Source organism: Vitis vinifera, chromosome 1 (genome assembly GCF_030704535.1).
Source record: "Vitis vinifera cultivar Pinot Noir 40024 chromosome 1, ASM3070453v1".
Classification (NCBI taxonomy): domain Eukaryota; kingdom Viridiplantae; phylum Streptophyta; class Magnoliopsida; order Vitales; family Vitaceae; genus Vitis; species Vitis vinifera.
The window spans coordinates 5,934,233-6,073,330 of record NC_081805.1 but is presented as its reverse complement, the minus strand read 5'-3'; the positions used below and the strand labels follow the sequence as shown (position 1 = coordinate 6,073,330).

The window sequence follows — 139,098 nt, the reverse complement described above, 5'->3', positions numbered from 1 at the left end:
ATTAAAATATAAATAAAAAAAATAAAAAATAAAAACTGGTATTTTAATCTAATTATTTCATCAATTATATTTTTAAATGGTTCTAAAAAACGTACAATCAAAGTCAATATGACGTAGGTATATGATTAGAATGGTACGCTATAAATCCAAAACATTTTGACTTTGATGTGGTGAAATTTGACAAACTTGAATTGGACCAACTAGGTTTGGATTTTTCTTTTCTAAATATTTATTTTTTAAGAAATTTATTAAAATATAGTTATTTAAAAAATAAATAAAAAATACGCTACTTTTTATCATTTTTTCTTTTATTTTTATATTAAACTTATTTTTAAAAAAGATGAATTCATTTTTTATATTATACGCGTTTTTTTAAATTTGAGTGTTACTGAAAATTCAAATATATCATGATTTTAAAACTAATTTTTTATTCATGATTTTAAAATTAATTTTTTATGTTTTAATTTTTTTTAAATTATATACTACTCCATTAGAAAACCCCACTAGGTTAACCAACACAAATTTAAATCATGATTCTTTTTGTTCCTGTTTTTCCGATTATAACTTTTTTTAATACTTAAGTTTAGAAACTATTTAAAAAAAATTATTATCTTAAAATTTGAAAGTAATCGTTAAAAAAATACAAAGAGTTTGTATTTGTTATATAAAAGTTTATTATATTTTTTTTATATAACTTATTATTATTCAAAATTTATAAAAACAAAACATTATCTTAACTAGCATTAGTCAAGAGTCCATTTGATAGTGTTTTTAAAAAATAATTTTAACTAAAAAATGTTTTTGAAGAAAAATTAGGACCCTATTTAGTAAGTATTTTTGAAAACGGTTTTCAAAAATTGTTCTTTTATATTTTGTAAAACAAATGTCTATTTAAAAACTAAAGTATTTTTAAGATGTTTTCTTTGTTTTTAAATATATTTTAAAAATAACTTTTATATATAATCCTTTATTTTTAATTATTATCTATATTTGTGTAACTATTTTTTAAAACAATCATCAGAAAATAAGCAAAAACATAAAATAAAAAAAAAGTTATAAGATGTTTTGTGAAAACACCTTATTTTATATTTTTATCAATAGAAAATTGTTTTTTTTATTTTTTTTCTTGTCAGGTATGTTTTCCTGTTTTTTTAGAACAAAAAATTGTTTTTGAAAATAGTTACAAAATAAGTTTTAATTATTTTGTAAAATTTAAAAATACTTTTAAAATTTTGAAAAACTATTTATAACATTGAAAAATCACTTATAATATATTCTGAAGAAACTTATGATAAACGATTCTCTTAAAAACATTTTCACTAAAAGCACTTTAAATAAAAATACTGTTAAACACACCCCAAATGTTTTTTAGTTTTCATATTAAAATATATTTGTTAGCAAACTTAAAAAATTGAACTTGTATCATGCTAAACTAAAATCATGTTGAAGGTGTATTTAGTTTGAATTATATTGACTCATTTGAGAATAATGGAAGATGCACAACCACTAATAACTTATAAACTGCTTCTTCTACATGGAACTCCAAAAGAAAAAAGTAATAACCTAATATTTATTTAAACTTGTAGACTACAAGCTGCTTTTTGGCATGCCTCATAGTAAAATGAAAAATAAAACCAGAAAATATTTTCAAAAACAGTTTTAGAAAACTGTTTTTAAGAACTGTTTTTAAAAACCTTTACCCAATATTTTGTATAATGAAAGTCTGTTTTTTAAAATGTTTTTAGAAACTATTTTTCAATACTTTATACAATAAACGTTTGTTTTAAAATTTGAAACGTTTTTAACCTATTTTGTATGTTTTAAATTTGTTTTTAAAAAATAATTTTTATCTATCAAATGTTATTTTTAATCATTTTTATATTTGCATACTTATTTTTTAAAATAGAAAAAATAAATGAAAAAAATAAAATAACAAAAAACAATGTTATGAGTAGATATTATGTTTTTATTTTCTAATTATAAAGCTTGTTTTTTTTCTAGAAATAAAAATTTGTTTTTAAGAACATTCAACAAACATATTAGAGAATTCATTACAATACATTTTCTTTCTATTTTTAAATTCTTCTAATTAGTTGTAATTTCCTATTTTTGTATTTTGGGTAGATTGTTTCTTATTTTTGTGTTTTAGATTTGTGTATATATATTCATTCGTAATCAATGAAAAAGTCAAGTCATTGTTTCTCAATAATCCCCTCTCTACTTCAACATGATATCAGAGCCTAATCTTCTTGAATGTATTTTTTTTTTCCCCGAAAAACCAGAAGAACTCTACAACCACTCTCCTCAATGACTTTACTCTCAAGATCCTCACCATCCCCTCCTTACAATCAATCTCTCTGATATCACCAAATTGTCATCCATCAATTATCTCACATGGAGTCTTTAAATCCAATCTCTTCTTGAAGGCTATGATCTTCATCACCTTATTGATGACACTCATACTCCACCACCACCCACCGCTACTATCACCGGTGTTGCATCCCCAAATCCGACATATACAACCTGGAAGCATAAGGATTGTCCCATCTTTAGCGCTCTCCTTGGTGCTATCTCCGTTTCACTACAATCGCTTATTGCCCGCACCACTACTTCCCTTGATGCATGATAAACCTTAGCTAATATCTATGTCAAACCATCTCGTGGTCATATTAGACAATTGAAGGAACAATTATAGCGGTGTACCAAGGGCTCTCAAACTTATTAGACTTACACCTTTGCCACTACTGTATATCTCATGAATCGTATGCCCGTACCCACACTACATCTCTCATATCCTTTTGACAAACTCTTTGAGTCTCCACCCAACTACACTAAACTTTGGGTGTTCGATTGCTTATGTTATCCGTGGTTTTGTCCTTATTCTCAACATAAACTTGACTCTTGTTCCACTTTTTGTATTTTTCTTGGTTACTCTTCAACACAAAGTATCTATATTGTCTATCTTGGTTGTCATCCAATTTTCTCAACAGATCAACTCGTCGACTCTCTTACTAAACTGCTTCCACAAAGCCACTTCCAAGAATTACAGGTCAAGATTGGCTTCATCTCGATGGGGCATATTAGAGAATTTTTTACAATAGATTTTCGTTCTATTTTTAAATTCTTCTAATTAGTTGTAATTTCCTATTTTTATGTTTTGGGCTAATTATAGAATCGTTTCCTATTTTTGTGTTTTGAGTAGATTGTTTCCTATTTTTGTGTTTTGGGTAGATTATTTCATATTTTTGTATTTTAGGTTTATGTATATACATTCATTCTTAATCAATAAAAAAGTCAAAGTTATTGTTTCTCAATAATTCTCGCTCTACTTCAACAAAACAAACCCTAAACATGTATGCATAGTCTTCTGAAAGTTTGTCCCGAGGGGATGATGATAGGATGGTGCTAAATCATTAACTGTAATTAACTCAAAGGTTTTTTCATTTTGTAAACGCCATATGGAGATCATCATAACACATACCTACCATATGGTCACCATTCACCAACCCCACAATTAGAGAATTGGTCCCGGCCAAAACATGCCCATAATTTCTTCAAACCACTTCTCCTTATTAAATCATATCTGGATTGCATGCATTACACTAAATTACTCTACGGACGGGGAGATGATCCCTCCGCTTAAAAAGCACTGAACTCTGAGATGGCAATATGGCATAACACTTTTATTTATTCCAAAAATACCCCATTTCAGTCATTGACCTTTGTCCATGGATCACATGGTCGAGATCCTGCAATCTATTCATTTGATTTTTCGCCTTGGGTGTGCCCAATCATTGGAAATTCAATTAATTTTTAATAAAGATGTGGGGCCACATGCGTGCATGGAGACTGGGGAGTAGCATGTATGCAGCCCTTCTTGGGGGCATCGTGTGCAATTAAAATTTTGGATCATAATCGAGGGACCCCAGGGCCCAAACAAAACCTTGCAAATTAAATTCTATAATGATATGATCCATTGAATAAGAAAGCGTGACATAGACAGCCTTTATGGCGGAAAACAACGAGAAAATGAAAATCAACATCACTGTACACTCATCAGCAACTTCAAGCAATACAAACAGAAGCTTCTCGTGCTGACTTTCTTTTTTTTTCTTTTTTTCTTTTTAATTCTTAAATAAATTTAGTCTCAAATATGGAAGCTTGATCTGCCACTGCATAGAAACTCATCAGTGGAGATCGGATCAAACCGGCTAGCAATTTGTTCAAACCTGTCTGACGTCAGGAAGAAGGTCTGGAATTCTTTCAGTGTTAGTAATACCCCAACTTCGGCTGTAAAAATTGCCTTCACTGGTCGGTGATCCGATATCTTCACCTCTCCTCTCGTGTAAAGTTGTTGCTTTAGCCCCTTCCCGTACCAAATTATTCTATCGCACCTAATTGAAATAGACCAATTTTTATTAATTAATTTCTCATCCAAGGACGCTCCCGAATGAATTTACTTCTGAGTATTGAAGAAGCTGCAATGAAATTAATGATAATCAAGTTAATTAATTACCAGGCAGGAGCGCGTCTCTTCTCGCCTTTTTGGCCTTGACTACCTCCATAGTATACGTCGGAATTCGGATAATATTTGTAAGTAGGAGCAAATTCGATGTGTCCTTCCTGCCAACCTCCAAGCACTTGCCCATCCATCACCTCCATCATTAGCTTCAATATTCCATGCAAAATTCACGTCAAGCACCTTAGACCAATAAATAATAAATCATTCCTGAGGAACAATCCACAGTTTGATGGTCTGGTTAATTTGGTTTGGTTGCCTACCTGATCATTCTCAAGCAGGGTACTCCACTCTCTTTTATCCACAAGTAACCTCGTGGTTTCCTCCGGAAGGGAGACCCTATAATTCAAGTCTCCAAGCAGAATCACTCGACTGCAGTGAACCAGATCCATGATTAGATGATAATTCAAATTTTTTATTAATAGGCTTAGTGAGCTTAATGGGCTTAAGGCAACAATTTTTAACTTCCTTCTTTAGAAAAAAGACAACTTAGAAGAAAAATATTTAATTAATAGATGGCTTAGCACCTAGTAAGGAATCCATTTCAGGTGGATTAGCTACCCATTTAGCCCATTAAGCTCAGCCATTTAAAATCTCTCATAAACGGCCCAGATTTGAAATATGTAAAAGGCTGACTGATTGACTAATTGTATAATCACTGGAAAAATTAATTTAATATGATCTTTTGGCCTGAAATTCAATGGCGACAACTTTGATAGCTCCGGGAAACAAGCATTAAGTCTAATTAATGTTGTGTAGCTTTTCAAATCACCGTTCTTATGTCGGTGTCTTATTTGAGTGATTTGCAATATAGGATTAAATAACCACAACTTAATTAAAAGATTAATGAAGAATTAACGAATCAGTTTGGGCCGTTGCAATGCATGTAATTAATATACATACTCATGGTCTAGAATCTTTTGCGGCACATCAAGTGAAGGGCCTCTAGGAAAGCTTGTTCGAGATAGTATATCCGCGGCATTTGAATTCCTATGCCTCTCATGCCCCACTCTTCCCCCTGAAGCTAGATGACAGCAAACAAAGCAGAAGCTTGTTCCATGTAACAGAAATCTAATAGACACTGAACCCTGCAAACCAAGGTCATACAAGGTGGCTTTATTTTCCAATTAAAATTATGGAGTGGATGATCATGATCATGATCACCTCCAAAAGAAAAGTGTTTCAAGGTGATGGTTTTGTGAATGGGGAATTAACTAGTATTGTGGTCTATTGAGAGCTTTGCGTGGGATTGTGAAATCATGTACATGTATACCTTGTTCCCTAGGCAGCCCATGATGCCGCAGCCTACACAGGAGACACTTGGGTGCTGTATGTATGGAAGAAGACTACTTCGAACCCAAACTGAGATCAGTATCCCCACCATTTGCTTGCTTATGATGCACCTGTAGTCTTGAGGACCTCTGCTTTCAATTACCAATTTTCCATCTTTTACAGGAAATCCATTTTGCATTTCTCCAGCTTGTTTATCTATTTCATTCTTGTCTCGACTTCTTACCCTCTTGTTCAGAGCTTCTCTGATCAAAGAATTCCATTTCATGGCAATCTTACTATTCTCAGATCCTAGAATATTCGCTGCATTAAGAGGCACCACTTCTTGAAACCTGGATACATTAACTAACGTCAAATAAATTGACAAATGCATCTTAGATCATCATAACTTTCTAGAGATTCAACTCTCACTATTCCATTTCTTGTGGTCTCAAATTTTTTCATATTTTCCTTTTTTTTTTTTAGCCGGAGTTTTGGAAAATTACCCTAAAACATAGATGTCACAGGAGGTCTTGCATGTGTCCAGCCAATCCTCGATATTCAAACCTTCAGGTGGCGCAACCCCACCGACGTTCCATGTACTAACAAAAATCCTTTGATTACCACCAGGAAAAGAAATCAGACATATACTACATGGATTCTAATGAATAGTCAATATATACGGGCAGATAAGCCAATTCAAGGAATAGGAAAAAAGGACAAGTACTGTGGAACTGTTTGCTTACTTGTACTTGGGTATCTCCTTCTGATCGAAAATGGGCGTAGAGACGAGGGACTCTTCGTCAAGGGTCGGAATCTGCAGCAACGCTCCGGAGTTGCTTGGAAAATCTGCAACGAAGTTGTTGCTGCAAATCCTCTTCCTGAGAAACTTGTTGGCGACTAATCTAGGCCACATGACCTTAAAACAACAGATGTTAAATGAAATATAATCAAGGTCAATCACGGAAAACAATGGATGAATAATTCAAGAGACGAATGATAAAAGTGGTGACGCACGGGGTGCGTATGTGTTTGAGAGGGAGAGACTCACTTCTCCTTGCTTTCTAGGCGTGGTGAATTGGTGATAGTGGAGTAGCAGTAGTAGTGTTGGTGGTGAAGAGAATCAAAGAAGGGATAGAGAATGCCAAAACAGATAAAAAGATATGGGAGATATGATGCCGTGAAATACACACTCTCTCCCGCAACTTGGAAGGGAAGAAGCTCTAGAGTGACGTCTGTGATGATGCCGCTCCTCCAATATTTCTTAGAATAATCTTCATTAACCAGAGCAATATTTTTGAGACGAGCTAGAGAGAGAGGAGAGCTGAGCACAAGACAACACGAAACTCCGCGCCCTTAATTTTTCTTATGAAGATACATTGTGACTTGTGTTTTTATATATTTGTTGAAGGATCTGCAAGTGGGCTTTTCCTTGAGTATAATATTAGTATGGGCAAAAATAATTGACCTGTCATTGCGCTGAAAGCCTGAAACCGTGTTCTTGCTGACATGGCCACAGATGATTGGCCAACTCAACAGACCGAGGGAGAAATTCGTCGCTAAAAAAATCTTTCCTGCTATTCTCTTGGGACCAATTTTTACCCAATTCTTTAATTCCTGCCACATCAGCAAACAGGCCACTTGCATCGACGTGGATTTTTAAATGGGCAAGTTGCCTAATAAAAATGGAAAAAGTGGAGATTATGATAAACTGGAAAACCCATTTTCTTTATTGCTGCTTTAGGTGTGTTATAATCAGCCAACATGGCTAGCTGGGATTTATACCCAAAATGTTTTCCACTGTGTCATGGCATTTTTTTTTTTTTCAATTTTTCATAAAATAGAAGATATTTCATATTTCATATTTCATAAATTATATCTGTGAGGAGAAATAAATCCAAGGCATAAACCCTGCCATAAATTCCTAGGAGGACTTGGGCAATGGTCAACATGCGCACACAATTGATCTTGACCAAATGTACATGCAATGGAAATGTTGAAGGCCTCTCACTTCATCCGTCCTTGACGGGCCAGTGGCGGTCAACTCCAAATACCAACCTCTCATTCCACCCTGTGGGTCAATTTGAGAGTGGCATTGAACGAGAGCCACCAATTACCACCCTGTGTTCCTTTGACACTTGCAGTGTGTTTCTCAAAGACACGAGTTGCCCTTCTCTGAATATATGGCCCTTTACTTTCATTTTCAACCTTTAATTCATTACACTTTCATTCCTTTTGGAACTGTTTTTGACACCTATCTCATTTCATTAATCGAAGCCTTCCACGTTTCGTCGACTCAGCCATACTTTAAGATTTTCGTGAAGGTCAGATACAAAATGATAGAACTCATAATGACAATTTGACATAAAATGACATGACATACACATGATTGCAGGACACACGCAGGTGGTTAAGAAAGAATTTCAATTAATATTTTTATAAATATTAATAATATTTGATACCCTTATTCTACTAAATAATATTTCTTCTTCCTTTTATTTTTATAATTCACAGTGCATTCTTATATAAAATTTTAGAAAATAAAAATAATAATAAAAAAAGACCTCGATATATGAGCATTCTAGATTTCCATTGATGTTTGTCAATACATCAAATACTTTTTACAAAAAAATTTCTACTATAATGAAATCAAATTATCTTCTTATTTTGTGGCTTCGAATGTCTTCCAATATCTCTTAAATGGAGAAAAACTTTTTGAAGAAATTAAAAATGATAAGAGAAATAAAAGTCTTATTCTATAATATCAATTATGATTTACAACGATAGATTTATTATTTCACGAGTTCTTAAAACTATAAAATTATGAATTTTTTTCACCTACTATGCTTTTCTAGCCAATTTATGATAGTTTTAAAAAACATAAGTAATTATTTATTGGCAAAAAAGATGAGAGAAAATGTTTTTAGAGTATGCACAAGTTTTTATTTTGACAACATAGTCATAGTGAGAATGGTTGAGAAGACAAATTTCAATTTGAGGGAACCCTTTTTATGTATTACAATTAATAATAATAATAATAATAATAATAATAATTTTATGTTTTTATTAGATCTTTTATCAAAGGATGTCTTCATCATGTTTGAGACAAATTGAACGTCTATATTCATTTTCACTCCTGTTGGATGGGTTGTATTTAAAAAAAGAAATATTGAACGACAACATGACACACACAAAATGTTAAGAATCCATTTAAGTCAAAGTCAATGTTTTCATAAATTTAGAGCAATCAAATTAATAATATCTAATTATTTTAATTTAGTAAGTAATATTTATTTTAAATAAATCAAGAGCAATATTTGATTATTTTAATTCAGGAAACCATATTTATTTTGATACTTATTATATTTATTTTTTCTTTTTTTTATATAATTCACAATACATTCTTTTGTAAATTCTTACAGAGAAATAATAGAGCCAACTAATTCCATCGCCAAATCATTAAATTCTTCATATATGGCCCTTAATCCTCATTTTCAACCTTCTAATTCATTGCTTCTCAAATTGCTTTTACACCTATCTCACTTCATTAATGGAAGCCTTCCACGTTTCATCCGACTCAATTACACTTACAAGATTTTCTTCTAGCCAGTTGAATCCAATGTGAATTTTCCTCTACCCACATTCTGCTAAGAAAAAATGATAAACATATGTATATTAACCGAATGACACCAGCGTCAACTTTTTATGTAAACTATTCGTATATATAAATGGATGGATGGTATAAGAAGTTAGTCTGTGGGGCTAGCAATGGTGGCGCAACTTATCGGGTAGACTCGGTTTCAAGGTCAAGGAGATGTAATTTTGTCTAGTTTATGACTATGATTGGTGAAATGGCCCGACCTTTGGAATGGTATCTGACCTAACCTCAAAAAATGTTAAGATTTTTATATTATCCTATACGTTAATATAGATAGTAAACGACTGATCCACCTCTGCTTTTCACCCGATGAGGTTATTATTTAGAACAACCTAGTCTTTATCCTGTCGTTAATCCTTTTATTTTAAGGTATGAATGAGGTGGAGGTTGGAGTTGGAGGGGAATAGACAAATGCATGAATGGTAGCCATAAAAACTGGAATGGATTGGGGAGTGAATGAGAGCCACAAAAACAGAATCAGGAACCACCAACGGGGCGTCGTGTATGGATTTTCAATCCTGCCTCGTCGATGGGCCTGTCATCTCCATCTGTCATACGTGTCATTTTATGATTTTTTTTCTTTTCTAAGTTGTACAACTGATATTTTCCTTGGCTGCCTAGTGGGCTTTAGAAATTCAGGACATTCTTAATGATTGGATTTGAATACCAAACGTCTCAGTCGGAGGAGGAGCCTCTTGATAGCATTATATTAAGGTTGAATGGTAGGAGAAGGAAACGAACGAGGCCAATGAGTCAAGTATTCGGTACGTATTCAAATTCAACTTGATTGAACCGATGGAGGTCTCGCTGTGGCTAGGCTACTGGTTCAGAACTTGAGATTGGTTCATATGACTATAAAATCCGTGGTTTTTGTATTAACATTTTGAAAGGCGTAGGGGTTGTTTGGTGGTAGCAGTTGAGATTGGTTCAGACCAATCAAATATAAAAAGTTAAAAAACTATAGATATGTTATCTTAAAGGTTTGACTTGTTCTCATAATGTGAGGATAAAAGGCAAACATGCAAACTACTGGATGTGGGCAAGGGGCTACCTGTCCTATTGTAGAGTAGGTGTAGATACTCTGCAATGCCAACTTGTGAGCGGCAGAGATTCATGCTTGCAAGTTGAGTGGAAGTTTCATAGCGGGAAGGAATGGAATGTGGTGGGAAAATGTACAATTTTGATAGTGCTTGCACCTACTAGATAATGCCTTGTCCAACCATTTCTTTCACTACACAATTGCTCGTCAAGGAGTTATTCTTGTGCAACATTTAGGCTTCACAAACCAATCAAATAAGAGGATTTAAATTTTTTTTATATATTGTGTATAAGAATGACAACAATGCGGTATGACACAAGTTATCTCTATTTCGATCCTGTCTATTTTATTTAAAATAATTTTCATCCTTACCCATTAAAAATATTAAATGACAGGTATGTAAATATCACATACATGCTCTCTAGTTTAATTTTTTTAAAAAAATTGTAACACTTTTCTTTAAATTTTTTAATTACATTAAAATAAATATATTTTGTAAATAACTAAAACACAATAATTTTTAATAACTTATTTTATTGAAAAGTAATTATTATATATATTAAAAATAAGAAAAAAAATTAAATTAAATTAGTTTTTAAGGCAAGGTGGGGTGAGATAAGACAATACCCAAAAACTGCTCCGAGTTAAAAAAAAATATGCCTACCTCTAATCTATTGATTCAAATTTCAAACTCATTTCATTACGCACATGACGAATACATAAAAAAACTCGATCATTGTTATTCTTAATTGTGTAGATGTAAGAATATTGTTTTTAATCATGAGAATTGAGTCAGTCTAATGATAACTATGAGAACAAACTTGAAAAAAAATGATATTGAATGTTATAAAATATTTAATCTTATTGTTATTAAATGTTAATTAATTTTTAAATAAGATAATTACAGTTCAAGTTAAAGCTGATGGGTTTGAGTTACCAAAAGTTTGATTTTATTCTTATTAAACAATAATTGGTTTTCAAATGAGATAATTGAAATCCAAGTTAAGGGTCATTGACTCACGTCACAAATAATATCATATGAAAATGGTTTATTTTCATTAGATAGAAATTGATTTTGTTATTGTTTAACTACTTTTTTCTTTTAAATGTCATTTCAAGAAGGAAGAGACGTTACACATTTGTTTTATAATATCTTATTATTTGATCTTGAGTCATGTTTGAAAACCTTTTTCTTTTTGAGAAAATATCACACGTTTTACAAAATATTTACTGACATAGTTTATATCTTCAACAAAACAAATTCAAATTCACCGACGTTCCATTTTTATTAAAAGGTTATTTTGAAAGCCTAGTTTTATCCTTTTCTCATAGAGACAAGAGGCGATCCAAACAAAGAAAAGAGCAAGAGAGTGTAGAGAAGCTAGGACCACAAGAGCAACATATCACGACCCAAAGATAGAAGCGCAGAGAATCTAGCCAAACCACCATAACCAAAAAGTAACAAGACATCAATAAGCCCTTCAACATTTGATTGGATTTGTAGCTCAAAATATAAATTGCCTTTCTGAAATAATAAAACAAGTTGGAGAGTGGTGGTGCGGTTGCTCCAAACCAATCACTATCCTGTCTCCATACTTTGGATCTTCTAATGAATCACGTCACTCTGCACGCTCCCTTGTAAATGGTGTATCTGAGTTCCATGACTACATTTCACCACTCCAACCAAAATGGAAAATTTAAAAAAAATAAAAGGCTGAGCCGCTGAGGTGAGTTGTTTTGTCCTGCCATTCTCTGATTCGCAAGGGAATGACAAGGAAATGAGGGTCCGAATTGTTTCGTTTGTCCAGATGACTCAAATATTAAGTTGTGCATCAACATCAAAATTTATTAAGTAGCTAATATCATTGGTGAGAGCTCGTCTGTGGTTATGGTTCCGCAGTGGTGCCTTGTTTAATATATTTCATTGGAATGGACAAGTATATCAGTTTTGTTTTATGTTTTATAGTCATGTAACCAAGTATTTATGGGCCCACGGGCCATATTCGAAGATGGATTAACTCGATTCCGAGCCCAGAATCATCCGAAAGTTGCAGCGGATAAAGCCCATCCTTCCCAAGATTGAGTTGGCCGCCAAGCCTCCAACCTGGCTGAACTAATTCGTTTTATTTCATTAAGGCCCACACGAGCCAAAATTTAATTTAACCAAAAAAAAAAGATATGTCACGTTGAAATTGATGAAACCAAGTACGAAAATGCAAGAAAATTAATTGGAAGATGATATGTAATCCCGGCTCCTATATTAGTGGGTGAGTAACGGAAGTTAGGGATAATGGGGTATTTTCAAACTTTCAAGGTAGGGAAATAAGGAAGTTTCATTTGATATCAATAAAATAAGAAAATAACTTAGAAGAAAATGATTTACCCAAATACACAATAGAATAAAGCTTTTATTTTCGTTACTAATCATGACAATCTTCTATCTTTCAAGCTGGAGTAAGATAAAGTAGATCAGTTATGGTTATATTAATGGAAGTCTCTCGACATTTGTTTAGGTTTATTGAGTTTAAATCAACAGATTGAGTAGATGAGGAATTTGATCAATGCCCATTCTTAAAGCATTGTTAGGAAATGAATTTGATCTGTTCAATTGATGGCTTAGTATCATCACCTAGAAAATTATGGCTTAGTATTAATGTTCAATTCTGTTTTTTTTTTTTTGCATTTTCGTTGATTCCATTTTTTAAAGTGAAAAATATAATGTGTAAATCAATTAATGTCATAATGATTAATTCCAAAGGTTATTCTGAAGTTTCATAACGAGGGGATTAGATATCACCTTGTATGTTGCACCAAAGATATTATACACGTTCTAGCCATGATGTGCAAATTGATTGTGAAGTTTCATAATGGGAAGATTGGAGAGCACGTAGTATGTTGCACCAAAGTGAACATCCTCGAGAAGACATCTTAGATAAGACACTCTAATATTGTTATTTGGTATTCTTATTATAATATTAATTAATTATATTACATTGATAATTTTGTTTCACGTCGGTTGCTTCTCTCCCTTAAATGTCAAAATTGTTATTATAATAGCTTGGGCCTAGCCCAATGTGCAACCTCTCAGTCCACACTTGCTCGGTCCATGTTTACTTGTAATGTTTTTTATTTTGAGTTTTTGATGTGAGATTTCATTTCTTAAAGTAAAAAATAAAAATACACCTAATCATAGAAGAGTGATTTTATGTTGATATTTTTTGATATATCCATAAAATCTAGCTATTGATATATTTGTGACAACTGATATTTTCATCATATAGTTTTGGATTTGGTTAAGTAGATAAAATTAATAATTGAATTTAATGCAAAATAAAGTTAAAAAAAATTAAGAAAGTTTAAAGTTTAATCGAAATGGGTAAAAAATTGGGGAAGTTTAAAGTTTAAAATACCATTTCGTTGGTGGTTTCAAATTTTCAATTTTATTAAGCTTTTTTTTTTATTCTTATTACAATGTTTTTGCTTGCAAAAAAGAAAATTATTTTTCGTAATCGTATTAATATGCAAACCACACACACAAGCAAAAATAAAGAAAATGTAAGAGATTTTTAATGTGATCCCTATTTTCACAAAGTGCATTGACATTGGAGAATGACTAAATAAATGAAAAGGAAAGGGTATAATGGTGAAGACTTTCACTCTCCTCTCAATTACGATCACACTCCAATTTTTTTCTAAAATGAAATTCTAAATAAAAAAAAAGGCTAAAAATAAAATAGGGGCAATCCAATTATTCAATCAATAAAAAAAAATTAAGGGGATATTGCCACCTTAAACCTTTATGAGTTGATCTTTCAATATTCCCTATAAAGTGTAACAAAACTAATTCAAGCTTCACAATTCAATACCTACCTTGACACAAAAAGAATATATATATATTTTGACATTACTACACCATTGATCTTAAATTATCAAAATTAAGTCTTTAATAAAAAATTCATGAAAAGTCCTTTCAAGAGAAAAAGTTGCGATGAGGCATTAGAATAGTTTGTTATCCAAATATATGAAGAAAGAGTGTTAGTATTGGTCACTATAAGACATATTGGTAGAACCATTCTCGCTAAGTAATTAAAACATGTACACTTCTTGATAAGTTAGTGAATTTTTTGTTATGATTGTTAGACCATGATTTTTGTATTTATAGACAATTTTTCTAATTATTTTTCTTTTATACCCAATGTTTTGTGCATTAATTGAAATTTTTTTAGTTATAATGATAGTTGCTTAGTCTCATAAGGTTAATAAAAGAGGAGTAATAATTAATTTAATTTAATCAATATAAAATATACCTAATTTAAGATATATTTTTTTGTGAATAATTTGACGGACTACTTATTCACCCACACATCCCATCATCTATACGCTTAATGATTCTATGAATCCCCTAATAATTTTATGAATCAAGAACACAACCTTAGAAGTGAAACCCAAGCAATAAAAAAATTAAAATTAAAAGTTACTTATTTTGGATAGCATGGAATTTAAAGATATCAATTATTTCATAGATTTCGTCTTTTGATATGATAGATTCTTAGGGATGCAACCTTTTCTTCGGAGTTGAAATAGTCGTATTATGTTGTAATATGATATAAATATCATTATGCAAGCTAAGCGGGAGATTATTGGCATTTTCTATAACTTATGGCATTGTATAATTATATTTAACTTTATTATAAATTTATTCCTTAGGAAATTTATATGAAAAGATTGGTAGGTAAACCGATGTCCAAGAGTCTTATATTAGAAGACTAATGTCGTATTTCTAATATAGAAAACTTTAAAATTCCTTGATTTCCATAATTTGAAGAGACATTTTTTTTCCTTCCACCAATGATATGGAGAAGTAGAAAAAAATAGTGTGTTAATGCGTGGACTTCTCGACCTTTGATTCGCTATATCCTAAATTTGACAATTCCAGGTGGTGACTACTCAAACTCTGTAAGTGCATTCAAGCTTGTGAGTCTCAGGTTGAAGACTGAACGCCAGCTCTCAACAAGAATAGACAATGTTCTCCCTTTCTTCGTCTTTGTTCCAATTTTTGGAAGACATACCTCCTTTTTGAAGGTCTTTTTCTATAATTTGTTTCCTACAATAACTTGATTAGTTGAAGGATGGATCAACTTTTTCCTTAGAAAGGGACAAATTGGTGGGTTAGACTTTGGAAACCTCGTTATTGGTTGATCAAGCTTATGTTGATCTTTTCTGTCGATAGGATGAGTTCCAGCCTTTGGTATTTGTGTATCACAAGCCCGATGTAATTCAAAGGGTTGGAGGGTGTCTTGCATGGGTGGATTTGTCGGACTGCTCTTGGTGATCTATTCGATGGGTCCGGATGTGTACATCAAGCGTTCAATCTTGATGCACACACTATACGTGGATTTTTATTTTTTTTCTTTTTTTATAAAAGTAAGGTAGATGTAAAATTAATTTTTTAAAATGTAGCATAATGAAAAATATTTTCAAATCATACTTTTTGTCGTAATGAAAAGTGTTTCTTAAAGAGATATATTTTGTATAAATTTAATTTTTTTTACTAAATATAAAAATTGTGAAATGTATATTTTGAAAAAACACATTTAATATAAATTCACAAAATCTAAGAAGATGTCTATTTTAAAAACACTTTTAATATAAATTTAATTTTTTTGAATTATAAAAAGTGCTATTAAAGATATGCCTTTAAAATATGTTTGGTAATGATTTAAAAAAATGTTTTTAATATTTTTAATACTTTGAATAATAAAATTTTATAAGTATTAAAAAAAATTAAAAAGATTCTTTAAAATTACTGTCAAACAAATTTTTAATTTAAATTCATTTTTCTACCACATGTATAATTAATATGAAAATTGTGGAAAGTATTTTTAAAAATTTTTAGTTTAAATTAATTTTTTTAACATGTATTATTGATATAAAAAATATAAAGGTGTTAGACATAACAAAAAGTATTATAAATTTGTAAATATTTTTTAGACTACCATTTTTTTTTTTTTTTTGAAGTTCCTGTAGAAGTTAAAAAAACCCCCCACGAATTAGAGACTAACGGACATAAGGGGCAATGAATGAAAACGTAACTTACATGACTCGAAAAGAATCTTTTTGAGGGGACGGCACAAGTCATTTGTACAATTTTGGTTTGAGCTTCCAAAAATAAAAAATAAAAAATAAAAAATCAGGATTATAGTACTTTGAAGACGATTGCATACCACACAGTTTCCCCTCATTAAGAGTAGTGACTTGATTGATAAAGTGACTTAATTTCATATTTTGTTACATTTCGAAGCATGCAAAGTTTAAATCTAGGGAGAATTACTGAATATGATTGACTAAATATGATAATTATTGAGAATGGTGGTCTTTTTTATAATCGGTAGTGAGAACAATAATAAGCTTAAATACCAAAAATGCCATTCAACTAAAAACTTTCAAAATTCAAAACATTTAAAACACTTCGTTTTTTGTCTAGACATTTATGATACGTACACCTGTATTCATTATTATTATTTACATTCAAATTTTAAATCAAGTTTTTTGATTTAATCCTTATTGTTATTATATATAATGATAATATAATTTATTATTTAAATTTACTATTTAAAACAAAAAATACTTTTAAAAAATATTTTGATGTTGTTTAAATTTGTTATTTTAATCTTACAGCTTTATTAGCCTAACATAAAAATATTCAATCGAATAACACATAATTATTTAATGGAATAACACGTAACTATTCATTGGCTAATATAACACGTGGAAAAATTAAATAAAAATAAATTATATTATATTATAATATATTGTAATATTAGTATATTTGTATTGTAAATATAATGCATTTATATCGTACTTATATTTCATTATAGAAAACACACTACGTAAAGGAAAAAAATATAATAAAATCATATAAAATTTTAAAAATTATTTTATTATAAAAAATAAAAAATAATTAAACATTCTCTATCATTTTCTTATTCTTTTTTTAAACAATCCAAATAAAAAAAATTAAATAATCTATCTTCCTCAAATTTAATACAAAAACATAAGTTATCAATTTAAAATTAGAAAAATATATATGAAAAAATCTTCATTTTTATTATATAATTATGAAACTTGTTTTTTTGGTAATAAAATAAAAAAAATGCAAAAAAAAAAATTAAATGTTATTTTAAAAGTATTTTTATTTTAAATAGTAAATTTAAATAACAATTATACTACCATTATATATAATAATTGAATTATTAAACCCAAAATTTTGATTTTAAATTTGAATATCACCCATGCACCATAAATGTCCTGACAACAAATAAAAGTATTTTAAATGTTTTGAAATTTAAAAGCTTTTAATTGAAGAACATTTTTTGATTTTTAAACATATCATTAAAAAAACCACCCTTGTCACTGATTATCTTATTTAACCCACCCGGTAATTCTCCCTTAAATCTATAAGTATTCTTATTATATTGCATTATGTACGGTAACAATGTGAACTCAGCCGCTCAGAGCGACAGCACATGGAGAGAAATGAATGTCAGACACAATTGCAGGTAAGATCAATAATAAAAAGGAATCAACCCAACCTTTTTTGACGTGGACTGGACTCTGTCATTGGCTTGCCCATTCAATGATGTTTTAGAAACGCAACACACGCTACGGGTTCCGTCTTCCACGTTCTACACTAGAAAATTTATAAAATATCAACAATTTGGTTAGGTAAGATAAAGGAGCGTACCATTTTGGAAGAAACTTACCATAGAAAATTCAGATTAGGTGAGTTGACGAAGAAAAACGAAAGGAAGAGTCGAAATGATGCACACAGATATAATTCTCTAAAATACAAAAGAAGGTGTCAATGGCGATGGGCTTTTGTAGAAATTTGAAATTTAGGATTGGGAGGGAAGGTTGAAGGAAGGGTCAAATAGTGTGGGAGTGTGGGTTTTGACGGTGAACGGTATAGAAATTTAGGCAAGCTTTCGACCTGTTTTGTTGTCCCTTTGTCAAATAGGATAAGTTTAGAAGCAGCAAGCCCTTTTGTCCAAATCCAAGTCTGTGAAAGATACAAGGAGAGAACTCAGAGAAGAGACCGATGTCTTCAGTGACAGTGCCACCCGTCTTGACCTCGCCTCGCGATGACGCTATTCAGCTCTACCGGGCTTTCAAGGGTATTCTTTTCTTTCCTCCCTTCTTTTTCTATTTCTTGCTAGGTTTTTTCCTTTACAAAATAACTGTTGTATGTCCCAATTAAATTCCCTTCTTCCTTTTTTGGTATGGTTGAAGGATCATTATATTTTTTATTTTAAAAAATATATATTTACCCTTTTTTTCGTTTGTGACTGGAGCTCATGGATGGATGAAAAAGAGGGGAGCGAAACTGGTTGCTGAAATTCAACCCAATTCCTTAGAAAGCAAAATTTTAAAAGGAAACCCTATGAATTTTACGCGGAGGGTAGGAATTCAGGGCTACGCTAGAGATTTGTGGGATTCGCCTGTTGGGGGATTTAGGGTTTTACAAATAGTGCGGAAAAATTGTCGCAAATTTAAAACCCTGGTAAAAGTTTCTGGTAGAGAAGAACAACAGCAAGCCAACTTAGAGTCAAGACTTAAGTTGATAACCTAAGGAGCCCAACTTCAACTTTATGCAAAATAAAAATGTTTGCTGTAAGCTGGTCGGAAAAACGGGCTCTATTTGTATCATGGGAAGTTCAATGGAAAAATTGAGGGAAAGAAAAAGTGAAAAAGGAACACAGACTAAGTTTCAGCCCATTAAACCTTTTCTTTTAATGTTGTAATAAGAATGAAGAAGATTCCTTTTTTATTTTCTTTCTCTAGGAACTTCCAAGATCCAACTAAAGTCTTATTAGTGTTTTAAAGGTTTTTTTACCCGGAAAGAAAGGTCGTGTACAGAAAGATTCTATATACAAAAGAAATATTTGGTTAAAAATGATGAAATGATCCCCAAATCGGAAAATCTAACCCATCCCATGTTTTTTCTGGAAAAGTAACCCATTTTTGACATAAATGTCATTTTCTATTTCAAGTATTTACATGTAAGTTTTAAAAGAAATGGTTATTTTTACAAAAATATAATGAGGGCATTTTTATCCAAATGATGCCAAAAAAATTGTGGGAGGTTAAATCTCAAAAATTGGGTTTTGAGAGGCTCTTTTAATCAAATAAAGATTCTAAATACAAAAGAAATATTTGGTCAAAAAGGATGAAAAAAATCCCCAAATCGGAAATCTAACCCATCCCATGTTTTTTCTGGAAAAGTTACCCATTTTTGACATAAATGTCATTTTCTATTTCAAGTATTTACATGTAGGTTTTAAAAGAAAGGGTTATCTTTACAAAAATATAATGAGAGCATTTTTGTCCAAATGATGCCAAAAAAGGGTGGGAGGTTAAATTTCAAAAATTGGGGTTTGAGAGGCCCTTTTAATCAAATAACCCAATACAAAATGAGATATCCTGAAAAATCATCTTCGTTGACCATTGACAAACATGTGTAAGCCAACTTTCTCTACAGAATTGGTGAAAACATTGCTATTACAAACATGTCTCTCAAATTGAGCTGAATATGCAAATTGGAGTTTCAGCTGAGCAAGTTTCCTTTTTGTTTTATAAGATAACTACATGAGTTTAGAATTCATACGTCTCAGTCGTTAGACAGTGCCATGGGAACTGTACTAGATCTTCCTTTATTTGTATCAATAGCATAACTTGTATAACACTTGCATTGGTTTTAATCCTTATCATATGTAGTATAGCATAATTACTAGTGCCAAATTCAGTAGCAAAACACACACTGGACCTCCAAGATTGCAAGGTGTAATTGTGAAGCATCACGCTATGATGGTTAACATCTAGGCTCTAGTCCTCCGGATTTGGGGAACCAATCGATTTACTCAGTTTGCTTCCCCAGCCGATATGGCGCTTTCAGATTTAATGATGCGATTTATAAAGAGATCATTTGTTAGTATACAACAGAGCAATATTCTCTAATGTCCATGGTCTAGTTTGTCAGTAGTCCATTGCAGAAACATAACTTTGTATAAGGTTGATTGCTAAATTAGCGCATGCCTTTTGATTTTGTGGGTTCAGGGTTAGGATGTGACACTGCAGCTGTTGTCCATATTCTTGCACACCGGGATGTTACACAACGCGGTCTCATCCAACAAGAATATAGAGCCATGTATTCTGAGGACCTGGTTAAACGTTTGTCTTCAGAGCTTAGTGGGAATGTCAAGGTAATAACTGAAGAATCTATCATGGTTCTTCCCGTATTTCGGTGCAACATGTATTTATGCTTTATTGACGATCCCACTTCTCTCTTTTGCAACCTTGATACTGATGCTATATTATTTCCTTTGATTTTGTCTTTTTTTCCTTTCCTTTTCTGATGTGAAATGGATTCAGAGAGCAGTGTTACTCTGGGTACAAGATCCTGCAGGACGGGATGCTTCCATAGTGAGGCAAGCATTAAGTGGAAATGTGGTTGATCTCAAAGCTGCTACTGAAGTAATATGTTCCCGCACACCATCCCAGATACAACATTTTAAACAACTGTATTTTGCAATGTTTGGTGTTTACCTTGAGCAAGATATCGAATATCAAGCATCTGGCGATCATAAAAAGGTTCTCTCTCTCACTTTTCATGATTTTGATAGCTCACTTCTTCCTTCTATTGTAAATTAGCTTGTTTTAAATTGTTTAATTCTCCCTTCCACTGTAAATTAGCATAATTAGAAAAGCATTTATTTGAAAATGTCAAATTTAATTGCCCAATTCTCCCTTCCATTGTGAATTATTTAAGATAGAAAAACATTTATTAGAACCTGACCTAATTTTGAACATGATTTGTTTGATTTATGTAATTGTAAGATGCATATCCTTCGCATCCTCTTTAGGTTACCTTCACTTTTCTGTCTTTGCACTTGAACCCACTATTTGTGTTAACCCAATGCCATCACCTTGCTTTGAATTAAGTCAAATTTCATTTCCACTAGACTCTTTTTCTTTCCCCACTGTCTTTTCCAGCCCAGCTCAACAGCCAAGCCTGAAGTCTAGGTCAGACCTAGAGCCAGGCCTCGGCCTCTAATATTCCTCTGAAGCCTGGCAAAACCCAGCCTAACCTCATTGCCATCCCCAATCAGATTAATTTCTGAAGTTAATTTGTTAGCTAGTCATGGCTGATGTAGATCAGATTTTCTATGAACATTTTCTTTAAGGCCTGCGCAGCTGTTTGGGCAACTCTAGCTTATTTTTATTTTTAGTTTATATTTTTATGTTTCCGAATTATGATCATTTCCATTTCTAGGTCAAACTGGTCTAACTAGCCAGGCTGAAGCATTGCTTTGCAAATGGAACATTAATGTCTTCTTTTTTGACAGTGAAACTTTCGCTATATGTTTTGCCATGTTTTATGATGTTAGTCCATGGCATCAGTCAGGTTAATTATCATCACTTGATTCCTTGGTCCTTGCAAATTGATGGTTATACACACAAACCACAGGCTAGGAAGGAAAACTTTAATAATGTATTGATGCTTCCTTGTATTGTACATGTGCGCATCATATCAACACAATGTATGCAAGAATGTCTAACCAGTTCTCTTTTTGCTTTTCTATGTTACTTCTTTTTTCATTCCTTCACAACAAATATATGGTATGATCATACCTGCTGGCTGGTTGCCACCAAGAAAATAATGCTAATCAACATACAGCCTGTGAAAATGAACTAGCTTGATATTATTATACTTTAGCCTAAGATGGCTTGATACACATGGCTGGTCCTTTGCATAACAATTAAAGCTTTTGGGGTTAAAACAGTCGTTTAACATGATACCAAGGCTTTTTTTTTGGAAGTCACGATTTTGAACCTTGTCACTTGTTTATTTCCCCATTTTTGAAGCCCATGTGTAAGTTAGAGGGAGGTTGCACATGAAGTGGGGTGCTAAGGTTTTAACCCAAGTCAACATGATAAACATTGTTGACCCATTACCTCATAACTTAAATTTTTGGTTTGAAATGGTAGTTTTAACAATAAAGCTCTAAGAAATGGATAAGATTTTCAACCAGAAATCCCAACCTTTTAGCAAGGATGTGGTACACTTCTTAATTGTTAACCTATCTTGTTCCATAAATAATCCTTATCAATTTGTTGTTTGGATGTCAATCTGCATTGCTTGTCATATTGTAATGTGCTAAATATTCATCCCATCGACTCATTCCTTTAATCTAGTTATATTTGCAAGCCTGGGAGGGATGTAAATCTTAGCTATGAAATCCATGTTTATGGAGATGCAATGCCTCTCATAGTTCTAGCTTTGTAACCATGTAGAAAGGTAAATGCAAGAAACTAGAAAGAGGTTAAGAAAATGACATAATTAGATTCATGTAGAGGACTTGGTTTTGGCAAAACTTTGTAACTGGAAGAGACTCTCAGAACTGATTGAAATAAAAATTGTTAGATAAACTTTTTGAGGTTAGGGAGTTCATGGGTAATGATGGTGTGGTCTAGTCAATTAACTAATTAAGGCCATCACATCAATACCTGATGGATGGGAAAAAAGTATTCCTGTTCCTAAACATAATCATAAAGGCAATGTTCAGAGCTGTGCCAACTATTATGGTGCAAAACTTAGGGATTCATTATAAAGTTCTAATATGGTAAAGCTTTAGATTGAGGAAAAGTCAAGACTACAAAGTTATTTTCTTACTTAGGCCATTAGGGTTCTTTGTTGTAATTTGGGATGGAAGGGGGTATCAATGACTCATATCGAGGTGATCAAAGACATGCATGTAAGAGCACCAACCATCATAAGAAAATTGGAGGAGTGACAGTCAATTTCCAATCACGATAGCCTTATTATAAAATGGGTTGGCTTTGAGTTCTTATTTTTTAGCATCAGTTATGAATGAATTTACTGAACACATCCAAGAAAAGGTAACATGGTTCATATTGTTTGATGAAATTATAGTTCTAATTGATGAAACTTGAGTATGAACTATGGTTAGTTCTAAGTTAAAATTATGTATAGGTACTTTACAAGCTCAAATTTTAGGGTGATTAGGACTAAGAACACATAGAATGTAAGTCTAGTAAACCTAGAATAAAAAATGAGTGACAAGGGGAAATTAATGCCCAAGAAATACTCAAAAATCACCATTTTTATTATTGTGAATCACTCATCGATTAGGGGGGATTGAAGGGTGTACTCATTGTACTAGAGTACGATGAATGGAGATGGAGTAAAGTAGAGCTACCAGAGTGCATAGTGATTGTAAATATTAGAAGTAAAAGTTTAAAGATGACTATAAGGCCAATGATTCCATTTGGCATAGATTGTTGGGCAGTTCAGTGATGAGTTTAGTTGAAATAAGAATGTATAGTTGGATGAGGGCTGTCAAGAAAATCATAGATGGATGCATTTCTAGGAATGGTAGAAGTGAGTGAGATGAGGAAAATTGTGTAAGATAGTTTTATCATATGCAATGGAAACAAATTAATAGATCAGTAAGGAAGAGTGATTTTATTTAACTTGAGGTTCCACACAGAAGAAAAAGATTGTTGAATATGGGATTGGGTGAAAAACGATTTAGCAGATGATAAAACCCTGGATGCTGTGTGAATTTAATTGGTGAAAAATGACTCATAGTTGAGATTTAAGGCTTTGTCGAATTCATCTAATTTCACTTGAAACTTTGGCATTGGGTTCCAACTGAAGATTTTAAGATTCTAGATTCAAATTTTCAGAAGGCTTCATTCCAATTCAAATCCTAAATTTTAAGATTTTAACTACTATGGGCATATCAGTATATACTGCAAGGCCATGTTTTAAGTTGAGACAGCTTGTGAAGGGTGACTGGAACAAGAGCCTAGTTTACTTTTTACCCCTGGTGTCATGATCAAATTGTGTCCTTTTTGTTCTCCATGATGTGGGTGAAACCATTCAGTAACAAGTTTGTCTATCTTTTGTTTGTTCTCCTCCTTTTCTTCCTTCTTTTTCTTGTCTTCAAAAAAAAAAATTCTTCTGGACTACTCTCATCTACTGTTATAATCTTTTATGGGTTCCCTATGCTGATGGTTAAGGATGCTCAAACATTCCAACTGAAATCAGTATCTCTAATTTCATACATTTAGAGAAGAAAATGGTTCATCAATATTCAAAGCCCAGCATATTGATTTAAATTATTTCTATGTAGTTGCTACTTGCATATGTAACAGTGCCACGCTATGAAGGCCCAGAAGTTGATAGAGCAATGGTCGAGAAGGATGCCAAAGCTCTCTATAAAGCTGGGGAGAAGAAATTGGGAACTGATGAGAATACTTTCATACGTATTTTTTCTGAAAAAAGCAGGGCTCATTTAGCTGCTGTTAGTACTGCTTACCACAGTGTATATGGTAACTCATTGCAAAAGGTATGCCTCCATAATGCAGCCCTGAGCTACTCATTCTTTGATCCTGGATGTGATACTCAAACATACACGAACTAATTGCAGGCAGTAAAAAGTGAAACATCTGGGCATTTTGAGTTTGCCCTTTTGACTATCTTACAGTCTGCTGAGAATTCTGGGAAGTACTTTGCAAAGGTATTACTTCACTCTTATTAACATTTTCTTGTAAATATCAGAAATTTCCCATGATAATGGGGTCATAATGCTCAATCTTGATAGAAAAGGAGTAATTTACATTTTCCTTTCTTTTGCTGTTCCCTCTTCCTTGAAGATTTCTCTGGTCTCTAACTTCTTTATGTGCATATATATAGATATGTTTGCCTAGCATGCAGCTATTAATGTCACTGACATAATTTTTGCAAAATTAGAAAAAGAAAAGAAAAACTATATATCCATATCCTTTTTCTCTTATTGTTTTTTTTCCATGTTATTTCAAGCGAACATAAGTGATGTTGTCAAGTTTAGTCCTATAGTTTGCAAATCATTTAAGAAAATACCCCCAACTTTGCAGATGATTTCAATTTGTTCATGTGCAGGATTTCTCAATCATTCCAAATATTTCCCGAAAACAAATTTTCATCTTGTAACATGTTTTGCTTTGCCCTGCTCCAATTTGAACTCCTGAGTCGCAAATTAATTATAGACCTCTTACTGCATGTAACTCTTAGTCTCTTTGTTTTGTATCTGTGTTGTTGGCACATTCGCTTGAGTAGACTTAAACACACATGAGAACCTTTGCAGGTACTGCACAAGGCGATGAAGGGCCTGGGAACAGATGACACTACACTAACCAGGATAATTGTGACAAGAGCCGAGATTGATCTACAGTACATAAAGCAAGAGTACAGAAAGAAATATGGGAAGACATTAAATGATGCTGTTCATTCAGAGACTTCAGGGCATTACAAGGCGTTTCTTCTTGCTCTCTTGGGCCCCAACCATTAGGCAAGATATCATCTGGGAATCGTGTAAGATAGGGTATGTATTTCATATCTTTCATGTGTCCTCCACTTTGTCTGCCATAGACGTCTGTTTAACTGTCAAAACGTTTTTCTTCCCCCATTGTGTAGAGTGCTAGTGGCAAGAAAGGTGAATCAACTCTCAACCCTGTCCCACGGCAAGAAAGTTCTCCGGGTTCATGCCTGGTTGTCCATTCTTGCTGATTCTACGAGCAATTTCTCAAGTTTGTTGGATAATGATTTCTTGTATAAAAAGCTATGTTTGTTTGGTTTTCTTTCTTGCTTTGTATTCTTGTTTCCTTTATTTTTAGAAATGTGTCATGTATGGTGTGAATGGCTTGTTCATGTAATGAAATTGTTGACTTAAAGAAAGCGTGCTCGTACTGGGACCAAAAAACAAGGAAATGGATGGGTTGCTTCTTGCCTCTGAAAACATCTTTCCTCATGGGGTCAACTGGTCATAAATAAAATAAAGCAAAATAATATTAGGAAAGCCCAGTTATCGTTGTATGATGTATGTTGGGGATACATGTCAGAATTTATGCTCTTATAATGGTATGAACAAAGGTTATGAAAGCATTAAAAGCTATTGCTTATTAGTGGCTTTTTTCTTTTATTTTAATATTTATTTTCTTAATACTATAAGAAAACAAAGCTTAAGTTAATGCTTTATTTATGAGGTTTTCGAAATTAATTTTAAAAACTAGCTTTTAAAAATTGTTCTATAATTTCTACTTATAGATTTAAAAAGTTTTTAACTCATTTTTTTTATATTTTTAAAGATAACTTTTAAGTATAAAGTTTTATTTTTTAAATTTGTATAACTATTTTTTAAAATAGTTATCATAAAATAAGTGAAAATAATTAAAAAGTATTTTTTAAAATATTGTATTTTTTACTTGTGAAAATAAAAAAATATTTTTTTATTTTTTATTCTCATGTATGTTTCCCTAATTTTATTTTTTTTATTTTTTTACAATTACAAACCAGTAACCACTAACCATGGCCTAAAAATTTTTCCTTCAATTTTCTTCCATAAAGGTAACACCCAGCTGTTAAGAAAATATATATATATATAAAAAAAAAGGAAAAATATATATCAGTTTCTCTAATGTTAACTATAATAAAAGAGAATAAAATATAATGGAGCTTATTAATATTTTGTATATTTCAATATTTTTCTTGCCTCCATTCGTCCTCGTTCTGGCTGTGTTTTCCTGGGAAAACTAAAAGCACATGCAGTAGTACACTAGTACTTTGTGGAGCGAGTGTTGGGGATTATTTAGAGGAAACGGGGGAAGTTGGGCGGCGCCCACTGAGCTCGAGAGGCCAAACCATGGGCATGGGCAACTTGTAAGTTATAACAGACTGCCCCACCTGTATACAAGAATTAATGGTTTTCATCGTTCTATTTCTATACATATTACATAATTAAATTGTTAAGAAAGATACAGTTTCAAATAAATGAAAGACACTGATTGATGTTGTCGTACTTGTACAGGCTAGAGATTGGCAGCGAATATTTGGTAGGATATTCCAAAATATTCCGAATGGTGGCACCCACACACAGCCCCAGAAAGACAAAAAGAGAGGATAACTGTGTAAGTGGGGTAGTGGCTGTTTAAAGCTTGGCCCCGTCATCTTCCAACTTCCACGCATGCATGCTGCGTCTTCCATCGCCCATTCCCCATTCCCCATTCCGCCCTTTATGAATATCCAAATACATGTGATTGGATGACGTCAACAGCTTTCACTCCCTTTTCCCCTTATCTCCTCCCATGCCACCCACATGGCTCTCCTTCTCCCTACAACTCACCACTCTGTTTTTACTTTTTAGCTCCAACCAAAGAAAAAAGAAAAAAATTGCTTTAGTTGATTCATTCTTGATTTATACTATGATTAACTCAAGTGTTTAAAAGAACTATATATTTATTGTCTATTAATTAATATATTCATTCCATATTACTAATTTACATAAAAAATTTACAATGTACCCTAAAAAAAAGATGTAAACAATCTACTTAATTTTAAAAACGTGAAAATTAATCATATCGATTTAATTATTTTATTCATTTACATAGGGTTCCATAAATTATATATATATATATATGTCCATTCTCTTGTTTCATGTGTTTGATTACCAACTCAGTGTCATTAGCCCCTACCCCCTACGTTTCCCATCTTTCTTTTCCCTTCTTTGTTTTTTTCTGATACAATTATTTGCTTGAAAATTTCCTTGAATTTATCTTTTATGTTAATTTGTTTTTTTCTTTGTGTTAATTTGTTTTCAATCATTGGCGTATGACTCATTCTCATCCCATTATTTTGAAGCTCAATTCCCCATTTCCATTTTTTCTTTTTGGTATTTATTTTTTTTAAAAAACGTTTTTTGGCAACTATTTCTGAAAATATTCGCAGAGCGCCATATAATTTTCCACTCAAGAGGCATATTCGAGTTGGTATATAGAATTATACCCTTTTGGACCATTAAAATACAAGGCGTGGTAAGCGACATGATGCAAGCTCCGGTGGTCCATGGGTTTCTAAGTGGATGGTGGATTCGGATGCTGTAGGGCTTGGGCACTTGTCCATTTGTGGGTAATCACCCATTAATGCCACCTTCATACTGTTTCCTTAGGACACATTTCAATTTGTCATCGCTAACCCATTGATACCGAACTCGCTTTACTCATTACACACTTCATTTTTCATCTATAAAAAAGGCTGACAACCTCTTCACGCACGGTAATCAGAGCCTTTTCCTTTCTCCCATTTCCCCTCTCCCCCTCTCCCTCACCCTATCCATCCAACCCAGATCCACCCATAGCTCTTCTCTTGAGCAAAGCCATGGCTTTCTATCTTGTGTTCACAGCCCTTGTTGGGCTCTGCTCGGTTTCTTCAGTAGCAGAGCTTCTGCGGTTGGAACAGCAGGCTAAAGCTGACGGGTCCCTCAGCTTTCTGGTGGTGGGTGACTGGGGAAGAAGAGGATCTTTCAACCAATCTCGAGTTGCACTTCAGGTTCACGCCTTCTTCTCCTTCTATTATTTTTGGAATGACGTTAATAATACTAATAATATTAAGAGGAAAAGGATTATAATCGCTAAACATCAAAGACAAGTTTCTCTATAAAAATTTTGAACCAATCGAAACACGACAACACTTTAAATCAGTGCTGGAATCGTTGGATGTTTTGCATCTTTTTCTCTTATTTTCTTTGCCTTATAGCCTTTATTGCACTGGAATCATATAGAGAGTATAATTCCGAATAGATTCCATATGCTATTCGGCAGAAGACACTGTCTACCAAACCATGCAACAAGTCCACATCGATCATACGATAATGGCCAATATGGTGGACCAAGAGGAAGCCATGAGGAACTTTCCCTCCCCTTTGTCAGCCTTCATACTAATCATCTTGCGACACCTGTGAAGCAGTGTATGGGCTTTAGCCCATCCTATCACCACTCCTTGGACCACCCTTTTAAATATTTTTAGATTAGCTTTCGTGTGGGACTCCCAACATTTTTGCCTTTCTTTTAAACCCTACCTATCTTAAATTGTTAAGGAAAGTTGCCACATGGGGTGCTTTTATCTTCACTTTAATCATGAAAGTTTTGTTTTTCTGTTCCATGTCAAGAAATAATAGTAATATGTCATGGACATTTATTTATAAAAGTACAAAAATAAAAAATAAAAAACCCCTTTTTGAGTTATTACAGATGGCTTTGTATGGTAACCCAAATGTGTAAAATATGTTTGTAGATGGGAAGGGTTGGAGAGGAGTTGGACATAGATTTTGTAGTATCGACTGGAGATAATTTCTACGACAATGGATTGTCGGGCATCCACGACACAGCATTCGAGAAGTCGTTCAGCAAAGTGTACACTGCCCCAAGCTTGCAAAAGCAATGGTACAATGGTAAATCCAAACCTCCAAATACTCTACTTGATTATTATTATTTTTTTATTACACAGTCGACGATGCAGACTTCTTTATTATTCCCCATTCCCCAAGCCCCAACACCTGTGAGCGCAGCGCGCAGATGAGCATAAATGATAAAAATAAAGGAATAATTGGGGGAGGTGTTATCACATTTATGAATAAAAAATGTGACCCAAAAGAGGCTGATGGAAAAGCAAAGAAAAGTGATCGGAGGTTTGGGATTTGTTTGTTTATTTTGTTGCAGTTTTGGGTAACCATGACTACAGAGGAAAAGTTGAGGCTCAACTGAGTCCCATTCTTACCAAGATGGACAGCAGATGGCTTTGCTTGAGGTCTTTTATTCTGAATGCAGGTAAAGGCTAACGAAAGTCTCCTTTCGTGCTTTCTGTGGCAAAACCCACTTTCTTGTTGGGGTATTATTATTAATATCTTTCACTTTCTTGTTGCGCAGAAATTGTAGAGTTTTTCTTTGTAGATACGACACCATTTGTGGACAAATACTTCACAGATCCTGAGGATCATGACTATGACTGGAAGGGCGTCCTTCCCCGTCAGGCTTATCTCTCAAACCTCCTCCAGGTAACTCCATCATTTGATTAATTAATAACAATACTTATCAATCCAACGCCCCATGTTGATCAATATTCTTGACTACCAAACACGTTTGTGTGACAGGATGTGGACACGGCATTAAGAGATTCCACAGCCAAATGGAAGATTGTGGTTGGCCACCATACAATTAGAAGTGCGGGACATCACGGGGACACAGTGGAGCTTGTAGATCAGCTTCTCCCAATCCTTCAGGCAATAATATCAATATAATATAAAACAACCAAAACAATTTTATATTGAATTTATCTCACATTTTCTCATCATAAATCTCCAGGCAAACAGTGTGGATCTTTACATAAACGGACATGACCATTGCTTGGAACACATCAGTTCCCCCGACAGGTATAAAATGGGTGTAAGTTTGAGAAAAATAAAGGAAGAAAAAGGTGACCTAACTGGTATGTTGTTTGTGCAGTCCAATTCAATTTCTGACTAGTGGTGGCGGGTCAAAGGCATGGAGGGGCGATGTGCAATGGTGGAATCCAGAGGAACTCAAGTTCTACTACGACGGGCAAGGGTTCATGTCAGTGCAGATTACTGCATCTCAAGTTGATGTTGCATTCTATGATGTTTTTGGTGAGGTTTTGCATAAATGGAGTACGTCCAAAGAGCTCAACCTTCCAATGTAGAGAGTGAGAAATATGCAAAGAATGGGCTGCAAGTGAGAACCTATATGTGCATGTAAAATATTAAGCTTAGCTTAGCTATTGTTTGAAACTCTATTCGAGTATAATCCATTGTGGAGAAGCCCAGCTAGTATTGCTAAATATCTTATATTTCTAGAGCCAATAATGAATAGTGCAGTTTTATGCTTCATATTACTTCACATCTTCCATATTTTCTCATGTGAAGACTGACTGACAATTAACTGCAAGCCACTGCCATGGGAGCAGACTGAGAGTGTACCGATTCGCTTACCCCAGTTTTCAGCAGATTTTGATGCAAGACAACATCCGGTTCAAAACAACCGGACAGATTTTGCTATAAATAAAAGACCAGACTCAGGCTGCTTTGGTTTGAGGAGCTAAAATGAAATATATGCTACTTCGATCTTTCTCAAGACCCATCAAATGGCACAGAGAAAATAGCTTGATGGGTTCTCCAATATGGTAAGCTCAGAACTAGCTCTTTTCTTAATTCACGGGTATAATCTTCCCATGCACCAACTGCAGCAGAGAAACTGACCCATTGAAAGGAATGCTGCCTGCTCTCACCACAACTTGTACCCAACACCGTCTCTGCCAGTTGTTGATCATTTAAGAATGTAGTTCTTAAGTTGTTGATTTTCTCTCTTTGTGACTCTGATAATTTCACTACCAAATTTTCAGTTTCCCTTTCAACTTTTGAAGTCTGCAACTTTGAGGCTTTCCAACTGTAAAACTGTACCACCTGTTTAACATAAGTCACATGTAAGAACAAAAGTAAATATTTTAACAAAATAAAGTAGAATATCTTAAATCCCCATCAACCAATTCAGAAGTGTGAGAAAAAAATGATTATTTTATCAACGGACCAGAGGGAACCAAAGTTATTACATTCAAAGTCATTGTGAATCCTAAAAGTTATTTAGCCCCACCAAACATGAATTCAACTGGTTCTACTCCTTTTTTAAGTGACAACTAAAATATAGGGGGAGAAGGAAGCCCTTTTTTTTTTGGTTTAAAGGATGCATATGATTTATAACAAAATTCTGGCAAGCTATGCTATTCCCAGAATCTACATCTACCAAACACCAAAAAGGACATACAACTAAAAAGGGGCTCATCAGGTAATGAAAAGCTTCGGATCTTTGTTACTAAACCATGCAAATAAAGCATTTTAGGTCTAGAAAAGGACAACAGCTGGGGCATGCAACTAAAAAGGGCCTATCAGGTATGCAAAGCTTTGGATCTTAGTTACTAAACCATGCAAATAAAGAATTTTAGTTCCAGAAAAGACTACAGCTTGTGCAGATGAAACAGCAAATAGGCATGATAGATACATGAGAACTCGTGGAAGCAATTCCCCCTCTATAGATAGTAAGAACATCATGGGAAAATAACATAATAACACGTACCAAAGATACAAAGATCGAAGACCCTCATCATAGTTATGGTGGTAAAGGCATCCTCTATTCATGGGGTGTGTTGGACTGGGGCCTCGAGTTCACAAAAAGTGACAAATCCCTTCTAGGGAGGGTTGCTTTACCATCGGTACCATTAACAATCCCAAATTGCAAAGGAAAAAAATACAAAGTTGAAGATAATGAGGAATGGAGGGCAGTTAAGTGACAGTGAGAAACTAAATACAGCATCTGTTTTCTGATCTTCCACACCTAGTAATGGGACCTTTTTTTCCATTCTAAAAGGATTTTGCAACCAATAGTTTGAATGATACCAACAAAAGATAAATTCTATAAAATATGACAGGAGATGCTATGCCCTGTTACTATCTATGAACACAGCCAACCTTCAACCACACAAAACACACACACACAAGATAAAACACATTCTAATACTTTGATTCTCAAAATTGTCAAAAAATACTTTAGGCTGGGAAAATTGATTCTCATTTCCCACTACATGGAAGATAGAGGTTCAACCAGACCCACCATGTAACAAACAGTCACAAGATTGGCCACCTTAATAATTACTATCGACATCATTGCCTCTCTGCATGCATTCTACATTTTTAATCTTAATAGCAGTCAATGAATCTCTACAAAATGAGGAAAAAGGAAACAGAAGTGAGGAAAAAACCAATGAAGTAGGATAAAAATTGAAAAGAGGGAGGGAGTTTGACGGAATCAGATCAATCTTCAAAGGTGTTTAAAGCATATATACAACCACATTCATTCATTGTTTTCTTGATATCAACATTAAATATTAAGGTGAAGGAGCAATTGAAAGAATACCTGAAGAACATGCAAAATGTTGACAAATTCTAGGTCAAACAACTCATCTCCTCTTGCTAGTTGCAGTTGCTCCATCAGTCGTTCTGAGAAATCACAAGATGAATCTAATGCTGAAAAACAACTCTTATCCTGAGGAGAGAAAAGATCGTATCCTAGAATGTGCATTCTTGCCCAGCATATATCGAATCCTGATTGGTGCTGAGAAATATGGTCTGGAGAAAACCAGTACATACTACTAGATGCTGGCAAAGGAAGGTATGGATCAGGCTCGTTATTTGAACTGTGTAATTGGCTTTGAGAGAGAAGGCAAACAAGTTTAGCATCCTCATCATGGGAACAATCTCGACTGAACCATAGAGTTAGGGTCAGCCTTTCACCATCAGTTATCTGTCAAGGTTCAAACTAATTAGCATCAGAAAACGATGGGTTTTAAAATGAAACAATCAGAGCCTGTTTGTCAACATTTTTTAAAACAGTTCTCAATAATTTTTAAGAATAAAATTTTGGTTTGGGAAAATATGAAAAACAGTTTTTATGGCATATTCTTCATGAAGTTACTGTTCACTTGTATATAATGCAAAAGCTTTCAAAGCATTCCCATTTTCCCAATTGTTGTTCAGAATACTCTACAAAAAACAAGTGAAAGCATCTCAAATTTTGTTTTAAAGAACAACCTGTTTTCAAAACAAAAAATTCTGAAAAAACTTTTTTCTAAGTTAACCATTTTTTGTTCTAAAGAACAGAATATTGTTTTAAAAAACAGCTGGGACAACTGCAACATTGGCTTGAGAAATAATATCGCTTGTTTTATGAATGTAAAACATATTGTCCAAGAAGAATTGGCATTAGAATGTTCACTAGTTGCATTAAAAGTTTCTTTCATTAGCCATCTTAGAATACTTTGGCAATTCTGAATTACTGTTTTCCCAAGCTAACTCGTTACAAAATGGAGAAGGTCAAGAATTTTCCAATCTTCCTCTTCTGCAAATGGACATCTAAGTGCAGAAAACCACTACACCTGTGCATCTTTACTATTTTGCATTTCATTGCTGTTATACTCCAAAACAATTCCCGCTCTCCATTTTTTTAGATCCAAAACAGCACATTTTAGTGGCTTCTTGTGCGACAAGTCTGGATCTGTCACTGATCCAGGTGAGGCAGAACTTGTACCAAGGCAGATTACAAGGAAATCTGAACAACAGCCAGCCTATGAGATCACAATGTCAGACACCTCATACCTATGACAAACACTGACATCCATGCTAGTGTCCTTTCCAAAGTTTAATGAACTCAAAGAATACATTTTGTATCTATCATCTTTGTGCGTTTTGACCAACACAAGGGAGAAAAACACCAGTTTTGCATGAGATCCTAATGGATTTAATGTGAGAAGCTCTATTTTTCTCACAAACTAGGAAGTTAGAAAGTGTTGAATAGCTGCTTATCTTGATCCCTAGCACAATTAACTCCTGAAAGTTAGTGTATCATTAGCCTCATAAGTTAACAAACAAAGACTTGTCAGTCGACTTCAAAGCTAGGGAACTAATGTCATATGGAATCTTATTAACAAAATGCAGGAACTGGAAGGAGTTATTAGAATTTTGGCTCCTACTAGGCTATTGTATATCATCCACAAAGTTTCACCCAGCACTTTGGAAGAGCCAGTTAATGAATTGCACATGTTAAGAGCAAGATATTATGCAGTAAGAGCACCAAAGGAAGAAAGCAAGAAGGGATTTTAATTGCATAGGATGATGAGGGAAGTACTTCACTGTCCAAAAGAGAGAGGGAACCGTACTTTATTCTCCATAAACACACTCACACACAGAGACTTGAAGGTACCTCATCAACAGAATGAATGTTGCGGCAGTCAGCTGTGTACATCACAACATCCTGATAGTATAAAACAAACTAATGAGTATTGCTCAAGTATTAGATGGAATCAAATAAAGACAATAATCCACCTAGTCCATTGCAAGCAGCAAAAATGGTTTACTTTTTGTTCTTTCTTTCTTTGACCTATTAGTATTTTACCTTCATTAACCATGTATGGCAATTATAAGATGTATGTCAGATATTTCACATTCATCACTACATATGACAATTACACATGACCTCTGAAGGAGTCTCAAGTTTTTGTTTCTAACATATCTACTGGATAAGGACAAACTTACTCCAGCCAAAGGCTCAATGGTTGTGGGATCCCCATCCTGGAAGTGAAAGAGTCCACCTTTGAAATCATTTCCATAGCTATTCAAATAACAAACTGCCTTTTACCAAAAGATACCGAAAAACATATTACACACTGATGTCAATATGACAAGATCAATACTGAAATCATTTACAGGCAAATATCATTGCTTGAAAGGTAGAACTGAAAACAAAGAAACCAATTTATCTAGAAGATGAGTTTGAGTCATGGAAATGAATTATTTCATTTAAGGGCATCCAAGATGGAAACAGTTGCCATCACTGCATGTCACTGAGAGAGCACATTACTCAACCTACCAATTTGACAATATACTGGCGAATGCTATTTCAGCCTTATGAATCAAGTAGTCAAGGAAATAAAGGATTTATATGTTGTTCAATTGTAGTCAGTAAAAAAAACAACAGACAAGGCGGAAGAGAAAATGCTCATGCAAAAGAGGAAGCAGTTATACTGAATCCCTTTTCGTAAAGTGTTTTAGCAAAGTGCTTCATTATGTCAAACAACACTCAAGCAAAGTGAGAAGGCACTCATGTGGACCAGCATGATGCTTTATTGTGTAGCAGAAATAGAAAAAAAAAATTATAGCAAGAAGTACAAGTTCTCATGGTGTCAAATAGTTAGAAGCAGGAAATATCCCCGGGCTGTATCTGCCATACACAGATATCTGTAATTATATAAGTTGAGACATTGTAATCTTCCTTTTATAATGAATAAGAATCAAATCCTCCCTCTTCTCCTGTGCACATAGTTTACTTCATTGGCAACTGAAGCATGTAAATTTCTGTGTGCAAATTTATTACTTCCATATGCCACTCTACTTCAAGGACAAATAAACTCACCTTACTCAATTCTACCTCAGCTGGCCAAGTAGGATTTTCCTCGTTTCCATGGAAGTAAAGACCCAACAAATTGGGTTTCAGCATACCCATACGGAGGAGCAGGTATAATCAGCCACTTATCATTAGAAAGTGATGCCCAATTATGGTATCAATTTCTGCAGGAAGAAGTGGGATTCATCATGCAAGTTCTTGAAGAGGGTTTGTATATCATCCATGTGTGCATGAGAAGCTCTGTTAGGTGAAGAAAATGAAGGCAGATGGAATGGATGTGATAATGTGGCAGAAAAAGGTGTAGGTTTGGATTTTCCAAAATAACCCCAAGGACAAGGTTAATTTTAGAGAGGAAGATGTTATGAGTTTGTGGATGTTATTATCCATGTGTGCATAAAGTTGGAAGTAAAATTATACAGTTTTATGTGTCTAGTCAAATATTTAGGAATGAATCAACTTTGCAAGACTAGCTTGCTACTTTTTAGAGGGGCAGTTTCCAATCTATTAGGACAGATCATCTCCAAGTTTGTTAGTAGGAGTCTTACAAATAAGTCTTCATGAACAAAATGAAAATCAAAGAAGTCTATTCCTATTTCTTTTAGTGGAGGAAGGTTCCCTCAAATCACTTTCCTTCTCTTTGCTATAATTTTTTTCTGCTCTTAAATTTAACAAAATAGGTCCAAGAAAAGCAGGGGGCAATCATTGTGTCTAATCTTAATCTTTAGGCATAAAGCATGAAGCCCATACAAAAACTTTTCAAGTGCTGAAAGAAGGGAAGTAACCAAACAAAAATTAAAATGGAGCACCTGAGTTCACAAATTACAACCAAGAAAGAATTGGAAATGAAATGAAAATTGCCTACACACCGCAAAGTCCCGCTGTTTGAGATAGGGCCTGTTATCATCACTATGCCATCCAATGCTCGCTCCTCTAGTCCAGCTGATTTAAAAACGCAAAGCATCATCAGGATACCAACTTGAGTGGATAATATGAACCTACGACATGATTATGGTGCAACTTAGAAATGGGCAGGGTATCGAATTCAATTTCTGTCGTCACACCTAATTTGTCAGAGTTGGCATGCCCAATGAACAAAATATTCATATCAATAATCAGCGAATACCAATTTCGATTTAGAAAAACAGAAGAAGTCATATGAGCCGCCTGTATATGGATATTAAGCGCAAGGGTAATAGTTTTAGGTGTTTGAAAGGTATACAGGAATCAAAAAGGAAAAAGAATCGATTAGAAACCCAAAGGCAGAATGAAAGAGTAAGGAAAGAGACCTGATCAAACCGGTGAATTCAATGAAGAGTTCGTACTCACACCCAAAGCACTCCTCCAATTTCTCTTTGAGCCGCTCTAGATATAACATAATTCACAGATGAAAAATTAAAAATTAAAAAAATTAAAAAAAAAAAATTAAAGAAAGAAAGAAAGGGGGAGAAATGAGGGAAGTACCTCTGATTGGAACAAACGGCAGAATCAAGTGGGGAGAGCGAGTGGCGATGAGATGAGAGAGAGTGGTTGAGAACACATTGGGTCTGTACCCCACCGTACAGCAGCTCTTGTGGATGAACTCCAATTCCTGCAATTCATTCATTTGTGTAAACAAACATAATACATCTACTTTTTCATAGATCATACCCATTCAATTCACAAAATCATTCAACCTTGCATTCCTCCACCGACACGAAGTTTTTCAGTATCACACGGGGATGCCTGCTGTCTCCCATGCTATTCTCCTCCATTTCAATATGCCTGCCCTCTAGGCTCTAAGCTCTAACCACTTTGCAAGGTTTGTGTCAAATTTTATTTCATTTTGTTAATGCAATTTACACCATCAGGTCCATCGCTTCTAACAACGAAATTTGCGTTAAACATCCGCTAAGATAGTGTGAACACTGATGCGAACCAAAAAAAAAAAAACTTAGATAGTTGGTTTAATTTTATAAGATGCTGGCAAAGGATGATGAGTTCTCCTCCTTTAATTTCCAAGTCAATAGCATTAGCAATTGATCATTGTGAGCTACAAAAGCCCACAATTTTGAATATTACATATATTGCAAAATTGGATTCCAGAAACAGAAATAGAGTATGGGTGCAAGAATTCAATCTACAAATCACTGATTGCAGCAGCAAAAAAACTTTCCACCGGAGACAGAAGAGCTACAAATTAATTTGAGAGAATGGATTGGGTTCCGTGCCTAGCTTAAATTCATATGATAAAACAACAAAAAAGAATAAAAACGAAAATGGAACAGAGGAGTAGGGAATTTGTGAAGGGAACTCGAATGTTTCCTCTTCCCCTTCCTCCCTCTGGGAGTATATGAATGTCCAAGTCTCAAATTTTGCCGCCCTTTACATTTGCTTCAGACTCATTGCAGTTTGCACTTTGCAGCCTACCCCGTTTCCCTTGAAGGTTAAATTAAAATTAAAAAAGGAAAAAAAAAAAAATACAGTCACGCTTCTCTCTCCTCCTCTCTAAACTGCTCCAGCTGGCTTGCTTGCCACTTTGAGTTCATCATTATGCTGCTGCTCTTCCTTTGTCACTGCTCTCTCATCAACACCAGTTTCATCCATGCTTCCATTGCACTCCTGCCTGTGCACCTTTCCATCCAATTTCCCTTTTGGAGAAACAGTGTTGCTGTTACTACTCGATTTTCCTGATCCATTTTCTTTTTCTGTTGGGGCGGCTGTCTCTACAGAGGTAGAGGTTGCTTCAGTTGATATGTGTTGAGGAGATGAAGAATTACCAGAGCCAGGTGGAGGAAGGAAAACTCCAGTGCCTGGGACTGGGAGACGAGGAGGAGGATGCCTTGGAGGAGCTGCTGGCCACCCAGGTGACCCAGTTGGGAGGGGAACTGGTGCAGGGAAAGGCATGGCTGGTGCAACTGCGGTGGTCACGAACAGTGGTTGCATGCCGTTTGGAGGTGGAAGCTGTGGCCGCATGGGTGGTGCTGGTGCCGGTAATACCCCAGTTGTTGGGACTGCTCCATAATGTTTTGGGCCCATAGGATGGCGCATATGGTTGGGTGATCTACTAGGAGGCGGAACCCAGTGAGATGATTGTGCTGCAGGTGGAAGAAGTCGCTGACCATCACTTGCCATGGTTTTTTTTGGTTGAGATTTTGTGAAGGTAACAAGAATACGTTGCTTGCGTAGGGAGGGAATAGCGTGTTTGGCAAAATCTGCTGATTTTCCTTGCATCACAAGCAGGGATCTGTGTTGCAGAGTGGGAAATATTAGATACGCAGCATTTGAATTAAGTAAAGAAGGTGCAGAGAGAAAAAAATATATATTGACAGAGAGCTTCAATATCGATTGCTTAGATACAAGAGACAAGCTTAAGAGAACCTCTGTAGTCCCAGGGTGCAGGGAGAAAGAGAATTATTTAACACATAGAAAGAGATTTGAAAATGATTACCCAGGTACAAGAGAAAGCTTAAGAGAGCCTCTGTAGTCCCCAGGGTGGTCTGCTCCAATTACTCTCCCAAAAGTCATATCGCATTCAGTCAAAAATAGGATACAAACAGGCCTACCAAACCAAGTTGGCCAGATGTGAGGCTGCGAATGATCACCCTACAAATAAAGGCAACAAAAGTAAGAATGCTTAGCATAATGCAAATTTTTTGCAGTCCATAGAAAATTACTATAATTAGCAACCTCATTGTAAAAATCAATTATGCAAGCATCCGGCTTCACAGTCAAGACTTGTGAGCCAACCAAGTGCCCAATAACATCCTGCAGCAAGGAAGGTATAGATTCTGTTCTTCGATCTGCAAATTCCATATAAAGTTAAATAGATTATAATTAAGAGAAATCCAGATTTAAAATTTCTGCTTAATTCCAAAAGAGATCGAAAGAAGCATTTTCTTTTATTTATTGTTGCAGAAGAATCACAAAAAAATCTTCCATAATTTTCACAGAGAGCTAAATACTGTGGAACATGCCTTTTGAAGTCCCAACCACACTTTCATCTTCAAGAGGTGCATCTGCAATGGGGACGCCCAATTGAATCATCTCTCTTCCATGCCCCTTCATGGGCCTCTTCGAAACCACAAAGGTCTGTCCTGCTTCTTGTAAAACAATAGTTTAGAAAAACTTGACATTTAATGGAGAGGGAATCCTTTGTTATTAAGCCACAAGAACACTAAAATTGATATCATGTTATGTACTAGATTAGGAAGCTATTCCAATCATGATAAAAGCATCAATATAGAGATATGTTCAACAACTTTTCCATGCATTCCAAAGCACATACACATAAGAACACATGTGCCCATAAGTTTCATCTACCACCTTAATTTTATTATTTTATTATAGTTAGGACATCTCAAATCTCTTCTGCAGCCTTGCACTTCATGAAATATTATTTGGATAATAATATTGTACAACCATTCAAGATGTATTGTTTACAGCATCCATAGCATAATGATCCCCTATACAATCTAAAATCAGCTAACTTTCCAAAGGGAAAATTTTTTCCCCATAATCAAAAGATACACAAAAACTGCACCTTCTCTTTAAAAACCACGAGGAAGCTATCTGTCCCTACACAAAATCTATGAGAAAAGACTACAGATTCTCCCACAAAAGTCTTCAACCAACAAAAAAATTGCATCTTAAAAAAAAAGCTATTCCTCACGTGTAAAGTTCTTCCACCAATTCTCAAGTAAAAAACAACCAGCTAAACCTGCTACTGTCTCTAGGATTAGGGTAGTGTAGGGTGTGGAAAGAATAGGAAGGCAAAATAGCCAAAATGTTACATGAAGGAATTGGGTGTATGGGGATATTTGTTAAGAACGGTTTGGCCTTAGCGGACAGTCACAAGGAAGATAGAGATTAAAATGGAAAAGGAGAATGGAGGAGAAAGTCTTATATAGGCATTATGGTGGTGCTTGCCAATAGAGATGGTGTGCCTAACAGAGGAGAGCACTGGCCTGTATGCTTTTAGCAGAGCAATACCAGTCAATGTTTTGACAGGAAGGAGGCCAATAGAGCTACCATCCACTAGTCCACGCTATATCTACAACAATGGCATAAAGGTCATATAAGAAATAAAACATTGATATTGACAATAATATCAAGGTAAAAAAGATATAGATATATATCAGTAGGGATATCAATGTATATATTGATCTCAAGAGGTATGTTGAAAGACTCTAAATAATTTATAGATACTAGACGCAACACGCATGCTGTATGTACAATTAATTTCATTTTTAACATAAAATTATATAAAAATTTAAAAAAATATTATGATGTGGTGGAAACCATCCTTTACATGGAGGCTAAATAAAGATGTGACTGAAAAATAATATGAAAAACAACAAATTCATGTTGGTAATGGTTTAATTTTTTTTATATTTAATTGTGATGGGGCCCACAAAATAAATTACTACTTTATTTTTGTCATCAAATTAATGATCTTGATAAAATAAGGTGAGATAAATAATTTAATAGCTTAATAACTGTTTGGAGAGATGGAAGAGAGAGATCTCTCCATCCACTTTCTTAAGAGTATAGATGACAGGTGTATCAGTATCAAACTGTTTACTAAAAGTCCAAGATACCAGAAATATTCATGAAGATATCAAACAGATTTACTGCCATGCAGGCATACAGGCCCCATCAGAGGTTCAATGAATAAAGGTTGGATCTTCCCGTGAGTTTATTGTAACATTAGCACGGACACACAACTACTCATACATATATAAATATATGTATACACACAAACATAAATATACAAGCATCTATGTGTGTGTGTGTGTTGTGCCAATTGATTAAAACCTAGCGAACCATTCAGGATGTCTCAAGGTTTTGAAAGAAAAAAAACAAGCGGTGTGATTTTGAAATAATTTGGGTAAAACTAAAGACCAATCTAAAACAAGGCATATGACAGTGAACTCAGATATCAATTATTTAATTATTTACCTTGACTCTTGATTTCTATACAATTTACCAACTTTTAAAATAAGTACCATGTTTTCAAGCTCCTTAGCATTGCTAAAACACATAAAACCATCCACATTGTGGCAAATGCGTCCAGACACCAATCTCCCGAAACTTCAAACCATGAGGATTGAAGATGCTTCTAGTCACAATTTTATAATTATTAACATATCATGGAGAGAAATAAATATCAAATTTCGCCTATAATGTAAGGATCTAAATACAGATAGCAGAAAAGAAAACAAAAGAAATATTAAAAGTGATTTTTCTTTACAGGTAAACAGAAATATGGAAGTAACCCTTCTTCCTAATGGTTGAAAGAAAAAGGCATTGGTGAACTTACCTTGCAACTGTCCTCTTTTTCCGGCAGCTCTCAAATCATTTACTAGTGAAACAAATTTTGAAACTTCTGAATCATCAAAAAGTTCTTCATACAATTTTAGCCCATCAACCACGTTAACCTATAACGAAAATTGGTCCATATGAGGAATAAAAGGAGCAAGAGAAAATGGGAAAAACAAAAACAAAACAACAACCACTTTAAGAGAAGCTATTGTTTCAAACTGGAACTACTATAAAAACAAAGATACAAGTAGAAGGGCAAAGTAACACTACCGCCTTGCCATCAAATATCTCGGTACCAACAAATGTTTTTGGACTAGTAGTGGGATTCGGCTTCTCATTCTGATTCTGGACAGGATGTGCATTGTTCTCCATAATCATGTTACAAGATCCTAATTTAAAGGGAAAAATAAAAAAACTATATTCAGAAATTTCAGCTGATAGCTAATGTCAATCATGTGGCAAAGAGATTTTTAAAATAAATGCAATACAAGTGTGTTGAAAGGACAATCTTTTTACTTAGGATCGCAACACAGTCATAACTGTATTTTAACTAAAACAGCCACCCAATGCTTCATGCAAGAAGAGGCAATCATAATCAGCCTTCAGGATATTTCCTATTCAGCATAACCTTCTTCTATTTCAGAAACCTCCTTATGGCAACCTCACCCTAGAGGAGCCCCTTGGATATCTTGAAGGTGAAACAGCTCCTCTCTTGGTGAATGGGTCAAATGGGTATCATAGTCTTTTGCAAAGATTGGCTGAAATTTTTTAGCTCTATCTAGAGCAAATAGAGTCGGTAATTCTACTCAAAACTAAGCTCCTGATGATTCTAATGCAGAAACACATACACAGACACACAAATGGAAAAAAAAAAAAAATTGCCTTTAGGATTTAACGTGCCTCCATCATCCATGTCATTGGCCTCAGTCTCTGAAATGCCACATCGGGATCCTTCTGAGTTCTCTGAACTCTTCGAACAGCTATTTGCATTGGGTTTTGCAACAGCATCTGTTCCAGCTGTCCAAAAATAACAAAATTCATAACTTCTGCAAATACTTTCTTAAACACAAAACATTATTTCCATTAATAGCTATGTTTCATAATCTTTGCATTTTGAGCCATTTGATTTAAATAGAACTAATAAAAAAAAAATCAGTATCAGACAAGAACCATTACTTAGATGTCACAATTGTTCTTCTTTTAAGTGATAAAAACAACCTGACATTCCATAGCTTTAAGCTCTCTAGGAAATAGCACAGAATGAATGGAAATGACACACATTATGCACAGCAACCTTGGAGGAAGAATTAGCCACAAACGCATACATAAAAATAAAGTAAAACAATCAAACAGGACATTGCTGAGCAACCCAAATCTAAGTTTTTTTTGTTCTTTCTTTTCTTTTTGAAAACGGATTCTTTGAGCTGTAAGCCCTCATTTTATTTTTGCAATTTTTTTGTTTTGAACTTCTCTTATGATTGTATGTAGCTTCAATTGAATCATTATGAAAAGCCCTCAGAAAACGAATAGATCATGCTATATATCCATTCTAGTATGAGTCTCAGCCAGAAGGAAATTTTTTAAGTTAAAAATTGCACACAGCCTTTTAAAGGTTGCAAGTGGCTTCAATTCCCTTATAATATTGAGTATATCAAATTTCATTGAACGACAAATGGGGGCCATATTTTAAGAAGTGCAAATAGAATGCCTTAATTAACCAAAACTATGTATCCTGTACAATCCATGCAAAGTGACAGTTCAGAATAAAACATCTTTCAAAACAAGGAGTTACTTAAGGCCCAAAGAAAATTTTCCTAATTCTTTTTTTCTTTGAGAGCTTGGGCTCTCTCTTTTGCTCTGTTCTTAGATTATTGTTTCTAGAGCTGAGCCCAGATAAGCCTAGTGTATATGGTTGCTATTTTAATGTAACAATTCGATCTTTTTGGGGGCATTTGAATGTTAAGCATAAATGCAGCATAACAAAAGCCAAATTATTAGCATGTTTTTCATTGCACAAGAATTTTGTAAAGCATGCAGTTTAGCATTTTGAGGAAAAAAAAATAGAAAAACACAAAAAATAATGATTCGATGAAGATGAAGTTGTCCTACAAAACGTGTCACCAATTTTCTAACCTCCCATCAATGGCAGGAACCCCGGGTGAAAAGCATATTTTTCCACTATTCCACATTGACTAAAACGGAGTCCACATTAAATTACAGGAGATATGATGCCATCATGAATGGATTGAAGGGGCAAGTGTGATTTGGAAAGAATAATTTCCTTTCATCAAATACAAACAAATTTGCATAAAATGTCTGTGTGCGCTCTTATAGAAGAAAAGGCAATATGATGTAATGACCGAGTTGGAAGCTATCTCCAGGTCATACAAACTTTTCCTTATCAGTCTGCAAGGTTAATCATATTACAGTTACCAAAACCCTAAACTTTTTCAAAATATACATATATTAGCTTCACAGCTGAGGAGTTAGTCTCTTTGTCAATAGCATTTAAACAAGAAACGAGTTGAAATTACTAATGACAAAGGCACAATGGATTAGGGACAATCAAAATGACTCTCAACTTTTACCTTTCTTCTCCTCTGCAGCGGCCAAATCCTTATCTTCCAATTTTCCAACAACGTCTCCTTTGTCTCCTCCTTTCACATCATCGTATATTTCACTCACTCGCTCTCCTTTCTCGAGGGTACCAGACGAATTAGCATCATGACTATGATTCTCAAAATTAGAGTTATGACTATCCTTGGCAGTCTCACCCCTCTGCCCCTGCCTATATGCAACACCATATCTCTTGTACTCCTTCCCCGCACCCTTCACCGGATCCAAATGCCTCTGCTGTCTCCTCCACCCAACCTGCTGCAACGCATAAATGACCTCCGCCACAGAAAAATACTGCTGCATATGCAGCACCGAACTCCAATTGTACCGCCTCTGTTGAATACAGCCAATCACAGCATCATACTCCCCAGGCTCGCCGATCAAGCGTAAATGATTACAGAGCGAGTCAATAATAGCATTGGCTGCCGCGAATTCCCCGCGCAGCCAGGAGATAAAGCCGTCGCGCTCGTCGGGAAACCACTGCCGGTGGTGGTGGATCTCAGCGGCGCCGCCGCCGCCACCCCGGCCTCCACCTCCCGGAAACTGCATTTTATCCGATATCACCACATTTCCCGATGGCATTGCCATGAGAATAAAGCGTCTCAATCCCAAACTAGCAGACAGACAGCATGCTCAGTCTCAGATCTATAAAAAACAAAAATGGTATACTCTGGGCGGATCAGCCACAAATCTATAACAATTTCATAGTCCAAATTACCAAAATCACAGTAGATAAATACCAAAAATAAAAGAAATGAAGAGTGGAAATATGGATCAGATGAAATTGGAGTAGCGTAAAGCTCAGATCTGAATGGAGACGGGAGAGGGATGGAGCAATAGAGGGTGACGTGAAGTGAGGGTTTAGACGGAGATCTAGGGTTAGTGAAGATGGAGAGAGAAAGAGAATGAGGGATAATGGCTTATTGAGCACGCGTATGTTGTATAGTGGTCTTAAATGGTGGCTCTCTTCTTTCTTTCTGGTTTCAGGACCTGATGGGTGCGGGGAGTGTAGATAGGACCAGAATGGAATATTCTTGATCTAAGGACCGTTTCTGTAATTTCCCACTAACGCGGTGCTTCCCCCTGCTCTGTTTTCCTTCTTTTCTTTTCCTTTCTTTTTCTTCTTTTTTCTTGATTTGTCTCCTCTTTGTTACCCATCGCATACTTACAAACCTTGCATCTCATTCGCGGCAGCCCCTCCCCAACTTGCTCTTCCCCTTTAATAATTCTCTGTAATCTTCCAAATTTTGCATGTGCACTCACAAACCCACGCCATTTTTAACTCTGCTCGTGATCAAATTTTTTTTTTTTTTAAAAAAAAAAGTTGAAAAATCGTACCTCATATTTTTATCTCATTGTATTATCAAATGGAATTATTGATTTCAATTTTATAATTGAGTGGGAAAAAAAAAAAGTGTGTAGAGGTACCCTGTAGGCCAGGTTCCTTAGCTTCCTGCGGAGGTGCCTTTTCTTGGGTACATACGCCAAGGTATCTTATTTCACTCGGATTATTATTACATTAAACGTGGGTCTCATGGGATATATAACCCACATGGATTACGTAATTAATCCTTTATTATAATATTTCATTTTTAAAATCTGACCATAAATTGATTCAATATTTAGCATTAACAAAAGTTGAATTGAAAACCACTAAGTTGCAGCCACTCGGCCTATAGTTAATCTGCCGTGGGATATGCTCATTAATTATGCGCCCGTGGTAACGTGCAACATATTTGGATGAAGATTGGTTATTATGCACCGGAGAATATATTGAATCTGGTTAGATCACCGATATGCTGATACCAATATGTCACAACAACTCCATCACTGAGTAATAACTCCTAAAGACCAAATTCTGATGGGGACTGGAGGCACAACATTAGGGTCAGTTCCTTATGTCATTTTCATACATGCGTGACATCATTGACTTGAGTTCTTCGTATTCTTAAGGTTTAACATGTAATTGGGTGTCATTTAAAGTCGTCTATTTAAGCCAGGTACGCCACCTCGCTATATACAGATCACTGTATTCAGTTGAGAAGATGGGGACCTAGCACCCTCCTAAGCTGATATTTTAGAAGGTTGGGTCGATATCATATCACTGAGATTTGGTCGTGTAACTGGCAAGCTTCCTTATGGATGGATGGCTAGCTCTTGTATTAATGATCCAGGTAGTAATTGCTATTAATCTTAGGTATTAATTTCCAGCTGAAGCAAATAATCCAATCCAATAATAGGAATGTTGTTGGAAGAAAACTTCTTGAATGAAAATCATACTATAAATTAATTTTCATTGCAGTGATGAGCCTAAACTTAAAGAATGCCGGAGCTTTCAACATTATTTTTACTTTTTTGTTTTATTAAGTTTATGTGGGAGAGTGTATTTAGTAAACATTTAATAAATTAAAGTAACTTAATAATTTAATTTAAGTTATTAAATAGATTTAGCATCTTTACTAAAATAACTTAATATCACAACTTAAAATTAAAAATAATTTGAAGTATTAAGTTAAAATAGTTAACTTATATCTAATCTTAATTTTATTTTTTGTTTTTTAGTCTTATTTGTGCACATTTAATAAAAATATAAATTTTAGATTATCTTATTTATAATATTTAAAGTATGAATGTTAAGTAAAAAATTTATTGTTTAAAATTAATAAAAATAAATATTAGTTAAATTTTTTAATAATAATTATTAATTACAACTAATGATATATATCAATTCAATAACTTAAAATAAATTTTAAATTAATTTTATAAAATAATTCTAATACTAAAGTGACATTTGTTTTTTTATTAAATAAAAAAAATCAAAATATTTTTTTTTATTCGAAACTTATTAATATTTATCAATATAATTAAAGTGAATTTTTATCAATAGATCCAATTTAGTCGTTTTAGTTCATATCAAATGGTTGCTTCTAATCAAATAAAAATTATAAAATATTTTAATTTTTTCTATTTAATAAAAAAACAAACACCACTTTAAAATTAAAAATAAATAATAAGTTTAAAATTAATAATTTAAGAAAAATTTAACTTAAATTCCACTTAAATCAAATAATAAGTACGGTAGTTTAAAAGTTATGATTTGGACACTTTTATTTTTCCTTGGTATTGGCCATGGCCCATGTGATGTTCTGGCCAACAACTTCATTGGCTTGGTTGACACTCCAACTTGGATTTGATTAACATAATTTCTATATTTTAAAATAAATTTAATTTTTATATGGATTTAATTGTTATTTTCTAAGCAAAGTGGGTTGACCTAAATTTTCGAGTTTACTTTACAACTCAATCACAAGAGAAATTAGTCTTCCATTGCTAATTATTCTGCGCCCAGCTTGTCGGCCCTCCCTTTCAACCAAGAAATAATGTAGGCTTTAAGAGTAATAATATGGAAGTCGTATTTGCAGGTCCCAACATGGCGAGTTTGTGTAGGTTATGAATTTTTAAGAAAAGTGACCAAAAGAAACATGGAGGTAGAAAAAAGAAATGAAACGAGACACATAGAATACAAGTGACCTGCAAATTTTAAACTCTAATTTCTTTTTTCTCCAAATTATAAATAAAACTTTAAAAAATAACAATAATATAAATACTCCAATGCAAACAAATTTTGTTGAAAATGATGTCTTGATCAGGGATGACAATACGATCGAGTATACGATAGGTCACCTTCTTCCAACCTCATTATTTTTATTTATATATATTCGTATCTCTCAAAAGGCATGACAAGGTGGTACGAGTTTAAGAAATTTCATATCCATCCCGAATTCTTTAAATTTTTTTAACAATTTTCAATTTTTTATTTTAAATTTTTATTAAAAATAAATATAATTTATAAATCAAAATATGGAAAATATTTATATTTTTTATGAAAATTAATTTTTATTTATGTTCAAAAAGTTGAAAAAAAAATTAGTTAAAATAATTTTTATTTAAAATTATATATAATTAGGGTGGGAAAGACAAAGTCATATATGAATCTATTCAAATCATCTGAAAATTTTAAAAACTCTCAAACCTATTCTAAACTCGTTTATATTTATTTAGCATATTTCTCCTTTAAGACGAGTTACGGGTACTTGTAAAAATCCACCCTACATATTAGAATGCAGATTATGAAATTCAATAAAAAACATATTATTTAAAAAAATAAATAAATAAAATAAGATTCGGCCTGTTTTTATTTTATTATATATTTATATTTACGGATTTCATTTTGTGAAAATTTGCTTGCAAATTATAATTTTATTGATTCATGGAAATGAGTTTAATTTTTAATTCTTTGTTTAAAGTGGTTAAATTGAAAAACTTGTTGAATATTAATTTGAGATGTTCTTGATTTTGTAGGCTAGTTTGATATTAATTTGACTTGAATAATATCAATCAAAGGTTTGAATGATTTGACTGAGCTGCACAATTAGAAATTATTGCATGTATTTGGGGCTTGAATTTAGAATTTGAAGTCTTTAAAATTCAATTTAGGTCTTAGCCCCATTACTTAATTTGAGTTTGAAGTTGACTTGGGGCTAACTTTAATCCGGCTTTTAAGGCTCATAGCTTGAGTCGGACCTTAACTCGATTGCTTTGGCTTCTCAAAAGCAGCTATATTTTGGATCTAACAAGCCTTTTAGCAAATTTAAGTTGATAATCTTAAACTTGAAGCATTAATAATTTTAGCAATTTGAAAATACTTTTAAAAAGTAACAAAAGAAAAAAATATTTGAAGAAATTTTAAAATCTAAAAACATAAGTTTTATTTGAACAATCGAAAAAGTTTTGAAGTCTTTTTAACGAAGTTATAACTTCTTAAAAGTTCTCGAGAGTTTGAATGAATTAAAGATATTTTGAAAAGTTCAAACCCCTTTTAACCACGCTTAGATTTTTCATACGACTTTCTTTCCCCTTCCCCTTTCTTATTAATTGTGCTACTAGTTTATCCATAAAGATTGAAAATATTATATGACATAATTTTCTTAGAAATTATGCATAAAAAAAAAAAAAACATTACCATAGATTTTATAAGCACTAAAGATTAATTGACCAATATTTTCAGGAAACATCTAAGTGAACATTGATTTTATTGAAAATAGAAGAGGATTAGGGATAATTAAATTTGAATTGATCTTGATTATATGCTCAATTTGCTTTGTTTATTCTTGTTCATTTAAGGGTCTTCAAAAAGCCCGCGGCCCGACTGGCTAAAGCCCGGCCCGAGCCCATTTCTGGATGGGCTGGGCCATGGGCCCCAAATTAGGCCCGGTGGGCCAGCCTGTAGGCCCGCCACTTTAAAATATATATATATATTAAAAAAAATATTCAAAAAATAAAAAATGTTACATTAATAAAAATATTCATTGTTAACTATTTTATTCATTGAATGTATACATTACATTTGAAAATGTGGGAAAAGTTTACATTACTACAAAATAAATACATCCCAACTAGGTTGACACCTACTTATTTGTCAATCATTTGTACTTTTCAACCATAAAAATAAAAATAAAAATATGACATACATTTAGTAAAATATTTTAATCATTATCTCTTGGCGGTGATGGCGAACTAGTGAAATTGAAAGGTTTTTCTGCTCTTATTATATAATCAATCATTTCTTCACGACAATAAGATTCATCATAAGAAAATGTTTTTAAATTTCCACTTTCATCTTTACCTAATTGCATATAATTTCTAATATCTATATTATTTTTAGTTTTACAATTTTCATGGTGCCTTTTTAAATGACTTGTACCTGCATTCGAGCCACCACTAAGAAGTTTGTTACAAATATTATATTTTGCTTTTATTTCTTTTTTATTATTTTCTAAATTTATTTCTATTCTATCAAAAAAAATTCCATATATTTGAAGTAAATTTTTTGATATCACATGCATTAGATGAAGAACAAGAATCACTTGCCATAATTATAATTATTGATAAAAATAATAAATGTAAAATTAAAATGTAACAAATAAATAAAAGAAAAGGTGAAGTATGTTACTAAATTGGAGAACCGAAGCAGAAATTCCTTCAAATTTGAACTCTTTGAACCATCAATGCTTGTTTTTCACCACCAATAATATTGAATAATTTGAGACAAAATGCAGTAATCGGAAATATTGTGGAATGGGAGAGAACTTAAGAGTTGAGAGAATAGAAAAAAATTGAGGATATTTAATATTTATAGGGATTTAAATATTAGGATTTATTTTTTATTTTTTTTTAATTTCAAGACCGTTCAACGGTCATATATTTGAAATTGAATTATGAGTGGCATGTTCAACGGTCATGTAACAGTTGAACAACCAACTTACTTTTATTTTTTTTCAAAAATCATACAACATTTCTAATATATATATAATTAATGCAAAATAGTTACACAAAAGAGGGTCAGCTCAGTTGGTGGCTAGCTCCCTTATGGTTCCATACCCCTTCCCTTCAAAATTAAAAATTATTTTAATTTTTACCCCAGCCCGCCAGCCCGGCCCGCCAAGCCCGCCCAGCTTGAGAGGCCACGAGCCAGGCCACGAGCCTTAGATATATCAAGGGCCCGGCCCGGCCCGTTGGAGACCCTTAGTTCATTAATATACTCATGCATGCTCTTTACATTTAAATTTAAAAGTATAATAATAGCCTGATTTTGCTTCATATTGTATCTTTTAGAAGATCATGCATTGAAAGGTTCATTTTTGACCAAAATTGAAATCCCCAAGGCAATATAACATAAAAAAAAATAAAAAAATTTAAGGAACTTTTTTGGCAAAGAGGTAGGAGGAGGTTAATTGTTTAGAAACCAATAATTTGGGAGGTATTGACCAATTTTGACCCACTTGGTTGAATCGGGCTGATGGATTGGTTCAATCAACAACTAACCTTTAAAACAATCCAATAATCATCTTTTTCTCTTCGTTTTCACTCTTTTCACTCGAGGTTTTTCTCTAAAATCCCTTATTGATCCTTTCCATTTCATTTTTCTAGTAAAATCCCCTTAAATTCATCCATTCTTTTAATCCTTTGTTGTCACTTTCATATCTCATCCCCATTTTCTCACCTTACTAAGTTCAAGTAATGAATTATGATAATTTGATAGTTTTAGGTCATGATTCACTATAAGTTATGTTTGATATGTAATCATATATATTTGTGTACTTATAATGAGAAACTCATCTCAATGCTCAAGACAAATTATCCCTTCAATTAGAAGATGATGCACTACCATTTCTATTAAATTATCAAAATCAATAAACCAATTATAAATAACTTATTATTTTACAATTCCGTATCCAAGTTCTTTATAATATAAATGAAATATGCATGTATACTTAGATAACCAATTAATGCAAATAAGATATTAAAGGGAACATAAATATAAATAAATTTATTATTTAAAGTGAATCAAAGTGAATGTTTTTCTCACACTTAAAAGGAAAGTTTACAAGTTACAGCGCCTCTCTTCCTCCTGCGAGATCAAACGGTAAGAATAAATTGACCTTCATTACAATTTTCCTTTTAACACATATCATTCTATTCATTACAGTAGATCCTAATCTTTATTTTATTCCATGAATTTAATTTTTTTTTTTTCAAGGATTATATTCCAAAAAAGCCTTTAATATTTTAAGAATTATTGCTCAAAATATAAAAAATTTTAAATTTTTAATCATATTTAATTTTGATTGAAAGATTGTATACAAGGCATATTTTTTTGGAAACCAAATGATACTGTGAAGCATGTGGTGCACATTTTTCTTGATGACATAGATGTCCACCAGCCTCCTATCGAGGGTAAAACAAAAATTCTGAATAATTAGAACGAATCTGAAATTAAGATACGCCAAAATCTAATCAAATTTGCCCGCACCGTTTGCAATTCAAACGTGTTGCACGTGATCGGACAGAGCATCCTTATTTTCAGACTCAAAAGTTCCGGATAGTTCACTCTTCTCTTTCACCTCTCCAGCAATGGCTTCTCTTCTCTCTCAATCCGCTCTGTTTCAATCTAAGTCCTCGCTGCCTTTCCAAACCCTAGAGTCTCCTCGTAACATCTCCAGCTTCTCTTTCCAATCAAGTGAGCCTTTTTTTTTTTTTTTGGTAATTGTTTCTCTCTCTTGGATTGATAGAGAGGTTATATGTTTTGGGTGTAGAGCTGCGTTGCGGATCCGTTGTGTTTAAGGAGAAAGATGGGTTTGCTCTCAAGGCGTCGATGTCTATTGCCGAATCGAACTCCAGGTCGCCGGTTTTGGACAACGGGACGAAGAATCCGATCGTCGTCATTGATAATTACGACAGCTTCACTTACAATCTTTGCCAGGTTTTTTTTTTCTCCTTTCGCTTTCTTTTGATCCATTCTTGTTATTCACGGTTTTGATTTTTTGTTTGGCGCTAATGCTGATGGGTGGTTTTTTTGGTTGGGAGGGACTAGTTAAAGATCACATGAGCCCAAAATGGGCAGAAATTTGAGGAGCAGAAAATTCAAAGAGAAAGAAGGGATTTTCTGGTTAGCTAACGTGATTTGTTTTTATATTTATTAAATGATTTTTCAAAGCAAAACAAGTCCATCTGGCTGGGATTTTTTTATTTTTATTTTTTCTGATTTTCATCTTAAGGACGTTACTCCATTTTTCTAAATAAGATTGTTTTGATACTTATTTCCTAATAATGATGCTTTTGCAACTTCGATATATTGATTGGATCAATACTTATGATTAATTGTTTAAGTTCATTTGCTCATGGCTTTTTCCACAAAGAAGTTGGGAGAACAGGAGGGGTTTACTCTATTGTTTCAGTTGGTTAGGGAGACAAATGGAAAGAGGAAAATCTTGGAGGAGAAAACCTTCTGAAAATATTCATAAATCTACCTTTATATATATATTTTTGCACTTCTGATATCTTTAAATGTTAGCTTTGTTGCTTGGTTTTTGGTTTTGCTTTCCCTTGGGTTCTTTGCTTTCGATGCTTTCCAATGAGGGTGTTTCTGTTTCTATTTCATGCTCTGATGAATAAATATTAACTCGTTATTCCGATAATCTATCCTATTGATTTTAAAGTACTTGGGAGAGCTTGGGTGTAACTTTGAGGTCTACCGGAATGATGAGCTTAGTGTGGAGGAATTAAAAAAGTAAGACTTCATAATTTTGGTTGTTAAAAATTTTCCCTTCTCTAGTTCTTGCATGTGATGTGTTAGCATTTTGGGGTGGTGATATTTAAGTAATCTAACCGCATTCATACCCTTCTCTGATGTTTTTACAGGAAAAATCCAAGAGGGGTGCTTATATCCCCAGGACCAGGTAAGAACTTGTGCTAATGTGTTATTCTTAGAGACACATGGTCGACTTCAATATACACTACATTTTCCTTGTATAGGTACACCTCAAGATTCAGGGATATCATTGCAGACTGTTTTGGAACTTGGACCTGTTGTACCCTTGTTTGGTGTCTGTATGGGGCTACAGTGCATCGGAGAAGCTTTTGGAGGCAAGTCTTTCAAGATTCCTTAAGTTCTTTTGGCTGCTTATGTAGTGGCATAATTTGTGCACCTCTTTAACAACCGGATAATAAAAAAAACATTGATAGAGCATGGGAATGGTTTTGTCATGCACCAGAAAGATTATTCCAAGTAATATTAATTTCACATGTACAGAACAATGGTTGGAAAAGCCATTGTTATAACTAACCCCAAAAATTCAGAATAAAGATTTTTTGAGTTCAGTGGTATTCTTTAAAAGTTGTCTGCATAATACACTTGTCCTAATTTTTTTTGCTTCTAAGGAGCTTGCAATACATCCTTTTGTTTCTTAGGGAAGATTGTACGTTCTCCTTTTGGCGTTATGCATGGAAAAAGCTCTCCTGTATATTATGATGAAAAAGGAGAAGATGGCTTGTTTTCAGGGTTATCAAAGTAAGTTTTCATTTCTTTCTACAATATTTTGTTATTACTTATATCTAGAATGTTTTTGAATCTACAGTCTACTAATGATCATGCCTTCAGAATTAATCCCATGGTGGGGGTGGATTTCCATTTCTTTCAACTTTTTCCTTTCTACTAATAATCATGCTTTTAGAATTAATCCCACAGTGGGGTTGGTTTCCTTTTCTTTTGATTTTTTCCTTTCTACTAATGATCATGCTTTTAGAATCAATCCCATGGTAGGGGTGGGTTTCCATATCTTTCGATTTTTTCCTTTCTACTAATGATTATGCTTTAAGAATTAATCCCTTGGTGCCATTTGTTTCGATTTTTTCCTTACCAAAATAGTATACATGAGATATTTTCTGAACTTGGTTCCTGTGATATTTTGTTTCTCTTGGTGAATGAGTTGACCTTGCCATGGATGACATGTTACTCCAAATTTATGTTTCATTTTTTCTTTTCCCATCTAATAAATAGACGAAACCATCCAATGTGGAAAAGATACACCTCACATATCTTTCCCATCTTTGTCCCTTGTGGAACTTGGAAAATCATGAAACGTTTTTCATCCATTGTGTCTAAATTACCTAAGCCATCTGCAGCTATATTGTTTTCTCTAAGATATGCAACCATGCCTCTTCTGGTTAATTTCAGCACACAATTTCACATTCTCCATGGATGATTTGTCTTTTCTTGGATTGGGGAAGATAACTGAATAAAACTTGAAAGGAGAGAGGGCCCTAGGTCTCGCTTTTTACTTGGGAAAGGAAGAAGGGTTAAATTCTAGAAAAACTTGTGGTGTGAGGACCAAACTTTGGAAAAAGCCTTTTTGAATTTATTTTCCTTTGCTTCTAACAAGGAGGGATGGGTGGCAGAGGCTTGGGAGGTGGTTGGGGAAGAGAGGGTCGTTGGAGCCCCTGTTTTTCAAGGCAGTTTAACAATTGGGAGTTGGATGAAGTGGAGAGCTCATTTTGGAAACTACAATTAGTGGTAATTAAAAGGGAAGTGGAGGAGACATTGAGGTGGAATGAATCCAAGTGTGACAAGTTTTCAATTAAATCTCTCTATTCTTCCTTATCTACAGGATTTAGAGAGTGTTTCCGAACTTTGTGTGGAGATCTTGGGTACCAGTGAAGGTCAACTTCTTTGCATGGTAAGTGTCATGGGGTAGAATCCTTACTCTTTACCGGCTCAAAAGAAGGGGTTGGACTCTCCCTAATAGTTGTTACTTGTGCAAATATGTGGAGGAGACAACAGACCACTTGCTTTTACATTGTTCCAAAGCATGAATGGTGTGGCACTTGATTCTTGCCTTTTGTGGAGTGGAGTGGGTTATGTATCTTCACTGAGAGGGAACTTGTTGGGTTAGAATGACTCTTTTGAGGGGAAAAAACAGAAAAAAGCATGGAAGGCCGCTCCCTTATGCTTGTTCTGGACTCTTTGAAAGGAGAAGAATAAAAAGGCTTTTAATGATGTTGAGTAGTCAGACCAAACAATCAAATATGTTTTTTGTTATACTTTTGGGAATTGGGTTAGGGTGTATATAGAGGATCACACAATGTCTATGTTAGATCTGTAGATTGGTTGAACCTAAAGTAAAATCAGGTGTTTTTTTTTTTGTTTTTTTCCTTTATCATCAGTGGGCGTCTTGCATGCTTCGTGTGTACTTTGCTACGCATCCTTTTAGGCAATACTAATACATGTCTTCCTGTTTGCCTATCGAACAAACAAACAACAATGGCCCTAGGATCCTGAAATGATATACATATTTTCTTTTTTATATACATTCCCAAATAATCTCTTTATGTGTGTTGTATTTTATTTAATCTTTCTGATTTCTCTTAAAAGTGCTCTTAAATATTTAATTTTCCGCTTTTCAACCTGTGATGATAACTCTCCCTCTGTAGAATGCTCTTAAAATGTTTATTTTTTTTCTTGTGTGCAATCTCTCTCTCTCTCTCTCTCTCTCTCTCATATATGTGCATGCACATGATTGCACATGTTTTTATTCATCCGATGCATATTTTTCTTCATTGGCAAATCTTGCTTCACCTCATTTGTCAAGTTCAATAGTGTTAATAATTATGATCTTATGGGAATCTAATGTAGAAATTCAATATGATTGTTAAAAGGCAGGTATGGTTTTCAATTGCATATTGATGGACTAAAATTTTCTTTTTGGCTTTACTCAAAAGCTAATTCATCAGAGGTTCTTTTTTTCCCCCTTTTTTTGTTTCTTTCTTTTTTGGTGGGGAATGGTTTTCTAGAAGTTTTTTTTCCCTAATTTGCAAATAAGAATATATTAAAAGTTTTCTTGTTGTATTTAGGCTTCTTAAATAGTGATAAAATTCTCTTGACCAGAACAGATCATAATAAGCTTTTCCAGGTTGAATGTTGATAAAATTACTAATAGACCTATTAAGTTTTGAGATTGTCCACCCTTTCTAGGTCGAACATATGTTTCATTAGTATTACTTAATCTATCACCAGTTATCAATTATAAGTAATTGTTTTGCATACTGAAGAAAAATCAACAAGAGTTGTACAAAAAGGAAGCTAATGTGGTCAAATGTTCTTTTGAGGACAGGAAAAATAAAATTGAATAACAGTATTTGAAAACCTAAATGTAAGTGATGAAGTTTAGTGAGACTATTAGTAAGCACAATATATATGTAGTTGAGCTCGGGAATTTGAATGAGTTTTAAGCAACTACATTATACATCTTGAAAACAGTTACAATTAATAACTGAATCATGTCAAAGGGGAAGGTTTTGATGTTTTGATACCTTAACATCTATTTGATTTACTTATTTTCTTACTCTCTTTTTTGTAGTAAGATTATTTACTTTGCTTGCTCTCTTCCTATAACGTTAGGTTCTTAATAAGCATTTATGTTTTGTGTTCGAGTAATTAACACCTAGAACCTATCATGGGATTTTGGTGCTTGAAAGTTAGGTTAGGTATACTGTTAGCAATGGTCTGTGGTTTATCTTTGAAAGTATCTTTATGAGGCAAAAATTTTCTTTATTTCTGTATATTGCTTTCTGGACCTCTATCTGGTGGCTGTGGATAAGTTAGAATGGGAGTGTGATTATCATATTTAGGAGCTTGACTATGGTTATGCTGATCTCAATCTTCTAGATTGGGAAGTAAGTTAGTGGAATAGTCGCTTAATGAAGCTAGGATAGCAGAGTTTTTCCAGATAGAAGGTTTGGTGGTTTAGCAGGATGGATGTAATTTTGGTGAAGTCTTTGTTTTGAGCTGTTACAGGAACACTATTTGAGAATTTTCCTGTGCAGGTAGTTTGGGTGGGAGAGTCTTCCTTCTAAGGTGGCTTTTTTTTTGTTTTTCCTTTTTATTGGGTCATATCATCAGAGAGTTTTGATGGTGCATCTCAGTTCTAAAAAAATGGCTTTGCTCAACAGTTTTATTACACGTAATGCTAGCTCTAAATTGTACTTTTGCTGTTTTTTTTTTAAAAGAACTTTTTTGTAGTTCTATTTTTGTTTGGGGATCTTGCTTCACTCTTTAAGGCATTTTATGGATTTGTACTGTCATCAAAGATTTATTGAAAGTGCACAAACAAGTTACCTCTAGCACATGATCCTCAGAACAAATGTTGGTCTATATGATGGAGTGAAATTGAGGGTTTTTTATAACACTTGCTCATTCCATACTGTGGTCATACTGGTTAAAGGAGTTTTTTGGGATTTTGATTAAGATATTCTTCTGGATGGGGGAGGAATGAGGAGAGGACCCACGCCTTTTAGATTTGAGAACATGTGGCTGAAAAGTGAGGGCTTTAAAGAGGTAATGAGACAGTGGTGGGAGGGGATTCAAGTGAATGGATCGGCTAGTTTCATATTGACTGAAAAACTGAAGGCCTTAAAACCGCTGTTAAGAAGTTGGAATAAAGAGGTGTTTGGACAGATTGATTTAGAGAAACAGAAAGCATGGAACTTAATAGAGTACTGGGACAAGGAAGAAATGGTTCGTTCTCTGTCAATAGAAGAAGAAGAAGTTAGGAAGGAGGCAAGGGAGTTATATAAGAAGTGGGCTCTATTGGAAGAAGTATCATGGAGGCAAAAGTCCAGGGAAATTTGGCTAAAAGAGGGGGACAGAAACACCAAGTTTTTTCATAAAATGGCAAATGCTCATAGAAGGAGGAAGCAACTGAATAGAATAAAGGTGAATGAGAGGTGTTTTACTGAGGAGAGTGAAATCAAAGAGGAGGTTGGCAGAAATTTCCAAGAACTGTTGACAGACCCGGGTGATTGGAAGCCTAGTATTGAAGGGCTAAACTTTGAGAGGCTGGAAGAGAGGGAGGTAGAGAGGCTGGAGCAACCATTTTCAGAGGAGGAGGTCTTTGAAGCGCTGAAAGGCTGTTGCGGTGAGAAAGCACTAGGGTCAGACGGCTTCTCAATGGCCTTTTGGCAGTTTGCTTGGGATTTTGTGAAGGTGGAGGTCTTGAATTTGTTCAGACAGTTTCATGAGACGGGGAGATTTGTCAGAAGCATGAATGCAACCTTCTTAGTTTTGATTCCCAAGAAAGGGGGGGCTGAGGACTTGAAGGACTTTAGGCCAATAAGTTTGGTGGGAGGGCTTTACAAATGGTTAGCTAAGGTGTTGGCTAACAGGTTAAAAGGAGTGTTAGCTAAAGTGATATCTTTATCTCAAAATGCTTTTGTGGAGGGGCGGCAGATTATGGACGCAGTTCTGATCGCTAATGAGGCAATAGATTCCATCCTGAAAAATAATAGAGGGGCAATAATGTGCAAATTAGATATAGAGAAAGCTTATGACCATGTGGATTGGAAATTTTTGATAGCGGTAATGGGGAAAATGGGATTTGGAGGTAGGTGGTGTAATTGGATAAAGTGGTGCTTATCCACTGTCAGATTTTCAGTTCTAGTGAATGGCAATCCAACGGGTTTTTTCCAGAGCTCGAGGGGCATAAGGCAAGGAGACCCCCTCTCGCCTTATTTATTCGTAATAGTGATGGAGGCTTTCAGTTGTTTGATGAAAAGAGCAGTTGATGGTGGTTTTTTGACGCCTTGTTTGGTTCGGGGAAGAAGGGGCGAAGGGGTCCAGATTACTCATTTGTTGTTTGCTGATGACACGTTGGTCTTTTGTGAAGCTAAAGAGGATCAGTTGACACACCTATGTTGGCTGCTAATGTGGTTTGAGGCTTTATCAGGGTTAAAAGTGAATATGGAAAAGAGTGAATTGATTCCAGTTGGTAGAGTTGAAAATGTGGGAGAGTTAGCTGATGAATTTGGTTATAAGGTGGGAAACTTACCATCCACCTACCTAGGAATGCCTTTAGGTGCTCCTTTTAAATCTAGTGGTGTTTGGGATGGAATAGAGGAAAGATTCAAAAGGAGATTGGCTATGTGGAAGCGACAGTACATTTCAAAAGGAGGAAGGATTACCTTAATTCGGAGTACTTTGTCCAACTTGCCAATCTATTTCATGTCCATCTTCCAAATTCCAAGGGCGGTTAGGATAAGACTGGAAAAGATACAAAGAGATTTTCTGTGGGGAGGAGGCGCTCTTGAGCAGAAACCTCACTTAGTAAGGTGGTCGATTGTGTGTGATGATAAAGGTAAAGGAGGGTTGGGGTAAAGAGTCTTGGTTTGTTCAATAAGGCTCTCCTGGGAAAGTGGGCATGGCGTTTTGCTAACGAGAAAACGGCCTTATGGAATCAGGTGATTAGAAGGAAGTATGGGGAGGAGAAAGGAGGATGGAGATCTTGTGAGATTAGGGAGGCTTATGGGGTTGGTTTGTGGAAAGCTATAAATAAGGTGGGACAATTTGTAACCCCTTTTTTTGGCTATGAGGTGGGGGATGGTAAGAATGTGAGGTTTTGGAAAGATAAGTGGTGTGGTACCAGCCCTTTAAGCGAGGCTTTCCCTTCTTTATTTTCCATAGCAACGTCAAAAGAGGCATGGGTAAATGAAGTGTGGACAGCCGAGGGGAATAGGAGGGGAAGTTGGACTCCTACTTTCAATAGGCCGTTTAATGATTGGGAATTGGAAGAAGTGGGAAGGTTACTTAGGTGTTTGGAAGGAAAGATGGTGAGGGTGGATGAGGAGGACAGGGTGAGATGGGTGGAATCAAAGGATGGGGTTTTTTCGGTAAAGTCCTTGTATAGGGCAATGCAGCCGGTGTCGTCAGCTTGGTTTCCTTCAAAGATTATTTGGATGTCTTATGCTCAACCCAAGATAAGCTTCTTTGCGTGGGAGGCATCGTGGGGTAGAGTCCTAACTTTGGACCATCTGCAAAAGAGGGGTTGGGCTTTGGCAAATAGGTGCTTTCTTTGCCAAAAGTGTGGGGAGTCAGTTGACCACCTCCTTCTTCATTGTGAAAGAACAAGGGAGGTGTGGACCTTGCTCCTCTCTTTTTTTGGAGTCTCTTGGGTTTTTCCGCGTTCGGTTAAGGAAACTCTAATAGGTTGGAGAGGTTCCATTATGGGTAAGAAGAGGAAGGTGACGTGGCTTTTGGGACCGTTATGCTTGTTTTGGGTCATTTGGAAGACTAGAAATTCAATTGCTTTTGAGGACGGGGTGCTATCTATACAAAAGCTGAAAATTTCCTTTGTGTATTTGCTATGGTCGGAAACCAAAGTGTGGATAAAAGATGGTCCTTCGACCTTATTAGATTTTATAGATTGGGTGTGCATGTATTAAGGAAGAGGGTTTTTTGTGCTTTCATAGAGGGGTGGGTTCTTTTGTAAGGGGGTGAGTCGTTTTTTCTATACTGTAACTATTTGAGTCGCTTCTTTAGCGTCTCTTTATCAATACATATATTACTTACTGATAAAAAAAAAAAAGATTAAGATATTCTTGAATATTGGATCTCTTTTGTTTTTATGACTCGTTTTGAAGACCAATCAGAAACAGAAAACATTGTGAATTATAGTCAGGACATAGGAGGGATTTGAGTCATACAAAAGATGATGAAAAGGAAAAATAATATAATAACAATAGGTTCAGGTATATTCTTCTTTGATTGGTGGAATCATGCCGTCTGGCACCAAACGATTAGAAGACCTTTGTTTTTATAGACAACAAGAGCATGCATTAATAAGCGCCAAAAAAGAAGGGGGTGTGCCCAACGTATGCAGGTTGTATACACAGAAACAAGCCAAACACACCTCAACCAAAGACAATTAAAAGACTTTTAATCCTTATTAGATTAACTTGTGTCATAAATATGTAAATTCAAGTTTTGAAAGTTACATATTTTAGGGTAAATATTTATTTATTATTATTATTATTATTTTATAATTTTCTTTTCTTGGTTCATGGTGTCAATCTTGGAACATCCTCATAGAACTCTAAGCCCTTGGCACTTGGCCAAGTGTGCCACATTTGAGAGATACAAAAGAATTTCCTCAATTAATTAAAGGAAGAAAAAGCTCACATGACTGCTCTTTTTCAATTTTGGAATTTTATCTGTTTTTCAGATTTTTTTTGTGATGAAATAATTATTTGGTCATTTATACAGTTTGTCAATTCTTAGAAAGTTACATGACTGTTTGATTTGATAGCCTATTATCTTACAAAACTTATATATCGTTGTAATGTTCTAATTGAGAACTATATGAATTTTTTTTTAAGCCATAAAGATATCTTCTTGAGTTAATTTTGCATGGAAAAATTGGTTAAAGTCTTGCTCATGTTAATGTAATCTGACTATTATTTAAGTCAAACATCTTATCAATTCTTAAGCTTTCAATTTACATACCAATGAAAATTTCTCATACTTTTTAGATCAAAATTTTTTTCCATGTTTTGCTGAGTGTCTACTTGTTTGCAGTCCTTTCACTGCTGGTAGATATCATAGTCTTGTGATTGAAAAGGATACCTTTCCCAATGAAGCACTTGAGATTACAGCATGGACAGAGGATGGACTGATAATGGCTGCCCGTCACAAAAAATATAAGCATCTGCAGGTAAGATATTGGATTGCTGGTTCCCAATTAAAATTTCAATACTAACCCATTAATCCTGTATGAGCAGTTTCTACTGTTTATTCTTATTGTTGCCTTTCAGTTTTATACTTAGGAAATGATACCCAACAAATTTATAAGTTGTCCATAGCTACATTTAAGTTCATTTACCTAAATGATGGGTGGAAGAGTAAAGATATTATTTAATTTATTGCATTTCTTTTAAAAGAGGAAGAAATGCACATTTATAGTTGCTAAGTCAATCTTCCCCAAGCAGTGAAGCAATTCTTGGAGAGTTTGAAAGAACGGAAGCTCTCAAGTGCTTGGTGTCTGGACAAATGGGGTCATCATTAGGGTCACTATGAGAATTTCTAGAATCCTTGATGGTTCTCCACAAATCTAGAATATTCTATGTCCAAGTCCTTTGACAAGAGTTCTCAAGAACTCTCTTGAATACTTAACACAACTCAAATATCTCCCATCTTTTATGAAGTATGTAGATATCTCTAGGTTCTTATACAGTTTCCTACCCTAGATAAGTTTTTTCCCAGATATGTGTAAGTGAGAGATCATTTGAACTGGATATGACATTAGGCTAAACACTTGTGACTTGGGAAAATTTACATTATTAGAGGATGGTACTTTGATTGGAGCACCACAAGATCGAGTATTTTGAGGAGGGAGAGTGGTGAGAAATTATAGTGGAAATTCAATTTTTTTTCTATCCTCTCTAATTTGGTGATTTTTATTTTGGAACAACAAAGTTGGTTCCTTCATTTACCTGACTGATGGATAGAAGAATAAAGATATTATTTAATTTATTGCATTTCTTTTAAAAGGGGAAGAAATGAATATTTGTAGTTAAGTCAATTTTCCCAAAACAATGAAGCAATTTTTGGAGAGTTTGAAAGAATGAAATCTCTCGAGGGCTTGGTGACTGACCAGCCAAATGGGGCCATCACTTATTTATACACACTATGAGAAATCTTTAGAATCCTTGATGGTTCTCCACAAATCTATAATATTCTATGTACAAGTCCTTTGACAAGGGTTCTCAAGACCTCTCTTGAATACTTCACACAACTCGAATATCTCCCCATCTTTTATGAAGATATGTAGATATACTAGGTTCTTATAGAAGCTTCCTCTCCTAGATAAGTTTATTCCCAAATAAGTGTAAGTGAGAGATCATTTGGCGAGGATATGACATTAGGCTATAAACACTTGTGACTTGGAAAAATTCACATTCATGGGGATAGTACTTTGACTGGAAGCCACAAGATCAAGTATTTTGAGAAGGAGAGTGGTGAGAAATTATATATTGGAAATTTATTTATTTATTTTCTATCTTCTCTAATTTGGTCATTTTTATTTTGGAACAAGCAAAGTTGTTTCCCTTTGTAGATATCTTACTATTGGAAATGAATGTATTTTATATCATGACTATGTTTATAGTGGAATTTTATTTTATTTATTTTTTATTTTTTTCTATCCTCTTTAATTTGGTCATTTTTATTTTGGAACAAGCAAAATTGGTTCCTTTTCTAGACATCTTACCATTGGAAATGAATGTATTTTATATCATGACTATGTGCGGGCAATCATTCCTGAAGATGTCTGAGGGTGGATACACTAGAATGTAAAGCTGATTGGCTATCTTCTGATTGGGTAGTATAACGAAATTACCCATTTTCTTTATATCTAGTTCCTAGGTCTGTCTTTTATGCCTTGGAGCCAAGCCTTGACACTCTCCATTATAGTATTAAATATAGATGACATTAGTTTATTGCTGATATCTCCATAAGAGGTATCTAGGATTCTTGATAAATAGTTCAACATTGTTTATCCATCAATGACCATGACATCTGGGATTGTTGACAAACAGTTCAACATGGTTCCTTTTTATTTTGCACCTCCATGTTTTTCAACTTCATTGCTACTGTTGATATCATTACTTTGTTCCTTTACTAGTAATAAGATGAAATAGAAGAGGGGCATTTGTGAAATAAAGATGACAGGATCCGTGAAAGGAGAAGGTGGGCGAGGTTAGATCAAATAAAAGTATTTAAATCTCTTCTTAAACTTCTCCAGCTATGCTTTTGTCCGGTCCTTTTCCGGGTTGCAGAGGAATTAAAAGTAAAATATTGAGAGGGTAATTATGCCACAGATAGGACTTGCTCGAATAGCTCTGAAATGGAAATCGAGTGAAGGGAAGGACGCCATATTCTTCAGCATCCCAAATAAAGCCATATATAAAAAAATTAGCCTTGGGCTTTCAGAACTTATTACATGTTTGCTGTGACCGAGAGCTTGGAAGTTACAAAAAATATAGTGCCTTTGCTAAATTGACCCCTCTTACTCGACTCTTTTTGGTAGGGTAATAATTAAATAGCCAATTGGTAGTGTTTTGAGTTAATTCTCCTATACTTTCACTCTCTAGCGTCTTCAGTTATGTTATTCATAAACTCATGTTAGTCTTATTGTGATGACCAACATTGCAGGGGGTTCAGTTCCATCCAGAGAGCATTATAACCAGTGAAGGCAGGGGGATTGTTCGCAATTTTGTCAGAATGATTGAGAGAAGCGAGTCTAAATATCATAACTAGGGGCTTGAATTTCTCTTTTTTATAGACTATTGTAGTTAGATAAAAAATACTTCAGTCTTTTCGACATCATTTTGGGTGCCAATTAATAATCCATAGCTTCTGAATGTGTAATTTCTCATCTTTTGGAGTAAGTATTGAACAGGTATTGCAGGCTCACACAACCTTGGAGTGTACATCCTTGTTTGGTAATTCATCTTGAAAAAAGTTTTATGTTCTTTTTTAAGTATAAAACATCTAATTTTTTTACAAATAACAATTTTTGAGAATTTATTTTGAAAACAGATTGAATAAATTTCAGGTGTTTTTAAACATCAGTATATAGGATGAGAAAACTATATTTCATATTTGAGTTGTTAAATAGTAAACAATTGAGGACTGGTTTTTTAACAAATGTTCCCAAACATGCTAATACCTCGCAAGCTTGAACCTAGATTTGACGGTTCACAAATTGGCCTATACTTGGCAAGCCTGAACCTCGATTTGACTCAAACCTAACCCTGCTTTCTCACATGTGACTTGAAGGTTGTAAGTATAGATTGTGGGGCTTCACTTTTGCGTTTTGATATCCACACGAAAATCTCGAGTACAGAGCAAAAAGCTATAACTACCCGATAGAGACATGGAGATGAAATTTTGATTGGTAATGTCAAGAATAGTGGTTCCCATCCACATGCATTGAGCAAGTTGCTTAGATTAGTTAGAAACTTAGAAAAAAATAAAAGACATAAATATAACGAGGGTCAAGGGTGATGTTGTGGCCTGGTCCATGCAAATCACACCATTTGCTTTCATGTGATTTTATCTACCACCATACTAATATCTGCATATCTGCACCCGTCTCCTCTACAGTCGTTGCGTGTTGGATTGGCATTGTTTTCTATTCGTCACAAGTCACTCTTCACCATTTGAAACTTATCCTTATTCTAATGCCTTTGTCAATGTAGCAGGTCATCTTCTTCCTAATTTAATTTTTTTCCTTTTCCACCTATATATATTTTTCCCACCCCACCTATCAATATTTGTTTCTCGGCTCAGTAGAGTCTAGAAAAGTGATTCATTTATTAATTTTGACTATTGGGAAGGATCCAACCATCAAGTTGGTCTTGATGAGAAGCCCATCCCAACAAACGGCTGAACCAATTGCCACCATTCCTTAGCCCAACTTTGCATACCTGATAGGGGATGCTTTTATGGAAAATTGTTCATTTTTTGGGTTGATCAAATTCTATTTCTATGGTGGTGAGAGAGCTAGCTGGGGGCCATCGTAGTGAGATTGGTCGCTTGACCACCACCACTCCCCCCACACACCCACAATTACCAGAAAAGCATTCACTGAGAGAGGGTGCCATCGCTATCCCAACTTCCCAACTATATAAAATTAAAGGCTTTACATGAGCTGTAAAAGTCAAGAAAGCAAAGTCCAAAATGACAGGAAAACTCCCTAATCTCCTCAAATCAATCAAACATCCACATGCCCCTTGTCAAACGCAACCTACTTAAGATTCCCAGTTACCCATTGACAAAATGCCCCTTGAAGATGGGCTAGAGTTGGGCATTTACGAAAAAATCTGCCAGACCAACGGCCCCCATTCCATGGAACATTTCTATTATGTTTGGGAAATATTCTAATTACCCAATAAAAAATAATATCATTTGGTTGCAGAGAGCTATGATATAATGTTATTAAATAAACATAATACTTTCAAAATTACATGACCAAAAAAGGGAAAAAAATCAAGGCAAGCACTAGATAAAACATGGATGCTTTTATAGCAACTCAATATGCCAAATGTTTATTGAAAGCATGAGGGGGGATTTGTGCCAAGTACATAAATCATCATCAAATTCAATTTATAAAGCCAGTGACAAACATCAATAATGACAGAATGGCTGGAATCTAAAGGTATGAAATATATACATACCCAACACTGTACCCCATATAAAAACCCCATTATCCCTCAATAAATCTGTGCTCTTCCCCCCCTCCTCTCTCTCTCTCTCTCTCTCTATTCACAGAAAGAAAAAATTTTTTAAAAAAAACTGACCCAACTAAATCAAACAGAAAATCAATGACAATAACCATATGACATTTTATGCAAATGACAGCCCCCACCCCGCCTCTTAAATGGTAGTAGCCTCGCCTTGGCTTGATCGGTTCCTCTGGTGCCGCTTCCCATGGTGGTGGTGGCGCCGCCCTCCAAATGTGACTGGGTCGAACCTTCGCAGACGCTCTGCTTCCTGGGCATTAACCACGCACTCAGATGGAGGGACTGTGTATCGAACACGATCATAGCAATAGGAATATGTCATGTGCGTCTTCCTGAACTTCTCCATCTTGCTCCTCTGCTCTGGCATGATGCCTGTGGGGATACTTGCTTTAGAAGTAGGACCATTGTCACACTTCGGTGACTTCTCAATTGGGTCAACAGCACAGCCATGTAGAACCAGGTTAGAAAATTCTGCCACATAAGGAGCATATTTGTAATTCACTCTGTATCTGCCTCCATTGGTAGCCCACTCCGACCCATCCCATATAGTGGCATATAAAGACATTGGCTTGGAGGGGAAGTCCCCGCCCATTGCTTCAGTCCTCTTTATCTCTCTGATAGGAACATTGTCCACGTAAAATCTGCAGCACATCACAACATTGCAAGACATAGGAGCACATGAATCCTTCCATAGAACACATAATATTTCTGGCAATATTTCTTTCTCCATATTTTCTATCAAAACAAACAGAGCAGCCATAAAAGACAACACATATTGTAAATATTCTCACTTGCCCACAAACCCCACAAAGATGCCTGATTAGGAACCCAATTGCATAAGTCCTATAAATATGTTCCTACTAAGCAATTAGACCATTGACTAAATTTAGCTAAAGAATAAGAGGAAGCTGAGTTTTGGTTTAAAAAAGAAAAAAGAAAAAAAAAAAAAAAGAAGGAAAAACAGGGGATTTGGTGCAGTGATAAAAACAGAGCCATTTATGTGAGCATTTCCTAAGATTAGAAACTGTGCATCTACCTTACAACGGAGCCATCAATTCAATAAATAAGCCTAATACAATAAGGTCCAGACTGCAACAAGATAAATAATTAGAGAACATATGTTATAAGTAGTTCACGATATTAAAAGAAGAAAAGGGCAGTTGTTAGAGAAGAAAACATTAAAAGAATATGAATTATCTAAAGATAGGCAAAAACGGATGGTTACATGATCAGATTATCACTCCAGAGAATACTGTACTGATGGAAATCTTCAGAAGGATCGAACCAGAGGTGGTATCTCTCTTCCCTTCCCACGTTGGTGCTTCCATTGCCATAAACATTGGTCTGAATCCTCCAATCCTTGCCTCTAATGTTACCCAAGAACTCAAAGTCTAGTTCATCATGGTTTGCCTCGAACATATCTGCATTTGACATCTGTAATCAAAGAAACAAAGAATTCAAAGATGGGTTGTTGTTGGATTCGAACAAATGTTAAGATTGTTAGAAAATCCATTCAGATGTGGTTGTTTGCTTGAAAAATATGAAAGAAATCTTTTAGATTAATAAATATGAACTTAAAAAAGAAAAGCTAAGGAAAAAAAAAAAACAACAACTTGAACAAAAGACAGAGAGAGTGAAAAACCTCATCTGAGTGTAATGGCATTTGCTGAAACTTGAAAAACCTCCATCCATGTGTGATTTTAACAAAAATTTTGAACTTGAATATCAAGGTCATCTTGTATTTTTTTTTTCAAGGGAAATCGTTTTGTGATTTCTTTGATCAATTTTTGGAACTTGAAACTGAGAAAACTAGGGGAAAAGCCATCTGGGTGATATCGATAAGACCATATTTTTCAACCAAAACTTAAAAGACAAAAAGAAAGATAAAGAAAAAAAAACATCTAGGACATAGGATTTTGAAAAAAGGAAAAAAAAAAAAAAAAACCATTTGGTTCGGATTGGTCTAATCAGATTGTTTAACTTCGAGTTCAAATATGAACATGGGATGAAGAAATTTCAAAAGAAAGTCCAGAAAAACAGAAGGCAATCTTGTATGAGAGATTTGATAAGGTTTTTGAACAGATTACTCACATAAAACGCGACGACAACTCCTGCTGTATAATCTGCAGGCAACTTGATCGAAGCGCTGAAGAATCCATGGAGGTAAAGGTCCTGAGAGATGAAACCGGAACCTGTGTGCCCCAAAACCCAAAACCACTGTCAAAAACCCAAAATCCAACACAAAACGAGCCTCCAAAGAATCAAAAAACCATATCCAGAAAAAACAACAAAGCATACATGACCTGTTCGTTCATCTAGAGACATGTGAACCGTTTCACCATCCTTCAGAATGGCAAGATTAGCATCTCCGAATAGCGGAGAGTACCCTTCATCAAACGATATGATTGGGAGCTCTTTAGAAGACCCAGAAACAAGACCAAGAACAGAGCAAATCAGCAACAACAGCAGGCAAGAATCTACCATTTTGTGCGTAAACTCAGTGGTGAAAAATGTATGCTTTATCTGTTTGTTTGAATGGGTTTTCTTCTTCTTCTTTTTTTCTCCCGTATATGATGAAAAGGTGAAAAAAAAAATAGAGTGCTGAAGAAGCAGAGGGATATCTAGAAGCTCTACAGCACAGGGGAGATAAATAAACAGAGAGATACTGAACAAAATGGCTAATGAGAAGAAACCAAAGAGCAGGTCATTTTATTGGTAGCGTGATAGGTTTGAGCTGTTCATATGTCGACAGGTTTTCAAAGTTATTTAATTCATTTAAAAATAAAAAGCACCCTTTTATTTTTTTATTTAAATAAACATTGAAGTTCAAACCACCCTTATCTCATAATTAGTGAATGCATTATTATTAATTATCATTATTAAGAATTATGGCTTCTTCTGTACTATTGTGTGACCCGTAAAGCATTGAAGAAGGCCTTAGAAGAATCAGAACAACTATTTCTGAAGGCAAGAATTGATTGCCCACCCTTTTCTTCGATTTTAGCTCTTAGATTAATAGATTATCACAACTAAAATTCAACCTGTTTTTTTCCTTTTGATGCTAGTTTTTTGCTTTGACTCAAATGGTCCTTCTTATGCAAATCTGCCAACGGATGCCTTAACTTGTGCCTCTCCATCAAAATTTAAGGGATTTTTAAAGTTTAATTTTTTTTAGAAATAAGAACTAAGCCTAGAGATTAGTCAGTAAGTTGAAGATAATTAGACACCGTTATAAGCCTCAGATGAATTAATGTCTTAGACGGGTGTGTTGTGAGGGATGAGTCAAGTCTCGCTTTGTAATTCTCCACAATTAAACCCATAATGAGTATAAATGCATGTAAATTAGTGTGAGATCAATCTATTTAAAAAATATTAACTTAACCTCATGACAAGCAATTGATTTTATATGAAAACACTAAGTTTTCAATTTTAATTTATGCAAAGAATAACTTTAAGATGTCTATTGACCGATGTCAATAATGCCATTAAAGAATAATGAAAATTGGAATCTTGAAAATAAAGTAACAAGGCATTATCATTGGAATCATACTCACCATCTATTCAATGTATTTTGTTTCATTAAAACCATGCTTAAAACCCACTCTTATCTCTATTCCATACTAGACCCACATTCTCCCATATTGTCAAATACATGATTGCTTTTGAGGTTATTCAAAAGTAATGGATTAGATTTGTTGCCTTTGCTTGGATTATGAACTTTATTTTCGAAGTAAAGTGTCTTTACTTAGTTTGCATACCACATTGTCTATGTAAAGTCTTATGAACCACATTTTTTTAATCCTAATTTCTCAATCCTCCTCAAAATTCATAGTGGGTTTTTATTTGTTTTTGGAAGCATAATATTAATCTAGGCTATATAGCCCCAAAAAGGGGGGGAAATGACCACCATTACTGTTCCTTTTACATTAAGTATGGCCCTTTATCCTCATTGAAAACTACTTCCACATTAGAAATTTGAAGGCTTGAAAGAGGAATAAAGTTGCCAAAGCCTTCACAAAACCAAGAAAATAATTAAAGAAAGGGCAACAGTGGGATGGGAAGCACAAGCTGAGAAAGCTTAAATCATTAGGGCAAAAACAATGATAGATGGTACTTTTGGGGCAAAAAGAGGATTCTCTTTCTTAATTTTCTACTTTTTATTGTATATAAAAGCAATTCAATGAAATTTTTTAAAGGAGGTGGAAAAATGTGCACCCCCTTGCATTCTAGTTCAGGTAACCGGCCAAAGGCCGCCCCTATCTATGTATGGCGTGATGCTTTCCCAAAAGGCCCTCGCTCGGAGTCAAATCTACTGATTTGCCCCAAAACAGAGTACACGGAGTGGCGCTGTCGTAAATAAAGGGCCGCGGGACGCAATAAAGGTCATTTAATGGAACAAAAAGTGACAGACCCATCAACGAAGAAAGCGTGGGCCAGAATCTATTAAAAATGCGCGTCACTAATTGACAAATCTGCAGCGCCAGGTGGCAAAAAAGTCAGCGAATAAATCGGCGATTAGACGCGCGCCTTCTCCAATCACCACGAGAATTTCGCTTCTCCTAGTACTCATGCCTTCCGATGTGGCATCTTGTTTCCACGTCAGCGGAACTAACCGTTGCTCGCAGTTGGGCCCCCACCCCCACTGGGAACCAGAAAATTTGTCTAAGAGCGTCATTTATGGGACTGGGATCTTCTTTACTGCGCAGTTAACGGCGTTCATTTTGGGGGTTCAATCCCGTTAAAGTGAAATAAAGTGAAACGGGTGGACTCACTCACAAGCTTCATAACGTCCGTCAACAACGGTATCAGTCACCCTTTTCTTTAATCCGACTCTGTTTCAAACATCCGTGACACACTCATAGGGTGGGTCCACCCTTCACGCGCAATAGTTAAAATAAAATACTATAAAAAAATGGAGAGATTTGGTGAAAAATTTTGCCACTTTATTTTCTCGGGAAAAGAGCAACTGGCTTGGGAAAAGACTCAAACGGTTGGGTGCATGTTAGTTATGGGGAGTGCGGGCAACGCTAAGTTGCGCAGGGTGGTGTGCCAGTCTTTTTTGGGATAGATTGAACGTTCCTGGGGAACATGGGAATGGGATCCCTAGAAAGAGATGCATCTGAGGCGCACGTGACCTGCAAATTCAATACCTACACCTTCATTGATTTTTTTTTTTTTTGCACTGATATCTATTTTTACAAGTGGGCAATGTTGACCCACGTCCTAGATACGGCCAAGACCTTTATTTGGAATTTTGTGGCCTCACATTTTTTGTAACCTTTCAACCTCCACTTGTTCATTTCAATTTATCTCAGTCTATTAATACTCTAATATTAAGTACGTGTTGGTGAAGGAAAATAATTTTTATTTCAGTTTATATGCCTCAAAATTTGACCACGCGGAGGAGGAGGGAGTCGGGAGTGGAAGGAGGGGCACCCTAACCTGTGGCAGCGTGGCTGTGACCATTCTGCAAAAATTGAAGTGGCATTAAATTTATAGTTGAATTTTGGAGACACTTGGACTCACCATTCAACCGTCTGGATCAGTTAGACGGTGAGTCCAATTCCGCCACGAGGGTTCGCTAGACTACAAAAACATGTGGAGAATCTGACCCCCAGTGGTAATATTACTTAACCAGTGTGGGCATTTTGGTCATACAAAAAAAGTTGTTCTTGGGAGACAAGGTTGAGGCTTCTCTTCCTCCTGGGGGATGTTTGCCTGTCTAAGAAATCGAGCTTTTTCTCTGTTCTCTCATTTTTCCTTTGATAAAAATAAAAAAAAAAAAGAAAAAGAAAAAACAAATAGCTGGTGGGGACCATCCGCTTATTCCCCACAACGTGTCAAACAAAGTGACGCCTATCAGGTTTTTCGATTGCTGAAGTGTGGCCAGATATGGATTGCCACGTGGTTTTGGAAGCCGAATTCGGCTTTATCCAGATCATACGTGGCACCCCACCACATCATCAGCCATTACTAGCCAAAAGGCAGAGGAGAGGCCACTTTAGAGCTTGGATTCATGAAAAAGGAAAGAAAGACCCGTGAAAGCTAGGAGGGTGAGCGTGGGTAGTAGGGGGTTGGAGCCCAGAGGTTTGAAGAGCAAAAGGCGGAGGGTGTCCACTCCAATTTTGTAAATTGGGCCCATTGCCATTTTTTCTTGATGGCAACATTTTCATCCTCAGCACCAATCCACAAAATCAAACACTATCTTCCAAATTTTTACCAGCTGAATTTCCAAATGTTTTTCCTGTTTTCACAACCCAAGTTGTTGAGATTATACACCTTTATTATTACTTAATGAAATTATTAAGTATTCTGAGGGAAATAATACCCAACTTCAAAATTAACCTTAGTGTTAAAGGATGGGTATAAATTTACTTTTTCCGGTTAACCGGCGTCAACCGACTAACATTAGTTACTTATTTCAACTGTATAAGGAAGGTAGCTTATAATTATTGGACAGCTGAAGGTGGTGGTGGTTGAGGGTTTGAAATTGAATGTCGTTACTAATTTTGTAATCAATTGGATTCCCATGTCATTATCTTTAGGGGATAAGATTGCATATTAGCTATATGGAAAACTAAACTAGCTTTTTTAGATGTTTGATATGAACTTGACTGACAATGGTAGCCGTTACTGAGCATGTAACGTACCATTCCCTTGCCTCCCGCTGGACAAGCCTTATAAAATTAAAAATCACAGTGACAGACTGATAGAATAGAAGAGCAGGTATAAAGTGGAGCCCAATAAATAATTAAGTGTATATATTATTGGAAAAATAAAAATAAAAATAAAAACGAGAGTTCACCAAAAAAACAAGAAAACATTATAATATCTGTGTGAAATGGTGGGTTCCTCTTCATTCAACAACTCTACAGTGTTAATTAGTGGCCTTGTGGAGGCCCATTCATGTCATTTATTCCCGACATTTCAAACACGTAAGACAAGGGTTATTCATTAGAAATATTTGGGTGGGTGAGGTTAGTATTGCAGGAAGATAAGAGAAGATATGGGTGATATGATTCTACAATTGGAATCATCTCATCAAGAGATATTATTTTGAAGCTTAATTTTTCTGTACTCGAATAAGTCTACAACATATTCCGAGTCATTCAGAAAACTACAATGTGTTGACAGCTGTCCATCAACGGATCATCATCACAATCATGAACCCGGATGCTCATCACGTCATTTTCCTGGTTAAAAAAAAAAAAAGAAAGGAAAATATGGAGAAATATTGCTAAAAGCCCCACAATGTGCAAAAGAACAATGGTGATGTGTGGGGTGAGATGAGATGTATTAATCCTGGGATTGTGATGGTTTACTTGCAAGCTGTTGCAGAAAATGGCGATGCATATTATGACAGAAATGGGGGGTTAAGGTTGTGTGCGGTGTGGGACAGTTGAAAGAGTCGTGGGCGGGCATGGTGGGGATTAGAGAAGCTTCATTTTGGGGTGGAAGGCTGTGTGGACGAATGTCCACATCCATGGCTAAATCAGCATCCAGCGGTTAGATGGAGGCCATGGGGGAGGGTCATCATCCGCATGGGCTAGTGGGAATATGCAGTCCCCACGCGTTAATGTGGCGAGATGATGGCCTTGGCCCTAGGCCTCCCTTCCGATTTTTAGTGCTTAATATTCTGTGTTATTGCTTTCCCTTCTATCATTATACACCTTAGGCGCCTCTCGCTTCACTCATTCCACCACCCTACCTTTTCTATAGCCTCTGTCTTCATTCCTTTTCGCCTATCTCATAGGCTTGTCCTCTGGTTTCATCGCCCATGTGTGGCGTGTGGATGTCATTCTATGAACAAAATATGATTGGAACATCAGATATATATGATACAGCTGGTATGGAGAGATTGTAAAATAAGAACGAATTAGCTTTACGTTCTTTCTATTTTCCCATTAATTTTCAGATCGAAAGATTTCCACATGCGTTCCCAGATTTAAGACATGAATGGGATTAAAAAACAGCTGAGTTTCTGTTCAAACACACCCCCACCCCCATCCCCATGCCATTTCATCATCAGTTCTGTTGGTTTCATTGCATCTGAACTCATCCTTAGCCCTTATTCCCAATTACGCAGATAAGAAAATTTGTCCCACTACATGTCTAACCCATCACAAGGACGAAAACGTAAAAGAAAAAGGAAAAAAAATGAGTTGTGGACTATGTCAAAGGCAGGGAGCCCTTTGCATTATATGGCTAAGAACCATCTCTATCCTAGTGACAAATATCTTTATCCACTAAATCATTTAAATAAATAAATAAATAAATAAACATCATGTAATCCTTTATATTCCTCCACACAAAAGCAATTGATCTCATTTTTTTTTGTTTTTTACTTTCTCTTTTCGTTTAAGCTTTCTTCCTCTTTTGACTTAACTCGCATGGACTAAACAAGTTTTCTTTGTGTTTTTGCCTTTAGTTGGTTGCTTCACTGATTTCCTTTAGAAAGTAGAGATCATATTTTTTCAAAGGTAAATGAATAATCTAGCTGTATCATGTATGTGACCAAAGATAATGACAAACGGTGCTAGTGATGTTAAAACTTTACTTTTACGGTTGACCATTTTCCCTCTCAAGTTGGTTATTCGATTCCTTTTCATTCTCTTCAAAACACAAGGAATGGGAAAAAAAAAAAAAAAAAAAAAGACTTGATCATAATTGATGCAACCATTACTCTCTCTCCCTCTCGTTATTTTTCAAAGTCTTGATTGTTATTCCATGATTACTAGATATTCCATCTATGGGATTTGCAAAAAGCAATGATCACAGTTACATGGTGGTTGTGACTTGTGACAGAGGCATTCTTTTCCGAGCTTTCGTTCTATAAATATTTATTCTGATGAAGACCTTGCTTTCATGTCAGCTAGCTGCTAGCCCCACACTTCCCCTTTTTCTCTCTCTTTTCAGTTTTTTCCTTGGTGAAATTACTTTGCCTGGGTTTGAAAATGTCTCAGAATGGTATTGATTTGTACAGCTATCTTTAGAGAACATTTTCCATTACTAAAACCTAACAGGACCACGGTCTTTTATGAAGGGTGTTGGGCTGCTTGTGGCTGAACCAGGAATCAGGAACCACGGTACTATATTCTCAGCCAATCCATTACATGCCATCATGTCACCATAATGGGGAATTGGGAGTTTCATCCAGTACTGTGTAATCATGTTTGTGTTTTAAAAATTTTTGTTGTGTTTTTATTGAAGAAACACTTGTTGAGGTAAATATGTTCTTTTTTACAAAAGCATGTCTCTTGTAAATGAGACGAGTCATTTGGCTTAGGTACTCGAATGTGTTGAATGCTAGGTTGTGTTAATAAATGTTCTAATGGATCGATGGAAATGCTAGCCACTTTAATGGTGAGGGGCTCAAGCTTGGATAGTGGCCTAAGGCCAAGTCTAATACATTGATGGTTTTTCAGTGGCTAGCCTACTTTTAGAAATTAAAGACTCAAAACCAAGAAAGCCACCATCACAAATATCAATATATATATATATATATTAGAAAGATATATAAATTTATTTTTATATTTTTATTATTATTAATAAATTTTGAATCTTCAACTAATTTGAGTGTAACTCAAATAAATTGAACTTAAGGAAATGAGATTGAATTGGATTGAATATATCAAATTGAAGGTTGGATTGGGCTGAGCTTGAGTTAACGATCAACCCAATCCAATCCGCCCAAATTACAGCGTTAAATACTACTACTGGCATTTCAACCATAGAGTCTTTTACTGACACTACTGAATTCAATTCAGGTTTTCATGTTTCTTTTGGAAGTGGTTCAGATGACCTTGCAACAACCGGAGGTCTATGGGCCATTTGAATTTCAGGCCGGTATAAAAGGAAATGGGCTGTGATCAACTGCTTGGCAGACCTTTTCTTTCTGTTGTTCATACTTGAAAGCACTCTCGCATTGAATATACAATTGAATTGAGGATCCTGGTACTTCAGATACAATATTTTTCTTAAGAAACTAAAGAAACAACAAATAAGACAGTCTGCAAATTCAGAAAAGAGCTGGAGTGATCAGTCGAAACTCTGCTAAGTAATTCCATGAAAGAAAAATAAAGTAAATGAACAGAAAGTTGGCTGCAAGGATTATAAAAATGAGTTCTCTTAACTTAAAGAAGCCAATTGACAATGTATTATGGAACACACCTATCAGGGTGTAAATTTCCCATGAAGTTTTTTGTTTGAAAGATAATTGCCAAGTTAATTTTTGGAACCTCTTTCTAATGAGCAAAAAAATTACCTCCAAGGAATCGGATAACTTCAGCTTTTTTCTTTTGTGGAAGATCCGTCAAACTCATCTGGGTCAAGCTCAAATCTTATGACATGCATGGGGACATGAATGACATATATGCTTTACTTAAAGCAATTCACCATTACTAAAAGTTGCATGAAACAAAGAAGAGGTGAGAAGCATTAAATGGAATATGTGGTGAGCAACGAAAATGTTCCTTACTTAGGCAACATCTGTGGCCTATCCCATTCCTCATGTACTTTTTTATTCTTTTTCGTTTTCGGAGCTATGTCCGTGTAACGTAGCTAGCCCAAGAATCAGAGCCCCCTTCTCCAATTTTTACTACATTTATTTCAGCTTTTCATGTTGTGCATTCTGAAACCTTATTTAAACTCCTTAGCTGCAGTGTAAAAGGTGCTTGTCATGGTCTACCAGGGCCCCTCTTTCACACACAAAGCTTTTAACCATATGCTGCTTTATGCAAAACATCGTTTTCCTGATTGAGACTTGTCCTGCTTTTATTATTGGGGGATGTTGGTGCTTTTTTTTTTGCAGTCTTTTAGGATCAGAATCAGTTGATGTCCTATGTACACATATGATACAAATCAAATGATTATTAATTAAGCATCTCTATAGCATGGAGTCATGGACTGATGACCATTTCCATTCATCTCTGGCTTCAAGGGACTGCGATGACACCCATCTGTGCTGCCACTTCCCATACTAGCTAGCTCCTCTTAACTGTTTGAATCATTGAAAGTAATGGACTTTAAAAGGTTTACCAGTGGATGGCCATGATGCTTTCACGCATGGGTAGTACTGCTCTGGAACAAATCCCCTGGGTATGCTTTTTGGCTTTTAGCTGGCTTAATTTCCTCCGGTTATGCCTTGCTAAAGCTCAAAGTCTCCTCACACAAATATTCCAACCTTGCTAATCAAGAAATACCTGAACAAAGCGTTCTCTTATACATTTTAGTGACAGGAGATATCTATAAAAAAAAACCCACTAAACAAACATCATCAGAAACAGAAAATTTTAGCCCAAAATACCTTTAATTTCCTTCATCCAAGTTTCAACTTTTACACATTGCCCTCCGCCATGGACGCTACTGGTAGGGTCATGTTTCGGCGGTCAACCTCCGGTTTAACAGTGCTAGCACACTCGTTTGGCATCTTATCTCTCATCCTATTGCTGTTTTGGTTATTGCATTATCGTGGAGGTCTTAATCTTGAATCTGACATTTCAGAACGTATTTTTAATGTAAGTTGATTTCCATGCTTTCTTGTTAATTACTTTCTGAAACAAAAATTACACAACAAATTGAACTCTAGTGCACGTACTAAACCTTGTTTTACTTTCTTTTGTCAGGTTCACCCATTCATGATGTTCTTTGGGCTTATTTTTCTCTCGGGTGAAGGTGAAAACTTGTGTAACTTTTCTCTAAGACACTTCTTTCTTTCCAAATTTAAGTGTTTTATTTAATTGGTTGCCAAGAAAACGAAGGAAAACAAAAGAAAACTTAGCAACTTCCAGATACTTGAGACTAAAATAGTTGTCATGAGGTTTTATTTCCTTTTCTCTTTTTTCTGTCATACATTCAAAATGCAAAAAGAAATGATTCTTAGGTTGGCGGGGTGAACAGGAATGATGGCATACAAGACGATAGCAGCAGAAAAACCTGTCCAGAAGTTTATTCACATGCTGCTTCACCTGATTGCTATTTGTATGGGAATTATTGGAATACATGCTGTTTTAAAGTTTCATAACAAGGAGAACATAGAAGATTTCTATAGCTTGCATTCATGGGTAGGCATTGCCACCTTCAGCATTTTTCTCTTGCAGGTAAAACAACCTAACAATAACCTCATCTATTATCCAAAATACCATGTCTGGCATGAATCGGATAAACACTCCATTTATTAACGGAAGCTTCACCCTCTTGTTTTTCTGACTTGTACGTATTTTGCAGTGGTTGGTTGGGTTTGTGTTGTTCATGTTTCCAAAAGCTTCGCCAGGGACAAGAGCAAGGGCGCTTCCATGGCACATATGTGGGGGTAGGGCCCTATTATACATGGCAATATCCTCTGCCCTGACCGGGTTGATGGAGAAAGCTACACTCTTGGGAGACAAGTACCACTCGAATCAAGCTCGTACAATCAACTTCCTTGGACTTTCAATCCTTCTCTTTGGCATTTTCGTTGATTTTTCCCTTGTGTTTGCTCGTTATGTGTGATTTCTTTTATTTTGCCGATTCCTCAATTGGATTCATGTTACCTACATTATTTTATTTTAATTGTTTTCTTAATTCACATTTAACTTGAAGCACACTGGCTTCCTGTGTTGTTCTTAATTTACATTTAACTTAAGAGTGCAAATCCAAATGACAAATGGGTGAAATTTCGCCCCTCTGGTGGAAGATTGCATGGCTTTTACTTCATCCGTAAACGACGCGTTGCAGGTTGTTTTCAAAAATAATTCTAAAAAACAGTTATATACATCAAATTTTTTTATGAATTAAATTATTATTAAATTAATTTTGAAAATTATGATTTCTCAATTCAATAAAATTTAAACTCGAGTGATGGATCACGCACGTTATATACATGACATCTATTCAAAAGAGGATATATAATGAAATTTAGAAGGTTACAAAATTTAAAATTGTAAATAAAATCAAATTTTGCAATTGAAGTAAATAATTAAAAAAAAATACTAAAAATAAATATTCTCTCATTAACAATTTTGTTTTAAAAAAATAAATCTTCTTAAAAGATAATTAAAAAAATAAATATTCTCTCATTTGCAAATTTCCTTAGTTAAGTAAATAAGCTGTTAAAATCAAGAAACCAAATTCTTTGAATTAAATTCCAAATTTAATTAAATAATGATGAATTCCTTTATTAAAGGACTTAGATTGGTAAAATGACTCTTAAAAGGGAAAAAAAGTTTCACAAAAAAGAAAAGGCTTCATAAAATCTTATTATAAGTCCAAGAAATCACAAAACGATTACATACTTGTTCTTTACCTTTTAATAAAGTCATTTAGGAATTAGGCACTCTACACCCTTTAACTTTTAAAACAAATAAAACATTCTCGTTGTCTGTCCTCAATTTGTAATCAAAGGGAAAATATTCTTTTGAAAAAAATATTAACATTAAGATTGTACCCCATATTTGTATGTACAATAATTTTTAAAAATAGTTTTTGAAAACTCCTCGATCTAATAGTTCTATCAAATATGAGTTCTATTATATGGTATCAAGCCGATGAACTTGCATATATAGGATATGTTAAAAAGTGAACATCTTTCTTAGTAGTAGGGTTGGGAGAAAAAAAATAAGAAAGGTGATTTCGCTATATTTAAAATACGTGCGTGAAGAACATTTTTAAGACATTTAAAACATATACAAAATGATTACCTATAACAAAAACTGTTTTGTTGTTGTAGAGAAAGAAAAGTGTTTTAAAAAATTGTCAACAATTAAAAGAGCCTAAGATACTTTGTAGGAAATTTGTTATTTGTCTTAAAGAAAAGTTGATGGTAATATTGCGTAAATTTTTAAGCTAGAGAGCATACTTCGTGATATTTGTGGGAATGTAAAATAGTTTCTAAGCCAGAAGTTCACTAGAAGCTCAAAGACCCCTTAAAAGACCCTCTTTTCAACACTAGGGAGGAGAGGCACCACCCTTGGGCGTCTGTCTGTAGGAACAAATGGAGGGGCGGCAAAGGGAGCAGCCTTATCAGCAAATCAAAATGTTGTTACAGAAGAATGAGTTGCCGATGCAAGATGATGAAGAACTTAGAACGTAACTACGTGGGAGACAGTCTCCTACCCAATGCACCATACTCACACCATTGCCTCGAAGCAAGCTGATAAAGCTGTTTGTTTAAGGCCTAATAGGAACTTCACTTAATGAAGGGACGATCTTCTCAATAGATGGTCAACTGCGGTGTTTAAGGCCTATTACGAACTTCATTTTCACCTCACATTCTACAAGTTGAAGTTCCTAATGGATTTGTCATTCCAAAATTCCAAATCTACAATGGAACGATAGATTTGGTAGATCACTTGATGCATTTCCGCCAACTCCTGACTATAATGTAATGAAATAATTAACGCTCTCTTCTCTGCAAGGTATTTTCTATCCAATCTGCAGGGCCTTGTTCTAGTATGGTTCCACAATCTCCCAATTGGGTCGATCCATTCATTCTTCGATTACGCACCATCTTAATCTCTCAGTACATGTGCTCTTCACAACAGATGAGAGACATGGAGTCTTTTCTTTGACATCAAAAACGGTGGAGGAAGAATCTTAGGGAGTATGTCAGGAGGTTCAATGCTGCCTTGGTACAAGTGCTACCAAGATGCTCCCACTAGGATAGCTTGCAAGTGAGGGTTACCCGTCAATTGATCAGACTTGTATGAGTCCCTTCACACGAAGAAATCGATCAGTAATGAAGGACTCATTCTTGAGATCGTTTAAGTACGCCAACTTGGAGGAAGATGTAGCCGCAACATCTCCTAAAGTCATCATTGTGACCCTTGTATGAGGGAAATAACCCTTTTTTGAGCAATAACCAGATTATTATTCGTCCCTTCCATTTTATGGGTTTCCTCTATCAGCTCATCTTCCTTCGCCAAAAATGTCTCAACTCCCTAATTTCGTAGGTATATTTCCAATACATGTCCCAAACTTCAATATTCTTCCTTTGTGTGCTCGGTCACGGTGCACCCTATGGTAGGCACGATCATTCCCAAGTTTATCTCATTTCCTTAAATTTCTTTCTAACCAAGGAGGCCATCTAAACCCCAGTAGCTTAGGCCTTGTTTCGTGATAGTTATTTAGAACAGTTTTGAAAAATAGTTTTTAAGAACAATTTTTAAAAACTATTCTACATACTTTATAAAATAAAAGTTTATTTGAGAACTCAAAATATTTTTAATATTTTTAAATATGTTTTAAAAATAATTTTTATATTTAAAACTTTAGTTTTAATCATTATATATGTTCGTATAATTATTTTTTAAAACAAGTGAAAACAACTAAAAGATGTTATATGAAAACATTATTTTTTCTGTTTTCTAATAACAAGAAATAGAAAACAATTTTTTATTATCAAATGTGTTTTTCAGTTTTTTGTTTTAAAAAACAAAAAATTATTCTTGAAAACTATTGCCAAACAGATCCTTAGATACTACTTCTTGAAGAACGCAAAAGTATGAGATATTTATCTTTTTTTTAGTGTTTAGTATATTAACATGTTGATTTAAAAGTGATTTAATAACTTAATTTAAGTTATTAAGTAAATTTAATATGTTTAATAAAATAATTTAATATTATAACTTAAAATTTAAAATAATTTTAAGTATTAAATCAAAGTAGTTAATTTATTGTTAATAAAAATCTACTAAAAATATATTTAATATCAAATATTTTTTTCCCTTATTTACCCACATCTAATAAAAATTATATTTAATAACGATGACTCCACATTCTTGACACATTTTTTTATAATAAATATTTTAAAATTACCTCATTTACAATACTTTAAATATGAATGTTTAATAAATAAATTTATTATTTAAGATAAATAAAAATAAATATTAATTAAAATTAGTGATGATAAATATTATTTACAACCAATGAGGGTAAATATGTTAATTTGATAACTTAAATTAAATTTTAAGTTAATTTTATCAAATAATATTAATATTTAAAGTAAAAAAATAAGTAATAAATTTTAACTTGAGTTGATTTAAATTATTAAATAATAAATATTAAGTTTTATCAAACATGCATCGAGAATTTTTGCCCCATTATGAAGTAGATGTCTTAAAAACCTACTTTTTCCTCTCCATGTTATTAGAATTGATCACTTTTGACGCTTAGGCTGCCAAATCCTCCTCCAAATTGCCATACTTGTAAGCCTTGACAACAATTCTTTTGTGTTTGCAGTTTTTTTTTACGTAAAAAAGTAAGATGTTGTTTGATAAATTAACTTAACAAGTTAATATGATTTAATAACTTAATTTAAATTATTAAGTAAAATATATTTAATAAAATAACTTATTATCACAGTTTAAAATAAAAAATTTGAAGTATTAAATCAAAATAGTCTATTTTAGTCTTAATCTCAGATCTCATTTATCTATTTACCCGTGTTTAACAAAAGTATGTTTTACGATCATGATTTGAACGTCTTTCTGTTCTTAATTGCCTCAGGTTCCCAGACCGTAAAACACTCCTCTTGCTAAGATATGGCAACTCTGCAAACCAGCCAGCCGGCCTGGTCATTTATTCCTTGCTTGGAGGATCCCTGCTCCCCTGCTTGGAGAAAACAATCGTCAAGGTGGATGTCACCACAGTATCTTAGAAATTTTCTTTTGTAATATATCAAATTTTAATCTAGAATCGCATTTAAACATGGAAGTACTTTCAAATAAGCTTCAAACCCAACTTAAATGATACTGCAGCGAAATCAAGCGAAGCATCAAAATCCCACTCTTTTCTTGCATAGAGAGGAAAGGAAAATGGTTTGTTGTTTGAAATTCATTTTTTTGCCAAATGGTTTCCTGCTAACCGACTGCAGCCAAGAAAAAGGCCCAAAACTTTTGGGCTGATTCGAGAAAAAAATCCCATGCACTTCTTGGAGTTTTTTTCACTTGAAACTTTGTGGCCCAGCCTGTGAGTTTGCTTGTGGCGGCTGATTCTATACCGGATATGGGACAAACTATAATGTAGAGGTTGTGCCAATTTCTATGTTGATTGTGAATGTCGTCAAGTACACTTGTATTCACCAACTTTGTTTGGCCGTAAAAGAAACAAAGCAGTTGAATAGAATTGCTGCAAAAAGTTCGATACAACAAATCAAAGTCTAATTTCCATTGGAATTGCCACCTTCGAATTTGCCGGCCAGACTCGTTCCAAATTTCTTACTTTTTTTTAATGTACTCATGCAAACAAGACAGTTTGGTAGTATAATTACACCCTCTGTGTAAACAAAAAGGTCCATTTCTTCAATCTCACATTCTTCAATTATAGCAAAGATTTCAAGGCCGTAAGCTTAGCGCTCTCCATTACTCTCTGAGGTGTACAATGGCAGCTAAAGGTTCAAGCTTTCAAATCACAGCAACACCGGTCACGCTGTTTGCTCATTTGTTACTCATAGCAGTGACCACTCTTGTGCTTGTTTGGCTTCTACATTTTCAAGGCGGCCTCGCCTTCAAATCCGGCGACAATGACAAGATCTTCAATGTGATTTCTTCTTAAAAATGCTCATATATACGCAATGCATGCTTTTATGTATTTGAAGTTATTGTCAGATTTCCATTTTTAACTGTTTGTTTTGCTCTCTTCTACAGTTGCACCCGTTTTTAATGATAGTTGGCTTTATCATGATTGCAGGAGAAGGTAGGAAAAAAAATGAGTTTAGAATCCCAAATTGAACTGTTCCAAATGGATTAGGCTCCCCTCATATTTATCAGATGAAAATGGGAGGAGTCTATACCATTAATTAAAATGAATTCATAGATAGTTTTTGGTATCATTTGAAAAAGAGAATGGAATGGTTCCATGTCCATGGGATGTCCAGATGCCTAGAAAAATGATCATATATTATGAACTAATTGATGGAATATTGTTTTGAGCAGCTATCATGTCATACAAGACAGTCCCAGGAACAAAAAGAACACAGAAATTGGTTCACCTGATATTGCATTTTATCGCTCTTGGGGCTGGAATTTTCGGGGTTTATATAGCTTTCAGGTATCACGACAAGGAATCCATACCAGACATGTACACCCTGCATTCCTGGCTGGGGTTGAGCACCATCTGCTTATTTGGTTTGCAGGTAAAGCAGTTAGTTTTCTACTGATGAATCTTAGGCTAAATTGTATAGTTGTACTTCAAAAATCAGTGTATAGTTTTATTCATTTTGAAATCAAGTTAACAGATGGACCATGATTGTGACTCTGCAGTGGGTGTTTGCATTCTTCTCTTTCTGGTTCCCGGGTGCAGAAATGCCTACAAGGGGTAGGCTCATGCCATGGCACTGGTTTGCTGGCATGGTCATCTTTCTCATGGCCATATTGACTGCGGAGACGGGTTTGGTTCAGAGATTCAAGGATTTGGAGCTCAAGCCCGGCCAAGAAGCACTTATAGTGAACTTCACCGGCCTGTTGATCCTCCTATTCGCCATTGCTGTTAGTCTCAGTGTTATCCTACCGCGGGGTTATTAACAACAATCTGACTAATTTGTTGGTTATGTCCAATGATTGGTGACTGATTTTCTTACTAAGAATGAATAATTCCACTCCAATGAACTAGGATATATAGTTAAAGAAAAGGTATGATTCTTTGTTACTAAAAGGTGTACTGGGGTTCGTGATCACTTACATTTCCTTGGACAGAAAATACCATCCATGTCAAAAGATTGGTGGAATCCTTGCTCTCATCATTATTTTTCCTCTACCAGAATTTTCCTCAACCCCAAAAAGAGGATCTTTATTAATCAATAGCTTAAAAGGAATAAAGGCGGAGGCAAAATGGGTGGTGCCTCCTTTGATTCCACATCACATAAGGGGGTGTGAGTTAGGTTGGGGGCGGCATGCGTAGTCGCGCAATCTGATTATGTATTGGCTTCTACAAAAGGATGCCTGACTGAATTCCCCAGTTTCTCTTTGCTCGTTCCAGCCTCTTGTAATGAATTTCATTCTGTATTTATGCTCCTTGCTTGCCAAGAAAAGGGAAGAAAGGAAAGCATATTTGAAAATTTTTATAACTAGTAAAAAATGACTAAGCTCACATTTCTCGGGCCAAAATTGTGGATCACTAAAAGGCGTTTGATAAATCAATTTAATAATTTAATTAAAAAGTTAAATTGTTAGACCATTGTTGAAATACCAAAAGGCTTTTCATATGTATTAAAAGCATCTTATAATTTCTTTAATAGATGATAACCTTAGATATAATTAAGGGTGCAACTTGAAAAGATTGGCCTAACCCAATTTGAACTCATATAAGTTTTTTCAACCCAAACTCAATTTTGGTTGGGTTTTGGTCAATGTTCAAATAATCCAAATATAATGCAAATCTGATTTAATACTTTTATAATATTTATTATCATATATAATAATATTCATTTTCTTTTTAAATTTTAAAAAAAAATATCAAATTATAATTATATCATATATTTTTACATTAAAAAAAAGGTGAGATTTGATTCACTAATATGAAAATATATGGAAAAAAGAACCCCAAAAATTTTAAATTAATATTATATTCATCCATTTAAAAATAATTTGAAATATATGTATTTTTTAAGAAGTCATCCAATTATTCTAAAAAATGTCCTTTAAATTGTTATGTCATTCAAATCGATTGACAATTAGATTCCTGCGTATATATGTTTCCTTTCATTTTAGATATTTTATTATTATTATCATTATTTTATTATTTTATTATATGAGAATTTTTTTTTCTCTCTAGAAACAAACATTTCATAAGATTCTTATTTTAGTTTCTTAAAAGTTTAGGAAATATCATGTAAAAAAAATCCTATTTAAATAGGATTAATATTTTTTATTTCCTAGAATTTTAAGAAGAAATATTGTCGAACAAATCTTATATAATCATAATTACCAATTCAAAAAGTAATAAGGTTGTTTATTAAATAATAAATTTAATAATATATAATTATTTAATTATGATTACCTTATTAAATATAAAATATTTATTTATTTATTTTTATATTATATATCAAAATACAACTATATTGTAAAACATTTTATATTTGAAAAACTCTTATAATAAATTTTATTCGTTATTATATTAAAAAAATTATTAATATTATATAATAAATATAAATTTATTATTGGTTTATTTATATCAAGAATATGAATTTATTTTTAACTTATTAATACTAGAATAAATTTTTTTTTTTCAAATTTTTACTTTATAATGTTTCTAGAGAAAAAAAATTCCTAAATAATAAATTAATAATAATAATAATAATAAAATATCTTAAAGAAATGAAACATCTACACAGAGAAGTTTAATTGTCAATTGATTTGGATGACATGACAAGTAAAAGGATATTTTTTGGAATAATTAAATGACTAGTGTATATATTTCAAATTATTTTTAAATAGATGAAGATAATACTAATTTAAAATATTTAAAGTTTTTTTTTTCTAGATATTTTCATATTAGTAAATCAATCCCACTTTTCCATTTAAAAAATAATTTATAAGTTTTTTTTTTAAATACTTTTTCACTTTTCTTTTAAGATATATAAGTTTATTTTTACTTTTTTTATTATTATCAAGAAATTTTGTGTTATTTATTATTTAAATTTTGGTTTAAATATATAGAAAAAAGGTTTATTAAAAATCGATTAATTTTGAATCATGCAACTCAATCAACCCAACTAATCCTAATTTAACCCGAACCACCTGAGTTTAACTCGATCAACTCAAATTTGATGCAACCAACTCGAGTTTAAAAAATGAAGTTGGGTAGAGTATCTTGGATGAAAGGCTGAGTTGAGTTGAGTTTGAATAGATGGTTTCTTAATTCAGATTTGGGTTATTCATCACTACGACCAACTTGCTCGAGCTGTAGTCCTAGATAAGATTGTAATTACAGGTTGTGCCAATTTCAATGTTTGATTGTTAATGTCGTCTAGTACATTTGAATTAATCACCAACTGTGTTTTTTAATTTTGACAGTAGAAGAGACAGCTATTGAAAACCTGCAAAAAGTTTGCACAACAAATCAAAGTACAATTCCATTGGAATTGCCACCGTTGACTTTGCCGGCCATTTTTTCATACTATTGTGGTGTACTTATCAAACTAACGAGACAACTTGGTAGTATAATTAGTTAATTACACCCTCTTTCTGAATAAAAAGGTCCATTCCTGAGGAGTACAGCCATGGCAGGTAGAGGTTCAAGCTTCCGCATTACATTAACGCTGGTGACACTGTCTGCTCATTTGTTACTCATAGCAGTCACCACTCTTGTGCTTGTTTGGCTTCTACATTTTCGAGGCGGCCTCGCCTTCAAATCCGACAACAAAGAGAAGATTTTCAATGTGATTTCTTCTTAAAAATGCTCAGATACATTGCATGCATTTATGTCTGTGATGACACTGTTTGCTCTCTTCTTCAGGTGCACCCGCTTTTAATGATAGTTGGCTTTATCATGATTGGAGGAGAAGGTAGGAAAGAGAAAATTCACCACTATTCCAATTGGATTAGGCTCCTCCCTCCTATTGTGCAAGCATAGAAGAATGAAAGTGGGAGAAGTCTATACCATTTAAAATGAGTTTATATATAATTTTTGGTAGCATTTGAAAAGAGAATGGAATGGTTCCATGTCCATGGGAAGTCCTGATGCCCAGAAAATAATCATATATTATGAACTAATTGATGGAATATTGTTTTAAGCAGCTATCATGTCATGTAAGGCAGTTCAGGGAAAAAGAAGGGCACCGATACTGGTTCACCTGATATTGCATTTTATCGCTCTTGTGGCTGGAATCTTCGGGGTTTGTATGGCTTTCAGGTATCACCACGTGGAATCCATGCCAGATATGTACACCCTGCATTCCTGGCTGGGTTTGTGCACCATCTGCTTATTTGGTTTGCAGGTAAAGCAGTTGGTTTTCTACTGATGAATCTTAAGGCTAAATTGTATAATACTTCATTAAAAAAATCAGTGTATAGTTTTATAATTCATTTTGAAATCAAGTTAACAAATGGACCATGATTGTGACTCTGCAGTGGATGTTTGCATTCTTCTCTTTCTGGTACCCGGGTGTAAAAAAGCCGAGAAGGCGTAGGCTCATGCCATGGCACTGGTTTGCTGGCATGGTCATCTTTCTCATGGCCATATTGACTGCGGAGACGGGTTTAGTTCAGAGATCCACTTATTTGCGCCGCCAAGAAGCACTTATAGTCAACTTCACCGGACTGTTGATCCTCCTATTTGCCACTGCAGTTGGTCTCAGTGTTATCCATCCCTCCTGTCTGCCACCCAAGTCGGGCTCAGACCCAGTGATATCCTTCCCCGAGCTTGTCATCGGTCTGGCTGATGTGGTCTTGACCAGTAATGATTCATGATTGATTTTCTTACTAAGAATATATGATTCCATTCCAATGGATTAGTATATTTGAAAAAAAGTATGATTCTTTGTTATTAAAAGACTTACAGGGACCTGTGATCACCAGCCTTCCTTGGACCCAAAATACCATCCATAAGGCTGGTGGCATCTCAACTCTCACCATTATTCTTCCTCCACCAAAAAGAGGATCTTTATTAATAGGATAGCTTAAGAGGAATAAAGGCAGAGGCAAAATTGGTGGAGCTTCCTTTGATTCCATCCTATCACATAAGGGGGCATGAGTGGGGTTGGGGCGGCAATCTGATGATGGATTGGCTTCCATGTTGCGGGACTGGACTGCTTTTGCTGAATGCTAATACATGGTTTTGTAATATATAGAAACTACCGACAGTAGCTTTCAAATGCAACAAGTAAAGAAAAATTGAAATGCAAATATTGTCTTCCTTGCCGCAAAATTCAGTAACCAGTTTCTCTTTAATGAATTTCATTCTGCCTTTATCCCCCTTTTTGGTCGGCAAGAAAAGAGAAGAAAGGAAACCATATTTAAAATTTTACGCAGGGAAACCATTCATTTGCATTTGACAAAACAACCAGAATCCAAGATGAAAAAAAAAAAAAAAAAAAGGGTTGCATCATCATTGCAACCAATTTAACCCAGAAACAGAGTAAGAGGCAAAAAAAAAAAGTCAGGAAAAGGAATTAAGCCAGAAATTACACCCACTGCTGCTTGGTGGCCTCCATTCTCTCCAACAACCCAGCAATTTCAGCTTGCATTCTCATCTTCATGTTGTAGTAATCACAATGTGAATTTTCCAGCACCTTCAGCTCCTCCAGTTTCTTCCTCCGCCTTTCCTCAGTTTCCTGCAAACATAGTTTGGCAAGCTTTTCAGTATACTCCTCTTCCAACTTCTCTGTCTTTGCATGGACCATCCGTCGGTACCCCTCTGCTTCTCTCTGGGCTTCATCTGCCCGATTCTGGAACATCCTGGCTTCGGCTTCCTTAATCCGTACAATGCTTTCCAAGCTATCAAACATATCTTTATTAGATGACTTCCCAAACCGAAATTCATCGTTGGTCTTTAGATCACCAATGAGGGAGGCTTTGAGGTCATTCTGACGGAGATCATGCAGCAGCAGATCCCGCTGTACACTTGAAGAGCTCATATTGTAAATGGAAGATTTTGGAGAGAGAGAAGTAGGTGGTGGAAGAGGAGCTGCATCTTTTCTAAGGCTTGCCTGAGTTGCTGTCAAGTCTTTCAAAACTACACCAGCAGCAGGAAAATCTGACATGCCATCTGTGTCTGTTGACAGCAAAAACCATCAATTTAGATGCTTTTATTATCCAACCAAGTACACTACATAACTATAAGCAATAGAATTATTTTGACAAACAACAGCAAAAGTTAAAGAAATGATAAAAAGCTCAAGCAGAGAAAGCAGGAAAGGTGACAGATCCTATTTGCATCTGAGTACCCTTATACCCCTAATATGGAAAGGAGATTCAACTGGTTCAATAAGCTTTAAGTCACTTAACACATTAGAATGTATATAACTAGCCAAAAAGGACTAAGCTCACATTTCTCATGAGCAAATGAAGAATCTCCATGTAAACTGCTAAGGGTCAGTTTCCATTGCAACATATGCATTGCATATATCCATCATTATCATCTCAGATGGCCATCTTTTAGATTTCCAGTCAACAATGGGCCAACTTGTGGAGGATTGCATAAGGAATTAACACTTAGTAAGTTGGTATGACTAGTTAGTAGTTACCAAATAATTGCTGAATTACCAAAAGGCTACATGCAAAAATTGAAACACTCGTTTCAAATGTATTAAAAGCATGTCATAAATGACAAGAAGCAATCACTGGCAAGGCAAGAAACCATAATCTGTATAATAGATGATGACCCTGTATACAATGCCTTGAGCACCAAATGATAACCTAAGTTACTACAAATTCAAATTCAAATTCAAACACATGTATTCAATTGTTAAAATAAATAAATAACTCTTAAGATCCTTTTAGAAAGGGAAGGAGGAAGAATAGAACCATTTCGGTTACTTCCACAGTAAGCAATTAATTGAAAATTTTGACAAGAGACAGGGTAAGCAACCAAAAGCATCAAAACACTTATTCCCCTCAAGAAAATATTGAGCCATATTTTGAATTTTGTCAAGAGTAAGTGGTGATCCATTTTATAATGCATAGATAAGTGTTAATAAATTTCCTACTTAATTCCAAAACCCCAAAAATCTCCCAGATGATAATAAAAAGCCCATTATTTAAATTACCCTTGAAGGACAAAAAACCCATTAAATTACTCAGAAAATTACGATTCATTTATAACTTTTTACGAATATTAGTTGAGTTCCTTAAATCAAAGAAATAAACAGGGGAAGAGAAAGAAGAAGATGATGCACCTGGAAAGAGAGCATAGAGAGAGCAGGTTTTCTCCCCCTTTCATTGCCTTTAAGCTTAATCAGCCAATAACAATTAAAATATAAAAATTTCCTTATGAAAGTACAAAATAACAAAGGACACTGCCCAACAATATTCTCAAAATCCTTCCAAAATTTGCCATCAACACTGGCTTCCTAGCTTCTTATGAGATTAATTCTAGTTTACAAACTATTCTAGAATTCAAATAATATCCAGATCCTGAAATTTTTTACCATGATGTATAAAGCAACTCCCCAGTTTGAACCCCAATCAAAAAATGAAACTTCAGCTTATCCCCCAAGCCAAATCACTCAATTTTAAGTGAAATTACAAAAATTACTCGTTTCATTCTCAAGCAAGAAGTTGCCAAATGGAAGACCAAACCTTAGGTTTGAGGCTAACGGAGATTCTCCAAATTTTGGCTATTCCTTCGGCTTTTGACTTGTATTAATTTTGTTTGGTTCAATACTCTACTACTTAGGAGGACCATCCCCTCACTGACACAAGTAGAGCCCCCAGGATGAGGATGAAGGACCTCCGAGAAACAGCCAGCATAACTGTAAGGCCCACCTCATGTTTTTATCAATTCTTCATTTGCAGTAACTGCCTCTATGTCCACGACACCCTCTTACCTCTCTGAATTTCATTTTCGTAATAAATACAATTCTACAAGGTTGAATGTTCCAGCATCACGCATGGCATGGATGGACTTCTTTCATGGTAACATCACAAACTTATTTAATACAATGGAGAAAATGGAGAGGGAAGATTGTTAATGTTGGACAAGCACAGAAAGTCACTGGAATCTGATATTTATCAGGAAATTTAATGACTGGAAGAGGGAGAAAAACTTTTATGGAGTAGATTTATAGGGTGGAGACTGATGGACAAGGGGCAGATGCAATGATGTCAAATGAGGAAGGCAATGTTAAGGTGATTAGACCATAATTTGCCTTAGGCGAAAGGCCAGAAACAAACAATGGCCTGCATATGTGTGCGCCTGTACCATATCAACTAATTAACTTTCATTTTGAATAACATAAGCATCAATTTCACTGTCACATTGATAATAATAATAATAATAATAATAATAATATCATTCAATAATCAACACTATTAAATTTCCATCCCTTAAGATATTTCTGGGAATTAACAAAATAATAATAATTGTTTAAAGCATCAAGTCTATACAGGTAAAAGGCTTATTATGTCTACTTCCCAATTCTAGTTCCCCAAGCATTAAAAGAATCAAAAGTAACATAAAAACAAGAGTGCGAACATCCTAGAGAATCTCTAGACATCATAATCATCATTGGAATTCAAATGATCATCACTAGATCCTTTTTTCCTTTCGTAAAGGAACAACTCACCTCCAGTAAAAAGAGAAGGTCTGCCCCTATTGCTTCAATCCCTTAGTCAAGGCACTTGCCTAGGCATCACCTTTTTGAACAACTCTCATTCAATTGATTGGTGTATTAGGAAAGACAAATATAGAAGAATCTTGGAGGGGTCCAAGATACCATTTCTGAAGTTGAAGAGGATACTCATGAGATCATTATACTCTTGGAAAGATGAGACCATGGAGGATATGAGATTCAGCTTTTTGAATTTCTTCAATAACATTGGTGGTGAAGCCAAGGAATACGAAACCATGGAGGATATGAGATTTACGTTTTGAGGGGTGAAGCCAAGCAGAGGAAAAATATGTCTTTTCTATTTACATTGTTAATATTAAGAGTCAGAGAAGCCAGAGCAATTCCCAGAAATACTAAACCCAAAATTAATTCACCAAAGGATAAGTTAAATAATAGAATTTATTCCATTTTTTTTTTCTTAAAAAAAGGATAATAAAATCTGAAATATCACCAAATACATTTTGTTATTTTGCCTCAAAAGCAGAATTATACTCAAATGAATAAATAAAAAGTGGATCTTTAGTAAGCTCTTATTTATTTCTTGTGTTATTTCCTTTTTATATCTTAGGTGACTGGTCTATCTTTCATGCTCCTATTTATTTCCTTTTTATTTTTTTAGGTAACTGGTCTAGCTTTCATGCTCCATCAGTATCAGGGTTGCACCCATTTGGAAACTTGATAATGAGACATTTATCTAAACCGTCAAGGAAGCAAACCCAACTCAGGACCTTTGATTCACTGACAGAGGGCAGCGCCATTGAGCTAACCAGGGGGCTATGTGCACTAGATTTTCTCATTTAAAAATAAAAAAGCAAAGAATAAAAGGGCCTTTTGCCACTGCTATCAAACATGGAGTATTATGGAGTACTAAAGGTTTGTGTCCTTCACATTTTCATAGTTATCAGGGAATATGTACTTAATAAAATTATCATTGAAACTATACTCCCTAAATATAGAATCTCAATCTTTGCATTAATGGAATTATAAAAAAATAAAAAAGATTCTATGATATTGACATAAATTTTGCACAGCAAAAAATCTAAGACAAGCAGATATTAACATAAATTTTACATTAGTAAGTCATCCATTGAAATCAGAAAAGGATCCATTTATGTAACAAAACCATCTTTCATGATGAGACTAGCAAAAGAGAAACCAAATCTTGTACATCCATAATTCGTAAAAGTGTTTCAAATGTCAAAGAAATCACCCAGTTCATAAAAAGAATCAACAGTTGAAATAAGACGAAAAATGTAATAGGGTAATGTTTGGGGACTCACATTTGAAAAATTGAATGATGTAATTGCAGACATCTGAAGGAGATATCATTTTACTTTCAAGCTTGCAGAGCATCTCTTCAGCCTTATTGTACAGCTCCTTGCCTTTGTAATCTTCACTTCCCCTGAAAATCTTCCTAACGCAGTCAAGTTCCTTTATCAGGGTTTCTACACCCCAGTTCTTTGCACAGGCAAAAAACACATCTTTAACGAACCCAAACATCTCGGAAGGATGATCACACCCAATGCAGTGAAATTGCATTTCAGTAGTCCCTGAAGGCCCCTTCAAGCTAGGACCTGGTTTAATGAGATTCTTCTGAATGCCACAGGCAGCATGGCACCAATGGAAGCAAAAATCACAGCCAACCCAACTACAAGTGTTGTTTGCGCAATCGAATTTCACACAGACGGGACACATGCATTCCCTGCAAAATCCCTTGTTTGCTGAGCAAATTTTGCATTCACAATCATCTACAGGCAACATGGCCTTGCAATTCACATTTCGACATCTGGTGAGCAAGAAAATCTCCACCAACTCGGTATTAGGGAGACGATTTTTACCCGATAAGAAGTTTCCAAGACCCATTTTCACTGCAACAAAAATGTCTAGTTGATCTTTGTGGCACTTGGAGAGAGTCTCAGAAGTAAGATCAGATCTCCTCTCAAGCCGGTTCTGGAGGTCAACCAACTCCTCCTTCTCAGGTGCTGCAATTATATTCTTCAAGTACTCCTTAGTAGATTCAACTGTTTCATTGGGAAGCTCCTGAATTATTTGAGCCATGAGAGGGACAGAGTCGGATACAATTTCTCGGAGAATCCTCTCCGGCCTAGAAAGCTTCCGAGCCCTTCCTCCATCCAAATTTTCTAAACCTCTCAAATGCTCAGAACCTTTCCCTCTCGAGTCCCCGGATTGAGTATCCATTCTCGGCCTTGCAGGCAATTCGGAGGGGAAGAATGAATGGTTTTCAGAGCTTGCTGCCCTATGAAGACTATTGCATGGCTCCTTATTGATCATACGACTACCTTGCATCAATGGATAAACTCCACCGCCGTGATTTGACAAACCTACCCCATCACCAATAGGCTTAAACCGACTGTGAACGGACCCATTAGTACCCTCCCCGCAATTCCAAATTTGGTCAGCCTCTCTCCCAACTGAATACTCATAATTCTCAGTAGAATTACGGGTGAGTGAACAACTGGGGTTGTGAGAAAATGGGTGAGAATAGGAATACGACAAGGATGCTGCTGTGAAATCATTAGAACATGTTGTTTGGGTATTGTTGTTAGAGGGTTCCAGAGATTGTATGCTCCTGCTAGGCCTAGGCCGAACAGGAGGCCCCGCATTTTGCACCGGATTGGACGCGGTTAGAGAGAGCGACACATCAGGCAAGGCTAGAGAGAGATTGAGAGTTTCCAGCTTCGGTTTCTTCTCTCTAGTCTCTCTTTCAGCCTCCTCTTCGACCTCTCGCTTGGAGGAATTTCCCCTAATTTCGTTCAAATTCAGGAAATCTCTCTCCACCCATCTGTCCTCTTGATTCGGATCCTCCGTAATCACCTCTTTTCCTTTGAAACTAACTTTGTCCAGGGAATTCAGGTAATTTTTTCCGGGAAGTTCTTTCTCGGAAAACCCCAATTTGGAAGGATCACAAAGATAGCTAAGAGTCAACTCTTGAGACCCTGAGGTCCCAATTTTTAAGGGTTTCGATTGAAACCCATCACGACCCATCCCCGACTCTCTGAGAAACTCGATGCCCTTTTCAGGAAACCCGATTTTCTCTTCTGGAATCTCAAGGTTTTGGTCGGAAACGCGTCTTGAGAGCGTGGATTGACAATTATCTGATCCATGGGAGAGATCTTTGTCCCTCATCAACATGGTAGCAGAAAAACAAAGAGAGAGAGAGATAGTACCAAGAAGAGAGACAAAGAGAGAGATTTGAGGTGCAGTCTCGAGAATAAGAGAGAGAATCCGGGGAGGGGTGGGGGGCTGCTCAGTACATGTTCTGCGAGGTTTCTTGGAATCTTGAGCACACCATGCCTGTCTGTAACGGCCGTATTTTCTGGGTTCACACCAATCAACCGACGCCGATAGTTCCCACTTCTCTCCTCTCCTTTCCAACTTTACTCAATTGACCCTCGTTTTTCCATCAATTACTCAACTTCTCCTCCTCTCCCGTTCTCTCTCACCTCTTCAAAATTTTCTAAGCTCTTACTTTATTCTTCATGGACAACCTGTTCATGATTTAAAAACATATGATTGATAATCATTTGACTTAAATTAACTGACTTTTTCCATCTCATAATGCCATCAATTATGGATAAGTTTCTTCGCATACTGTCAAATTAACTTTCTTGAGCCTTATTATTTCAAGCTTTATTCATCTTCAAAGAAAAGGTTAAATGCCAACTTGTGTGCATGGCATGTTGTTTGAGAAAGTTGGAAGGTTAAGGGTATGCTCGGAATGTTCTCCAAAAAAATCGTTTCTGAAAACAGTTCTCTTATAATTTTTCACCGTCTTTTTTACAAAAGAGTCTGTATCAAAATTTAGCTATATGGTTTTATGATTTTAAATCGTTTTTAAAAGCAGTTTTGGCATGTAATGCTCCATTTTTATTTTTTTTAAATACCCCTTAAAAATAAAATAAAAATAAATTAAAACAATTAAAACATGTTTAAAAACAAGTTTTCAAGAAACTGTTTTCTGCCATAAAATATTACCAAAAGGTTTTTTCGAATCTCAAAAATAGTTTTCAAATAAAGTATAAGATAATTTCCTTTTTTTTTTTTTTACTTTTTGTTGGAAGTAAATTACTTTCAAATTTCATAAATTTATTTTTCTTAAATACAAAATATTTGATTTTTTTTTAATGTCAAAAGTAACATGATTTTTCTTTAGTTTTTTTTATAAAAATCTGCATTTAATCATATTGATATTGTCCATTATGGACTTAAATGAGTTTTTACAACTTTAAAACATATATATAAGATTAAAAGAAGTTCATACATATATATAGTCAAACTTTTTCTTCTATTCAATGTGGGATATTACAAACGTCTTTCCATGTAAACACAACGTACTTATTATGTTCTAGGAGATTGTGCAACAAACAAACCTTCTATACCAAACTTTGGAGATCAGTTCTCATACCATTTATAACAACTTGCATTCAATTGTGTAAATATTGTCTGCTCTAAGTCCAATGAAACATTTACAACTTTAAAACGGGTTTAAATGTTTAAAAGGGACTCATACTTATATAACAATTATAATCTTTTTCCTCTACGGATTAAGATAATAAAAATAAAATATTAAAAAAAAAACAATTCAATATTTTATTTAAACTTATATTTAGAATTAAGTAAAAATAAATAAATAAAAATAAAAAAGACAAATAACACCTAAATTTAAATCTAAGTATTTAAGAGGCAGACGAACAAGATCAATTACTCTATCTCATGATACAAATGTTTTAAACATATTTCTTATCCCAAAATCATTTTAAATAGCACTTGGAGTTTCCCCACCTTAAAGATGTTAAGTTTGAATTTAAGAAGCTTAGAAGTAGGCAACTTGGCACAAAAGGGGCAGTATCTCCTATTGATCTCTATCAAGCTATTTGGGGTGTTTATACTCCTTGAATAGAAGACTTTTTTTTAGCCTAAGAAGCTTGTGGATTTATGCCAAAATTAGTGGCTTTAAAGGTGGACATTGGAACAACCAAACTTGAGGATTTGTACCAATCTAATTAGGAGGGTATTTAATAAAATAAATTAATAATTTAATTTAAATTATTAAATATATTTTATAAAATAACTTAATATCATAATTTAAAAATAATTTTAATAAATCAATTTAATGAATTTATATAATTTAATAATTCAAGAATAATCTAAGTTTCAATTTAATCCAAACCCAAGTTGGGACCTAAGTATTTATAAGAATAATACTAAATTTGGGCAGACCTAAATTGTAAAATTGGCCTCCAAAGGGTAAAGTTGATCATTCTCCTGAGATCCAATGAGAGGTAAAGTTAAATAAAAGATAAAGTTTTTAAAGGATTGTTTGGTGATAAAGGGGTAGGGGGACATAGGAAAAGTCATTCTTCCCTAATACAAATCATTGACCTTCAAAATTTGAAGCTCCTTTTTCCCGTTTCATGTACAAATTTTTCAAAGATTCTTTAATATTATATATAGTTTTACCATTTTCTCCATCACCAACAAAATTAATTAACTAATTTAAAACTTTTGGACTCATTTTATCATTTAAAAAAAAATATATATTTTTAAAGCTATTTTTAAACTAAAGACCAAAAAAAATAGTTTCATAGTATTTTATAAAAATAAAAGTGTTTAATAAATTGTTTTTAAAAATAATTTCTAAAAATAAAAAACAAAAAGAGGTTTAGAAAAATATTAGTAATTCAAAGAAATATCATGTTTTAAATTTTTTGATACCAATATTAAATCGTGAGAAGATATAAAAAAAACGATATTATATTTAATTTTATTTGTTTTATTTATTTTTTTTTATTTTATTTTTAAAAATCCATGAAAACAATTTTTATTTATTGTCTAAAAACTATTTTTTATTTCACTTTATTTTGAAAAAGTATTTTTAAAGAACAATATGTAAAAATTTATAAAAACACTTTTCTGATTTCAAAAACAAAAAAACTCTTTTTAGAACATACAAGAAACCAACTTTTCATTTCTTGTAAATTGACAAGAGTTGGACTGCATTTTCAAAACCCATTCCAAATTTCCTTATAAAAAGGGTGGAATCTTTGCATTCCCACCAAAACCATTAATGAAAAGGAAAGACCAAAAGAGTCAAGAACTCAGTTTCTAGATGACCAAAGGATGGTCATGTGAATCAATCAACTTCCTACTAAATGCATGCTGACGACTTTCCTTGTGGCACATCTGTCAACAAATTTCCTTTATAAAATGTCTTTATCGTCCCTCATGTAATCATGCCATAAGGCCACACCATGGGCTATACACCAACGGCAAGCCACACAAAAATTCAAACCACACAGTTGAATTTTAGTGGAAACATATGGTTTTTGAGGATGCCTATGTGATGCCATTTGTTAATTGTTTTGTAATGATGATGAAGATGAAGATGAGGGAGACCAGGGACTTCGGTCCTTTGGTGTGCTTGGTCCACCCTAGGGGGGTCGGCCGAACCCATGGACTTGGTCAGACCATCTTAATCTTGATGGATTCAACACGAATTTGCTTATAATATATATATATTTTTTGTGATATGACAACGTTGTAGACTACAGGTTAATAACACTAACGATAATATGCATTATTTTGTTACTTTGTTTCTCATGACTTTTTATATCGTGGCTATATTCAATACATATATTGAGGTATCAACGACATGCTTTAAAAATAATTTTTATATCTAATTTTTTATTTTTAATAATTCTACATATTTATATAATTATTATTTTTAAATAATTCTTAAAAAAATAAGTGAAAATAATATAAAACAACCAAAAAATTTATCTGAAATAAAAAATAGTTTTTTATTATCAAACATGTTTTCTCAATTTTTTGTTTTAGATAACAAAAAATTATTTTTAAAAACCGTTATTAAACAAGTCCCAAGATATTGTTTGGTTGAACTTTCAATAAATTAAATAAAAAAAAAAAAAAACTCAATAAGAGTTTATATGTCTATTAATTTTGTTGAAAGAATTCATAACTTTAAAAAACATTAATATCTTGGATTTTCTGCTAAATTATGGATATTTTGTTAAATTGCTTTTATAAAACTATCTTAGTTTTGAATCCCCATGTGGTCATGCTGTCAGTATAGTATGGGTTGGGGCTGCGAAGGCAACTTCAAGGACAAGAAAATGAGACAAACCTACCACATGATTTTTTTTTTAAAAAAGAGGAGACTTGGTCTTTGCATTCAAAATAACGGCATTGTGGGGTGTATTGGTAGAAACAAACAACAATTGATGTAACTTGAAAGGACTAAAAAACAGTTTTAATTTCATTCATTAAACATTAATTCTTTAATTTGAATCACATGCACTCGACTCTTATATATTTTCCATCTTATACCCAAAGTTCTCCTCATGACTTAAAACCGTATTTATAACCTTAAAATGAGTTCATACATATATAATTTCAGTTCTTTCACTGAACCACAACATCTTTTTTGTGTTCTATGATATTATAGAATCAAATGACATATATTTTTTACAAAGTCAAATAAACTTTCACATGGATCGAGAATTGGTTTTGTGTGTAAATATTATTTACTTTGAACCTAAAACGAATTCTAATAACTTTAAAATATATTTACAATATTAATAGGAATTTAAACATAAATAGTCATAATAATTTTCTTCGTTATCCAATATAAAATATCACAATAATCGAGATGAAAATATTTATATGCTATTAATATAAATTTCTACTACCATATTCATTCAAGAAAGAATTTTAAGGATGCATGACATATAGATCGAAACCATACGATTTCAATAATGATTGAAAAAAGTTCCAATTATTAGCATTGGAAAACTAGAATTTTGATTATTTTGTTCGCCTGAGATACATAATAATAAACATCAATATCATATATACTTTCAAAGAAAATCATTATTATTATTATCGTTATCATTATTATTATTTTAAATAATATTTTAAGCCTTTTCTTGTGGAGTGTACCAGACGCGTTGCAATCACCCTAAAATAGCACATGTTATATGACGGTAAAAAGGGTCAACGCGGCTTGTCTCGGACTCTCGGCTCATCCGCGATTCCGTACCTTGATGGGAAACATTGTTTTGTAACTACCCCTCTCTCATCTGAAAATTACAATGACACCCCCCGTTCCCACTTTCTAAATTATTCAGCCAAAACTTCAAAGAAACGTACTCAATGTATTAAGCCGCCTCCTAGGCCAGACCTATTTATAATGAAAAAAAAAATTAACATTCATTACTTTATTAAGACCTTATTTTTCTGTACTTAGGTTTAAAAGAAATTTTCTACACATTTTTTTATTTTAATGTTTACCAAAAATACTATAAAGAGGAAAGAAAATGATTTTCTCATATTTGATTTTACTATAAAAAAATATTAAAAAAATTTAATATAATTAAAATTAATTAAATTTTTTCCAAAATTAAACATGACCCTAATGTTATATTAGGTTTCTGAAAAGCATTAAAAAAAGAAAAAAAATATTTTAAAAATTATTTTATCATGTTTAGTTTCAATCTAAAAAAAATTAAATAAAATAAAAATATAATTAAAATTAGTTAAAAATTCATATATTTTAAATTATTTAATTTTTATATAAAAGAGAAAAAATAAGTAAAATAAGTTTAAACATGAAACAATTTATTGATTTAATTTTTTTTTTCTTTCTATTTTCTTTCCGTCATATTTTTCAATTATTTATTATAATATAAATAAGAGATATTTATTATACATTTATTAATGATTTTAGGAAATATTTTTAACATTTCTAATATCTAAAAGATAAATATTTTCAAGTATTAGTAAAATCATAAATATTTCTTAAAATTACGATCAAACATGCTCTTAATGACGTGCTTAAATACTGCTTCAATATGTTTTAAAATTTACAAATCATTTGAAGGACAAAATCATGCATCAAAAAGGAATTTAAGTTTAAAAATTATTTTTGAGTTATTATGTATGCAAGTTTGAAATGCTAAGTTATAATGATATAGAAATATTCAAAGTTACCCAACTTTTAAAATTATTTTAATAAAAAATCTCTTCCAATTTCCTCTTAAATTGTTGTAATTTTTTTAAAAAATAAAAATAGATAAAGCAAAAATTAACCCCCTATCAATACCATCAAAGTTTAAGTGATTATCAAAATTTAAAAGGAATCCAACCTAGTCAATGCCACAATGTTGAAGGCAGCTGTTGATCGACTGGTCAAGGGAGTCGTTTGACAATTAGTCTTGTGGTACCGACTGAGGGTATCCTCAACTGCTGAGCTACCAAACAATCGATAGTGCAACCAAATAAATAGTTTGACCCTTCAATATTTATTAGCAATTCCTTACTCCTGGTTGATGGTCATCATAAAATTGTCTTATATTTTTTGAAATCATTTTCATAAATTTCAAACTTAGAGGTAATAATTTTTTTTTTCATATCTTAATTTTTTAAAATAATTTTAAAAATTGTCTCTTTTTTTCTTTTTCTTTTTCTTTTTTATTGTAAGCCTTTAAGAGTCTTTATTCTTGTAGAAAAATAATTACTATTTTATAATTTTAAAAATAGAAAACAGAAGTTGAACAAATCCTTTTGCCATTACCATCCACTGCACCAAATACCCTCTTGTAGAGAAATATTGTCTCTTTATGAAATAATTTTTTGAGCTTTTGTTACTAACAAAGCATTATGAAATTAATATTTTTAAACTAATGTTTTTGTAATAGATAAACAAATTTTGTTAGATGTTTTTAGTACATAAAAAAACAAATGTAATACTTAAATTAATTAAGGATTAATAAAAACAAATATATTATTTACGGCCATAAGTGGGTTCAAAAAAGATATTGTGGGCATATTTGGTAAATATTTTTTAAAACAATTATGAAAAATAGCTTTTAAAAACTAATTTTTGAAAACAGTTATTTGATTTTATAAAACAAAAGTATATTTAGAAATCTAAAATATTTTAAACTTGTTTTTAATATTTTTAAAAATAATTTTTATATCTAGTGTTTTATTTTTAATCATTCTATATATTTATAAAATTATTTCTTAAGATAATTCTCAAAAAACAAATAAAAATAACAAAAAAATAATTAAAAGATGTTTTATAAAAATATATTATTTTTTATTCTTAAAAACAAAAAACAAGAAACAAAAAATAGTTTTTAATAGTTAAATATGTTTTCTATGTTTTTTATTTTGGAGAACAGAAAAGTGTTTTAAAAACTAATTCCCAAATAGGCCTAAACCTTGGAAAACTTATTCATATGGATGGTATTACGATCTTAACTTCCAAGTTCCAAGTATTAATGCTAGCAACTGCATCAGAACATTCACAACCCTCCACCTGTTATAGACTTGTGGCCATATTTAGGAGGCCTTTTGATCTCTAGCAAGTATATAATACACGCAGGGGAGAAAAGGAAAACCATAAACCAAGGATATATGTGGAAGAGAACGAAGTGCAGAACCAAGTCTTCCTACCCAAGTCACTCTGTAAGTAATCAATACTATGGTAAGTTCTGGCAATAAAATTCATCCTTAGATACTTCTCATACAACTTACTAGCTCAACCGCAGCACATCATTGGAAAAGAAAACAAGTTAAAGAAACAAAAGAGAGAGGAAAATCCGAGGGTAGCCGCCATGCCTCGAGCATATCTCGCTGTACAAAGTGAACCCTGTGAGGAGTAATGAGTCCAGAGGAAATGAAGGAAAAAAGGGGGGAAAGAATCTTATAGTTTTAAAGTGAGATCAGGTGAAGACGAATCTGTGGTTGGTGGGGGAGCCATTGGTACAAAATTTATATTGGGACCTTGAGCCAATTCAGGAATTGCACTGCCTCCAACTCTTTCACCGATCTGCCTAAAACTCCCAGGCCAAAACAGCTCTGCTTCTTCATCTTCTATGAACACTGGCAGCCCGTAATAGCCTTGCTCAAACCTTGCTCCGCCCCTTGTATCAGGCCTTTCCAGCGGTACCATTCTTTGGTGCAGTGAGGAATGAGCTTCAATCCCAAGGGACCGGAATGCAGAACCGTGAAGGGGCAGAGATGATAAACTAGTGTATCTATCTGCGAACATTCCCATCCGCATGGCCCGTTTTGCCAGTGTCCTTTCTCTCTTATGTGCATTCTGGTGGCCACCCAATGCCTGTGAGCTGAAGAACTTGCGCCGGCAATAATTGCAAGAGAAAACCTTTGGGGCCGTTGCCACTGGAGCCTGAGCCACTGCATCACTGCTACTCTCACCCATGCCCTTCAACTTGGTGTCGTTGGGGTTGAAACATAGTGTTAAGTCTAGAGAAACAGACCCTTGGTCTGGCTGAAGCTTTATAAGATTTGTGAGGCAAGATGATGTCGTAGTGCTGTCCTTGGAGGGATCAGAGGAAGTCTCTTGGATGGATACATTGGACGCTACTTGGCTACTGACTTCAGATTCATCTTCGGATTCAACATTATAGTTTGGTGGCTCCATGTTTCAGTAGAGTAGTAGAGTAGTGATGAGGTTGTTTCCTTGATCTCAAGCAGCCACCAAACGCCTAGTATAATTGGGGCAGCTGTTAACCGGTGGTTAGCTAGCTTTCAACCTGCATGTTTAAAGGAATAAGGATTTAATTACTTGGACATAAATGCCTAGATGTCAAAAACTTACATGATAGGATCTAAGAACAGTTGAGGCACCCCACTTGACAGAGGAAAAAAGCAAGGTACCTCCATAGATAATATGAAAAGGGTTAGAACCAGTGTTGTGTGTGGCACTTGATTTGTATACATGCTACACATTTTAATCATGGAAAACTTAACTTATCTGCTTCCTCGTTATCTGATAATATATTATGCAATGATGCCTAATGATTGGTGTTAGTAGCATCGCCAATACTTCTTGACTCAAAATAACAAAACCATCCATATGTTTTCATCTTCCTTTGTATACACAAACACAAACTCATTATCTGTCTTACAGAATACTCTCACGCAACAAGGTGCCAAATGACATCCTTTTGCAAGCTTCAACAGAAGAGCGGAATATGCTATTTATCATGAGGGTCACTGAAGGAAAACAATTAGCCAGTCACTCGTATTGTAAACTAAAACTGACTGCTATGATAAGCACCTTGTCATGCTACTCCCTCCTTGCACAAACCTAGTATATCTCGCTAAATGTGCATGTAACGATAGTCCAAAAGATTAACCTATGACAGGAATGTCCATCCAAAATTACTTGCTGGTAGAACACAGAAAAATAATCAAGATATAGAATTAGGACTTAGTTAAACTCAATGCAGTCATAACTCTGTTCCTTTCTCAATCATGGAAAACTAGATTTCTGAGATAAAAAAACCAGGGTTAAAGATTTTCCAGATACAACTGCTTCAGTTTTTAGGGATCTGTACAGAACTAGTGACTGTGAGCTTAATTCTCCAATCACAAAACAATTCACACATTTCTTCTTCTAAACATAAATTATCACTAGGCAAGAGTAGTGACAGACAAAGGTGAAGGTGCAGGGGAACACCAAATTACAAATCTGAAATCTACAACCAAGACAGAAGTTCAGCCTTGTTATAATACATTGCTGCCATTTCCTGAACAGATTAACATGGTCTGGATCGCTCCTGTTATATTAATCTATTACTTCTTTATGTCCATCACACAACATATACATAGAAACTTGCCCAATACTAGGAAAATCAGAGTCAGCCACCTGAGAAACAAAATTAACTAACTCATCTGCATGCAACCATCATTTAATTGTCTGGCATTTCTTAACATGGCCATGGAAGAACCACAAACTCCATGTGCATGAGCAATTCAATTCATATCAATCAATGCATTTCCTTGTTGGCTTAGACTGTCTGAGACATTCAAGGTGCTGATCGGGATTTGATGAAGACACCAAAGATTGGGTTTTCAAATTTAATATTTAAGGGGCCATCCTTTCTTTTCAAGAAAATAATGGAACAAAAATGATTTCCAGCGCAATCTGGGTCTTACGAGGCCGGTCCACTTTTTTTTTAAAAAAAAATGAGCACGGTCAATTTATTCAAGTAAGTATTCTGGTCAGTACCACCAAAGAAAGAGCACCCATCTTAAAAGATGCTTGAATTGGCTTATTTTGTGTGGGTAATGTTTTAACTAGATCTAATAATGCAGGAATAGAAAACTGACCTAGTAAGGTCGATCACCCTACATACGCATTTCTATGTCAAAGAGGATTTTACACAAGTACTGACAATATTATATTTGCTGGCTTAAGATGATCAATGACAATCAATCAGACCATGGGCACGTGAGACCGAGTATCTGCAGGCGACCAAACAAACTGGTGATTTCTTCCTCATAACCAGCTTAGGCTAAAGTTCCATTGCAAGGAGCTTCCATCAAGAGATTTTGAACCACTATCCAAAAGTGAAGATAAAATATGAATTTTAAATTTTTAATAGCAAAACCTAATGAAATTTCAGGAAGCAACCTTTTTCATTCTGTATTTGGAGGCTTTCAGATTTATCCTTTTCCCCCTTTGGATGGGGGATATGATTTCCAGATATGGCTCAAGAGACAGAGACAAGAAATAAAATAATTCTAAGTTTTAATTTCATTCATCAATTAGTCTACCCCCAAATCTAAGATTCTCCAGTCATACAGTCACATTTTTATTAACTCCCCATTTCACCACACATGAACAACTTCAATCCTCAACCAAAACAAGAAGAAGAATCTAAAACAAAGCCTTACAGAAACCCTAAATTTGATAATTCAAGATATGTACATAAAGGATAAATCAGAACCAGAACAGAAGACCAAATCACTAAAACCTTAGCAACACTTCAAGGAGCATAAAATAAAACCAAGCTCAAAACCCATTCACCATATCTGTATCTTCAACACATATCAGTTAAAAAAAAGACCCAAAATCCACTATTAAAAAATCCAGATCAAGAACCAGTTCAGAAATCTCAACAAAAGCATCAAAATTCATCATCACAGTCAAATCCATAGCTGATGCGACAGCTGCCAAGAGTACATACCTAGTATTCCTCAGAGTGCAGACCTATTCTTCAGCAATATTGCTTTGGGTTTCCTAGTTTTTTTTCCACAAATGGAGAGAGGCCAGAGGATATAAAATGGAAATATACATGGGGACTAGATTATGAAGAGGGAGGTTCAATTATGGAGAAGCAGGAGCCGAAGAGTGATGATGGTGGGAAGTCAGAGAAGTCAGAGAGAAAGCAGATAATACACTAACCACTGTTTGTTGAATTTTGGGCCCTTCAAATCCAACAACCGGAGAAAATTTAAAAAGAAAAAAGAGAAGAAAAAAAAAACAATAACCCCTCCAAAAAAGAAAGAAAGAAAAAACAGCCTACAAAGAGACAGAGAAGCGGATAGTACTTACTGCAAGTCCCCACCAACTCAAAGAGTCAAGTGTAGTGTCTCTTCCTGGTTCTCCTCCCACTTTAGAAGTATGGTCAGATTCTTTTCAGATGGATCCCCATAACTCCCCCCATCTCTCCCACTAACGCAATGACATGAACATGCACATCAGCACTGTATGTAGCCTTATACTGATTCATCCTTTTTACTCCTGTAATGGGACAGCCATATCATTAGTCGTCTTCACTCTGCATAATAATGGCCTGATTGATGCCAGTGGCCGCTGGCGACATCCCCCCCCTGGACCACACCCCACCCATGGCACTCTCAACACCTCTGGCCCCACCAATTTTCACCGTTTTCCCCTAGAATCTTCCCCGGTACGGTGCTCGAGCCCAATTAATTTTATTCAAATTTGTTGCCTTCTCCAAACCCAAGCTTATTGGCTTACGGGGTTTTTGTTCAATTCTCTAGTTCAACTCGATTATTATCACATGTTTGAAAACGCATCACCTTTAATGTGGGTTTGGCATATGTCACGTCGCATGCAGTTTTATTTATATAACCTACTTCAACACTTCCATTCTATTCTACAAAATCCTTCTGCAAATTCTCCAAAACCCTCATCTCTTCTTCGTTTACCACGTCCTCATCTTCTCTATGCCACAACTATATGCTGCTCCAACCTCATTCTTTTTCTTTTTTTTTAAGTAGCCCCATACAAATTTATACCAAATATCTAAACAAACAGGAAATCCACCCAAAAACCCTCTTTTCGTACATATAATATAGCCAAGTATATTTCCAAAGCGTGAATTCATGGATATCTCTAGTAACATCAGGAAGCTTCCTCGGCCATTCCCAAAGGACCCAAACCCAATTTCCCCAACTGGGTCCCCATGATTAGCCCTTGCTCCGCCCACCACTAGTGTTTGTTCCTGCCCTACCACCCACTTAGATTTTAATTAAACCATTGCACTCCCCACTATCTTCACTCATTTCCCACTTTTTAGATTCATATCTTGTAAGTATCAAGATGTCCTCAATTTTTTGACATGACAAATGTACTTTATGAACTAGCTTTATTAACATATATGATATATCACATATGAGCCACATAAACAGTACAAAAGTCATATTCCCATAAGAAGTGTGACAAAAAATTCTTGTATGTCATAGATTTTAATTTTAATGGGAGGAAAGAGCATGACATGCACGTATTGGAAAGTTGAGGCAGTGGCAGGTGGCAAGTGGCAGAGGAGAGGAGGAGGAGCCTCCCATACTGGTGTAAGGCAGTGGACACGTTTCGAGCAGCGAGACATGAAATGAGATGGTCCCCTCCCAAACCCTCCATGCCTCAATCAAAACCCCTTTTTCTTTCTCGAGGCTACACCACTCAGTCTCAGTCTGACTAGGCAGTGCATATAATTATGCCTCTTCCCACACACCCAATCACATTCTCGAATGCCCACTTCCTCTTCCTCCACCTCTTCTTTCTTTCTTGTTCTTATTTTAATACCCATCTCCCCTGCTTTTTTACCTTTCTTTTCTTGCACGATCTTCTCTTATATTATTGCACGATCTTCCCTTATATTTATTAACAACCTAGTGGCTGCAATGCCTATTTGCTTTTGTAGCCTCTTTATCTTCTATTATATTATTTCTTTCTTTATTTTGTTATCATATCTTCTCCCTATACCACTGCATGCCTACATAGGTATATTTTCCGCCTATAATATTATATATTTATATGTAATTCTGTGTAAAAACTAAAATCACACCACTTCTTCACACTGTCTTCTGAACAAAACCCAAATCCCAGAGTGATGGACCACCCAATGTTTGGCCCGTTTTAAGAATGAAAACCTCATGCTTGAAAGAGAAAGGATTTCCAATATTGAGCCAATAAGGCCTAGGCCAGATTGTCAACTAGCAAAATGGGTTTAATAAACTTGGGCCAGGCTTGGACACTAGCTTGCTTGTTTGGGAGTCCATATGGCTTCATTGGTTCATGTCAAATGGGCGGTGACATGTGAGTGATGAGGGTGGACTGGATAAAATAATTTAAATATGTAAATAAGAGAGAGAAGTTTGAGCTGAACTCATAATAATGATGTGAATGCATCATTTATACGTGCGATGAATGAAGGTACTATCCCATAATGTCACATCAAGGATCGGGCTTCTACTTTGGTCCAGTCGTTGCCAGTCGTTGCCAGTATAGATGCCATATCGGCTTACAACATGATGGTATTTCTATTTTTCTAATGCAAAATTTGTGGCCAAAAAAATTGGTTATAATCCTATTAAGTATCAACAAGATTATCAAGCGACAAAATGAATGATATTTTGCAGTATAGTAATAATAAAAATGAGGAAAAAGGGAATACAAGAGCCTTTAAAACAAAGCCAAGGGTATCGTATCTTAGGGCCACTTGGTCAAAGAGATGATGATGCGGCCCTTGACAATGAAGATAGGAGTCTTAGAGGCAGCCAGTTTGTATTTTGATGCGCTGTTTAGACTCTATAGTTTTTGCAACCGAAAGGCTACAATGTCCCCAATGTTCCAGGGGCCCAGGGGCCACTCCACTCTTCCTCTCTGGGTGTCATTTTCATACCAAGTCTAGCTTTCTCCATGTATTGTTTTGAGGAAGGGGAGATATTATAGATTTGATCCCAAAAGTATCTTGAAAAATTAATCACCCACTTGATCGTGAGGAAAATAGAGAATTAGGTGTAGAGTTGACCTGTAGGATATAGGATGATTAAACCAGGAGATACGATGGGGATTGTGTTTTAGACTTGGGACTTGGGAGATTTGAACTAAAAACCAAAGAATTTGGAAGCAGGACAATAAGTCACGGGCTTTGAAAATACCTCGTTTCTCATGCGCCACGCTAAGCTCGCATGATTTCAGATTTCAAGAGGCCGGGCGATTCTAGTAGATTTGGGTTTATTTTCTTAACACCGCCTCGGTTATCCCATATGCCTTGTTTTTCTAATACGACATTTCTTATGTCTTCTTGTGGGAGATACAAATTCCCTCTGCCTCATTCACCTTTCTTCATGGCCCGACCAATATCATTTCATATCTATTTTCCAGATTTTTCCTTTTAGCTCTCCAATACGTTTTCATTTTATATATTTTTCAATTTTTGACACCCTAGAATTGAAACCAATTTTTCAATCCACCCGTTTAGCTAGGCACTGCCTAGACTTGTTAATACTGGTTTGACCTGTCCATCAAGTTTGTGACAGGGTCACAGCCCACTTTGGTCATCTGCTCATTGATCAATAATCCGGTGCGTGTGCGCTTGGTATATGAGAAACTTTTACCCAAATGAAAGCCCCCCAAAGTGGGGTTCATTTGGGCAATTTTGCATAAGCCCCATACCCTAAGCATTAAGGGCACAACAAAAGCTAAATCAGAGAAATGAGCAGGGGAAATATCTGATGGTTCAGCCATGCCCAAAAGTAGGAACCCCAGGAAAGGGGGGCCAAAAGCAAGGACAACAGTGGGGGCACAGGGAAGCAGAGCAATGAAAATGCAAAAGCTTTTGAGGGAGCTGTGCCACTGTGGCACTGTGGCACTGCCCCTTCAGAGAAAAAAAAACCACCTGCCCATATGAGAGGGGATGGCAGGACATGATGATCATTTATTGAACAGTGAAACATAGACTTTTGCTGGGAAAGTGATGGATAGATTGACTAGCAACACATGGCCGACACCCATTAAAACTTTCAGTGGCAGAAAATAGATAGCCTTAGCCCCTTGCTAGAGGACAAACCAAACCTCCCCCCTCACTTCTTCTCCCTCCTGCCCTCTGCCCCTCTACACCCCCCCGCCATGGTCCCCATGCAATCTCCTCCTTATTCCATCAAAAGATACCCCTTTTTAATTGCATACTCACATCAACTGCTCTTCCACCACTCCCCCTTCATTAACTCCTCTCTATGTTTAACCTAATACAAGACCATTTCACCTGAGTTGGAATGAGTTTTCTCTTCCACTTCCTCATTTTCAAACTTTTTTGAGATATGGGTTTTCCATTTTTAACATATGAAAGTTAAAATTATACTTTTTACTTTATAAATAATACGTTAATTAAGCCATCCCTGCATGTCACTACAAAACAATATCTTGTCTCCCTTTTTCTTTTTTGCAAATCCACGTTGAGGTGACAACATTTGCCCCCTTTTTCCAATCCCATCAATACCTTTTTTTTTTCTCTCTTCATAAAATTAGGCAAATCCCATTTTATCAAAGTCAAACATTATTTTAGGTCCCAAAAAAAAACATTTCATGAAGTGATAATGAAGAAGCCCATTCCCATTTTGTATTCACAAAAACAAAGAGATAAACTAGGCAGGGAAAGCGTAACGGCATTGGAGGATGGGCTGTGTTTTCAGTAATCACATCAACCATCAAGAACATTTATCTATGGAAGAAAAAAAAAATCCAAAATCATTGAAGGTTGAATCGAATATGAAAGAGATATTCCCCATCTTCTAAGGGATATTACATGGATGTAGGGATGGTTGTAGATGTTTAGGGCTATCAAAGGAGGATTCTAACCTGCTATTGAAGTGATGCTTATGTTTGGCAACATTCCATCTTTGTCTAAATAGTAAAGAAGATATTAAAATAAGAACAACTTGAAAAATTAATTTAGAAGGTATCAAAACTCGACTTCACTTTCTACAAATAAGCATCATATTTAATGGGAGATCTCTTTAGCATCCATTATGTTTGTATTTGAATTCCATAATAAATTTTGTACATATCTTGGTGTTAATAGTTAAGGATATGATAAGATTACAATTTACCTTATTAAGAGATAATGTATGACAGAACTAAAAAAAGGTTAAGACACCAAATTAAAAGTCAAAATAACATCACACTTATGTACTCCAGGTTTTAGTTGATTTTTGTGTACCTACCTTAGATCTTTAGATTGACTTCCCTTCGGTAAATTGAATAGTGATTAATGTAACTTGTGAATCACAATGCATATGAATATTGACGGACAACAGAACACTTGTTGAATAATACTAATCAAGTCAAAGATAATGACAAAGTAAAATTATATATCATGAGTTATAAATGTTAAATATATAACATTCATATTTTTTTTTGTCTTAATGTTTTAATCAAGCTAACCATATAACCAACTTAGGAGACAACGGTAATCATCAATAAACAAACTTAATGTTGATATTTAATATTATGAGAAAGCTTGTACTATATAAAAGAAAGTCCTATTACATTGACAAAAAACAAGACACTATACTTCTTCAACTTGCAATTATGACGTTAGTTGCTTGTGTTTAAGGGATGATGCTCTCACCCAAGGTTAGACCAAATCAACTTTCAAATTTCAAATCAGGATTAGTGTTGAAATATGTAAATGAAATTATAAATATAGTTACATAACATCAAATTATTAATTCTATTGGTGAAGATGCAAATCATTGTGCACCCCATATTGTCTTGGGCCAGTCTTATCATCATACTTCTTGTTGATATGAATTTTGCCATGTAAATCTTCTTTCCATGTCTTTAAATCGAAAAATATAATGGTCTTTTGGACGTGTTGGTGACTTTTTCTTACAATTATTATTATTTTTATTTTTATATAATTCAGAATGACCAAAACACCCCTAACCTTTCCCCAACATTTTGACTAAAATAAGATGTCATTCAAATTTGAGGCTTGTACATTTTATAACAATTCGGGGACTTTCAAGAATAATGATCCTTGAGGATGAAGTCAGTCCAATGAACAAATTTCTACCAACTTTAGAAAATAAAAAAAATATTGGGCTCAGTCCCATGTGCTATCATGAGAGAATTTCATACAACTCCCCGGCCCTTTGGACTGTCCATGATTACATCTTCACTTTTTAATTTTACATTCTTATCCATTCACCATGTACCCTTTTGGTAAGTAACCCTGCCCATATTAGTAATTTCAACAACAAATATACCCATATATGAAATTAAAAAATAGGGAGGAAAAAGATATACGATATACCAGCAATATTAAATATACAAGTTTTATTTTTAATATTGAGATAAAAAGGTTGATAATTTAAAATATGGACGAAAATAGAATTTTGCTTAGAAGGATGAAGGGGTGACTGGGGAGAGGGTATTTTAGTAATATAGTATGGGAATGATAACTAAAAAGTCATTTAGGGACGAATGAGATCCGAGCCTTGTCGCGATGTCATTATCGCAGAGATATGCGAAACCGATTTTTTAAAGGCCAAAAGAAAAGGAGGAAAGAATCCAGTGTCCCTCACTCCTACAGTAACCCCCATGTTTCTATCTGTTGGCAGCTTTGATCTGGTGTGGGGTCCGATGTTTTTTGTCTGAGTTTCAACGGTATCATCAACCAGACCCCATGATTTCAGGCTCTCAGATCAGATCACTACAAAAGAAAAATAAAAGGACTCACAGCAATTCTCATTTCTCAGCACAATCAATCAAGTGATGCGCTGATTAAAATTCAAGATACTGAGTGGGCTTTTTCCCCTGAGCTGCTTTGAATCTTTCTCTGCTCTGGGCTGCTCTGGTCTGCTCTGACCCTCCAATCAACATTTGGGTTGAAGCTCCAAAATTGAGGGCAATGCATGTAATGTTTTGTCTGTGAGAGTAGCTGGAGAAGGAGAGAGAAAGGAGAAAGCAGAGGAGCATTTGGGTATTAGTTTATGGTTGAAGGGGAGACAAGAGCGTATCTTCAAAAAATCCTAAAATTCGATTGAGTTGCTTTAAAAAGAAAAGAAAAAGGGGTTCTCTCATTATTAAATACAGAAAAACTTGAGAGACAGGGAGGAGCATTTCACATTACACAGCACACAATGCAATTGTTATTCAATGTCACCCAAAAGAACAGGTTGGTTTGGTTCCATTCAACTTGAACAGCAATTGCCTTTTTATCTCTCTCTCTAAAAATCTCTCCACTTTTGTATTTTGGATGTGGGTTGTGCTTAGCTGGTGTTAAAAGTTTAATGGAGTCAATATGGGGGTTTGATTTTCCTTCCTTTGTTTGATAAATAAAGTAGAAAGTTAGAGACACAGCGAACGTGCTCTTCTTTGTCCTGACGCCTCAACTAAACTTCACGCTTTCAAGTAAACAGTGCATGATTAGAGTTTTCTGTAATATTGTTTTTTTTTTTATAATTCCTTTGCAATCAAGGCCTCAAAGCAAAGGAAGGCTTGTAGGGATGGAGAGACTTCTTGGAATTTGAGCCTCTTGTCCATCTTTTGAGAACTGCAACGCGCCATGCTTGTTGTCTAAGTAGTGAGAGATATTTTCCTTCTGGAATTCTGGGTTCTCTTCTCTCTGTCCGGTGTAGAAATTTGGGGAGGCAGTTTTGGAGAGAGGAGAGAGAGGAAAGGGGGTATCGGTTGTGTTCCCTTGGTTGTATTTGTAGAAATTTCGACATTTCTTGGAAATGTAGAAATGTCTGTATAGAGAGAAGGGGATTTGGTTTCTCATTCTTGTTTCTGGCTGATATTTGAATCACGAAAAACAATGCTATAATGATAATTTACTCCAAGTTTAGAGTGCCCTTTTGTTTCTACAGCAGAAAAAGTGGTTCTGAAACTTGGGGATTTTCTAGTTCGGGCTTGAAGTGGGAAAAAGGGAGAGGGCGAGAAGCAGAGAAAGAAGCCTTCTTGATGGGTCTGAAGATGCAGAGCCACCACTCAGTGGCGGTGAGGTTGAACGAGCAGATGGGTACCAAAAGAGGCTACACATTTATTCAAGCCAACAGGGCTTGGCTTCCAAAATTTCTGGTGTTCTGGATCATGTTGATGGCCGTTTTCAGTAACTTCGTCTACAATAAAATGGATGCTGCTAACAAGGAGAGAAGGGAGGAAGTGCTTGTGAGCATGTGTGATCAGCGAGCGAGAATGTTGCAAGATCAATTCAGCGTTAGTGTTAACCATGTTCACGCCCTCGCCATTCTCGTCTCCACCTTTCATTATTACAAAAACCCATCTGCCATTGACCAAGTTCGTTCCTCACTTTTATTCATCTAGGAATTTGATTTCTGTTTCTTGTCTTTTTGATTGTTTGTGTTGTGGGAATGGTTTCTTGCGGGAAATGCAGGAAACTTTTGCTGAGTACACGGCGAGAACAGCTTTTGAGCGGCCTTTACTGAGTGGGGTGGCCTATGCACAAAGAGTGGCTTATTCAGAGAGGGAGAGATTTGAGAAGCAACATGGGTGGACTATAAAGACAATGAAGAGAGAGGCTTCGCCGATTCGAGACGAGTATGCACCTGTGATATTTTCTCAGGAAACTGTTTCCTACATTGAATCACTTGATATGATGTCTGGCGAGGTGAACTCTTGGTTCTGTGATATTCAATTGTTTGGAATTTTATTTATTGGGATGTTAACATATGGTTGATGCAGGAGGATCGGGAAAACATTTTGAGGGCTAGGGCTACTGGGAAAGCCGTCTTGACAAGCCCCTTCAGGCTGCTTGGTTCTCATCATCTTGGCGTTGTGTTGACATTCCCTGTTTACAAGTCCAAGCTTCCTCCCAACCCAACAGTGGAACAGCGCATTGAAGCAACTGCAGGGTGAGTTCTGTTTTATTGCTATATATTTGTCATTGAAAGTCTATTCATACCAATTTTATCTTTGGAATAATTGATTGAAGAAGCTGTTGACAATTGGATTTAATGGGGAAAAGTTTAGCTCAAAATGGAAATTTATCACTCAATTTGAAGATCCAAAATGCTTGAGGAACCAGTAGGGAATAGAAGTATCTCAAGTTGTATGAGAGATTTCAAACCACCAAGTCTATCCTTCTTTTCATTTGATGCCTGCTGAAGAAATTAATTGCTTGGAGGCTGTAATTTGCACATATTGCATGATTAAGGTATCCCATCGTGATTCATAAATTTAATCATTTTAAACCTGGAGCAAAATTGAAGGATCCGGTTCCCATGGGGCAGTTCAGTTACTTAGAAGTATTCAGATGTTTTATTTTCCTCACGTTTTGGTACAACTTTGGTGGCAATGCAGAGTAGTTCTTCCCTACTTATTGCTTGCTGCCTTGGAAATAAAATAAGATTTTCTCATGTGCCAAGGGGTCAAAACAATGTTCCACTAGAGCTAATCTTAGTGCTTTGGATATTATTATGAATAGGTTTCAAGATAGGAGTAGTTTTAATTTGAAGTTTTGATTCTTTCAGCTGATCTTGGTGAATTTCCAATAGACTCATATACAAGCTTTAAATCTTAATGAGGTTACCTGTGTCACGTTGTTTGCATCCCATGCAATCGTTTGCTCTGATCTATCTCTGTCTCCTTTTTGTTAATTCTAGATAAGCTTTGAATCTCAAACGAGTTGGTTATCTTTTCATTTCATGATGTGTGAGACTTAGCCATGACATCTTGTTCTATTTAGTGTGATAGCTGTGGCCGGTGGGCTATGTTGTAGGTCAATCTAAAGGTTGGTTGTTTTTTAAAATAATACTAATTCCATTTTGCCACTTCCTTGGAAATTCCAAAATAGTTAAACATCTGTCTGCTCAATGCTTTTACATGAAGGTGTGCTTCTCTGTTAGTGACTTAGTGTTATACAGGCTTTAGATGATAAATGTTGTTATTAATCAGTGATAGAGTGTAAGATTAGAAATATATAGGTGTGTCCATACTGCATTATGGTTGACGATTTTAAGAAGAAACAAGTTGAGGATGCATTTCTCAACTTGACACATATTTGGAAATTATGTTGGGTATATGTTGGTTTTATGTTGTGAATCTAATTTATGTTGGATTTCCATAATTTCCAAAAGTAAGGATTAGGTCACTTTGGTAATTATGAGAATAGATTGTTGGAGTATGAATGGTTGGATCTTTCTCTGATGCCACTCCTTTTCCTCTTTCAATTTGTACTTGTAAACATGTCCTTGAACTCATATAGTCATCTAGGCTACCAACTATACCAGTTGCTGGGATTTAGATGTCTTGAAAATTTTTACTAGTGAACAACTGTACTTTTACTTTTAAGGGATTTCATATACTGAAAATAAAGGGAAGAAAGATATTATTTCTGTTCATGATTAAGACTCTTTTACATGCCTGGAAATGCACATGTTAGCAATGGAGGAAGTGTAAACTGATAGAATTGCTAAAACATTTTGAATTTGTGATGTTTAATGCACACCTCCGAATCAGGGTTCAAAGTATTGGCTGAATTGTATCCGCCTTGGGCCTTTCCATGCTGAGTTAGATACCCGATACCATCTTAATCACAAACTCGCCCAAGAATCGTTAAACCCAGTTTACTCGAGATTCCGGGTTGACTCGGTTGAAGATCCGAATATTCCTTTGTTTTACCCATAAATCTTTTTTTCCCCTTTCAAATCACAAGGAGCATCCGAAATTGAGAAATCTCTGAAAAATCAGTGATTTTCTTCAAAAAGAAGAGTTTCAAAACCCATGACCCTTACCCATGATGAAGAAGAAGAAGAAAGAAGACATCCTTCCTATCAATGATGTCATTGACCGGTGAGAAACATTAGATTCTTCCATCAACGACGATCTCTGCATGTAGGTGTTGCTTTTCTTTGCTCCGACTCCGGTGGTGTGGGCATGCAGTTGCAGAGGAGGTTCTCTACGTTTGCTAAATGGGGTACTCTCTGTGTATGTCGTGTGGGATTGAGGATTTGAAGATAAATGGGGTAAATACATTATTTTATATTAAAAGGGGTAAATTATTGATTACTTCAAATGCTGATGCGTCTTATAAATTGGAATTTGAAGATTATTATTTTTATATGCTAAGCTATGATATATATTACTTCAATTTGGTTAATGGATTATTTTTTATGTTAATCATATCATAATATAATATATTATTTTATATGCTAATTTGTTCTTAATAATTTATTGAAACCATTACATTTATTATTATGTTAATATGTTTTAAAGTTTATTAGTTTCTAAAGTTTATTTAATTATATTTATTTTTAAATAATTTTCACAATATTTTTATAATTTTTTTAACTTCTTAATCCATCTTATTTACGTATAGTTCAATATTGAGCCGAGACATTGAGACTAAAGTGCCTTGGAACCCTCCGAGTCAATGACCGATACTGTGACTTTGAACCATGTTCCAAATGGACTGTGTGTGTCAGTTTTTATGGTTGAGTATTCAGGCATTTAGTAGGCAATCTTTTGCCCTTAATTGTTCTCTCTTTTTTGTCTGGGAAGGCTATATCAAATCTAAACATGAGTTAGAAATGATGGAGGCCTCCTTGTAACAAAATGATGAAGGGATGAAAAGCTGATGATATTGGACCATTAATTGGCTTGTTGCTTGCTGCATTTGTGACGTTTTTGTATAAACTGTGCAGTACCTGATACAAGAAAAGAAAAAAAATAAAGTAATGGCATACCTTTTATGTTGTTCATTTTCAGAGGATTGCATGTGAGTACGGTATCCATGTGATATTCTCACGTCTGTGGTTGGGTCTTTGGTTTAATATTAGGTAAGGCTGGATTGTTGGTTATAATATTACATGCTTACCAGTTTTGCATGTTACAGTATGGTGTGGAAGCTCTGTATATGAGTGATAAGTGTATGCCTTCATTTTAATTCAACTTCAATTTTGTGTGTTTGTTCATATGGAAGTTCTGGATGCATTCATGGGTAAAATGAAAATTCTGATTGAAAGCAGATACCTTGGTGGAGCCTTTGATGTGGAGTCCCTGGTGGAGAATTTACTTGGGCAACTTGCTGGGAATCAGGCAATTTTGGTGAATGTCTATGATGTAACTAATTCTTCTGATCCCTTGGTTATGTATGGACGCCAATATCAAGATGTTGACATGTCCCTTTTGCATGAGAGCAAGCTTGACTTTGGAGATCCATTCAGGAAGCACCAAATGATATGTAGGTAAGTGCATCTAGTGATTGGTGGTTATTTCAAACAAAAGTTAAAGTTCTGAGGTTTCTGTTATGGGATACTAATCGGTTGGGTACTCTGTAGATATCATCAGAAGGAACCCACATCATGGACAAGCCTCACCACCGCATTTCTATTCTTTGTAATCGGTTTATTAGTAGGTTATATCTTGTATGGTGCCGCAATTCACATTGTTAAAGTTGAGGACGATTTCCATGAAATGCAGGAATTAAAAGTCCGAGCAGAAGCTGCTGATGTCGCCAAATCCCAGGTATGGTATTGAACCTGTTTTAGAGCAATAGTTTACTCCCTGTTTGTAGACTATGAATGTTGTAGCTGATTATTATTTATGTTCCTGATTCCAGTTTCTGGCTACTGTTTCTCATGAAATTAGGACACCCATGAATGGCATCCTAGGTATGGTCAACATCCTCTTTTACAATTTTTCTTTTAAAAACAAGTAAAATTTAGGCACTTAAATCTGTCTAACAGTAATGTCATCCCTGTTTTCGCTATAATTGTAGGAATGCTTGCTCTGCTCCTAGATACCGATTTGAGTTCAACCCAGAGAGATTATGCTCAAACTGCTCAAGCCTGTGGAAAGGCACTAATAACATTAATAAATGAAGTTCTTGACCGGGCAAAAATTGAAGCTGGAAAATTAGAGCTCGAAGCAGTCCCCTTCAACCTTCGATCCATACTAGATGATGTCCTCTCTCTATTTTCTGAGAAGTCTAGGCACAAAGGTCTTGAGGTAACTTTTACTGAACTGTGATAAAAGCTAGTCAATTGTTATCTGTCCCTTTTCTTTTCTTGGCTGGAATATTTGCCACACAAAAAGATGGCTAAAGATTGCTCCATTCTTCATTTTTTTAGATGTAGTTCTTGTAGTCCATAAAATATGAAGTAGCTTGTATTTTGCCTGTTTGAACTGAGTTTGTTCATTTCTTTTTACTCCTTTTCTCTTTTTGGGGTTTCTGAAATCAATGGCTGGTGGTTGTCATGATGCTGTTTAACACTCTTTAACTTTCTGACATGGTGGTACATAATCAATTGGGGAAGTGAAGCTGGCCGTGTTTGTTTCTGATAAAGTTCCTGAAATGGTTATTGGGGATCCTGGGAGATTTCGACAGATAATTACAAATCTTGTGGGCAACTCTGTTAAAGTAAGTGAATCACTCGAGCCTTGTTATTTCAAGTCACTAGCTGAAAATATGTTATTTTATTTTTGTTTCTTTTGTTGTGTTTGATGATCTACTGGACTGGTGGAGCATTGTGTCTGCAGTCACAAAAAAAGAACTTAATTTGAGCTCTCCTTTAAAGTTAATCTTGCACCATGTAAAGTCAATTGTAGTATTTGCACATCTACCTCCAGAAATAATTGATATTCATTGGATTTTGCTTTTGATAGTTTACTGAGCGAGGGCACATATTTGTTCAAGTCCATTTAGCTGAACACACAAAGGCTCTAATGGATGCTAAAGCTGAGACATGTTTGAATGGAGGATCAGATGAAGGTTTAGTTTCGAATGGTGGCAGTCAATTTAGAACTTTAAGTGGTTGTGAAGCAGCTGATGACCAGAACAGTTGGGATAGATTTAAGCATTTAATTTTTGATGAAGATTTGCGATCTGATGCTTCAAATATAATGACAGTCACCAGTGAAGCTTCTGAGAAAGTCACTTTGATGGTGTCTGTGGAGGATACAGGAATTGGGATCCCTTTGCGTGCTCAGGGTCGAGTTTTCACACCCTTTATGCAGGCAGACAGTTCAACCTCTAGAAATTATGGAGGAACTGGTATTGGTCTGAGTATCAGCAAGTGTTTGGTAGAGCTGATGGGTGGTCAGATAAAATTCATAAGTCGGCCTCAGATTGGAAGCACATTTTCGTTTACTGCTGACTTTGGGAGGTGTAAGAAAAATGCACTTAGTGATCTGAAGAAAAGTAATTCAGATGATCTGCCTATTGGTTTTAGAGGACTAAAAGCAATTGTAGTTGATGGAAGACCGGTTAGAGCTATTGTAACCAAGTACCATCTGAAGAGACTTGGAATCCTGGTTGAAGTTGCTAATAGCATCAAGAAGGCAGTTGCAATAACTGGAAAAAATGGTTCTCTGACATCTGGGTAAGTTCTTTAGCTTTTTAGCTGTGAGTATTATTAGTGAAGGATTTGAAATTTCAGATTTAATGGTCCTAACTGCATTTCCTCTTTTGGTCCAAGGCCTGATTTTCCTTTCTGATCTGATATCAGGCAAACTGGGGCCTTTGATATTACCTTTTCCTGCCTCTTCTTGTGATTACAGAAGGGGGAGTCACAGTCAAATGGATACTGGCTCCCCTATTTGTTGCTAAAAGGAAGGAAAACCTTAATTCTGCCCATACTGAAAAGTTGCCAAAGTTTTGTTTGGTTTTCGTATTTCATATATATCTGTGATTTCTTTGGTGGCTTTGAAAATTCAGTGTTCTTGTTATTCACATTGTCTGAACTTTTCTCAACTAGTCCTGAAAAAGAAAAACAAAGGAAATTCCAATGGTTGTCCTCATTTGTGGTTGTAGTCCAAAAATTGGCTCTCAAAGAAATTGACATAAAACACAAGGATTTTTCTGTTTCACCTTGTCTGGTCTATGTCTCAGGCTAGGTGATGAAGAAAAATTTACTTGATAATGGATAATGGAGATAAGAGTAAAGAATTCTTGGTAACCCAGAAAAAAGGTAGCTATGTAAACATTTTAGTAACAACGTCATTCCTAAATATGAAGGTGGACTCTTACATAAGCTTTGCTATGAGAGCTTATGGAACAATCAGAACTCAACAACTGATGCCTATAGAGAAATCCTAACACTACTTGAACTGGAATGCTAGCTTCAATTCCCACAAGATAGTCAGTTGAAGTTACCCCAGCAGGGTAAACAACTTATGCTGGGGAAACGATTACAAATAGAAAATTGAGACAGATCCACCATTTATGATCTTTAGTAATTATATGATCAACTCATTGAATGATGTCTTTTATATGGCAGAAGTGGAAATCAGCCAGATATGATTCTGGTTGAGAAGGATTCATGGATTTCTGAGGAGGATGCTGATCTGAATCTTCGGCTATTGGACTGGAAACAGAATAGACACACATTGAAATTACCTAAGATGATCCTTCTTGCAACCAATATTAGCAGTGCAGAGTTTGATAAAGCAAAGGCAGCTGGCTTTGCAGATACTGTGATCATGAAACCTTTGAGGGCTAGCATGGTTGCAGCATGTCTTCAACAAGTGCTAGGGTTGGGGAAGAAGAGGCAGCAAGGGAAAGACATGCTTAATGGATCTGCTTTTCTTCAGAGCTTACTCTGTGGCAAAAAAATATTGGTTGTTGATGACAATAAGGTAAACCGCAGAGTGGCTGCAGGTGCACTCAAAAAGTTTGGGGCTGATGTGGAGTGTGCTGAGAGTGGCAAAGCTGCATTGCAATTGCTTCAGTTACCACACAACTTTGATGCTTGCTTCATGGATATTCAGATGCCAGAAATGGATGGGTATGTATTGAAGATTTTTTTTGTTGACTCTTGTTGCATAATTCTGTTTTTGTCTTTGGAGAATCACCCTATTGCTGCTCAAGAACTCAAAATTGTGAACTTCACCTAATTGCCCAATTTTCCTTCAACAGTGGTATATTTATTCATTAGTTTTATTCTTACTTTATCAACCCTTTTGAAAGGAGACCTTGCGTAACTCTGTTGTCTTGTAAAGTAACCCTTCTGTGTCAAGATATATAGAGAAACAAATATAAAATATAGAATCACTTGGTGAAGAGAACACTGACCATTGACATCATTGAGTATTTTTTAAAAATTTTTGTGAAAGACTTAAGTTTCTTTTCTTCATTCTAGAAGTGAAGTTTGACATGGATGGTCATCTCACCATGGAAGTTAATAATGCTTCTGTTATGTGGCATTAGTTAATAAGGTCCTGTATTCGTATGATGATTTAGAGTTGCAAGAAGTGACTTCATTCCATCCTTCTTCTCCACATAATGGCAACCTTTTTCTCCACATGGTGAATAGATGTCAGATGCTATGGACTGATCTAAATCTGCAGAGATGCATACTCAATGGCAACAATTTTTTTTCATGTTTTCTTATTTCAGGTTTGAAGCAACACGTCGAATACGGCTGATCGAGAGTAAGGCAAATGAACAGATGAATGGAGGATGCACCCCTGAGGGAGCTGCTACAAAAGGTGAGTGGCATGTGCCAATATTAGCCATGACAGCTGATGTGATTCACGCCACATACGACAAGTGCCTGAAATGTGGGATGGATGGCTATGTCTCAAAGCCTTTTGAGGAAGAGAATCTGTATCAGGCGGTTGCGAAGTTCTTCAAATCCAAACCCATTTCAGAATCGTAACACGATCCCCTCCAGTAATTGCTGCAATTATAAATTTGACAGTTTTGTGGGCTGCACAGTACCAACAATTTTTCCACGCTCTGCTGGTGTGTTTTGGCTAAAGGGTGGTTCCCTTGGATTTGTGTTTGTAGACCGGCATTGAATACTGGTTTGGGCAGTCATTTCTAACCAACTTCAATTTAACTTGATAACCGTCGAGGTGTATACTACAGAATCCTCCGACCCCACTTGTGTATAGATGTTTAGAAGGGGAGGGAGTCACAGTGTAAATCAGATATTCTTGTATGCTTTCCTTGAAACTTATATTTTGGCGAGCTAGTCTCGATACCTTCATTTGTATAATTTTATTTTATACCAGACCTTTTGCTTCCCATGAAAAGCCATGGAACTTTTGATCATGTTTGTATTTGTGGTCCATGAAGCATATTGATTGGGTCCAGTTGTGCATTAACTTTTTGACTCGAGCCCATGCCATTATGTTTCAGCCTCACGCAAACTGATCATACCAGACACAGCGCGTAAGTTTGATCAGAGCCAAACCCTTTTGGGTGCAGCTTGGTGCGGACCAGCCGTCGCCCATTCTGAGGCCTGTGGCCCGTAGAGGTCTGGTTGGCAGCTATGGTACATGGAGAAGATTTAGGAGTTAAAGAAATAAATGGGAATTCTTATGTTGTAGGGATAAGATTTGGTTCCTATTATTTGGGTTGTCTTGTGTTGTCAATTCCAATTAATTTAGGTTTGTGTGGGTGTGAAGTTACTTGAGTCTTATGCAAATAATGGTAAATACGGATATATGAAATATTTGAGAAAAATATTGATGGAAAAAAATTATTTAAAATTCATGAAAATGGTTAGAAAATTTTCAAATAAGAAAGTAATTGATATAAATATGATTAAAGATAATATTTATCAATTTTTTTAAGTTTAAATTCATTTAATGTATTTATATTCATTTATTTTAAAAATAAAAAACAAATTTTATTAAAAAATATTTTATTACATTTTAAATAAAAAAATTAAATGGATATTAGTTTCTAAAATTTTATTACAAATTTGTAGTTACAATGTTTTCTATTAACATTAATTTATTTAAATAATTAAAATGATTATAAATTATATTAATAATTTATCTTATCAAATTAATCTTAATTTATAAAATATTATAACTTCATTGCTTTTATATTTCAACAATTTTTGAATAAAATTATATTTAAATATTTTAAAATAAAAATATTTAAAATTAAAGTGATAGTGATTTTTTAAAATAGTATTAATGTGATAAATATGAAAAGTAGTCAAAAATAAAATCATAATATAAAATAAAAGGATAATATAAATTTAAAATAAAAAGATAAATTAGAAATGAATAATTTTAAAACAAAAAAAGATAAATATTTAAAAAAAAATAGACTTTTTTTTTTTAAAATGTCGCTAATAATCAATGGTTTTTTCAAAACAAAAAAGATAAATATTTAATTAGAAATGAATAATTTTTTTTTTTAAAAAAAGATAAATATTTTTTAAAAAATAGAGTTTTTTTTTTTCCACGAAAAAAGGCCAAAAAATTTTGGATTTTTTGCTCACAATCCTCCTCACAACTTCCAATTTTTTGAAAATTGGCCCAAAACCAAAATATCACTTTAATTTTCTAGGTCTCTTGATCCTATGCAATGGAAGCAAAAATAATATTTTTACAAATCTAGGATCCAAAGAATTGATTTAGACATTTCCAAATCAATTCAACATGAAAAGTCTAAAATCTTTTGCTCTATAACTTAAAGGTCTCAAGTGTGGGTTTTGAAAGGGAGAAATCCTGGACTTTTTTTCTTTTTGGATGTAGAAGACAATCGTCTCTCAAAAGTGTTGAAAACCAGTTTGCACCTTTTTATTTTTGATAAAAATTTGGTTTTGAGTCAAATGTGAATCCAAGCTTATAGTCCCAAATAGATCTAAGGTTTTTTTTATTTTTATTTTTTAATACTAACTAGGGATTAATAACATTAAGAACAAAAGTACCAAAGAAATAAATAACAATCATCAAGGTCAATCAAAACTATTACCTAAGAATTTTAAAGAGTACTAATTTGGAATCAATAACATTAAGAACTAAAGAATCAATAAGATACATAACAATTTTCAAAATCAATCAAAACCATCGCTTAAGATTTTTAAAGAGTACCAACTTGGGATCAATAGTGTTAAAGACTAAAGAATCAAAGAGATAAATGACAACTTTCAAGATCAATCAACACTATCATCTAAGATTTTTAAAGAGTACCAACTTGGGATCAATAGTGTTAAGGACTAAAGAATAAAAAAGATAAACGACAACTTTCAAGATCAATCAACACTATCATCTAAGATTTTTAAAGAATACCGACTTGGGATCAATAGCATTAAGAACTAAACAATCAAGGAAATAAATATCAATTATCAAGATCAATCAAAATCATCATCTAAGATTTAAAAGAATACGAACCCATCAAAAATATCATCTAAAGTTTTTCAAAGATTACTAACTTGGGATCAATAACATTAAGAACTTACGAATCAAAGAAGATAAATCCATACAACTTTCAAGATCAATCAAAACCATCATTTAAGATATTTAAAGAATACCAACTTGGGATCAATAACATTAAAAACCTAAGAATCAAAGAAGTAAATATCATCAAAGATCAATCAAAACTAATATTTCACAATTTCAAAACAAAACTAAATAACATAATCTATCAAACTAAAAATTAATATTTCTAAGACACATAAATTAAAATAAAATTCATCAAGATTAATATTTTATAATTTCAAAATATAACTAAATAAAATAAGATCTATCAAACCAAAAAAGAAAAAAAAAAAATTAAAATTTCATCTAAAACTTACCTATCCGTGAGTGCGTGATTCCCCTGCCAACACTTCAAAAGTTGGTGTCTAATGTTGTAAATGGAGTTGCCTGCCCTGTCTGTCCTGGCTAGCGAAGTACGCTTTCCTTCCTTTAGTTCAAACTCTGAGGATTGAATTTTGGAAATTTTTTGGCTATTCAAGAGAAGATCAAGAGTAGCCTGTCTTTTCTCTCGATCTCTATCAACAACCTCTTTTAGATATTTTGGTGCATGCTGGCTACTTCTTTAAGCCATGAATCTCCTTTTAAAAAATTTTTGGTGCCTGTATCTCCTTCCAAAAAAAATTAATTTCTGGTGCGTGCATGTATATCCTCAAAAAAAAATTCTGGTGCGTGTCTATTCCGACCTCAAGAATTTCTGTTGCGTGTGTATTTTAAGTGGTCAATCCTTCTTTCCAATGGTCGTTCCCACCTATATGGAGGCTCACATAATTCCATGATGTGATCTCTAAAAGAATTCTCCTCATCCGTGAATCCATTCTCCAATAATAAAGTCTCCTATTTTTCCTTCTTTCTCCGATCTTCCTATTTTATTTCAAATTCTCATTTTTATATTAAAAAGTACATGTAGTTATGGACTCTTAGTTATTCTCAAGAGTCCAATTTTCCTTAAACTCCCAATATCCGATCTTCCTTACCAAAACAAATTCTTACAATTTCAAACTCCCCAAAAATGCCTTCGAAGGAGAATCTCACTTTCCTTCCCATCTCTCCATATCTTCCACAATGCCATCTCCATATTTTCCACACCAAAAGAAATCCTCAAAATTTTAAACTCCCCCAAAACATCTTCCAAAGATCGAGAGTCCTACTTTCCTTACACCCCAATGTCATCTTCATATATTCCTCACCAAAACAAATCCTCAAATTTTCAAACTCCCCTCTTCCAAAGAGAGTCCCACTTTCCTTAAACTCCAATGTCATCTCCATATCTTTCTCATTAAAACAAATCCTTAGAATTTCAAACTCTCCAAAAAAATGTCTTCTAAAGAAAGTCTCACTTTCCTTATCAACGGTAAGTTTCCTTACAAAAGCATCAAATTTATTAAATTAAATAATTGGATGAATAAATAAATAAGTAAAAAAATTAGAAAACAATAAAACAATAATAAATAAATTAATTAATTAAAAAAATAAGAAAAATAAAATAAAAATGAAGATAACAAATAAAAATGAACAAGTGATTGATGATAGTAAAAATAAATAAATAAATAAAAACCTAGTCATGTAAGTCATGCAACCATGCAAGTCACGCTAAGAATGCTTAGTGGGCCAAATGGGCCTAATTGACCTAGGCGGGTCTAAGGTGATGCCTAATGGGCCAAGTGGGCCTAAGTGACCTAGGTTGGCCTAATGAGTTTTAATGGGCATTGGTGGTGCCTAATGGGTCAGAGTAACCTAAATGGCGTCTAAGTGACCTAGTGTGATCAAGATTGTGCCTAAGTGACCTAGGGCAATCAAGAAAGTGTCTAAGTGACCTAAACATGCCTATGTATGCTATCCTAAAAAATAAAATAAAATAAAATAAAATCTTAAGTCTAATTTAGGGTTGCTAAAAGTCACAATCTCTCAACCTGTCTCTAAGGTAGCTAAAAAATGTAGGTTGTATCAGTAGCAATAAGCCACCAAGGAACTGTTATAGAGTACTAAAAGAAACCTAAAACATGTGCTAAGATGACAAAATGAAATGCCTACAAAACCTTAACTCCTAAAGGGTCTTTATAAGGTTCCCTTAGGCTTAAGTGACTTGAGTCCACCAAGACTTGGGTCGCCTAACCCAAAATGGGTCCTAATTAATTAATTAACCACACATGGTTATTTAATTAATCAATTAGTAGAGAACTTATTCACTATCAATTGTGCAACCTTACGTAATTACTAAAACATCATTTTGCACAAGAGTGAACATAAAGTTAATCCAACTCTTATAAATTGTGTCATCATTGTACATGAGCTCAGAGTAGGAACCGTTGGGACCCATAGGAGCACGGACTCCTTTATAATCCAATTTTGAAGTTGATTCAACATTTCACTAAAAAGAATCAACTACACTTCAATACCCTATATAAATAACAATGAGATGAAGATTGAGTTTGTGACCCACTATCCATTGCATGCAAACTCCTGAAGGTAGTGTTATCACTTATTAAGATTATCTCTCTAATAATTGAGTTACAAATCTTATTTATTATGTGATAATTGACATACTCTAACTCCAATAAACATATGTCAAATTTTCACCAAATGAAATGCTATGACCATAGTTTTCTAGATCACATGTCTTTTGGATCACCTAAAAGAATACGTTGTCTCAATCCATTAGATATCATGGTGTTTCTATTGAAAATACCTGTTGCTATCAGCCTTTAGTAACAACAACCCAAATCATAAGGATATATGACCACCTTAGGGCCTGACCCATAGGTCAAAGCCTTTTATTGACTTTGACATAGGTTCAATATCCTTTCAAGGTTGAGAGTCCATGCAGTTTAGTAGTTTAGTGAATCATGACAATTGATAGCTTTATGTCATAATTCACTATAGGTTTTATCCAGTATACATCACATACACTTGTGCACTTACCATGATAAACTCATCCTGTCTAAGATAAGTCATCATTTTAAGTAGGAGGTAGTGCACTGCAATTTCATATGGATTATCCAAATTCATGAACCAACTACGGATTACTCATTACTCTACAAGGAACCCATGACTTTGATATTTTGTGCAACTCCTAATGTATCCAAGTCATATACAATGCAAGTGATGTGAGGTATGTATACTAAAATATTTAATTAATGTAAAATAGATAAAAAGAAACTAAAAAACATATATAAATAAATTTATAAATGAATCTTCATCTGTTACATCATGTCATGTTCTCTAGGGCTCAATCCCAACAATAATCGCTCCTGTTAGTGTTAATTCCACTTGTATTACGCATCCTTGGATCATTAATTCCAGTGCAACTGATCACATAATTGGATCTTCCAATTTATTTTCTTCTTACAAAATTTATTTATGTAGAGAATTAAAAAATTAAAATAGTTGATGAATTCTTTTTGATTATGGTTGGAAAAAGATCCATAGTTCTTTATTCATTCCTCACTTTTCATAATGTTTTTTTATATTCCTAATTTGTCATGTAATCTCTTGTATGTCAACAACTAATTCATGATCAAAATTGTCAAGTTAATTTCTTCTCTTCTTAATGTGAATTTTAGAATTTGAACTTGGGAAAGACGATTGATAGTGCTAGACAAAGTGGAGGACTTTACACTTTTAAAGATGGATCTAACTTGAGGGGACAACCTCAAAATACTTGTTTCAAGTCAATTTCTGGTACTAGTGATAATGAAATTTTTTTATGACATTTTAGATTAGGATGTCCTTGCTTTTAGTATCTAAAATATTTGTTTCTAAAATTATTCATCAATAAAAATCTATCTTCATTTCAATGTGAAATTTGCGAGTTAGTAAAATACACTACCGTGCCTTATTCCCTTTACAACTATATAAAACATCAAAACTTATTTCTATGATTTATAGTGATGTCTAGGGACCATCTAGAATTTTCACTCCCAGTAAAAGATGGTTTATCACTTTCATTAAGGATCATACTTACCTGTCTTGGATATATTTACTGAAGGAAAAGTTTAAGTCTGAACATGTTTTCAAAATTTTTCACAACATAGTCCAAACTCAGTTTCAAACAAATGGTTAAATTTTTCGAAGTGGCAACAAGAAAGAACATTTTAATAAAATCCTAGGGAAATACTTTGAGAAAAATGGTATTGTGTACCTAAGTTCTTATAATGATACTCAACAAAATAAGTTGGCAGAAAGAAAAAACAAACACCTTTTTAAAATCGTTAGATCCTTAATCTTTATAGCTAAGGTCCCTAAATATTTGTGATAGGAGACTATTTTTACAACCACCTATTTGATTAGTTGGATGCCATCAAGGGTTTTACATTTTTTTATAGATTTTTTTCAAAAATGGTTTTCCTTCATCAATAATTGTAATCAATATTCCTTTAAATTTTTTTTTTGTTATATTCATTTGTCCATGTACATTCACAATCATAATCGAGGAAAACTTGATCTAAAAAGCTAAAAAAATGTGTTTTTCTTGGTTATGCTCTAACACAAAAAATAAATAAATAAATAAATAAAAATACAAATGTTTTAATCCATTTTTTTAAAAAAAAAATGTTTGTCATCATGGATATCACTTCTTTTGAAAAAAAAAATGGTTTTAATAATCATCTTGTAGACATAAAAAAATTAGTGGATTAAATTACCACTAATTTGGTCTTCAAAATGAATAATTTTTTTTTTTATAAAAAAAATCCTCTTATGGATAAGTTTCCCTAATCTCCAACTATAAAAAGGATAATAATAATAAAAAAAAATTATTATTATTATTATTATTATCTTGTTGGTAAAACCTCCTTGAGAGGAAAATTTGCTAAAATCAAAGAACTAAATCCTTTATATTAAACAACTAAAATTCGAGAATTTGAAATTCAAATTCTCTATCTTCACCTATAAATAGAGGTGTTTTCTATTTAGGAGGGAGGGGAAATTCAAAAATCTAGAAAGGAAAATCAGGTAACTTCGTACACGCGTTCTTCGTCATTCAACAAGATCATTCGGGAATAAGCCACTTGTGACCCTCGATTGATCTTCGAAATTAAGAAAACGTCATCGTCATCTTCTAAAATGTTATCAACGCAAAAGAACCGAGGGAAAATATTCTTTTGGAAAGAATGTTATTTTTGAGACAATGAAGATTCTTTCTTTAGAAACGCCACTTGTGATGGTTATCCTAGATTAAAAAAAAAACTTCTCAATTACCTTCAAAAGCACCAATACTCATGGTAACTCCTGTTTTAGAAATACTCATGCCAAACCTAAGTTCAATTCTTTTGATTCCCAAATTGAGTCTATTAATGATTTGGATGTTCTAATTGCTTATAGGAAAAATACTAGGTTGTACTAAACATCCTTTGTCTAACTTTATGTCCTACGAAAAATAGTTTTATTTTTGTCTTACATTTACTTCACAACTTTCTAGCATAGACATTTCTAAAAATATACAATGTTTTTGAATTGAAGGAAGTTGTTCTTAAAGAGATGAGAGCCCTTAAGAAGAATAAGACATGGGAAGTAGTAAGTTTTCCTAAATGAAAGTCCACAATTGCTGAAAATAGGTCTTTATAGTGAAATACAACTTTGATGGCTTTCTAGAAAGATATAAAGCTCAACTAGTAGTGAATAGATTCACTTAAATGTATGGTCTTGACTATTCAGAAACATTTGCTCTAGTAGCCAAGCTAAACATAGCAAAAGTGCTCTTATCAATTGTTGCAAATCTAAACTGACTTTACAGCAATTGGATGTAAAAAATGCATTTATCAAGAATGATTTGGAAGAAGAAGTCTATATGGACTCCCTTTGGGGCTTTATCGAAAGATTCAGATAAAAGGTGTGCAAGTTAAGGAAGTTGTTATATGGATTCAAACAATCACAAGACAAGGTTATACTCAAGGGCAAATTGATCACACCTTATTTATGAAGTTCTAACCCGAATGGAAGATAACCATGTTAATTGCCTATGTAGATGATATTCTCATTGAAGATGACTTGCTTGAGATAGAAAGGTTCTAAATTTGAGATTAAGGACTTGGGATCATTGAGGTGCTTTCTTGGAATGGAAATTGCATGTTCCAAGAAGGGCTTCGTTATCTCACAATGAAGGTCCTTGATCTCCTAAAAGAAATTAGTATGAGTGGTTGCAAATTGACTGACACTCTTATAGGATACAACTTGAAGCTAGGAAAAAACTACAAAGGAACACCTTTATATATTGCCTTTGTGGTAAGCTTAGTGAGTCAATTCATGCACTTTCCATATGAAAAACACCTTGAAGTTGTCTACGAGATTATAAGGTATTTCAAGAGTATTCTAAGGAAAGGATTATTATTCAAGAAGAATGAGCAACAAGGAGTTAAGAATTACACTAATACCAATTGGGTTAAAGTAATCATTGATAGAAGATTTACATTCAAGTACTATATGTTTGTATGAGGTAACTTGATTACTTGGAAAAGTAAGAAGCAAAGTGTGGTGGCATGAAGTAGTGTCGAAGTAGAGTTCAAAGTTATGACACAAGGGATTTGTGAGATGTTATGGTTGAAACATGTCTTAGAAGAACTAAGGAGGTCTAGTACGCTTCCTATGAAATTGTATTGTGACAATAAAACAATCATTAATATTGCACACAATCCAATACAACATGACAAGACAAAACATGTCGAGATTGATAGGCTTTTCATAAAGGATAAACTTAAAGGCTGTTGCTATATGCTTGTCGATCTTTCCTACAACACAACATATAACAAATATCCTAACTAGGGGACTCCTAAGGCTTAACTTCGAGTTAATTTCTTGTTAGCAAGTTGAGAATGATAGACATTTATGCACCAAGTTGAAGGGGAGTGTCGAAGATTTAGGAGTTAAGAATTGAAGATTTAAGAGTTAGTTAATAACAAGAGATTTAAGAGCTAGTTAGTAAATAAATTCAAGTTCTTATTTTGTAGGGATAAGATTTGGTTGTTATTTCTTTTTAATCATTCTATTTTATCAAATCCAATTAGTTTTAAGGTTTTAAGTTGTTGAGTCTTTATGGATTGTCTTTCCTGTTAATCTACAATTTCTCAATTCTCTGATAAAATGGTTTCCAATTCTCAAAAGCTCACACTACAAATGAAAGTGCACTTATGTCACCAATACGACACACAGAAAATATTCTCATATTACACTATGCAATTTGTTTTCTTTTGGAGTAAGCTGATTTTGTCCTCACAGAGATCTTTTGTATACAAGTCAATCTAGATCAAGACCCCTGGAATATTGTTTGTTCTAAAACGATATCAAGTTTAGGAAAATGCTGAAAGTCTTAAGGGTCAGTTTGGATGCATGTGCGTGCCATTGAGTGGTTTAACCAACTAATGTTTTCCATTCCCTAACTTGAAGACAAAGAAGAAAGGGAACCGTTCTATTTCCATGGTAAAGCCACACGCGGCCAAATTTCACCCTCCTGCAACAAACCAAAAACTTTTATTATTAACCACATATGGGCAAATGCAAAAGGATACAAACACGACTCATCTTGACTTAAAAAAGAATATCGATCAATATCAGTGACTCACACAACCAATAAATTTGTTGGTGGTCACCTTCCCTTGCTCACCATCTGATTTATTTCTTCTTCTTCTTATTATTACTATTATATTTTTCTGAAAAAGAACTGCCAAAAATTGATGGGTGGATAGTAAGGCAACCTACACACAACAAGAAAGAACTGGGTGACTTCAGTATTTGCGTAGAAATGGGTGGAAACTTAATCATGGAAGGGCCCATTATACTGGGTCATTTTTAATTTTTCTTTAGTTACCATTTAATCTTGTCCACATCGTGGATTCCAATAGGTTATGCTTGTGGTGCAGTATTACCATGCGATTGTCCACATGTAATTCTTGAATTATATTATACTTACCATGTCCCCACAGATCCTCTATAAATACCTCTTTTCTAAGCCTAACGATGATCATTGCTTATCACTGGTAATTAAGCCTGTTTAGCAAAAGAAATTTGTGGTCATGGCAGCGCTGCGAGGTCTCCTCTTCCTTGTCATGGCGTTAGCCTTTTGCTTCTTTTCAAAGACAGTAGTTGCAGATACAGGGACTGCAACCTACTATACTCCTCCATACGTTCGTAAGCCCCCATAAATTAGCATTCTTCCAACTGTTTCATTTTCTAATTCCATAACCTTAACTCCTTAGTCAACCAAAATCTGATTTGTGCACTAGAATTGAGGTTAATCATTTATACTTGGATGGGAAAAAACTAAAATTAAAATATGGGATTCTTATATATAAAGTCGTATTTATGTGGCCACTGGCCATGATATATGAAATCATTCTAAAGTGGCATTATAAGATCAAGAGTGGAGCGGCACCGTATCCTTGATCCGAGTAAAGTTTTAGAATTTTAGCATACTAATGAAAGTAAAAGATTTAAAAGCAAGAAAATTGTTGCTTACTATTTCTCTTTCTTGCTTTTATATGAATCAAATGGTGTTTTTCCCTTTCATATGCAGCTTCCTCTTGCAATGGTTTTCAAGATGATGGTGTGATGATTGCGGCAGCGAGTGATGCAATCTGGGACAACCGCGGCGCTTGTGGAAGGAATTATGAGGTCAAATGCGAGGGTGCAACCAACGCTGGGGACCCTCACCCTTGCCGGGGTGATCAATCCGTGGTCGTGAAGATCGTCGACTACTGCCCACCTGGCTGTCGAGGCACCATCGACTTGTCTCAAGAAGCTTTTGCGTCCATTGCTGATCCAGATGCAGGGAAAATAAAAATATCCTTCCAACAGTATGTAAAATGCATGATTTTGATTGATTAAAGGGCATAATCATTATTTATTGTTCATCTGCAGGATTACTAATATTCATTCATCTCGTTTTCTTTGCTTAATTTCTTTCAATGCAGAGTATGAAGTTCATGGATGTACTGAATGCAATTGGATATGCATGGATGCTTAATTAGAAGATCGATTGCATGTGGAGTATCATCCTTGTTAATAAAGGTTGTTTGAAGTGGTGGTGTTTGTGTTTTGATGGCTTTTACCTTTTGTGTTGTTCTTACTGTATAACTGTGAGTGGTGAAGCAGTTGGATAATGTATCATGAAGGAAAAGGATAAGTTTTTCATGATGTTTCTTGTCGACAGATTCAGAAGAATCAAAAGCATTTCTGCTGCGTCTGTTTGGGGAACATCTGTTTGAAGAACTTGTCATCTTATATAAATAAAAGATGGGACTAAGATGTCTTAATTTTCAGTCCAATCTTGGAAAATAAATATTAGTGGGAGTTTGTTTTGCTTTTCTATATTTTTCTGTTGGCCACAGAGATGATGTCAAATGCCAATAAAAAATGGGAGTTCATTTGCAACCATTAGATCATTTATAGCCTGAAAATCGTAGTATACTTGGAACCCTGTTTATATATTCATTATATCCATATGATTATAATTAATTTAACAAAGAGAAAGAGTAAAGGGAAATTAAGAAACGTACTGTTCAGCTTGCAAATTGATCTAAAACCGTAATGATCTGAAATTAAACTTCCCAACATGCAAGCTGAGTATTCCTACCTATCTTATTATTCTAAGTTGAATCTGTGAATCTTGTTCACGTTATGTTAAAGTTTAGATATTTTACTACATAGTTAAACTCAAACACAAACACGATTAAAAGCATAAATATAAATATGACGTAATTATTAAACGGATAATATGCAACTTATTTAATAATAATGTTTTTTGTCCTATTTAATAATAAAGTTGACTTAGATTTACAAGTTTATAAGATTAATGTTCCGACATGTTTATGACTCATTTAACTTATGCAAAAGAAAATTTAAAATAAGTTAGATAGTTTAGAATTATAACTACATTAATAAGTATGATAATTAAATCGATGAATTAGATTAAATATTGATTAAAAAATTATCTATTTATTAAACGAATTATATAGATCAATACAAATTTGATCAAAACATGATTATACTCAACCTAAATTCGTGAAATTTTTTTATGTTTTGAATCATATTAAAGAGTCTATATCAAATTTTGAATGACCAACTTGAAGTGAGTATGCTTCTAATGAAAATGAATGGAGTCAGTTTCATTTTGTTTAAATTTCGTAGGAACTAATGAAATATATGGCCCTCCTCATCAAAGATAAAACAATTAACTTCCTTGGTTAGTAATTCAGGATTACCATTCCTGGAGTGGGTAAAAACTTCAATCCTAGAAACATCCTCCCTAATGAATGCATGTGTGAACGAAATGTCACAGTATTTGGGAACGTCAGTGCTGAATTTGACCCATCCCTCAGGATATTGCAGGTTACTGGAAGTTCCTATTATGCTTGTGGAGAAGAAAATTTAGGTAGGACTACTAGGCAGAAAAAAAAAGGACAAAAAGGAGGTACTAGAAAGAGGAAGGTGGTCATCCGTGTCTGGCTTAGGCTCAAGGACCAAGACACCTCCAAGCTGTAACTCAGATTCCTGCATGCAAATAATAATCTATTATCAATGCCTTTCTAGCCACAGAATCTGCTGTTATTTAATTGGCTATTGACTAGTCACCTGATTTTGGTTGGGATGTGAAGCCCAGGACTCCTATCAGTGTTCCAATTTGCACAGTATTTTATGTACTACACCTAGGTGCTTGTTTCGCTAAGTCTAGCACTAAATAACGGAAGTGGCCGGAGTGATGGGTTTAGAGACGCTCCATTCTTTTTTGGATCTTACACTTTATATGGCAAAAGAGAAAGCTCCCACCACTGCCATTGCTAAATAATAAAAACAGAAAATGCATATGTAGGTCTTTTGTATGGTTGTCTTTGCTTTGCTAAAGCAGAAACAATAGACATCAAAACAGATAACGACCAGATGCATGTTTTCTGCTAAATTTGTCAGCCATTGGCAGGCACAAACCTTCATGGACGTAGAGTTTGCTCTTGTCCTTCCATTAAAACAAAAAAACTCTCTGTGGTCAAGGGGCCATGGAGGCCCAAAGAAGACTGTAACATATCTTAACAAAGTTAATATTTAGAAATACAATGAGAGTACTACTGGTTGAAGATTTGTTGACACATACACATTATGGTTTGCGGGTCAACAGGATATGATAGTGATTCAACTATTTGTGTACTGGGTGGTGAGAAAAAAGTGAGAGGAAGTTAATGGAAGATGACAATGGATTGAAATGAATGGTTCTTAAAAATGCCAAACCATTCCAATATTCTTCAGCCATATTTCCTATCTCCATTGGCTTCACAAACAATTCCAATCATGGACAAGGTAGCCGACAGCCATTATAAAGGGATATAAAGCAAGCGTTCACCTACCTCGAGGTAATACAAATCACTCCAGAAAACAACAAAATCCAATCACCAGCCGATCTGAAATCATAATCCATGTTACATTATAAGCGCTTTATTATGAGTTTTTTATGATCCTAAAAGTAATTCTCTGATGGAAAATGTTCTTCATTGCTAATCCCACTACTCAACTGTCCACAAAGGAAAAAGAAACGTTAACCTGGCCTAACCTGTCTAGGGAATTAGGTTTATTTTTTTAAAAGTTGACCTCACATCATACATGGTCTTGAAGCAGTATAAGTCTAGGGCCTGGTTTTGCTCGCTTTGAATGAAGGGGAGACAGCATCAGTAATTTCTGCAAATCCATTGAAATTATCAGTTTCTTTGTAAACTATGGAGCTAAAAGTATCCTTGAACGAAACCTTAACTCTAAGACCATGTGAACCGTCCAAAAGACAAACTATAGAACT

At 34.5% G+C, this 139,098-nt stretch overlaps 15 protein-coding genes across 28 annotated transcripts in view; 9 read left to right on the top strand and 6 right to left on the bottom strand.

Annotated features, from left to right (window-relative positions):
* Positions 1 to 3,957: 3,957 nt before the first annotated feature.
* On the bottom strand, positions 3,958 to 7,138 carry LOC100247486 (type IV inositol polyphosphate 5-phosphatase 9). 2 transcript variants are annotated; one of them, XM_010649766.3, is made up of 8 exons: positions 6,840 to 7,132; positions 6,535 to 6,707; positions 6,295 to 6,402; positions 5,793 to 6,141; positions 5,423 to 5,607; positions 4,783 to 4,891; positions 4,517 to 4,668; positions 3,958 to 4,394 (listed from the first exon to the last, which is right to left on the bottom strand). In XM_010649766.3, exons 2-8 carry the CDS (start codon positions 6,702 to 6,704, stop codon positions 4,148 to 4,150), a joined length of 1,320 nt encoding a protein of 439 aa, XP_010648068.1. In that variant the 5' UTR covers positions 6,705 to 6,707; positions 6,840 to 7,132; the 3' UTR covers positions 3,958 to 4,147. The 2 variants fall into 2 exon arrangements, with proteins under 2 accessions (XP_010648068.1, XP_002281659.1); XM_002281623.4 differs by having other exon boundaries at positions 6,535 to 7,138.
* An 11,039-nt stretch (positions 7,139 to 18,177) lies between these two features.
* Positions 18,178 to 26,345, top strand: LOC100250931 (annexin D5). Its single transcript, XM_002285130.5, has 7 exons — positions 18,178 to 18,659; positions 20,599 to 20,744; positions 20,914 to 21,132; positions 24,702 to 24,917; positions 24,999 to 25,088; positions 25,695 to 25,931; positions 26,024 to 26,345. The coding sequence occupies exons 1-6, from the start codon at positions 18,584 to 18,586 to the stop codon at positions 25,896 to 25,898; spliced, it is 951 nt and encodes a 316-aa protein (XP_002285166.1). The 5' UTR covers positions 18,178 to 18,583; the 3' UTR covers positions 25,899 to 25,931; positions 26,024 to 26,345.
* Positions 26,346 to 28,197: 1,852 nt separating this feature from the next.
* Positions 28,198 to 31,288, top strand: LOC100261163 (purple acid phosphatase 3). The gene is made up of 7 exons (XM_002285124.4): positions 28,198 to 28,930; positions 29,675 to 29,831; positions 30,100 to 30,207; positions 30,307 to 30,434; positions 30,531 to 30,659; positions 30,742 to 30,809; positions 30,883 to 31,288. The coding sequence occupies exons 1-7, from the start codon at positions 28,760 to 28,762 to the stop codon at positions 31,094 to 31,096; spliced, it is 975 nt and encodes a 324-aa protein (XP_002285160.1). The 5' UTR covers positions 28,198 to 28,759; the 3' UTR covers positions 31,097 to 31,288.
* On the bottom strand, positions 31,225 to 38,203 carry LOC100256078 (uncharacterized). Of its 2 annotated transcripts, XM_002285115.4 has the most exons (8): positions 38,076 to 38,203; positions 37,864 to 37,990; positions 37,689 to 37,764; positions 37,269 to 37,341; positions 35,535 to 35,630; positions 35,203 to 35,253; positions 33,361 to 33,747; positions 31,225 to 31,856 (listed from the first exon to the last, which is right to left on the bottom strand). In XM_002285115.4, exons 1-8 carry the CDS (start codon positions 38,151 to 38,153, stop codon positions 31,524 to 31,526), a joined length of 1,221 nt encoding a protein of 406 aa, XP_002285151.2. In that variant the 5' UTR covers positions 38,154 to 38,203; the 3' UTR covers positions 31,225 to 31,523. The 2 variants fall into 2 exon arrangements, with proteins under 2 accessions (XP_002285151.2, XP_019075206.1); XM_019219661.2 differs by lacking the exons at positions 37,689 to 37,764; positions 37,864 to 37,990; positions 38,076 to 38,203 and adding an exon at positions 37,464 to 37,680 and having other exon boundaries at positions 35,535 to 35,610.
* Positions 38,204 to 38,393: 190 nt separating this feature from the next.
* On the bottom strand, positions 38,394 to 46,505 carry LOC100252594 (RNA demethylase ALKBH10B). 7 transcript variants are annotated; one of them, XM_010650084.3, is made up of 9 exons: positions 46,059 to 46,422; positions 45,291 to 45,963; positions 43,585 to 43,719; positions 42,973 to 43,091; positions 42,701 to 42,818; positions 40,356 to 40,478; positions 40,069 to 40,181; positions 39,830 to 39,984; positions 38,394 to 39,625 (listed from the first exon to the last, which is right to left on the bottom strand). In XM_010650084.3, exons 2-9 carry the CDS (start codon positions 45,904 to 45,906, stop codon positions 38,887 to 38,889), a joined length of 2,118 nt encoding a protein of 705 aa, XP_010648386.1. In that variant the 5' UTR covers positions 45,907 to 45,963; positions 46,059 to 46,422; the 3' UTR covers positions 38,394 to 38,886. The 7 variants fall into 7 exon arrangements, with proteins under 7 accessions (XP_010648386.1, XP_059595250.1, XP_059595255.1 ...); XM_059739267.1 differs by having other exon boundaries at positions 40,356 to 40,475; positions 46,059 to 46,420; XM_059739272.1 differs by having other exon boundaries at positions 40,356 to 40,475; positions 43,603 to 43,719; positions 46,059 to 46,420.
* A 6,397-nt stretch (positions 46,506 to 52,902) lies between these two features.
* On the top strand, positions 52,903 to 65,918 carry LOC100257728 (anthranilate synthase beta subunit 1, chloroplastic). 2 transcript variants are annotated; one of them, XM_010650272.3, is made up of 8 exons: positions 52,903 to 53,368; positions 53,475 to 53,641; positions 54,378 to 54,448; positions 54,580 to 54,617; positions 54,694 to 54,804; positions 55,129 to 55,228; positions 63,062 to 63,197; positions 65,696 to 65,918. In XM_010650272.3, the coding sequence occupies exons 1-8, from the start codon at positions 53,293 to 53,295 to the stop codon at positions 65,798 to 65,800; spliced, it is 804 nt and encodes a 267-aa protein (XP_010648574.1). In that variant the 5' UTR covers positions 52,903 to 53,292; the 3' UTR covers positions 65,801 to 65,918. The 2 variants fall into 2 exon arrangements, with proteins under 2 accessions (XP_010648574.1, XP_010648529.1); XM_010650227.3 differs by having other exon boundaries at positions 52,903 to 53,398.
* A 1,629-nt stretch (positions 65,919 to 67,547) lies between these two features.
* On the bottom strand, positions 67,548 to 71,071 carry LOC100266368 (probable xyloglucan endotransglucosylase/hydrolase protein 28). The gene is made up of 4 exons (XM_002285104.4): positions 70,092 to 71,071; positions 69,880 to 69,980; positions 69,014 to 69,222; positions 67,548 to 68,429 (listed from the first exon to the last, which is right to left on the bottom strand). The coding sequence occupies exons 1-4, from the start codon at positions 70,270 to 70,272 to the stop codon at positions 67,922 to 67,924; spliced, it is 999 nt and encodes a 332-aa protein (XP_002285140.1). The 5' UTR covers positions 70,273 to 71,071; the 3' UTR covers positions 67,548 to 67,921.
* A 7,967-nt stretch (positions 71,072 to 79,038) lies between these two features.
* LOC100244034 (probable transmembrane ascorbate ferrireductase 3) lies at positions 79,039 to 80,369 on the top strand. The gene is made up of 4 exons (XM_002285101.4): positions 79,039 to 79,304; positions 79,413 to 79,461; positions 79,687 to 79,886; positions 80,014 to 80,369. The coding sequence occupies exons 1-4, from the start codon at positions 79,143 to 79,145 to the stop codon at positions 80,275 to 80,277; spliced, it is 675 nt and encodes a 224-aa protein (XP_002285137.1). The 5' UTR covers positions 79,039 to 79,142; the 3' UTR covers positions 80,278 to 80,369.
* Positions 80,370 to 85,062: 4,693 nt separating this feature from the next.
* LOC100262850 (probable ascorbate-specific transmembrane electron transporter 1) lies at positions 85,063 to 86,285 on the top strand. Its single transcript, XM_002281591.2, has 4 exons — positions 85,063 to 85,302; positions 85,410 to 85,458; positions 85,698 to 85,897; positions 86,025 to 86,285. The coding sequence occupies exons 1-4, from the start codon at positions 85,144 to 85,146 to the stop codon at positions 86,283 to 86,285; spliced, it is 669 nt and encodes a 222-aa protein (XP_002281627.1). The 5' UTR covers positions 85,063 to 85,143.
* A 2,696-nt stretch (positions 86,286 to 88,981) lies between these two features.
* Positions 88,982 to 90,170, top strand: LOC100268001 (probable ascorbate-specific transmembrane electron transporter 1). The gene is made up of 4 exons (XM_002281584.4): positions 88,982 to 89,140; positions 89,218 to 89,266; positions 89,499 to 89,698; positions 89,832 to 90,170. Exons 1-4 carry the CDS (start codon positions 88,982 to 88,984, stop codon positions 90,168 to 90,170), a joined length of 747 nt encoding a protein of 248 aa, XP_002281620.1.
* A 544-nt stretch (positions 90,171 to 90,714) lies between these two features.
* LOC100245684 (protein OBERON 3) lies at positions 90,715 to 97,751 on the bottom strand. Its single transcript, XM_002281573.5, has 2 exons — positions 95,311 to 97,751; positions 90,715 to 91,473 (listed from the first exon to the last, which is right to left on the bottom strand). The coding sequence occupies exons 1-2, from the start codon at positions 97,181 to 97,183 to the stop codon at positions 90,884 to 90,886; spliced, it is 2,463 nt and encodes an 820-aa protein (XP_002281609.2). The 5' UTR covers positions 97,184 to 97,751; the 3' UTR covers positions 90,715 to 90,883.
* A 6,739-nt stretch (positions 97,752 to 104,490) lies between these two features.
* LOC100249205 (zinc finger protein 4) lies at positions 104,491 to 109,114 on the bottom strand. Of its 3 annotated transcripts, none has more exons than XM_010650560.3 (2): positions 108,444 to 109,114; positions 104,491 to 105,633 (listed from the first exon to the last, which is right to left on the bottom strand). In XM_010650560.3, exon 2 carries the CDS (start codon positions 105,519 to 105,521, stop codon positions 104,781 to 104,783), a length of 741 nt encoding a protein of 246 aa, XP_010648862.1. In that variant the 5' UTR covers positions 105,522 to 105,633; positions 108,444 to 109,114; the 3' UTR covers positions 104,491 to 104,780. The 3 variants fall into 3 exon arrangements, with proteins under 3 accessions (XP_010648862.1, XP_059595231.1, XP_002285121.1); XM_059739248.1 differs by having other exon boundaries at positions 108,440 to 108,714; XM_002285085.5 differs by lacking the exon at positions 108,444 to 109,114 and adding an exon at positions 108,076 to 108,432.
* A 5,628-nt stretch (positions 109,115 to 114,742) lies between these two features.
* Positions 114,743 to 125,163, top strand: LOC100254304 (histidine kinase 4). Of its 3 annotated transcripts, none has more exons than XM_010650660.3 (12): positions 114,743 to 115,320; positions 116,015 to 116,444; positions 116,542 to 116,775; positions 116,850 to 117,019; positions 120,134 to 120,352; positions 120,446 to 120,632; positions 120,727 to 120,778; positions 120,886 to 121,115; positions 121,429 to 121,527; positions 121,773 to 122,488; positions 123,386 to 123,892; positions 124,504 to 125,163. In XM_010650660.3, the coding sequence occupies exons 1-12, from the start codon at positions 115,286 to 115,288 to the stop codon at positions 124,763 to 124,765; spliced, it is 3,141 nt and encodes a 1,046-aa protein (XP_010648962.1). In that variant the 5' UTR covers positions 114,743 to 115,285; the 3' UTR covers positions 124,766 to 125,163. The 3 variants fall into 3 exon arrangements, with proteins under 3 accessions (XP_010648962.1, XP_019075175.1, XP_002285117.3); XM_019219630.2 differs by having other exon boundaries at positions 115,624 to 116,444; XM_002285081.5 differs by having other exon boundaries at positions 114,743 to 116,444.
* A 10,139-nt stretch (positions 125,164 to 135,302) lies between these two features.
* On the top strand, positions 135,303 to 136,628 carry LOC104879119 (EG45-like domain containing protein). The gene is made up of 3 exons (XM_010650721.3): positions 135,303 to 135,449; positions 135,835 to 136,114; positions 136,232 to 136,628. Exons 1-3 carry the CDS (start codon positions 135,335 to 135,337, stop codon positions 136,236 to 136,238), a joined length of 402 nt encoding a protein of 133 aa, XP_010649023.1. The 5' UTR covers positions 135,303 to 135,334; the 3' UTR covers positions 136,239 to 136,628.
* A 2,393-nt stretch (positions 136,629 to 139,021) lies between these two features.
* LOC100255964 (brassinosteroid-related acyltransferase 1-like) overlaps positions 139,022 to 139,098 on the top strand; it is a 3,020-nt gene continuing 2,943 nt past the window's right edge. The window contains exon 1 of the mRNA XM_019223035.2: positions 139,022 to 139,098. This exon is cut by the window's right edge and continues 355 nt beyond it. Within this exon, the coding sequence (XP_019078580.2) occupies positions 139,022 to 139,098 (77 nt within the window).

Coding starts and splice junctions, on each gene's coding strand:
- LOC100247486 (XM_002281623.4), bottom strand. CDS start 6,704: ATGTGGCCTAGATTAGTCGCCAACAAGTTTCTCAGGAAGAGGATTTGC. Junction 6,403..6,534: donor AAGGAGATACCCAAGTACAA/GTAAGCAAACAG, acceptor TGGTAATCAAAG/GATTTTTGTTAGTACATGGA. Junction 4,669..4,782: donor CCCTGCTTGAGAATGATCAG/GTAGGCAACCAA, acceptor GGAATATTGAAG/CTAATGATGGAGGTGATGGA.
- LOC100250931 (XM_002285130.5), top strand. CDS start 18,584: ATGTCTTCAGTGACAGTGCCACCCGTCTTGACCTCGCCTCGCGATGAC. Junction 21,133..24,701: donor CATCTGGCGATCATAAAAAG/GTTCTCTCTCTC, acceptor ATTTCTATGTAG/TTGCTACTTGCATATGTAAC. Junction 24,918..24,998: donor ATGGTAACTCATTGCAAAAG/GTATGCCTCCAT, acceptor AACTAATTGCAG/GCAGTAAAAAGTGAAACATC.
- LOC100261163 (XM_002285124.4), top strand. CDS start 28,760: ATGGCTTTCTATCTTGTGTTCACAGCCCTTGTTGGGCTCTGCTCGGTT. Junction 29,832..30,099: donor GCAAAAGCAATGGTACAATG/GTAAATCCAAAC, acceptor ATTTTGTTGCAG/TTTTGGGTAACCATGACTAC. Junction 30,660..30,741: donor AGCTTCTCCCAATCCTTCAG/GCAATAATATCA, acceptor ATAAATCTCCAG/GCAAACAGTGTGGATCTTTA.
- LOC100256078 (XM_002285115.4), bottom strand. CDS start 38,153: ATGGAGGAGAATAGCATGGGAGACAGCAGGCATCCCCGTGTGATACTG. Junction 37,991..38,075: donor TGTCGGTGGAGGAATGCAAG/GTTGAATGATTT, acceptor AATGAATTGCAG/GAATTGGAGTTCATCCACAA. Junction 35,631..37,268: donor TCAAACAGCGGGACTTTGCG/GTGTGTAGGCAA, acceptor TTTTGGTAAAAG/GCAGTTTGTTATTTGAATAG.
- LOC100252594 (XM_059739260.1), bottom strand. CDS start 45,906: ATGGCAATGCCATCGGGAAATGTGGTGATATCGGATAAAATGCAGTTT. Junction 40,479..42,700: donor AAAAAGAGGACAGTTGCAAG/GTAAGTTCACCA, acceptor TTTTACAAGAAG/CAGGACAGACCTTTGTGGTT. Junction 40,182..40,355: donor TGTGGTTGGGACTTCAAAAG/GCATGTTCCACA, acceptor TGGAATTTGCAG/ATCGAAGAACAGAATCTATA.
- LOC100257728 (XM_010650227.3), top strand. CDS start 53,293: ATGGCTTCTCTTCTCTCTCAATCCGCTCTGTTTCAATCTAAGTCCTCG. Junction 54,618..54,693: donor GCTTATATCCCCAGGACCAG/GTAAGAACTTGT, acceptor TTCCTTGTATAG/GTACACCTCAAGATTCAGGG. Junction 63,198..65,695: donor AAAAATATAAGCATCTGCAG/GTAAGATATTGG, acceptor CCAACATTGCAG/GGGGTTCAGTTCCATCCAGA.
- LOC100266368 (XM_002285104.4), bottom strand. CDS start 70,272: ATGGTAGATTCTTGCCTGCTGTTGTTGCTGATTTGCTCTGTTCTTGGT. Junction 69,223..69,879: donor GAGTTGTCGTCGCGTTTTAT/GTGAGTAATCTG, acceptor CTTTGATTACAG/ATGTCAAATGCAGATATGTT. Junction 68,430..69,013: donor TGGAGTGATAATCTGATCAT/GTAACCATCCGT, acceptor GATGTGCTGCAG/ATTTTACGTGGACAATGTTC.
- LOC100244034 (XM_002285101.4), top strand. CDS start 79,143: ATGGACGCTACTGGTAGGGTCATGTTTCGGCGGTCAACCTCCGGTTTA. Junction 79,305..79,412: donor TTTCAGAACGTATTTTTAAT/GTAAGTTGATTT, acceptor TTCTTTTGTCAG/GTTCACCCATTCATGATGTT. Junction 79,462..79,686: donor TATTTTTCTCTCGGGTGAAG/GTGAAAACTTGT, acceptor CGGGGTGAACAG/GAATGATGGCATACAAGACG.
- LOC100262850 (XM_002281591.2), top strand. CDS start 85,144: ATGGCAGCTAAAGGTTCAAGCTTTCAAATCACAGCAACACCGGTCACG. Junction 85,459..85,697: donor TATCATGATTGCAGGAGAAG/GTAGGAAAAAAA, acceptor TGTTTTGAGCAG/CTATCATGTCATACAAGACA. Junction 85,898..86,024: donor TCTGCTTATTTGGTTTGCAG/GTAAAGCAGTTA, acceptor GTGACTCTGCAG/TGGGTGTTTGCATTCTTCTC.
- LOC100268001 (XM_002281584.4), top strand. CDS start 88,982: ATGGCAGGTAGAGGTTCAAGCTTCCGCATTACATTAACGCTGGTGACA. Junction 89,141..89,217: donor ACAAAGAGAAGATTTTCAAT/GTGATTTCTTCT, acceptor TCTCTTCTTCAG/GTGCACCCGCTTTTAATGAT. Junction 89,267..89,498: donor TATCATGATTGGAGGAGAAG/GTAGGAAAGAGA, acceptor TGTTTTAAGCAG/CTATCATGTCATGTAAGGCA.
- LOC100245684 (XM_002281573.5), bottom strand. CDS start 97,183: ATGTTGATGAGGGACAAAGATCTCTCCCATGGATCAGATAATTGTCAA. Junction 91,474..95,310: donor CATCATTCAATTTTTCAAAT/GTGAGTCCCCAA, acceptor TGCTGTCAACAG/ACACAGATGGCATGTCAGAT.
- LOC100249205 (XM_010650560.3), bottom strand. CDS start 105,521: ATGGAGCCACCAAACTATAATGTTGAATCCGAAGATGAATCTGAAGTC.
- LOC100254304 (XM_019219630.2), top strand. CDS start 115,971: ATGATAATTTACTCCAAGTTTAGAGTGCCCTTTTGTTTCTACAGCAGA. Junction 116,776..116,849: donor TTGATATGATGTCTGGCGAG/GTGAACTCTTGG, acceptor TGGTTGATGCAG/GAGGATCGGGAAAACATTTT. Junction 117,020..120,133: donor CGCATTGAAGCAACTGCAGG/GTGAGTTCTGTT, acceptor GATTGAAAGCAG/ATACCTTGGTGGAGCCTTTG.
- LOC104879119 (XM_010650721.3), top strand. CDS start 135,335: ATGGCAGCGCTGCGAGGTCTCCTCTTCCTTGTCATGGCGTTAGCCTTT. Junction 135,450..135,834: donor CTATACTCCTCCATACGTTC/GTAAGCCCCCAT, acceptor TTTCATATGCAG/CTTCCTCTTGCAATGGTTTT.